This window comes from Prionailurus viverrinus, chromosome B2, assembly GCF_022837055.1.
Source record: "Prionailurus viverrinus isolate Anna chromosome B2, UM_Priviv_1.0, whole genome shotgun sequence".
Lineage (NCBI taxonomy): Eukaryota > Metazoa > Chordata > Mammalia > Carnivora > Felidae > Prionailurus > Prionailurus viverrinus.
Genome location: NC_062565.1, coordinates 66,450,958 through 66,594,557, shown reverse-complemented (window position 1 = coordinate 66,594,557; position 143,600 = coordinate 66,450,958). Strand labels below are relative to the sequence as shown.

Here is a 143,600-nt window from a genome sequence, read left to right as displayed (position 1 = left end):
CATTTGGGTGTTTAGATACCAAGGTTACTCAAAGAAGATAAGTATTCTCCCTCAGGAGAACAGAATAGTATGAAAACACAAAGCAAAAGGGGATAGGAGATTGGATAATTCAAAGATTAAGTAATTTAAAAAGAAAAGGAGGGGCATCTGGGTGGCTCAGTCTGTTAAGCATCAGACTCTCTTGACAATCTCGGTTTCTGCTCATGTCACGATCTCAGTTCCTGAGTTCCGGGCTCTGTGCTGACAATGCAGAGCCTGCTTGGGATTCTCTCTCTGCCCCTCCCTCACACTGTGTCTCTCTCAAACAAGTAAATAAATTTTAAAAAATAAAAGAAAAAGAAAAGGAAACATCATTTTTTTTTCACATGCACTGTTTGTTGAAAAACCTGCTGGTGATGGTGGCATGGAAATAGTCCAGGACTAATCATCAAAGACCTGCATCGACTCTTGGTTCTGCTACTTTCTGTTGTATAAACCTTAGACAATCACTTCAATCTTCTGGTTCTTATTTCCCTGGTATTTAAAATGGAGAACAACAGCACCTACATCAGGAATTTTTGAGGACTCTTACCAGGTTTTTTTTTTTAAAATCCTTCAAAGTTTGAATGATTCTTGTGAGCTTTACCTAGGTTTCTGTGATGATGCCACAGATCCTGTATCAATGGAACATGTGTGTTTGTTCATTTCATTAATGCCGGGAGTCCACACCGAGAAAAATCAGGTTCTAGGTAAAGTCAGGAACCATTTTGAAAAGGATTTAGAGAAGGAAAGAGAGAGAATTGATAAGGATAGAAGGTGGAAGACTTGCCTTATAGTATTTTGATCAGAGAAAGACAAGATCAAGTGCAGCCCTAGATGCTAGCTCTTTACAAACCAAGCCAATCACCTGCTGCACACCCCAGTTTAGGACTTAAGGCATTGTACATTTATTGTTTTTGTTTAGTGAGAAGATAGGAAGGAGTGGAGTGGAAATGAGGAGGGAGAAAGAATAGAATTGTGGCAGCAGGGGCTCCTGGGTGGCTCAGTCAGTTAAGTGTCCGACTTTGGTTCGGGTCATGATCTCACAGTTTGTGAATTTGAGCCCCGCATTGGGCTCTGTGCTGATAGCATAGAGCCTGCTTTGGATTCTCTCTCTTTCTCTCTCTCTCTCTCTCTCTCTATGCCCCTCCCACCTCAAAAATAAATTTGAAAAATTCAAAAAAAAAAAAAGAAAGAACTGTGACAGCAGAGGACAAAATTAGTGAAGAAAAAAATAGAGAATAAATTAGCCTTTGTCCTCCGTGGAGGTGAAATGCTCCCCATGGTCCCCATGGGCTCTGCCTCCCCAGGGGATTGTAGCTTTTTTTGCCAGCACACTGTAGCTGTGCTGGGCAGAGCCAGACAACTGCTGAGCTCAGTCCTAGACAGCCTTGACCCTGTGGTGCCCAGAGGTGCCTGCCCTGAGGTGCCCAGAAGTCACCTATTTGGAGAAGGGAAGATGTGGCGGGCCTGTTAATAACAAACTAAAATACCTACCACTTCGTATTCATACTCGTCTCCTCTGGTGCCCTCAGTCCACTCCCACTAGCCCTCCAGATAGTGAAGGACCTGGTCTTTGTGTCTCTGAGTCACTAATGCTAAAGACACTGCTAGGACCATACTGGGTGGATCAATGTGGGTGAATGACATCAGTAGTCATCCCTTGTGTTAAAGAACAAAAAATTCAACTGAGGACATTTGAAGATCTAATTGGCTTTATTAAACAACTCATGAACTGGGCAGCATCCCTTCTAGCAAGTTGAGGGGGGCTCTGAGGAGTTGTACTAAATGGAAAGTTTTTATAGGAAGGAGGGTGGGACAAGAATATTATTAGTGAAAGAAAAGAAAGAATTTTTCCAGGCAAGGTCACTTTCCCTCAGGGGAAAGGGCAGGGAGGGGTCTTGCTAGCTGAATTTCCTCATCTTCCACTGAGGGTTGCAGATTACTTCATTGGTGCTGATCAGAGTTCCTGACTGATCAGTTAAAATTATATTTCTGGGGGAGGTTGAAACTGCAGTTAGGTTATGTATTAAACACGAGTTTGGTGACTTGGCTTAAGCGACACCAATTGGGGCCTGTGGTTTTCTGTTTAAGAATTGGAACACTAGAGTGTTCACTAGGATTTTTTTTTTTTTTTTTGAGTTCTTTTAACTGGAAAAAGTCAACATACAAATTACTATTGATTAGAGAACCTGGTCTCACATAGATTTTTTTTCTTATGTATAAAAGTAGCAAACAGTGAGGTTTCAAATCTATTTACTTTTGGTTTCTAAGTATACTGGGCAATGCAAATTAAAATATTCTTATCAACCTCAAACCCGGATTAAAACTTATTTTGTGGTCTTAGTGAAATCTCACCCACTAGCCTGCTTTTAATCTCTAATGTAAAAGAGTGGTTCCAAGTCAAAAGAAAGTTGAGGGCAGTGTGGTTAAAGTCTACCCTTATTGGCTTTATAGAGGGTTCTTTATAGAGGATGAGCCCTTTATAAATTGATAACAATTATAAATGTAAATGCACCACCATAGCCATTTATCATAGTGTGTATCCTCTATCATAGGCAGAGAAAATGCCCCAAACTTTCCCCATTTTTCTGAAGAGTTAAGGGATTTCTGCTGTTAATACTAGCTTAAAATATTTAAATGAAGTTTCACACTTCTAAGAAAAACCTAGACTGGAGATAGCTAAAATAATCCGCATATACCTAAAAATGAGTACTGCCTTTAGAGTTCAAATTAATTTCCCTATTAGAGAGAAAGGCACAGCCAAGGCAGCTGCAGTGGTTTTCAATTCTTGGGTGTTAATTTTCTGCTTTCAAGAGCAGCTCAAGGGCAGCGGGAGCACTCCTGGAAACAGCCGTGGCAACCGGGCCAGCTAAGCCGTGCCTTCTCCTGGGGCTGATTTAGCTTCTCCCTCTGCGCTCAGTGGACAATTATAGCCGGGTTTCAAGTACTGACTGAAAAATTAACCGTCTCTAGAGTAATGAGGGAAATTATCAAGGCCACTTGGCCCTGGGATTGAGAGCCTGGAGTGGTTGGGCCCGCAGGGGATTTTTGGCTCTGGAGCTATCTTCATCCATGCTTAGAGGACAAAGATGATTCTAAGACCCTTCCCCCCAAACAAATCAATACACACGTGTTTTCCTGCTTTCCTCAAGGCCTTCTCATAACAAGAGGTCTGGCTTCTCTAGGAGTGTCAGAAAGAAATGATCTAAGACCACTTTATAAACTGTCTGCAGATGATCTTTTATATGACCCAGGGGAAGCCAGAGATTTGGAAAACTTGTGACAGGCTCAAAGATGCCAGGACTGGCTTTCTCCTTACCCTGTAGGGATGTTAAAAATAGCAGTGGAATTATAAAGAGGCATCTCAATCCTCCAGGAGAAAGAGGCTATCCATAAATGCAGCGTGGTTTCTACTTACAGAGCAATGCCAGACAGTGGCTCTTTCATTCCAGCAAAGTGTCATCCAGCTGCTTCCCTAACACAGAACTCACAGTTGGGGGGAGAAGATAGGACCAGCAAGAAAGAAAGAAAAATAGGGCAGAAGAAAAAAAAGCTAAAGAAATAGTTTTAATTTTTCTTTGCTATTGTCAAAACTGCACCTAACAGATGAAGAAACACGAAGATATAATTAGTCTTGCCCTGCTCTCCCTCCTTCTAAGTTAGCCAGTGATTAGGGGGTTCCTTCCATAGATTTTTCCATTCTCATACACATGTGTTTTTTAAATTTACTGACTGACTTAACATTGGCAAACCTGAGAGTAGAAAATAGGGAAAAAAGAAAGAAAATCCCCTATTCACAGCCCTATTAACCAGAGACAACCACTGTCAACATTTTAGTGTATCAGTTTCTGGCACTTTTATACCAGAGAGGAAAAAGAGACTTGAAAGAGGAAGAAAAATGAAAACAGATGAAAGGGGATGAAGAGATGGTAAGCATTTACATCGAGGATAGCATTAAGTGTTGAAAGCTTCTTGCCTATCTAAGAAGGCCAAGTACATTCCTCTCTCCCAAGAGTCTACTGAAACAATGGAAGGTAAAAACTAAGGAATTGCGTCTATTTGCATTTAAGAGTGATCTGTAATTCCTAACTCCTGTGACTGATATTATTTGCATTTCTAAACTGGAAACTCTTGCTTCCCTAACAACCTGGAGTTCAAGCCTGCCCACAAATTTCCACCACAGTGCAGTGATCGATTGTGAGAGTTCTTGGCAACAGACGCTGGAGGGCACGAGTTCAGAAGTGTGGGTGGAGGATTGAAAAGTACCAATTTTTTCATGCTTGAATGTTTATAGAATTACTTGGGGGAGCTAGTTAAATGGGCACATTTCCAAACCCTTCCCCAGAGACTGTTATCCAATGGATCTTGAGGTTGGGCAGGACCCCCAAATTTGCATTGTTAGCCTATATCCTGGGTAACACGAATGCATATTAGTCATAGACCTCACTTTGAGAAACACTGCATGACACTAAAATTTAGCAGTCACTTAAGTGGGAGGGAGAATTTTTTTAAGTGAAACAGAGGTCAACAGATTTTTGGCTACAGGACTTTTCAGAGCCTTTACTAGACTGATGGCTACTGTCAATATCTTAGTGGAGACAGTATGCTGAATTTCTCAAATTTATTTCACAGAGGACTTTTTCTCCCCCAAGGAACATCTCTGCATTACTGTTCTGTGGAACATACTTAGCATTGCCAGTTTATTTGAGAATTACTTCCTTCCTGTTTTCTGTCTTATGTAACCACTGGGTGGTTTTTTTTTTCTTCTTGGATACTGCAGTAATAAAATGTAAGAAAAATCAAAAAGTTTTTCTTTAATTTGTTTTCATAAATGTACGATTCTCTAACCTATCCCCAAACTGCAGCATGATTCTGATATACGGAAATCTCAGTGTAGACACTGCAGAAAGAATATACTTGAGTAAAGAGGAGGGGTGTTACATTTCTTGCTAAACCTTTGGAGTGGTAGCAAAAAAGATTTGGAATCTGTCAGATTGGGGATCAAAACTTGTCACCAGCTACAGATCTATAAAAGGCTAACGTCTGTGAATCTTTGTTTCCTCACAGGCAAACTGGAAATAATAATATCTATTACACTGTCAGGCCCTTTTGTGAAGATTAAATGAGACTGCATTTGTAAAGCACTTGGGTCTCGGTCAATAAATGTTCATTTACCCTTAACAAAGGTTTATCTCTTTGTAAATCATTTACTGGAAAGAGTTCGATGCTTCTGTAAAGACTTCACTTTACTGATTAAACTTTCATTTGTTGGGTTTGGATATCAAAAGGAAAGTCTGAAGGAAGGGTATTCTTGGGTTTTGCATATGTAAATCATTAGAATGTTTCCCAAAGAACTGTATCCCTTTCCCTATTAGGACAATACCTAAGTTATTTAAAAATGTAAATAATTTTAGGGGCGCCTGGGTGGCTCAGTTGGTTGGGCGTCTGACTGTATCTCAGGTCGCGTCTCGCTGTCTGCGAGTTCGAGCCCCACATCAGGCTCCATGCCCGTCACTCAGAGCCTGTTTCCGATTCTGTGCCTGCCGTCTGACTCTCTCCCGTCCGCACTCTGTGCCACGAGAATAAATAAAGGTTAAAAAAAAAATTTTTTTTAAATGTAAATAATTTTTGATTTTTAGTAGTCTATATTTTATAAATGAGCTAGAAAAAGTTTACTACAGGGGCGCCTGGGTGTCTCAGTCGGTTAAGCGTCAGACTTCGGCTCAGGTCATGATCTCGCGGTTTGTGAGTTCAAGCCCCGCGTCAGGCTCTGTGCTGATGGCTCAGAGCCTGGAGCCTGTTTCCCATTCTGTGTCTCCCTCTTTCTCTGACCCTCCCCCGTTCATGCTCTGTGTCTCTCTGTCTCAAAAATAAATAAATGTTAAAAAAAAAATTAAAAAAAAAAAAGTTTACTACACTAACAATGTAAATAAAATTATAACTAAAATTCATTCCCATGTGAGAACAAATACTGATTATTTATGTTTATACACTGGGTGGTTTACTTCTTGGGGTAACTTCCCGGTGATTTTACTTCTAACAGTAAAAGGCTGGTAGGATTTCATGGGGCTTACTAAATCCATTGTTGGGGAATGGAATTGCTTCCCACCTCCCCACCAAAGGAAGTGAGAAATAGTCAAGATGTCATCAAAAGATTTTTTTAAACTGTATTTTGGAATAATTTTAGATTTATGGAAAATTTACCAAGATAGTACAGAGAGTTTCCATATACTCTCAGTGGAAGATTTATTTTAAAAAATAACCTAAGTGCAGGGGTGCCTGCCTGGCTCAGTCAGAAGAGCATGCAACTCTTGATCTCAGGGTCATAAGTTTGAACCCGCCATTGAGTAGAGATTACTAAAAAATACATAAATAAAGGTAAAAGAAAAATAACCTAAGTACTTTGTTCTATGTGAACATCAGAAGACTAACTCCTAGGAGTGTGGGTATGTAACATAGTACTAAGTAGGCTGGTTGAATACGTTGGTGGCAGCTGGCCTTGACCTATAGATGACACTATCAGCCAGCATAGTATCCGTCAATGAGAGGAATCAATGCTTCAGAAAAATCTAGGTAGGAGACATTCTGGTTTCTTTCCATGCTTCTGTAAACAAAACGTAGTGGCCTTTTGTCATGTCTACTGGGGTCTGACTTAAATGATCTCTGCAAACATGATAGACAGACATCAAATCAAATCATATGTCTACCTTCCTTGATGCATTCCAGAACTGTAGCTTTATTTCAAAACTTTAATTAAATTTAGATTTTAAAAAGTTTTTAACTTTATTTTTATTTATTTATTTCAGTAATTTATACACCCAACATAGGGCTCAAACTCACAACCCCAAGATCAAGAGTTCCATGCTCTTCCGACTGAGCCAGCCAGGCTCCTTTAGATAAAATGTTTTCAATTTTAATATAAATATGTTTTCTTTACAGCATTTAGCCCCATACGAAACACATTCTTGTAGGTGAGGTTATCTGGTATGAGCGTCTTTTTTTTTTTTTTGGTCTGGTTATGAACTTCTTACATCAGCATGGCCTTTTTGCCTAAGCACATTATTCTCATTAGACTGAATCCAGCAATAGCCATTATTTATAGATCATTGAATTAGGAAATAAATAAGTTATTTTTCCCATGTTAACTCTATTTCCTTAATATGTAGGAGATTGGACTAGATAATCTGAGTGGTGACGGGGGGAAAAGGATTTGCTTTGGAGTCAAGCAGTCACTTGTGTATTGCCACTTTGAGTAATTTTTAAAAATTTCTCTTTGCCTCAGTTTCTTCACCTGTGAAATGGTTACAGTATCTCATTTAATAGTTTTAAGTGACAGCATTCAGAACATACTACCCCAAAATGTGGCACCTTAGCATATCGAATACACTGGGTTTTTTTAAATGTTTATCTCTTTATTTTTGAGAGGGCACGCACACACAAGCGGGGGGAGGAGCAGAGAGAGAGGGAGAATCCCAAACAGGCTCTGTCTGCACTGTCAGTGCAGAGCCCAACGTGGGGCTCGAACCCACAAACCGTGAGACCATGACCTGAACTGAAGTTGGATGCTCAGCTGACTGAGCCTCCCAGGCACCCCAGCATATTGAATATTTTAAACTGAAGGAATTGAAGGGGCACCTGGGTGGCTCAGTCGGTTACCCGTCAGACCTCGCTCTGAGTTCCAGCCCCAGGTAGGGCTCTGTGCTGACAGCTCAGAGCCTGGAGCCTGCTTGGGATTCTGTGTGTGTGTGTGTGTCTCTCTCTCTCTCTCTGCCTCTCCCCACTCATGCTTTGCCTCCCTCTCTCTCTCGAAAATAAACAAACATTAAAAAAAAATAATAATAAACTGAAGGACTTCGAGAAGCAACAGGTACAGAAAGGACTTTCTGACCAACACCTTCTTCCCTGAAGCAGGGTCATAAGACCTTCTAGGGAGAGGTGCCCTCCCTATATTTGGAGGAAAGGAATACCTTTGTCTCCAAAGGCAAAGGAATGCCGAGAGGAATCCTAATGAACAGGCCTTGCTCTGTTCCCCCCAGTTTACTACCTTTAGCTCACACTCTTTTGTCCTATCACATTTTTCCACAACTTTCCACTCTTCATCAAACCTAGTATAAAAATGCTTAGGCTTACTTGTTTCTTCAGGTCTTCATTTCCTTATGAGAGCTCCTGTGTCATACACAAATTAAGTTATAAATCTGCATATTTTTCTCCTATTAATCTGCCTTTTGTCAGTCCAATTTACAGGGTTCAAACTTGGTAGGGTGGTAGGAAAAAGAAATTGTGCCTCCTCTACATTAGCACCAAACGATGTGATATATAAAGCAATTACTTGTAGCAAATGGGAGTTCTCAGTGAATGATGAATTCACTATGGTTTGTTATACATTCATCTTGTCTTTCCCACTGAACTGTAAGCTCCTCAAAGGTACACTTCTTTTCTGTCCCAACTGAACCTAGCACAGCACTGAACAGGGAGTAAACTCCAGTTGACTATATTATTGTATTCTCATTCTCCAAATTACCAACTGGTTTGAATTTTAATGAAAGTTACTCATGAGGTGATATTGACTCACCAAACTCTCACAGTTGCAACATAAGCCATACAAATTGAGTAATGTTTCAGCTTTAAAAAACAACACCAACAAAAACCCTAGCTATTTAATGAGGTTATTTCAAAACTACTTTTCCTGTACTGGAACAGTTCAACACTGATGAAGATAAAGTTCAAAAGCGATTAAGTGGGTCTAAGTGTGAATGGATTTGGAGGGTACAGAGGATGAGATCATGCCTATTGTGTGACCAGCGGATGTGAGTAACTTCAAAAAGACCTATTGGAAAAGAATAATTAGCAAGGCTTTAATTAAAGTGCAGTTTGTAGTCTTACCTTAAAGAACAATAACTTGAATAAGATCTTGTTTTTTGATCAGTACTTTCACTGTTCAAACAAGAGTGGGACTTGACATCCTAAAGAAATGCTAAGATGTTTCACCAATTGTGAAACTCAAGGGGCCTAAATAAACTATAAACACCTCAGTGCAAACAATATGTTAGTAAAGAGCAGAGGTAGGGAAATTACTGGGGCCCACAGGCCAAATCCAACTGCTTGTTTTGTGGGGCCTGAGAACTAAGAAAGTTTTCACATTTTTAAATAGTTGAAAACAAGTCAAAAGAAGAAAAACATTTTACGACATGAAAATGATATGAAATTTTACTTTCAGTATCTTTTAGTAAACTTATAGTGAGACACAGCCTCACTCAATCAATGATGTCGCCTATGGCTGCTAGGGGACCACAGCAGTACGGTTGCATAGTTATAACAGAGGCCACGTGGCCGACAAAGCCAAAAATATTCACCATTCGGGCCTTTGTCAACCCTTCGTAGAGATTACAAAAGAGGTTTAAACTGAGCTCAATAAATGACTGTAAGTAAAATCTATTATTTTAAATTTGGCATTAATATTTTGTATTGAACTTCATTGAATCAAGACAGATTGTTTTTTTTTTCCGCGTGGGCACCGAGGAAAGGAAAGAGCTGTGACCCACTATGAGTTTACTTCTCTGCTCTTGGAGGTGCAACAGAGCCTATGAGTTTTGAAGATGCATGAAGGTTTTCATGCTAAATGTTTTCCAAAAACTTCTCATAGAGGATGGCTGGGAAAAAACCACTAGGAGCACAGCTGCATGGGGGAAGCACACCTAGCTGCAGGTGAATGTTCGAGTCCTCAGCTGTGGTGTTGAACATTCTTCACTGCCTTAGATGTGGCATGAAATATATTAGAAGGAAAAATGAAGAATTGGTCAAGGAGATATAAAAAGAAGCAAATGATAAAAATTAATATGTTATTTGGCATTGATCACCCCACAATAAATTATATGGAAAAGAAAGGGTTCTCTATAATACATTGTTTGTTGTTTTCATTTTATTTGATGTCTGAGAACAAACTCCCATTTTCCTTCACTCTCACATTACATTTCCTTCACTCTGACCCCAGATGTATGGGTTTTCCCGGCACCATCTGGGTGTCCTACAATTCAATTCAGTTCCAGTCAGACACTGTCTACCTGGAGTCAGCATCAGATCCCACAAATTAAATGCTCAGTCCTACATCCTGCACCCAGGTAATAGGAAAGAGCTCAGCTGGAACTGAACTGAACTTGAACTTGACAGAGGTGACTGGATATTTTATATTTGTTTTTGTTTATTTATTTATTTTGAGAAAGAGGGGGGCAGAGACAGAGAAAGAGGGAGAGAGAGAGAATACCAAGCAGGCTTGGCACTGTGAGTGTAGAGCTCCATGTAGGGCTCAAATTCATGAACCAACCATAAGGTCATGACCTGAGCCAAAGTCAGACACTTAATGGACTGAGCCACCCAGTCCATTGGTGACTGGGCATTTTAAAGGAAGAATGAAGGAATAGGGAGGGGGTGAATGAAGATTTAGTAGAGTCAGGGTACTGAAAAATGACAAAATGCAGGTAGAGAAGTTTGATCCTTGTGATACCCGTCTGAGTTTGTTAACTGGCTCTTATGGAAGTTAGGCTCCTAACCATCCACAGAGGCCAGGAGACAGGACTTATCCTTAAGTGTTGGCTGGAGCAAACAGTAAATTCTCTTAGCAGCCTTGAGTTTTTTCAGTCAGGCACTTTTTTTTTTAATGTTTATTTTTAAGAGCGAGAGAGAGAGAGAGAGAGAGAGAAAGAGAGAGAGAGACAGAGTATGAGTGGGGGAGGGGCAGAGAGCAAGGGAGACACAGAACTCCAAGCAGGCTCCAGGCTCCGAGCTGTCAGCACTGAGCCTGACATGGGGCTCGAATCCATGAACCGTGAGATCATGACCTGAGCTGAACCGTCTGAGCCACCCAGCCACCCATCTCAGTCAGGCACTTTAAGGGGGAGCTAGCGTCCTCCTAGGGATGTGGCCTTGAGCTGTTAGAAACGTGTTAGTATTTTGTTCAAGTCTTTATAAACCAAGGTTGAGGTCTAGTCTAGTAGAAGGCTCAGGTGAGTATGGCTAGAGTTTGATCAAGGAGACTATCTTAGTCAATGTAAACACTTGATAACTTGGTGACCTGAGGGCTTTTGGAAAGGAATTTGAGATTTTAACAGTATCCTGCCAAAGGAATTATAATATTTTGGGATGATTAGTTGAGACAATTTAATTTTTAAAAATAATTTTGTTGGGGCGCCTGGGTGGCGCAGTCGGTTAAGCGTCCGACTTCAGCCAGGTCACGATCTCGCGGTCCGTGAGTTCGAGCCCCGCGTCGGGCTCTGGGCTGATGGCTCGGAGCCTGGAGCCTGTTTCCGATTCTGTGTCTCCCTCTCTCTCTGCCCCTCCCCCATTCATGCTCTGTCTCTCTCTGTCCCAAAAATAAATAAACATTGAAAAAATAATTTTGTTGAGAAATGATGTACACACCATAAATTTCACTCATTTTTAAGGGCATGTTTCAATGATTTTAGTAACTTGACTGAATTGCACAGCCATCACCATAATTCAGCTTTAGAACATCTCCACCAGAGACAATTTCATCTTAATAAGTTATAAAGACTATCCTCCAAGTGAGCTTAGTGACAGAAGAGCATAATATAGTGGAGAGATTCTGGGCTCTGACGGTGAGACTCTGGTGAAGAGCCACCTCAGTTCCTACCAGTCACACGGCATTGTGCCTGTCAGGGCTTCTCTGTTTCCCTTTGAAAAAGAGAATGAATGAGTCATGGGGATAAAACTATATTCCAGCGTAAGGAATATAGTCAGTGATATTGCAATAGCAATGTTTGGGGATTGATGGTAAGCTATACTTGTGGTGAACATAGCATAAGGCATAAACGTGTCAAATCACTAGGTTATATACCTGAAACCAATGTAACATTGTGTGTCAACTATACTCAAATAAAAAGAGAGAGAGAGAATGATTGGTCTTACCAAATGGGAATATTCTCAGAATCAAATAAGAAAATGGGTACGGGGCGCCTGGGTGGCTCAGTCGGTTAAGCGTCCGACTTCAGCTCAGGTCACGATCTCACGGTCGGTGAGTTCAAGCCCCGCATCAGGCTCTGGGCTGATGGCTCAGAGCCTGGAGCCTGCTTCCGATTCTGTGTCTCCCTCTCTCTCTGCCCCTCCCCCGTTCATGCTCTGTCTCTCTCTGTCCCAAAAATAAATAAATGTTAAAATAAATAAATAAATAAATAAAAATTAAAAACAAGAAAATGGGTAAAAAAAACTCTTCATACAAACGTTGTGGCTTAGGTATTGGTGTTTCTATGTAGAAATGACTATTCCGTTCATTCATTCATCTTTCAAAAAATAGCAGAGGGCCTACTATGCCTCATGGAATATGAAGCAGGGTGGATGCAGAAACAATTGTAAATAAGACTATGTGTGTGCAAAATACACACTATCCACACATATGGCCCCTATTTTGCAGATTTTACAATCCAATGGGGAACAGAATAGTAAACTATTTTAAGACATAAGGTAACTATTAATATTCAGTTAAATAGTCTTGATAAATAGGGTTCAAAATATGAAATTCAATAAGTTGTATTAGTCAGGTCAGGTGACTATAATAGTATACCATAAACTGGGTGGCTTATAAAAAAGAAATTTATTTCTCACAGTTTGGGTGGCTGGCAGTCCAAGATCAAGGTGCCAGTCGATCTGGTGTCTGGGGAGAGCCTGCTCCCTGGCTCATAGCTGGCTGTTTACATTGCATTTGCACATGGTAGAGGGATGAGGAGTTTTTTGGAGTCGATAGTAATTGTCAAACAATTTCAGGCTTTCCTTGCCATCCATTTATCAATCTACAAGAAGAAATAAGTATGAATCTTATTACTATGTGCTGAAAGTCATCATTATAACTACAGAGCATCCTACCTTTCGTTTGCCTAACACTTTCAACACAGACCATATCACTCCTCTGCTCTAAATCCTTTCCTGGCTCTCTGCCTCATTTGGGATAAAAATCAAAGTCCTTACATTAGCCATCAAGCCTATATGATCTTCTTTTCCTCCCCTCTTTGCCCCCTCCTAGCTACCTGGCCCCCTTGCCATTTCTCAAACACTCCAAGGGGCTCCTAATTTCTATTGTCTGAAAGGAATGCTCTTGCTCTTCCCATTATGGCTTATTCCTTTAGGTCTCTGTTTTTATGTCATAGTATCAGAGAAGACTTTCCTGGACATCCTATATAATATGATCTACCCCCATAGTTCTCAAAGTATGGTCCCTGGACCCACAGCATCAGCATCAGCTGGGAATTTGTTAGAAATACACATTCGCAGGGGCGCCTGGGTGGGTCAGTCGGTTAAGCGGCTGACTTCAGCTCAGGTCATGATCTCGCAGTCCGCGAGTTCGAGCCCCTTATCGGGCTCTGTGCTGACAGCTCAGAGCCTGGAGCCTGTTTCAGATTCTGTGTCTCCCTCTCTCTGACCCTCCCCTGTTCTTGCTCTCTCTCCCTGTCTCAAAAATAAATAAAACGTTAAAAAAAATTTTTTAATAAAAAAGAAATACACATTTTCTTCTTTTTTTTAATGTGTATTTATTTATTTATTTTTTTAGAGAGACAGAGTGTGAGCAGGGGAGGGGCAGAGAGAGAGGGAGACACAGAATCCAAAGCAGGCTCCAGTCTCTGAGCTGTCAGCACAGAGCCTGAGGCAGGGCTTGAACTCACAAACCAGGAGATCATGACCTAAGCCGAAATCAGACGCTTAACCCACTGAGCCATCCAGGCACACTAGAGATACAAATTTTCAAGCCCCTGCTTGAGCCCTACTGAATCAGAAACTCTGGGATAGTGTATATCAATTTGTTTTGTGGGGGATTTTTAAATCGATTTGTATTTTTTTTTAATGTTTATTTATTTTTGAAGGAGAGAGAGAGAGTGTGAGTGGGGGAGTGGCAGAGAGAGAGGGAGACAGACTCAGAAGCAGGCTCCGGGCTCTGAGCTGTCAGCACAGAGCCCGATGTGGGGCTCGAACCCACGAACTGTGAGATCATGACCTAAGCCGAAGTCGGACGCTCAACCAACTGAGCCACCCAGGTGCCCCAATCAATGTGTATTTTAACAACTGTCTTACTCCCAGGTGATTCTGATGCAAGTCACATCTGAGAACCCCTCACCTTCATCCCATTTCCACACTCCCCTATTGTCCTCCACAGCTCTCATCTCCATCTGCCAAATTCTACCTTGACTTCTTTATCATCGTGGGTCTCCCTCTGCTAGAATGAAATCTCCAGGAAGGCAGGGACTTGTTTTGGCTCCCTGCTGTGTACCTGGCAGGTAGAACAGCATCTCACTCCCCCACATGGTAAGTGCTCAATAAATTTGTCAAATGAATGAGTGAACTAGTTAGTGGGAGAGTCTGGAATCACTTACTCCCAGGCCCTAGCTCTTTTCATTGGATTAAGATGTTTTATTTATAAAAACATGACTCCCGACCTCAGCAAGAATAAGGATTCTGTTTTAGTCCTAATGAAGGCTTCAGACCTTGTTGAGGAGGGATGTGGCAGTAAGAGAAAGATGTAAGAATGTATGCAAACTGTTAAGTGCACAGATTGTGAAGAATGAATGGGAAGTAGTTTATCATTCCAAATTTGTTTTTCTCAATTAATCAGTATCAGCCCTTCCTTTCAGGAAACAAAGACTACTGGAAAAGAACAGAAAATAAAAAATTAATCTAGTTTAGCAGTTTGTTTGTGCTTTGTGTTACCCTGCACTTATAGATTTTGCTCCCTGACCTGCATATAACAAATACTAAATGACCCAAACACATTCTCTCTTATTGATCAAGAGTGACATACTTAAAAAAAAAAAAAAAAAAAGAACGAGTTACTCAGTACCGACTCCGAGAAGAATCCTGTTTTCTTTGAATGGGATAAAAAATATTTTTCTTCTTCTGGCCTCTGAAATGGTGAGGGCTCACATGAGAGAACCCTTCCCTTACAACCTTCCAAAGTCCTATAGTTCTTCGTGTCCAACTTGCTCGTTCAGGTTTTCAGTCACATTTTGTATTTGTGCTTTGTTTTCCAAGATTAATCCAGTGTCAACCCTTCCTCCCAGGGAAGACACTGATAATTCAAAAGAAGATAAAACCCACTTCTCAGGATCAGGCTAATAATCCTTCCAGCCTTGGGTTTATTTAGGACAGTAACACTAGGAGAATTTTGTTAGAAACCATGGTATCAATCTCAAAAAGATTGAGCAAAACACATGGATCTTAGGGTTCATCTGGTCTAATGCCCTCATTTTATAAACAAGTGGCAAGGAGCACAGGAAAAGTATGGGACCTGCCTCCAGCCAGTCAGTAGACCCTGTAACCTAAATCTTCAGATGATGTTTTGTCCCCTGATTCTATTTGCAGTTCTCCTGATAACCTGTGTGTCTCTCACCGAGGAATTTATCTAGACTCTTCTCCAATGCATTCATAGTTTTACATTTTGGCCATGCTGCATTATCAAGATGTATATTTACAACCACGGTAAAAAACTATCTTTAGCCAAAATGGCACCAATATAAATTCTATTAGTTGCTTTGGTGTATGACCTGCATGAATTTTTTAAATTTTAAAATAGAAATAACCTTACATACTTATAATTATGTGATAAAAAGTTGGTTGCTATATGGTTATATTAAAAAATCATTCCTGGGTGGCGCCTGGGTGGCGCAGTCCGTTAAGCGTCCGACTTCAGCCAGGTCACGATCTCGCGGTCTGTGAGTTTGAGCCCCGCGTCGGGCTCTGGGCTGATGGCTCAGAGCCTGGAGCCTGTTTCTGATTCTGTGTCTCCCTCTCTCTCTGCCCCTCCCCCGTTCATGCTCTGTCTCTCTCTGTCCCAAAAATAAATAAAAAACGTTGAAAAAAAAATTAAAAAAAAAAAAATCATTCCTGGGATGCCCGGCTGACTCAGCCAGTAGAGCATGTGACTCTTTTTTTTTTTTAAACTTTAAAAAAAGTTGTGTGTGTGTGTGTGTGTTTTTTAACGCTTATTTATTTCTGAGAGACAGAGTGTGAACAGGGGAGGGGCAGAGAGAGAGGGAGATACAGAATCTGAAGCAGGCTCCAGGCTTCAGGCTCCGAGCTATCAGCACAGAGCCCGAGGAGGACTCGAACTCACAAACTGTGAGATCATGACCTGAGCCGAAGTTGGCCGCTTAACCGACTGAGCCACCCAGGCGCCTCCCCCCACAAAAAAAAAAACCTTTTTAGGGGCGCCTGGCTGGCTCAGTTGGTTAAGCGGCCAACTTCTGCACAGGTCATGATCTCACAGTTGGTGGGTTCGAGCCCCTTGTGGGGCTCTATGCTGACAGCTAGGAGCCTGGAGCCTGGAGCCTGCTTCAGATTCTGTGTCTCCCTCTCTCTCTGCCCCTCCCCAGCTTATGTTTGCTCTCTTTCTCTCTCAAAAATAAATAAACAGTAAAAAAAAAAATTTTTTTTAAGCTTTTAATTTACTTTTGAGAGACAAAGCACATGTACGCAGGACAGAGGCAGGGGTGGGGTGGGGGGAAATTGGGGGTGAAGGATCACAGGATCTGAAGCAGGCTCTGCACTGACAGCACAGAGCCCGATGTGAGGCTCAGACTCAGGAACCCATGAGATCATGACCTGAGCCAAAGTCAAATGCCTAACCAAATGAGCCACCCAGGTACCCCAAGCAGGTGACTCCTAATCTCAGGGTTGTGAGTTCAAGCCCCACGTTGGGAATAGAGCCCACTTTAAAAAATATGAAAAGTTTTAAATACTAAAACTTTAGGGAGTGTCTGGCTGGCTCAGTCGATGGAGCATGCAACTCCTGATCTCGGGGTTGTAAGTTTGACTCATGTTGGGTGTAGAGATTACTTAAAAATAAAGTCTTAAAAAAAGTCTTATTCCTACTAACCACTACTAAAATATGAGTATATCCTTCCAGACATTTTGAAGTACAAAAATTGACACATATTATGTCCTCCAAAATTCAAATATCACGAATATGTATGAAGCACAAAATGAAAATACTCCTCCTTTACCTCCACCCCTGAGGAGGGCAAGTCTTAGACAACCTCAAGATTTCCTGTCTCCTTGGTATACATTCATGTTCTTGGTGTGCAGGGATACTGAATATGAAGGCTAGTCAATGTCAGCATAAATCATTTGAGTTTAACCTAATCACACGAGTCATTTAAAAGCAAGGTTTTCTCTGGCTGGTGGCAGAAGAGGAAGTGATAAGTTTGAAGTATGAGAAAGAGTAGCAGACCTGAAGATAGAAAGGATCACCTGATGAAGAATGTGGACAGCTTCAGGGAGCTAAGAGCAACCAGCCCTCACTACTGGCAGCAAGGAAACGGAAACTCAGTTTTACAACTAAAGGAACAGAATTCTGCTAATAATGATTTTGTTTGCCAATTCCCACATGGGAGGGGGTGGGGTGTAGCTTCCCCACATCACCAAGCAATTCTCAGGCATGAGCTGGGGGATCTACAATTCAACTCCATTTTTTTTTTTTTTTAAGATTTTTGGTTTCGTTTTTTTTCTTTTTAAAATAATCTATACACCCAATGTTGGGCTCTAACTCACAACCCAGAGATCAAGAGTTGCATGCTCCACAGACAGAGCCATCCAGGCATGCCACTCCCCTCCTCGTTTTTTGAGGTAAGCTCTATATAAGCCCAACGTGGGGCTTGAACTTACCACCCTGAGATCAAGAGTCACATGCTGTACCAACCGAGCCAGCCAGGCATCCCTCAACTCGATTTTGACATAATATGCCCTGAAGTACCATCAGATCCCACAGGTTAGGGGCTCATTCCTACAAGACTATACACCCCCTACCCCCTACTTACCCCCCAACTTGAGACACCAGTCCCAAGCCCAGGTTACCACCTCTGCTTCTGACCCAGTGGCTAAAAATTGGAGGTTCCAACAGCCCCCACTCGCTCCTTGTGTTCAACCAATTTGCTAGGGTGGCTCACAAAACTCAGAGAAACATTTTATTTAAACGATTACCAGTTTATTTTAAAAGGATATAACTCAGTAACAGCTAGATGAAAGAGATACCCAGGGCAAGGTACAGGGAAAGGATGCAGAGCTTCTATACTCTCCCCAGGTGCGCCACTCTCCCCAAGTTTACACACCCTGGGAAACTCTGAAACTTGTCCTTCTAGGTCTTTCATGGAAGACTCACTGCACAGGTACGATTGATTAAATCTTTGGCCATTAGTGGTCAGTTCAACCTCCAGCCCCTCTCCCTTCCTGGAAGATCAGTGGGGGTGAGAATGAAAGTAACAACCTTCTAAACACAAGGTTGGTTCTCCTGGCAACCAGCCCCTATCCAGAGGTGGGGTCCAAAAGTCACCTTGTTAACATAACAAAAGATGCTCCTTATATTCTCACTTAGGAAACTCCAAGGGTTTTAGGAGCTCTATGTTAGAAATACAATGGAGACCAAATATATACTTCTTGCTATAAATCATAGTATCACAGCCAGCAACCTGAATGACTTTGGAAGTGAAGTCCACATGAGAACTCCACCTGGCTAATAATTCTTTTTAATGTTTACTTATTTTTTGAGAGAAAGAGAGAGAGAAAGAAGAGAGAGAATGAGGGGGGGGAAGGGCAGAGGGAGAGAGAGAGAGACAGAATCTGAAGCGGGTTGCAGGCTCCGTGCTGGACATGAGCCTTGAACTCACAAACTGTGAGATCATGACCTGACCCAAAGTCGGAGGCATAAATGACTGAGCCACCCAGGTGCCCCATCTGGCTAATAATTTGATTTCAGCCTTGTGATTCCCCACACAGAGAACCCAGACACACTGTGCCTGACTTCTAACTTTTTTTTTTCTTTTTTCTTTTTTTTTTTTTTTAAAGCAGCCTGTTTTCTTTTTTTTTTTTTTTTTTTTTTTTAAATTTTTTTTTCAACGTTTATTTATTTTTGGGACAGAGAGAGACAGAGCATGAACGGGGGAGGGGCAGAGAGAGAGAGGGAGACACAGAATCAGAAACAGGCTCCAGGCTCTGAGCCATCAGCCCAGAGCCTGACGCGGGGCTCGAACTCCCGTACCGCGAGATCATGACCTGGCTGAAGTCGGACGCTTAACCGACTGCGCCACCCAGGCGCCCCATAAAGCAGCCTGTTTTCAACATTTATTTATTTTTTGGGACAGAGAGAGACAGAGCATGAACGGGGGAGGGGCAGAGAGAGAGGAAGACACAGAATCGGAAACAGGCTCCAGGCTCTGAGCCATCAGCCCAGAGCCTGACGCGGGGCTCGAACTCACGGACTGCGAGATCGTGACCTGGCCGAAGTCAGACGCTTAACCGACTGCGCCACCCAGGCGCCCCTTTTCTTTCCTTTTTTGAGGGAGAGACAGAGAGAGAGAGAAAGCACAAACAGGGGAGAGGGGAAGAGGGAGAGAGAATCCTAAGCAGGTTCCAAGCTCAGTGCAGAGCCCAACTCATGGCTACATCTCACAACATTGAAATCATGACCTGAGCTGAAATCAAGAGTTGAACGTTTAACCAACTGAGCCACCCAGGTGCCCCCTTGACTTCTAACCTATAGAAACCATAAGGTAATCCACTAGGTGTTAGTTTAAGTCTCTGAGTTTGGTAATTTGTTATGCAGTAATAGAAAACTAGGGGCGCCTGGGTGGCGCAGTCGGTTAAGCGTCCGACTTTAGCCAGGTCACCATCTCGCGGTCCGGGAGTTCGAGCCCCGCATCAGGCTCTGGGCTGATGGCTCAGAGCCTGGAGCCTGTTTCCGATTCTGTGTCTCCCTCTCTCTCTGCCCCCTCCCCCATTCATGCTCTGTCTCTCTCTGTCCCAAAAATAAATAAACGTTGAAAAAAAAAAAAACTAATAAAACCCCAATCCCACTTCTTAGGAGGTAATCACTTAACACACTTTGGAGAGTCCCCTTCTGGATATTTCAATTCTTATACAAGTCTATATTTAAAGGGGATCACTGCTATTATTTGCAAATTATTCTCTTCATTTAACATATTGTCAGCATCTTTCAATGTGGCACTTGTGTATTTTTTATAAGACAAATCTGTAGAAGCATTGTCAAAGAGTATGCTACTTAAAATTTTAGAAGTCTCTCAAATTACCTTCAAAAAAAACGGGGGTGGGGGGCACCTGGGTGGCTCAGTCGGTTAAGCATCCGACTTCGGTTCAGGTCATGATCTTGTGGCTCGGGAGTTCAAGCCCCGTGTTGGACTCTGTGCTGACACTCAGAGCCTGGAGCCTGCTTCAGATTCTCTGTCTCCCTCTCTCTGCCCCTGGTCATACTCTGTCTCCATCTCTCTCAAAAAAAATAAAACATTAAAAAAAAAAAAAAGATTCCATTGATTCCCAGTCCCACCAAAAGTATATGAGTCCCTACCTCCCCATATTTCTCCTGGACCAGATATTCTTACTCTTTGAATAACTTTCCTTGTCCATTGGTATTTCTTTTATACGCAACAAATTTAGAGTCAAGTAACAACCTACCACTGTAGTCTCCTTTTGTTTATTAAGCATCATCAAAACAGCCTAGGAATGTCACTTAATACAGATATTTGTACTTAAACACACAAAAACTAAAGCAAAATTACTGAAATTTGGGTTACTTGTTGAAGCAAGTGTTGTTTCTAGATATAAATATCTATTTTGGGGGCGCCTGGGTGGCGCAGTCGGTTAAGCGTCCGACTTCAGCCAGGTCACGATCTCGCGGTCCGTGAGTTCGAGCCCCGCGTCGGGCTCTGGGCTGATGGCTCAGAGCCTGGAGCCTGTTTCCGAGTCTGTGTCTCCCTCTCTCTCTGCCCCTCCCCCGTTCATGCTCTGTCTCTCTCTGTCCCAAAAATAAACGTTGAAAAAAAAAAAAAAATTAAAAAAAAAAAAAATAAATATCTATTTTGGAAGAGTCTCAAAATTCTCTTGAGTTTTGGCAGAATATCTTTTCAAATCCACTTGTATTAACTTTTATTTTTTACCCCAGAGACTCAAAATATTTTTTTTTAAATCTCCAATATTGCTTCCTTGAATTACTTATTTGTTAGTCCAAAAAAGCATGGTCCGCCAAAACTTGGAAACAACCAAGATGTCCTTCGGACAGTGAATGGATAAACTGTAGTACATCCAGACAATGAAATATAATTTCCCTAAAAAGAAATGAGCTATCAAGCCTTGAAAGAACATGGAAGGGGGGCATCTGGGTGGCTCAGTCAGTTAAGCGTCCGACTTTGGCTCAGGTCATGATCTCACAGTTCGTGGGTTGGAGCCCCACATGGGAATCTGTGCTGACAGCTCAAAACCTGGAGCCTACTTCGGATTCTGTGTCTCCCTTTCTCTTACTGCCCCTCCTCCGCTTGCACACACACTCTGTCTCACTCTCTGTCTCACAAATAAATAAACATTAAAAAAAATTTTTTTTTAAATAGATAGAATGTGGAAGAAACTTAAATTTATATTATGAAGGGAAAGAAGCCAATCTGAAAAGGCTACATACTGTATGATTTCAACTATATGACATTCTAGAAAAGGCAAAACTACGGAAATCATTAAAAACAAAACAAACAAGCAAACAAACAAAAACAGAGGTTGCCAGGGGTTGAGAGGAAGGTGGAATGAATAGGCAAAGCAGAGAGGATTTTTAGGGCGGTGAAACTACTCTATATGATACCATCATGGCAGATATATGTCATTTACATTTGTCTAAACCCATGGAATGTGCAACACTAAGAATCCTAATTAAACTGTGGACTTTGCGTGATAACGTCAGTTCATCAGTTGTAACAAATGTACCACTCTGGTGGGGGGTGTTCATATTGGGGGAAGCTGTGCATGTGGGGGCAATGGGAGGCACATCTGGGAAATCTCCATACCTTCGGCTCAATGTTACCATGACCCTTAAAAAAAAAAAAACCCACTTGAAAAAAAAGTCTTAAAAAAAAAAGCATGGTCATATCACTAATCAAAGATGACATACATGTCAAGGTGAACTATGTGGGAACCTTAATATAGTCTAGTAGGGGGTCCAAATTTGTAAACCCTATATTGTAGGACATAGGTCCTTCCTGGGCCTGTTGGCCAATGCTGGGTAAGAGACCCAAGGACAGAAAGCATTCATAAAAAGAAAATCCTTTTGTAAAGGGAGAGCCCAGCTCTAAAAATAGCCACCCATAAGCTAATTATGGTACGTCTACAGTAAAAGAAACCCTGGGTCCATGAGGATGGTGTGAGCACTTTTCCATTCCCTGGAGGCCCCACTTCCTCCAGTCTCAGACGATCACCAGGTGTTGATTTGCTTCTAGCATTAAAGCAGCCTACTCTAATAAAAGTATTGTTTTTGATCTATGCAGTGTCAAGTGCTTTCATTTGCTCTCACCGAGATCTTAAACAGTACTCAGGGTCACTTACAAATCCCAGGAAGATAACATAGGAGTAACAGTAAGCCAGAATAAAGCAACCCATTTGTGTTGAGATCAGATATTCCATGCAGACATTTGCATTTCCATAATCTGTGTTTTACATAGTATTGTGACAAAACCATGTTCTGATTCTCCACCAATCAGCTATGCATTCTACCTGATGGAAAAATTTCCCCTTAACTTCTAGTTGGGCATTATAGAAGAAATCCTCTGTGGCTTTAAGAGTTTAACCTTGGACTTCAAAAAAATTTTTTAACAAATTAAGGCAAAAAAACTGCCTTTAGGTAGAAATTAGTAAGTATAATTTAGTAGTGTTTTACAATCTCTAATCCTGTCCTTTGGAACCTCTTAAATGATATAACCACAGTATGATACAGTACTTTTGTACCCTGTTTGCAATTTTCAGCTCGACTTTGTGTACCTTTTCTACACTAATGGGTGTATATTTTGTTGTTTTTCAACTCAGTAATTTATCCTTTTACTTCTAAAAGGAGCCCCCTGCACTTAACCTCAAAGGTCCAATTCCATGCTTACTTAGTTAACTGCAAAAGATAATTTAAGAACAGCTAAATGTGCAAGGACTTGTTTTTTTTAATAGACTATTTTTTAGAGCAGCAAAATTGAGCAGAAGGTACAGAGATTTTCCGTATATCCTTTGTCCCTACACATGTGCAGCCCTCCCCAATAGCAACATTCCCCACCACAGCAGTACATTTGTTACAATTGATGAACCTACATTGACACATCATTATCACTCAAAGTCTGTAATTTACATTAGGGTTCACTCTTGGTGTTGTACATTGTGTGGGTTTGAACAAATGTAAAATGACACATATCCACCAGTATGGTACCATACAGAGTAGTCTCCCTGCCCTAAAAATCCTCTCTGCTCTACCAATCGTTTCTCCCCCACACCAACTTATGGCAACCACTGATATTTTTATGGCCTCCATGGTTTTGCCTTTTCTAGAGCGTCATATAGTTGGAATCATACAGTATGTAGCCTTTCCAGATTGGCTTCTTTCACTTAGTAATATGCATTTAAGTTTTCTCCATGTCTTTTCATGGCCACATAGCTCATTTCTTTTCAGTGCTGAATAATATTCCATTGTCTGGTTGTACCACAGTTTATCCACTCACTGTCTGAAGAATATTTTGGTTGCTTCTGAATTTTGGCTGTAGAGGCACCTGAGTGGCTCAGTCAGTTGAACGTCCGATTCTTGATTTCAGCTCAGGTCATGGTTCCAGGGTTGTGGGATCCAGCCCAAGTCGGGCTGGGGCTGAGCATAGAGCCTGCTGAAGATTCCCTCTCTCCCTCTCTCCCTCTCTTTCTCTCTCTCTCTCTCCCCCTCTGCCCCTCTCCTCTGCTCATGCTCTCTCTCTCTCTCTCTCAAATAAAATAAAAATAATAATAATTTAAAAAACACAAATAGGCTACTATAAATATCCACATGCAGGTTCTTTTGTGCACATAAACTTTCAACTCTCCAAGGACTTTTTTGTTTTTATTATCCATTCCTGAAATTTAACTAGATTGCCCTCAGTTATCAAATAGGATCAAGCTGCCAATAAAATGTAACTGAAAGAATTAAGTGTTGTTTTTGTTGTTTTTTTTTTTAAGATTCTATTATTTTTAAGTAATCTCTCCACCCAATGTGGGGCTTAAACTCACAACCTGGAGTTCAGAGTTACATGCTCCACCAACTGAGCCAGCCAGGCACCCTGAAAGAATTAAGTATTATTTAAACTGATGAATTAAGTTTCAAAGATGTCCATTGCTCCGTGGAAATAAAAAGTGGTTCTTTTTAGAACAAGGCCTTTTTAAGGGGACTGAACCTACATTTGCCTGACAGAAGACAAAAGGTACTACCTCTTCCTTTCTGTGTCAAGTAAAATGTCCTTCAACATTTGTCCTGAATTTAACTTTTAACTGGTTTTTCAAGACTTAAATCCATTGCACGTATATTTATTAATATATGTGTGTCCTAATCAGTGTTGAGGATTAAAAGATGGACTTGGGTCCTTCCATGATAAAGCACCAAACTGAATATCCAGCTTTGTTTGTTCTAGAACAGGATTTCTCAACTTTAGCACTACTGACATGTTGGGCTGGATAATTCTTTGTTATAAGGGGCCACCCTGAGCACTGGGAGATGTTGAGTAGCAGCCCTAGCGTCTACCACCTGATGCCAGTAGCAGCCCCAAGTCGTGACACTAAAAAATGTCTCCAGACATTGCCAGTTGCCCCCTGGGAGAGAAGTGGGTAAAATCACCCCTGGTTGAGAAAACCCCTGGTTTTAAAACCACACAGGACTACTCAGTTTTCCTGAAATAAGTCATGAATTTACATGTCTCGAATTACTGTTTTCTCAGCCTTGAATGACTATAGAAAGCCTTTAATCTTTTTTTTTTTTTTTTTTTAGTTATTTGTTGACTTAAGTAATCTCTACCCCAATGTGGGGCTCAAATTCATGTGATCAAGAGTCACATGGTCTTCTGACCAAGCCAGCCAGCACCCCAGAAATCCTTTAATCTTTCAAGACCCACATTCTCTATGAGGATTCCTCTGACACAGAGACCCCAATGATGAACCATATATACCTGGTCCCTTCTAACTTTCTCAAGGTCTGTGGGGCTAAGGGGCTTATGGGGTTGGGGAGGCTTAGTTTGTCCTACAAACTAGGACAAGTGCCCTGAAGGAAGACAATACAGAAACAACTTTGTTCTATAAAAAATTATGCAAAGGAAACAGTCCTATATTTGAAGGAGGGGGGAAGCAATAGAATGGGTGGAGAGAGGGTCAGAACAGGATTCCCTGAGAAGGTGACTGGGATGAGATCTAAGGAACCAGTCACATTTAACTAGAAGTGAGGGGTTCACCCAGGCCCTTTTAGGAGCAGGGGACATCCCAAACACTGTTGCCTTGAAGGAATTTATAATCTAAAAAGGAGAGGGTCATATCAATAGTAATTTATTATTTTTTCAGATGTTATTATTTCTTTAGTTTTTAAAATTTATTTTCAAGTTAGTTAATATACAGTGTAGTCTTGGCTTCAGGAGTAGATCCCAGTGATTCATCTCTTACTGTGACACCCAGTGCTCATCCTGGAAAGTGTCCTCCTTAATGCTCATCACCCATTTAACCCGCTTCCCCCAGCCCCCATCAACCCCCAGTTTGTTCTTTGTATTTAAAAGTCTCTTATGGTTTGCCTCCCTCTTTGTTTTTATCTTATTTTTCCTTTCCTTCCCCTATTTTCATCTTTTAAGTTTCTCAAATTCAACATATGAGTGAAATCATGATATCTGTCTTTCTCTGCCTGATGTATTTCACTTAGCATAATACCCTCCAGTTCCATCCACGTTTGTTGCAAATGGCAAGATTTCATTCTTTCTCATCGCTGAGTACTCTCAATGTGGCAAATGTTACACAAGCCTTGCAAAAGGTGATGGAGAAGCACAGAGGAGGGGAATTCAGGAAAGATCTCTAGAGGCTTTGTTCTTACTGCTTCACAGGTATAAAAACTGATGCTTATGAGGAATAGACACCTGATCCAATCCCAAGTCTCTCCAACCCCAGTGCCATGCTCTTCCCACTCCTCCAGTTTCCTCCCTGAGGCCACAGCACTTTGCTCATTTCTCCTGTTTAGCACTGACTTCATCCTAACATGTATTATATGGTAACACTTCCCCTAATTTTGGGACAGTATATGTAGCTTTGCTTAAATACTGTTTCATCATGATGACATACGTCAAAAATGATTTAGAAAATTATCATCATTTTTGTAACATTATCTATGTTACTCTAAAAAGATATCAGCTCCTTCTCAAAGACCACTGAGCAATAATGCTTAAGAAATGGTTATAAGTAGGGCCCCTGGGTGGCTCAGTTGGTTAAGTGTCCAACTCTTGATTTCGGCTCAGGTCACAATCTCATGTTTTGTGAGATCAAGCCTAGCATGAGTCTCTGCATTGACAGCAAGGAGCCTGCTTGGGATTCTCTCTCTCTTTCCCTCTTTCTGTCCCTCCTCTGTGCTCTCTTTCTCTCTCAAAATAAATAAATGTTTTAAAAAATTATTTTCATTTTTCTCATTTATAAGCTGGGTATAGTAACAGTACAAACCCTTAGGGCAACTATATAGATTAAATTAACATGCATAAAACACTTAGAACAGTTCTGGTATAGGTTCTGGTATAAATACTGTAATTACTGAATGAAGGGATGATTGATGAATGGATTGGGTGCGTAAATGAAGAAATAGGGACACATCTTTGCTCTCAATGAGCTCCCTCAAGCTTCATCACCCTCTACTTGTTTCTAAGCCAATCTCAGTTATGAGTATAATCAACTCCTTTTTTTTTAAGTCATATGGAAATATCATTCTCTATTTGCTAAGCTGACATCAGGATAGTGATGTCTAGAAATGTCCCCTGCCCCCACCAGGCCTGGGGTGAACCTGTCACTCCTAGCAAACCTAAAAAAATCAAACAAGAGGGGGCGCCTGGGTGGCTCAGTCGGTTGAGCGTCCGACTTCGGCTCAGGTCATGATCTCACGGTCCGTGAGTTGGAGCCCTGCATTGGGCTCTGTGCTGACAGCTCAGAGCCTGGAGCCTGCTTCAGATTCTGTGTCTCCCTCTCTCTCTGCCCCTCCCCTGCTCATGCTCTGTCTTTCTCTGTCTCAAAAATAAATAAAACATTAAAAAAAAATCAAACAAGAGGGGTACCTGCCTGGTTCAATCAGTAGAGCATGTGACTCTTGATCTCAGGGTTGTGAGTTCAAGCTCCATCATGGCCATGGAGCTTACTTAAAAAGAAAAAAAATCAAACTAGAAATCATTGTACAAGTCCAAGCTCAAAAAAGAAAAAGACCAGGGCCCTTAGGAGGGCTACTAGAAAACAAAAATTTGGGAATGATTTGTAATACCAAAGAAAGGTTTTTATGATTGCTTGGTTGATTCTCAAACTGGAGATAGCATACACGTGTCAAGGAAGAAGTTTACTTGAGGAGAAGCAGATTGCAGTTCCAAATTTCTTATTCATTCATTCATTCAACAAATGTTTATTAACCATCTACTATGTGTCAGGCAGCAGATACCAAGGTAAAAAAAAAAAGTAAGAAAATATTTTTGTTTTCATGAAAATAGTTGCCAGATGAATAAGATGATTACATGTTGCAATAAGCTTTAAGAAGGAAACAATGAAGGGGCAATAAAAGGGAACCTTTTTGGATATGATAGGATCCCTTTGAGAATGCAACGTATGAAATGAAACCTGAGAGCGGAGGTGAGCCAACCATGCTTGTGTCCTCTCCTTTGTTCGTTTTAGGAATTCTTGTAATCATTGTGCCATAAAAAAAGTCATGTAAGCAAAATATTCCTGTACTATTGCTTCATTTTATGATGATTAACCAAGATAAAATGCTTTTTTTTTTCAGTTTCATAGACTCCTGTCTTCTAATTCCAATTAAGCATTCTGACACTAAAGGTTCCCAGGTTCCATACTGTAGCTGCATACTTTTTTATGTTCTCCCACACTCCTGTCACACAATGGACATGTGCACATCTGAAGAGGGTTTCTGCAGACAACTTTTGCTTCAGGTTAGGAATCTAATAATAGACTCCTTCTGCCAGCTGGCTCTCATTTGCTTCATTTGATTACTAAAGTTTGGTGTCAGAATAAAATGTTTTCAACCATAGGAAGACTTTGATAGAAGCCATTTAATTTAGTAGGAGACATTACTTTTTTTCTTTGTTGAATATTTACAGGCCTAAGGGATTGTCATAGAGTGAGGTATTTTTTGCTTGCTTTGCATTGTTGTGAAGATTTTTGCACTTTTCATTAAAATACAGTGTTATTTCGGGGCGCCTGGGTGGCTTGGTCGGTTAAGGGTCCGACTTTGGCTCAGGTCATGATCTCACGTCCGTGAGTTCGAGCCCCGCGTCGGGTTCTGTGCTGACAGCTCAGAGCCTGGAGCCTGTTTCAGATTCTGTGTCTCCCTCTCTCTCTGCCCCTCCCCTGTTCATGCTCTGTCTCTCTCTGTCTCAAAAATAAATAAACGTTAAAAAAAATTTTAAAAAATACAGTGTTAGTTATAAATCTATTGAAAACAGCAACAGGAGTAAAAACTTCAAAAAATATTTTCTCATCAGTTGTGTTTTTTTTTAATGTTTATTTATTTTTGACAGAGGGTAAGGGTGGGGGAGGGGCAGAGAGAGAAGGAGACAGAATCCCAAGCAGACTCTTCAAGGTTGGCATGGAGCCCAATGTGCGCCTTGAACTCACAAACTGTGAGATCATGACCTTAGCTGAACTCAAGAGTTGGATGCCTGACTGAGACGCCCAGGCGACCCTCATCAGTTTTTTTATATAATGTTTTTTTTAATATTTTTTTAAGTGTTTATTTATTTGGGGGCAGGGGGCGGGAGAGAGAAAGAGACAGAGCTCAAGTGGGAGAGGAGCAGAGAGAGAAGGAGACACAGAATCTGAAGCAAGCTCCAGACTCTGAGGTGTCAGCACAGAGCCTGACGCGGGGCTCGAATTCACGGACCGTGAGACCATGACCTGAGCTGAAGTCAGATGCTTAACCAACTGAGCCACCCGGACATTCCATTTTTATATAATGTTTTTAAGAAGATATGTGAATTTACTCTTGTCATCATTGATGTTGATGATGATGGTAACTACCATTTTGTAATCCATGAAGTATTATATTGATGAAGGAACTAAAGATGAATGATGAAAGAACAAAGCTCAATAAATAAAGTTAAGAAATTTGCCTGACGACACATAGTCAATGTCAAATCCTAGAGTAAGTCAGAGATATTTGACTCTAAAACCATGATTTCAATTATTCTATATAGTAAAAATATAGTATAAAACAGGAGTAAAACAAATGTTTACATTAAACATTGATGAGCTTGTACAGAGTGAAACAATGGAAAGCTATAATAAAGTAAATATATATTATGGAATTATTATAAACAAATGATAATGCCACCAAATAGTACATATTTGCCAAGTCCATTATAACCATTTAATAATTATTTTTAACCACTACAATTTTGGACAGTATAATTCTTTCCCATCTTATTATAGGATACCTTATAGAAATAATAGTGATTGAGATAGGCAAAGTTTAAAAGCCACTTCTAGGTACGCCTGGGTGGCTCAGTCAGTTAAGTGTTAAATTCTTGATTTCAGCTCAGCTTGTGAGTTTGCTGTGACTTCGAGCCCTGTGTCGGGCTCTGCTCTGGTAGTGTGGAGCCTGCTTAGGATTCTCTCCCTCTCTCTGTGCCCCCTCCCCTCTAAAATGAGTAAATAAATATTTGAAACATAAAAATAAATTAAAAAATAAATTCCATTTCCAATGTGTCCAAATAAGTAAAACCTATTCACACAATCATTTAACAGCTTTTTAAACATTTATTAAAAAAAAAAATTTTTTTTTTTTTTTTTTTGAGACAGAGAGAGACAGAGCATGAACAGGGGAGGGGCAGAGAGAGAGGGAGGCACGGAATCAGAAGCAGGCTCCAAGCTCTGAGCTGTCAGCACAGAGCCCGATGCAGGCTTGAACTCACAGACCGTGAGACCATGACCTGAGCTGAAGTCGGACCTTAACCGACTGAGCCACCCAGGCACCCCATCTTTTTTAATATTTAAAATGTGTCTCTTGTAGACAGCATATAGTTGGGTCTTGGTGATTTTTTTTAATCCATTTTGACAAATTCTGCTTATTAATTGGAGTGTCTACTCCATTAATATTTGTTGCAATTATAGAAATAGTTAGATTTAGGTCTATCATTTTACTGTTTGTGTACTTTGTCCCATCTGCTTTTGTTCCTTTCCTTCTTTGGATTGTTTAAAAATTCTTTTAGAATTTCACTTTATCAAATGACTTTTTAGCTCTGTCTCTTTGCATTATGTTTTTAGTATTTGCTTCAGGGGTTACAATAGTCATACTCAACTTTTCAGTTATTAGAGTTAATATTAGCTTTTTGTACAATGTAGAAGTCTTGTACACCATAGGCCCATTCACCCCCAAATCTGCCCTTTAAGATACAATTGTTATATGCATTCAATCCACATGTGTTATGAACCCTGCAAATGAATGTTAAAAAATTTTTGCTTTAAGTAGTTTTATATATTTTAAAGAAATTAGGAGAAAAGGTAGTCTTTAATATTAACCTAGATATGTATCATTTCCATTTTATTTTTTCCTGAAGATTTGAGCTTCCATTTGGTATTATTTCTCTTCTGCCTGAAGAATATCCCATAGTATTTCTTATAGTAAAAATCTGCTGGCAACAAATTCTCTTAGTTTTTATATATGTTAGGGTATATTTTATATATTGGATATAGATATATATATATATATCCAAAAACTTATTTTGCTTTCATTCTTTTTTGTTGCTTTTTTTCCATTTTTCTTAATTTTATTGAGGTATGATTGTCATCTGATACATTTAGTATATTTAAAGTATACAATTTGATTTTTCATATATACCAAAAGCGGATGGTAGTAATTGGTGCAGCTACCATGGAAAACAGTATGAAGGTGACTCAAAAAATTAAAAATAGAACTACCCTATGATTCAGTAATTGCACTACTGGTATTAACCGCCTCCCAAACCCAAAAACACTAATTTCAATAGATACACGCACCCCTATGTTTATTGCAGCATTATTTACAATAGCCAAACTATTGAAGCAGCCCAAGTGTCCATCAACTGATGCATGGATAAAGAAGATGTGGTATATATATATATTTATGTATGTGTGTGTGTGTGTGTATGTGTGTGTGTGTATATATATATATATATATATATATATATGGAGTAGTACTCAGCCATAAAAAAGAATGACATCTTGCCATTTGCAACAACATGGATAGAGCTAGAGACTATAATGCTAAGTGAAATAAGTCAGTCAGAGAAAGACAAATACCACATGATTTCACTCATATGTGGAATTTAAGAAAGAAAACAAAGGAGCAAAGGAAAAAGAGAGAGAGAGAGACAAATCAAGAAACAGACTCCCAACCATTGAGAACATACTGTTACCAGAGGGGAGATGGGTGATGGGATGGGGGAAATAAGGGAGAGGGGTTAAAAGGGCACACTTATCATGATAAAATAAAAACAAAATAAAATAATTTTTAAAAAATTAAAAAGCAACAACAACAACAAAAGCAGATGGTACTAAAAACAGATAACAGCAATAATTTAAAAGATACTATACTAATTTTTTTAATTAATTTATCTTTTAGAGAAAGAGACAGAGGGTGAGTGGGGGAGGGGCAGAGAGAGAGGGAGACACAGACTCTGAAGCAGGCTTCAGGCTCTGAGTTGTCAGCATAGAGCCTAACACAGGGCTCTAACTCACAGACCATGAGATCATGACCTGAGCTGAAGTCAACCGCTTAACCAACTGAGCCACCCAGGCACCCCTATACTAATTTTTTAAAAAGGATGCAGGACATTTAAATTTAGAAAGTACAAGAATGTGACAGGGCTTTAGAATTAGGGGTGATGCTTAATGCTGCCTTTAATTAAAAAAAAATCCTAGTTAAAAAAAAAAAACTTTCCTTTAACATTTCTAACTTCATGATTATTCAAAACATGGCATGTTTAAGATTCTGAAAAAGGGGCTATGAGACGGGTTTCTGGGTCACTCGGTTGGTTAAGTGTCCAGCTCCTTTTTTTCTTTTTTAGTTTATTTACTTATTTTGAGAAAGAATGCAAGCCGGGGAACGGCAGAGAGAGAGAGAGAGTGCAGGGCTCAATGTGGGGCTCGAACCCATGAACCATAAGATCATGACCTGAGGTGAAATCAAGAGTCAGATGCTTAACTGACTGGGCCCATCCAGGTGCCCTGAGTGTCTGACTCTTGATTTCAACTCAGGTCATGATCTCGGGGTTCAGATCGTGAGTTAGAGTCCCATGGTAGTCTCTGAGCTGACAGCAGGGAGCCTGCTTGGGATTCTCTCTCTCTTCCCCTCTCTCTTTGCCCCTCCCCAGCTCGCATGCTCTCTCTCTCTCTCTCTCAAAATACACAAACTCTTTTTTAAAGGGGGGGGGGCTATGAGAAAAATTAATAATTAGCTAAAATGCAGGGATGTTAAACACAGAGCATACATCAAGGTAGTTTGGCATTTGTTTTGGAAAAGAAACTTCATTCTGTGACAAGATTCCGGTTAATGAGGACCCTCCAATAAGAAAAAGGAAAATAATAAGCAACAATTCAGATCTACTGAATGCTTCCCAGGTGCCAAGGCACTGGGTTAAGTACTTTACATCGACTTATTTAAGCTTTACCACAATCCCCTGGGGTAGATATTATTTATTATCGTTTGCACTTTATAGATATGAAATCTGAGGCTTAGAGAGGTTAGATCTCTTGCCAAACATCCCCTCCCTAGTGGTGGGAGAGCCAACAGGGATTTGAGTGAAGGCTTTCTGATTTCAGAGATGCCTCACTCTGAAAATGCTATACATTACAGACAGTGCGTAAGAAACAAAAAGGAAAAAACAAACAGCTCCCTGACAATTACTGTTCTAACTTGGTGAAAAAAAATTTCTTATCTAATTTTCATAACAGTCTTATAGGTTAGATATTATCATCTTCTTTTTACAGATGGGAGAGCTGAAGCTTAAAAAAACATATAATTTGCCCAGAGCCACACAGTTAGTAAGTGATGGATGCAAGACTCAAACCCGTATCTGTCTGTCTCTGAAGCCCCAGCGTTCTACATATGTTCCTCAGGGGCCTCAGTGAATGCCAAATAGTTTTATCTTTTTTTTTTTTAACGTTTATTTATTTTTTGAGACCGAGAGAGAGAGAGAGAGAGAGAGCGTGCACGAGCAGGGGAGGTAGAGAGAGAGAGAGACAGAGAGGGAGACAGAATCCAAGGCAGGCTCCAGGCTCTGAGCTGTCAGCACAGAGCCCAGTGTGGGGCTCTAACTCAAAAGCTGTGAGATCATGACCTGAGCCGAAGTCAGGGGCTTAACCAACTGAGCCACCCAGGTGCCCCTATCTTCTTCTTCTTCTTTATTTGTTTTATTTTAAATCCAAGTAGTTAACATATAGTGTAATAATGATTTCAGGAATAGGGTTTAGTGATTCATCACTTACATATAACACCCAGTACTCATCCCAACCAGTGCCCTTCTTAATGCCTATGGTCCATTTAGCCCATCTCCCCACCCAACACCCTGTCAGCAACCCTCAGTTTGTTCTGTTTTCAAGAGTGTCTTATGGTTTGTCTCCCTCTCTGTTTTTCTTATTTTTCCTTCCATTCCCCTATGTTCATCCCAAACAGTTTCATCTTGTTCTCTGCTCCTCTCTGCAGAAGAGCAAACTCTTCCTCCCACCTAGTTTTCTAAGGCAGTCACCCAAAACCTACCCCCTCCATGGCTTTCTTCCACTGGCTGACTCCAGCAGTTCCAGACCAACCAAGGTGAGACTCTTTCCACTTCCCCTGCTGCTGTCCTCTCCCCCACCACACCCCCCGCAATCTGAGTCCCTCGAGAGTGCTCAGAAACACGCTAGGTTTTCCTGGTTCCAGCATTCATGCTCCCCTGGAGTCACCTGTTTACTGTAACTGTTCCCTCTCCCTAAGTGTCTAGAACTCTGCCACACACACTATCCAACCATGATTGTTTATCTCCTCAGTGTCTAGCTAAGCTCCTGTCACACTGTTTATGTTCAGTGAATGTTTTATGGATGCATGAGTAAAAACTGACTTCTGAAGTCCTCTACCATTACCAACATATACTGAATGCCATAATTCAAAAGTCCTTGCCACTTACAGAATACACCCAGTGTGTGCCATATGTATTGGTGAATCTGTAGAGTTCTAATACTTAAATGAAATGGACAGATAGTACTCATTAGGATGAGTAATGACATGGGCAAATTTCTCTATATTTTGAACAGATTTTTCTTGTTTTTTGAAAGAGTTAATGGCTATTTTCTAATTATAATGAGCATTAGCATTTGTAAAAATAGTCCACATCTTTAGATACATTATCTCATTTAAGCCTTATGATCAGTTCTGTGAAATAGATGTTATTAGATACTGCATAGTGTTTTGCAGCAATATGGATGGAACTGGAGGGTATTATGCTAAGTGAAATAAGTCAGCCAGAGAAAGACAGATACCAAATGTTTCCACTCTTATGTGGATCCTGAGAAACTTAACAGAAGACCATGGGGGAGGGAGGGGGGTGGGGCAAACCATAAGAAACTCTTGGATACTGAGAACAAACTGAGATTGATGGGGGGTGGGGGAGAGGGAAAATGGGTCATGGGCATTGAGGAGGGCACCTGTTGGGATGAGCACTGGGTGTTGTATGGAAACCAATTTGACAATAAACTATATTTAATATTAAAAAAAAGATACTGTATAGTGGCATAATGAGCTCAAGGGTGATGTATTCAAGGTCATATAACTAATCAATAAAATTGACAGGAATAGACTCCAGCTCTTTAGTTCAGTGTTCTTTCCACTATGTTACCTATGAAGACATAGAAATACTGAAAGTGAGGGATACCTGGGTGGCTCAGTCGGTTAAGCGTCTGACTTCAGCTCATGTTCTCTTGTTCATGGTTCGAGCCCCATGTCAGGCTCTGTGCTGACAGCTCAGAGCCTGGAGCCTGCCTCCGATTCTGTGCCTCCCTCTCTCTCTGGCCCTCCCCTGCTCATGCTTTTTCTCTCTCTCTCAACAATAAATAAACATTAAAAAAATTTTTTAAAGAAATACTGAAAGTGAATATTGCCTATAAAATGCAGATTCACAAAAACTAGTGAGTAAGGGAATATTATCCTCTCTTCCATACTAAATGAGAGAAAATTTATTCTAGTAGACACCGGTCTTAGAATCATGAGAGCAGTAGTAGAACTATCTTTAGTTAATTTTCCTGGCATAGTCTTCAGACTTTCTCTAAACGATAAAAAAAAGAGAGTAATATTTCACTGAATAACATCTGTACAATGTTTTACTATGTACATGTATTAGCTATTTCTAAATTTTTACAAATTAAGAGATTCTGATGAATTTATTTTCTTTGCCAAGTCAAGTTAGTGTCATCATGTATACCTGAGGGCAGATGTTCTCCAAAAAGCCTGTGGAAACACCATCTTTACTAGATAATTGAGTGCCTCGTGTCTTTTCATGTTGTTTCACGGTAGGATTGTGAGGTAGGTACTAAATACGAAGAAAGAACAGACCCATGTTACAGATGCACTGAGAAACCAAGAACTGCTGGCCATCACACACCTGTAAGCAGCGGATCAAGGACTGAATCCCAGATTTTCTGACTCCAATGCCACTGCAATTTTCATTTTCTAGGCTGTCTAGTCCTGCAGATAAAAGTTATAGCTAGCACTCAGGTCAGATTACCTGGGTTCCAATGTTGCTTTGCAGGGCCCTAAAGTACTTATAAGATCTGCAAGATGTATTAAGAAGCAATGTGATATATTGTATTTTACCATTTTGTGCAAAAAAGGGAAACTTTTTAAAGAGAATGTATGTCTGCATTTGCTTATTATGCATAAACTATCAGTCACCTACAGGTTCTCCATCTGTAAAATGTGGGTGATGGGATTTCATTCAATAATGCAAATATTAGAACAGTGCATACTGAAGTACCATTTTATTTGGATTCTGAATCTAAATAATTCCTTGGCTTAATCATATTTTAAAACACCCCTTTAAAGATAATTTTCAATTGCATAGGCAAGATGAAAACGTGGAAAGCCACTGCAAAATGTAATTACTTAAAGCTGCTTTAAATTAGGCCCAAAGCAGAGTGATTAGCCAATACTGAAAGATGTGGATGAACCACATCTTTTCAGCCAATACTGAAAATTGTGGATGAACCACAATTATAGATCTCAAAGAACTATTGCTGTTCACCCTTTTACTAAACTTAATAACTAAAATCCTTTTTTTTCCTAAATGGGGTCATGTAGATGTTTACTACAATGTATTTTGACAGTTTGCTACTCTAAATGGTATGAACAAGTTTAAAGAAAAATCTTAAACAAAATATGACCTTAGATTACAACCTAAAAATATATTTACAAGTCTTAACGATGTTACTGTTGCCATTTTAACTTTAAATTAGTAGAAGACATACTTTAATCTGCCGTAAAATCCTGGAGGAAAAAACTACACTAGGATTATGTTCAAAACACAGGGTTTGGGGAAATGGGCTTAAAACATTTTTTTTAATGTTTATTATTTTTGAGAGAGAGAGAGAGAGAGAGAAAGCACCAGCGGGGGAGGGGCAGAGAGCGAGGGAGACCCAGAAACAGAAGCGGGCTCCAGGCTGTGAGCTGTCAGCTCAGAGCCTGACCTGGGGCTCAAACCCACAAACTGCAAGATCATGACCTGAGCTGAAGTGGCAGACTTAACTGAGACTGAGCCAGATGCCCCAAAAGGGCTTTTTAAAAAAATATTTGCTTCAGCCTTTTAGAGGCCAGACAAGGTGACAAAAATAGACCCCCACCCAGAGCCGTATGGGGTTTTCTGTCTCCTCCCGAGCATTTTCTTGCTTTCTTCCGCAGTCAGAGGACCAAAGAAAGTGACCTCCAGGCGGGGCGTCTCCAGGGGCGGGCCAGAGTGGCCTCTGTGCTTCGAAGACCCGAGTCCGCAGACCAGCCGCCGACAGGTGTCCCAGCGCACCCACTAGCGCGGGTCGCGCGGCCCCGGGAGCAGCCGCGGGGAAAAGGCAGCCAGGTGTCCGCCTTGCCGCTGGGGACCGCAGCATACCGTCGGCGCCGCCCCAGTCCCCCTTCCTCGGAACCTGGGTGCACCCCCGAGCCGCGCGTGACTTCCTCGGGACTCACGTTCTCGTCGCGTTCCAGCCCCAACCGAGAGCAGAATGTGACCTCTGTCCTGAGAAAAGGCTGTGGCTAGTGTCTAACCCTGACTCACAGTATGGCTCGAGATACCTCCCACCCCTCAAAAGTCTGGGTCATTATTGCAACAGAAATAAGAGCACCTAGTCAGTGATGCCCAGTAGGTTACTTAGATATAAATCAAGGACTTAGGTGTAATTTTGCCTTTCCTTAGGTTCTATTTTTAAAATGGATTCTCTGTAAGGTATGTAAAAAGTATCCAGTCATCTGCAATCATAGGGCCTTGGGAAAGACTTGCCTATAATCTGGGATGGCTTTGGAGTCATACTTCTTTAATTTTCCTTTCTTTCCTGGGCATAATAATGAAAGTTTCGTGGTCTTTCTTTGCTCCTGGAACATTCTTGGACCATTCTGTTACTTTATTTGGAATGTTGGATTATTTTTTTCACCCTCCAAAAGAGCTGTAATGGTGAAATACTAGAAAAATGAAAAGGTGAGATTTGAATCAGGAGCTATGGTTTTATAAGCTTCTGTCGAAATGTTTGTGGGCATCTACTGAAGAATTCTAGTGTTCATTGTAGTGCTGAATACACATACGTATCTATAAAAATTACTTTTTAAATTGTTGTGGGTCCATATTTTCAGACAGAATAATTCAATTTAAAGTACACATATTTCCAATCATTACAGTTTTAGGATTATATAAAAGTACTTAAATGTGCAATGTCACATTTTAATGAACTGTGCAGATTTCACAGATGTCACTTTTCTCACTTTTATTTTACTAACTGGAAATTATCTTTAATACTTTTCCCTCTTACCAACATCCACTTTCATTTGACTTTTCGTAGATTAGATGTTAACTGCAATTTTGGATTCCATGTAAAACTTTCAAATACTCAACTTTTAGTCTTTAGTCTTTGCTTCCTTCCCTCATATCAGTAACCATTTCTTTACATTTTCAAAAATTTGTCATTCCTGTTAAAATATTTATATGACCTAGTATTATCTCCAATAATGTTCAAACCTAAACCATTTGAAGTTTACTCAAGAAGGCATGGAAAATAAATCTAGGGTGGCACCCTAATCTTAATCTTACATAACAGTGTGCAGTTAATATTACTATGATGTACAATTATGACTGATTGTGGGAATCATTCCAAAGAAAATTCTCATTAATTAATATTTCCAAGGAATTAAACAAGAGCAGAGCTATTTGCATTGTTCTATTGGTAGTGACTGCTTTCAACTGGTATTTCTTACATTTTAATCTCATTACAAACACTGATTAGCATATCAAGATAATTTTATACCACATGTATATGATTGGGTAAGGGCACTAGGAAAATGCAGTGTGAAGAAAGAATTTATGAAAGGAAAGAAGCTAGAAATATCGACTTAAAAAAGGGTTTTGTTGCTAGAAAAAGATTAATGAGCCTCTAGGGAAACTTCATATGGCCTGGTTTCTTTCATGAAAATTCTCTCAAAAAGAGAAGGCTATGAACCTCCTAATGAAGAAATTAAACACACACACACACACACCACATTTTTAGAAGTTTCTATCTACAAAGAGTGGTAAAACAAGAAGACACAGGAAGGCTATTCCAGAAGACTTCTTTCATTTAAAAAAAAAAGGTATTTGGGTTGTGAGAAGTAACTGCAAGCTAGGACTAGAACTACATCCTACAATGAAATAGAAAGTAAGTAAGCCCCATACAAGTTTGCCTTTAACTGTTTACCCATTGTTTTATATATTCCTTTTCCTCTTCCAATTTGATTGTGGGTTCCTCTCCAAAAGGAAGTATTTCTTTTGCACAAGCCACAGAACTTCGTTTAGCACTGGACACATAGTAGGTTTCAAGCATTTAATAGATGGGCTCTAGGAGTTGCAGCGATGTTCCACACGTGGAAGAGATATACTGATGTAGTAACTAGCTCATTTAAAATAAAAGTTCTTTCCTGAAAGGAGCATTTCTCAGAGCTGCCCTGATTGCCAACCAAAAAGGCCTCATCCGGGTTTGCCCTAGATTTGTGCTAACATTTACTTAAAATCAATAGAACGACATAAAATTAATCCATTTATTTAAATGGGATAGGCCACTTGAGAAGCAGTGATTTCACAAGTAGCAGGGATAGGAAATTGTGTGGATAAACTTGCTAATGCTGTTGATCAGTTTCTATACGAGAGCAAGTGGAAAGACTGAATTTGAAAAGTTCTTAGGTTTCTCATGCTAGCAATCAAATCAGTGTACACTGAAAAAAAAATGTACCACGAGAGCAGACACACACAGGTCTCTTTATAGCGTAATAGAATTAGAATTAAAAGGCAAACTGTGGGATTGAAATCTATTCTAAACTGAAAAACTAGACGTCTGGAGTGCCATATGGGGTGAACGTGTGATATGGGCTTCGATAAAAGCAGCTGGCTTTGAATGGAACAAGCCAAGAGGCCAGCCCCAAAAGCATATTCGTTCGGGTCCCGGCCACCGAGTTGAAACCCTCGCTGATTCACCGGCTGTGAAGGCAGCCCCTTGGGTCTTCCGCCCCTCGCTGCCCTGGATGCCTGGGCCTTGTACTCATCTGCAGCGGGGCGGTGATCCGAAGGCAGGGGCGGGGGAGGAGCCAGCCCCGGGCGGACAGGCGACTAGCGGTGGAAGTGGCTCAAAGGGGTTGTCCCGGACCTTCGAGAGGACCAGGCTAAAGCCTGGAGGTTTACTGCCGAGGGAAGGCATACTCCAATGTCTACATCACCTTTACAATTTAAACCAGGAACGGCAGAAGGAATATTCCGCACATCCCGACCCGGCCGCCTTCTGGCCGCCCCACCCCCCAGCTGGAGCCGAAAGTAATTCATACAAAGGAGGACTCGCCTCAGCCTTGGGGAATCCCAGGGACCGTCGTTAAACTCTCGATAACCTAGAACCGAAGGCTCGCTCGACCCCACCTCCCCACCCACTCGCTCTTGTCATCATTTGGGTCAAAAGGAGCATGCGCGAGGCGAAGTGTGCTCTTCAGTGGGATGAGCGCACATCGCCCACGGTCCCCGAGAAGTAGGGGGGAAGGGACGGCGATTGAACGGGTGCCTGGTAGAGTTGGCGCGGGGTAAACTGGGAAAGTGGTGTCGTGTGCTGGCTCCGCCCTCTTCCCCGAGGGTGGGGGAGGATCGTATATAAGTGCCGTAGCCGCCTTGAACGTTCTTTTTCGCAACGGGTTTGCCGCCAGAACACAGGTGAGTACCGGGTGTGGTTTCCACGGGCCTGGCCTCTTGGAGCCGGCTGCGGCCCCCGCGTGCCTGTTATAACTGCCGCGCCATCCAGGCACTTTACGAGGTTCTTGACCCCGAATTTCGGGTTGTGAGTGGGTGGGAAGGTTCGCGGCCTTGCGTTTTTTCAGGATCCCCCCCCCCCCAACCTTCGCCTCGTGCTTGGGTTGAGGCCTGGCTTGGGCGCTGTGGCCGCCGCGTGCGAATTCCCCGCACCTTCTCGCCTGCCTTGTCACAATCTTTTTAAGTCTCGAGCAAATTAACCGGTCCAGAAAAAGCTGCTATGCTTGTCCGCGTCAAGATAGTTTCGCGGAGGTTGGTCAGGATCTCAGCTGGGTGGGCTTTTTCGCGGTCGTCGGGTTTTTGGGGTTGTGGGGCCGCCGCGAGGCGCGGAGGGCGGTGGCGAGGCCGGCTCGTCCCGGCGCACATGTCCGGCGAGGCGGGGCCCACAAGAGGTGGCCACCGAGTCGGGCGCGGGAGGGCACCGTGGAGTGGGACGGGCGGCTCTGGGGGCCAGCCTCGTGCCGTCCACCTCGGCCGGCCAGGCCGGCCCGCTCGGCACCAGTTGCGTGCGCGGAAAGATGGCCGCTCTCCGGCCCTGCTGCAGGGAGCTCAAAATGGAGGACGCGGCGGCCCGGGAGAGCGGGCGGGTGAGTCACCCACACAAAGGAAAAAGGCCTTTCCCTCTCCGGCCGCCGCTTCCTGTGACCCCACGGTGTACCCGGCGCCGTCTTGGCACCTCGATTTCTTCTCAACGACTTGGAAGCAGGCCTTCCTCGAGGGGGAGGGGATTTTGTGCGGTGGAGTTAACCCCACGCTTGGTGGGTGGAGACTAGAGTTGGGCCAGCCTGGCACTGGTTGTAATTCTCCTTGGAATTTGCCCTTTAAGAGTTGGGATCGTGGCTTATTCTCAAGTCTTTGGGACAGTAGTTTTAAGGGTATTTTTCTTCCAATTTAGGTGTCGTGAAAACCACCGCTAAACCTAAACCAAAATGGGAAAGGAGAAGACTCATATCAACATCGTCGTCATTGGACACGTAGATTCGGGCAAGTCTACCACTACTGGTCATCTGATCTACAAATGTGGTGGGATCGACAAAAGAACTATCGAAAAATTTGAGAAGGAGGCTGCTGAGGTAGGTGCAGCAACAGAATGAGGAAGGTAGTTGGAAGTAAGTTGGTTAGCAGGTGTTAGGTGGTAACTCAAAACTAGTCAGTAGTGTGGATCTGAATGTCCTACTTAAAGGTGGAATAAACTAGTGTTTGCTGTTAAACTTCTTATGTATGTTAATGTGAGTCATCTAACAGTTGTTGAACTGAAACTTCACGTTTCTGCTGAAGTGGGAGTAAGGGATTTCCAAGTTGAAGATGGATCATGTTTTAGTTCCCAAGTAACCCATTTTCAATTCTTACAGATGGGAAAGGGCTCCTTCAAGTATGCCTGGGTCTTGGATAAACTGAAAGCCGAACGTGAACGTGGTATCACCATTGATATCTCCCTGTGGAAATTCGAGACCAGCAAGTACTATGTGACCATCATTGATGCCCCAGGACACAGAGACTTTATCAAAAATATGATTACGGGCACATCTCAGGTTGGTATGATTAATAGTAACTTGAAAATAATGAGATTTGCCTTGTGCAATGGAAAAAGGGTGAGTTCATCCTTTTGAAGAAGCTGTAACCGGATATGGTCTTGTTTTCTTTTCAAAGGCTGACTGTGCTGTCCTGATCGTTGCTGCTGGTGTTGGCGAATTTGAAGCAGGTATCTCCAAGAATGGGCAGACCCGTGAGCATGCCCTTCTGGCTTACACACTGGGTGTAAAACAACTTATTGTTGGTGTTAACAAAATGGATTCCACTGAGCCACCCTACAGCCAGAAGAGATACGAGGAAATCGTTAAGGAAGTCAGCACCTACATTAAGAAAATTGGCTACAACCCCGACACCGTAGCATTTGTGCCAATTTCTGGTTGGAATGGTGACAACATGCTGGAGCCAAGTGCTAATGTAAGTGACTTTCAAGACTTGGAGGAAGTGATGGAAGGGGACAGATGTTGAGACTAATTGACAACCATTTGGGGGATGCTAATTGACAATCTTGTTTTAGATGCCTTGGTTCAAGGGATGGAAAGTCACCCGTAAAGATGGCAATGCCAGTGGAACCACACTGCTTGAAGCTCTGGATTGCATTCTGCCACCTACTCGTCCAACTGACAAGCCCTTGCGTCTGCCCCTCCAGGATGTCTACAAAATTGGTGGTAAGTTGAACATCACGATCAGGACGTAACTTGTGCTGGTTGCTGCACTTTTTTCGTGTAAGGTATTTGACACCATGCTGTAAATATTTCAGGTATTGGTACTGTCCCTGTGGGTCGAGTGGAGACCGGTGTTCTTAAGCCAGGCATGGTGGTCACTTTTGCTCCAGTCAATGTTACAACTGAAGTAAAGTCTGTTGAAATGCACCATGAAGCTTTGAGTGAGGCTTTACCTGGGGACAACGTGGGCTTCAATGTCAAGAACGTATCTGTCAAAGATGTTCGTCGTGGCAATGTGGCTGGTGATAGCAAAAATGACCCACCAATGGAAGCAGCTGGCTTCACAGCTCAGGTAACACTGGAAAATGGCAATGTTTTCACTTAACTGCCAGACTTGGTGTTTTGAGGCTCATTAAATGCAACTCTTTTTCAGGTGATCATCCTGAACCATCCAGGCCAAATCAGTGCCGGATATGCACCTGTGCTGGACTGTCACACAGCTCACATCGCCTGCAAGTTTGCTGAGCTGAAGGAGAAGATTGATCGTCGTTCTGGAAAAAAGCTGGAAGATGGTCCCAAGTTCTTAAAATCTGGTGATGCTGCCATCGTTGATATGGTTCCTGGCAAGCCCATGTGTGTTGAGAGCTTCTCTGACTATCCTCCTCTGGGTAAGGATGACTTGAGTGTAATTAGAAACTTTACTGAAGATGGGAAATACCAGAACAAAGTTTCTGATGACCATCTAAAATTTGTTTTAATAGGCCGTTTTGCTGTTCGTGACATGAGACAGACGGTTGCTGTGGGTGTCATCAAAGCAGTGGACAAGAAGGCAGCTGGAGCTGGCAAGGTCACCAAGTCTGCCCAGAAAGCTCAGAAGGCTAAATGAATATTATCCCCAATACCTGCCACCCCAGTCTTAATCAGTGGTGGAAGAACGGTCTCAGAACTGTTTGTGTCAATTGGCCATTTAAGTTTAATAGTAAAAGACTGGTTAATGATAACAATGCATCGTAAAACCTTCAGAAGGAAAGGAGAATGTTTTGTGGACCATTTGTTGTTTTTGTGTGTGGCAGTTTTAAGTTATTAGTTTTTAAAATCAGTACTTTTTAATGGAAACAACTTTGACCAAAAATCTGTCACAGAATTTTGAGACCCATTAAAACAAAAGTTTAATGAGAAACCCGTGTCTTCTTTTGGTCAACACTATAAGCTTGTACTATTCAGGTAAAAAGATTAAGAGTTGCCCATAACCTATTCCTGGTGTTAACATCTGGTGAAACTGAGAATTGGGTTAAGGGTTTTTCCCCCCTGGGCTGGGAAACATTTTTACCACCTCAGGGAAAAGAAACAAGTACATAGAGGTATGGGAAAAGGGGATCTGCAACACAATTTAGAACAGTAACACCATTAAGGTAGGTTATAAAAAGTTAAATTTTGTAAATCAAAGTCAACGTGTAAAATTTGTATACTATCACTTGAGTAGACTTGATACATTGTCACAATTGAGTTTCCCACTTATTGGAATGCTTTGTCACATTTATAAATCTTGTAGTTTAAAGTATCCTGAAAGGTGAGGCATTCAATAATGTTATTGTATTTAATGGTAGAGTTCATTGTGTCCAAACTGTAGGAGAACAAAGTATATACTGGAATTTTAATGTCACTTGAGAACTAGAAATCCACCTCCAGTAGGAATTTTCATCTAAGCCAAGCTTGAGTGAAGAAGGGACATTGCTGCACTGGAGATTTAAAACCCAAAGTGGCAGTACTCAGCCTAAATGAGGACCTGTTTTGGACTGTAGGGTAAGCTTTGTTTTTAGTTGAATATGTTTTGAGATTTTGCTAAAAGTGTCCTTCCAAAATTGTTACCTAACAAGAAGCAATAAAAGAATGGCCATTTGAAATTAATTTGATGGATGAGATGGAAAGTGAAGAGCTCGTTAAACCCCACTGCGGTAATTTTGTAATTTATATAAACTGTATGTAGACTGGTAAATTAACAGTACTTTGGTTGACAACAACGTGGTCTTAAGTTCTTGCCTTTGGATAGCTGGCAAATCTCTTAACACTGGTGCATTTGATAGAACATTCCATGGATCCTGGCTAATTTGGACATTAATTTCATAAGACCCTATTTGATCCATAAATTTTAAGTAGCTTTGAAATAGGCAAAATCACAGGACACCTTGTATTTTATAATGCAGACATTTACTAAGTAGAATGTATCTAAGAACTTAGTGGCCATAATGAGAACTGCAATTAAAATACTTTTTTTTGTCTAAACTAGGTAAAATGCTTGGTCTCTGGGCAGTGTTACCAGAGGCATTGTAAATTAAAAGTTAATAAGACTTTGTCTCCACAGCTCCAAAACACCCATTGTTTTTTTTCCTCTTATTTGTAAAAATATGTTGATTGTTATTGGTTTAAGATAAGGAGTGGAGATAGGTAAGATTCTTAAACAGCATGTTGGTAAACGGTAGCCAGCATAAGAAATCTTGTGTACTAGGAGGGATTTATTGTTCACCCCTCCCACCCCCACCCCCCAAAAAATCACTTAGCTTCAGAAAATGGCTACCACTAAATGGAGAAAGGGAAGTGGAAATAGTGTCCAGAAAAGCTGGCCAGTTGGGATACTTAACTCCATAGAACCCAATGCAATATAACCTTGTGAAGGCAGTCATCTGTTTGGAGCACCATCTACTGGTAGTCCTGCAAATAATTTACAAACTGGTTTCAAAAATGAGTCTGTAAATTGAGAATATAGAAGTTTACTTTAGCTCTGTTGAACTTTATGTACTAATTGCATTGTTCGGATTGATTAAAATTAAGAGTGGTTTCATAAAACTAGAATGCCTCAAACTAGTGTTTGACCTTCAACCATGTTTAAAATTGGCCAGCTGTTGAATTACCCATGTTCGTGATCTTGAAATTTGTCCCGGGAATTCTGGTGTGATTTCAGAATATGGGGGAAAGCATTCTCTCTTTTTTAATGTTTAGTTTTGACATGGAGCATGAGTGGGGGAGGGGCAGAGAGAGGGAGACAAGCTGGTTCCAGGCTCCTGACCTGTCAGCACAGAGCCCGACTTGGGGCTTGAACTCACTCATGAACCGTGAGATCATGACCTGAGCTATGACAAGTCGCTCAACCAACTGAGCCACCCAGGTGCCCCTAGGAGGAAAGCATTCTGATTCAGGACTTAAAACATCCTTAATAAGGCATATTTGATTTTTAAAAAATTATTCTGTTAGTGTCCTTACTGCCAGAATAGATAATCAAATCTGGTTTTGGCCAAATCAGCTCTAATTTATGCATTTCTCCCTTAATCTTCTAGCCTCTTAAGAGCATGAGAATTCATTTGGTTGCTAAAGTTTGGGTTCAGCCCGACATAAAGGCTACTGGCTGCACAAGTGGTACAAGCCCCTTGATTTTAAGTAGTTTTCAGTATGGAGTGTAAGAATCCTGGTGAATGTTACTGGGCTTGCATTTCACGTTTCAATTGGTTTTCTGCTAAGTTCAGCCCCAAGCTCTCCACCCAAAACATTTCTTGGCCATAAGTTCACAAATTCTAAAATGGCCAACTCTCAAGGGTAAGTTTGTTGGGTGTTAATGTGACTTTACATAGGCTTTAGATTGGTAGTAGAATGTATTCATTTTGTTACCATGAAATGCAGGAATACTCAATTTAAGATTTCATTCTGGTACCTGGTGCCTTGGAGTGAACCACCTTCCAGGTCCTGCAAAAGAAGAGTGAGTTGAGTGCAAGCTGTTTCAGCTGAGAGGAACAAAACAGGTTTTCCCCTTTTGATTACCTTCCTGAAGTTTTCTTTATTCTATTTTATAATGTCTTTCACTTCCAAACCCATAGGTTTTCTCATCCAGTTGGTAAGTCTCTGGGAATTTCCATGACTTAAAATTGAAACTTAATGATGTCTAGGAGATTGCCACATGGTTCCTGAAAGGTAGTTGATCCCTGGAAATCATTGAGAAGGATCATGATTTTGTCCTTTTCCTAAATAGAGAAATAGGAACTAAGTGTCCTGTCTATCAATCACTGGCAGAAATGAGTGAAATAAGGAAAACAGTCATTCACCTTGGACTACCCTTAAGGGGCCCATCGGTCTCAAGAGTTTAGAGCTCTGGTTTTTGTGGGAGACTGCGTAACAAAGATAATGCTAAGTTAACACTTCCTGAGTAAGCAAAAAGTATTAACACTTGGGCAATTGAAAGTTTGTTAATGTTTTTGCATACATTGAAAAATAACCTTTTTAAGAAAAGTTTTACGGGGCGCCTGGGTGGTGCAGTCGGTTAAGCGTCTGACTTCAGCCAGGTCACGATCTCGCGGTCCGGGAGTTCGAGCCCCGCATTCAGGCTCTCTGGGCTGATGGCTCAGAGCCTGGAGCCTGTTTCCCATTCTGTGTCTCCCTCTCTCTCTGCCCCTCCCCCGTTCATGCTCTGTCTCTCTCTGTCCCAAAAATAAATAAGCGTTAAAAAAAAAGTTTTACAAGTTAAGTCTGTTTCATATCTAATTTTTTTCATGGACAGTTTGTCCGTTTGGTGGTTTTCCAGTGTGGGAAGTTTATGAATTGGACTGTTCACCTGTAGGTTTGTGACTATAGGTTGTCTGTGTAAATACTTAGCAGTGGGATCACTGGATTGTATGGCAAGTGTATGTATACCTTTTGTAGGAAACTCCCAAACTAGTAATCGATTTTTAAGCTGCACTATTCCTAGGCATTGGAGATAGAATTGCATACAAAATGGACAGGTCTTGCCACTTGAGTTTATAATCCAGTGGGGGAGGTAGATCCTACCTTAAATGAGCAGGTAATTCTGAATTGTGATGATGCTATGAAGAAAAATGCCTTGTCAGGCATAACTTGAGATCTGAAGGACAAGTAGGAGTTGCTGGAGAATATGAAAACATTAGACATCCAAATATCTAGTGAAAAAAGTAACAAGGACACACAAATTGAAAGAATCTAAGTCTTTTGTAAATCTAACTTAAAATCAACAGTATATTCATTGAAATCTGCTTGAATACCTCATCAATGTATATGTCACTCGTTGGAGGGCAGAGACCTTAGGGCAAGTATTAATACCCTCATTACAGATGACAGACTGCGGTAGAGTAGCTCCTAAGTCATCTATTGCTGGATGAGCTTTTTGTCTCCATTCTATTTGCTTGCTAGTGACATAAAACTTAAGTTCTTTTGTAAGGTAATTGAACTATTTTACTTCATTTTACAAGAATAATTTACTTGATCCCAATTATATCTTTTTGAAAGAAAATCTTTGATCTCTCTACCCAAAGTGGGGCTTGAACTCATGACCCTGAGATCAAAAGTTGCATGTTCCCTCGACTGAACCAGCCAGGCACCCCCAATACCCTTTGGTCACATCTACACTAAACCGTTCTTAAGCTGTTTCTGAACCTTAGGTCACAGGGTTTCTAGATTCTTCCTATGCTGCTCCCTTTCCAGTGTATAGCTTTTTAAGCTTTTTATCAAAATTAAATCTGTGGATGTACAAGTGTGTAGTCTCTTCCGTTGACCCAGGAGACCCAGGAGTCTGCCTGACTTGGACTTGAAAAGCTGTCCCTTTAATCTGTGCATAACTGTCCATCTCAAGATTGTTCTGAGGATGAAATGAGTTAGTTGGTGTGGACTCTAGCCCAGTACCTGGCCTATTGTAAAAGGCCAGTAATAAAAGGTAGCTTTTATTGCAGTTGTTGGAAGATCCGTTGCTTCTTTAAAAGTTTTTTTTTTCTAACTTTTTTTTTTTTTAAACGTTTATTTATTTTTGAGACAGAGATGAACCAGGGAAGGGTCAGAGAGAGGGAGACACAGAATCTGAAACAGGCTCCAGGCTGTCAGCACAGAACCCGATGCGGGGTTTGAATTCACGGACTGCGAGATCATGACCTGAGCTGAAGTCGGCCGCTCATCCGACTGAGCCACCCAGGCGCCCCTCTAACGTTTATTTTTGAGACCAAGACAAAGCACGAACGGGGGAGGGTCAGAGAGAAAGGGAAAAGTTTTTTAAATGTTTATTCTAAGAGTGAGTGTAAGAGAAGCAGAGGGGTAGAGAGGAAATCCCAAGCAGGCTCCACACTCTGCAGACCCTGACATGGGGCTCAAACTCCTGAACGCTGCCATCGACCTGAGCCCAAAAGCAAGGGTCAGTTGCTCAGTGGACTGAGCCACCCAGGTGCCCTAAGGAGGTTATAACACAGATTATGATCAAATATCATCTGACTTTTTAAATGCAAATTACATTTTAGATCTTTAATTGCATTGTCAAGTTTTTTAAATAAAACTTTGGTAGTAACTAGGTTCATAGAAAAGTTGGGAAGATAGGATAAGAGTTTCAGTATACCCCTCACCTAGTTTGTTTCCCGTTAACGTCTTCCACTCTCATAGCATAGTACATTTGTCAAAACCAAGAAACCATTGTTACCTTACTATTTCCAGGCTTTATTCACATTTCAACAAGTATCCAATCTGACACTCATTTTATCTTTGAGAGTAAGGGACAGCATGAGTGGGGGAGGGGCAGGAAGCGAGGGAGACACAGAATCCGAAGAAGGCCCCAAAGCCCTGAGCTGTCTGGCACAGGAGCCCTATGGGGGCTCTAACTCAAACCAGAAACTGAGACCTGAGCGGAACTCAACTGAGACACCCAGGCACTCCTGTCTTGGTTACTTTTAAAAACTGGGACGTGCCTGGGTGGCTCAGTTAAGTGTCCTCACAATTCAGGAGTTCCGAGCCCCACATCGGGCTCTGCTGACAGCCTGGAACCTGCTTCAGATCCTGTGTCTCCCTGTTTCTCTCCCTCCCTCCCTCCATCTCTCTCAAAAATACTTTTTTTTAAAACCTCAAATATTGAGGCATTTGGGTGGCTCATTGGGTTAAGCATCGGACTTCAGCTCAGATCACCATCTCGACATCACAGTTCCAAGCCCCACATGAGGCTCTCTGCTGTAGGCACGAAGCTTACTTCAGGTCCACTGACCCTCTCTCTGTCCCTCCCCCACCCCTGTGCGCACCTGTGTGCTCTCTCAAAAATACTTAAACATCAAATGTTGGGAGTTTATATTTATCCCTGCTATATCTCATCTTGTTGGGCTAATATTGAATCTGGAACCTGCTATGTAAGCATGTTAAATAAAAATGTGGACTTTGTTTATATATCTAATATTTATATTTCTGTAGTTTTATTTAAATTATTACTAGGTACTAAATAAGGTCCAAAAACAGACCTGAGCTATTGCGCTTGGAGAACTATTCTTTATGATGGTCCAGCCACCTGCAAATTCACCTAATATTAAAATCTGGGTCCTATTTTGTTTGCCATTTTGATCACAATCATGAAAATTTTAGCAAATGAGTAAAAGTGAGGTGAAGTAGGTAATAGCTTTAAGCTTCCTGTTTTTGGCAGATAAAAATTATTTGCTGTGCCACTTAAGATCAAGATGTGAGTAAAATCTGTACTAGGATTTAAATATTCTGCCTTATTAACCAATCATTCACAACCTCAAAGAGTTTGAGTTATTTTAGCTTTTTGTCAAAATTTACATCCAAAAGTGATCAAAGCAGCAACATATGCAGTCCGGGTATTCCCTTTAACACGATTTCTTCTGAGGCATGATCTAAAATGTAGATTACTGCTTACGTAAAGCAGAATAGGTTTGAAAATAGACATAAGTCAAAGGTAGGTAGGATATCCTACTGAGAGTAACTGGCAGCAAAGACCGTGTGGTCTCCCTGCAAACATGATTCCCAGAGATTAAATGACTTGGTTAAATTTTCAGTAAAATCGTGATTAGGAGAATATTCTAGTTGGTGGTGTGACAAACAGTAGGGTTTCCACATAAGTCATTTGAGTTTGGAGTTCCAGAGCTATTTGGAGCCACCCAAACTGAGGAAGTGGTTCTCTCAGACTTCTGATGAGGGCATCTGCCAGGCCTCCTGGGCCTGGGTTGTAACCATTGAAGTAGAAGGGATGCTGCTGTATCAACAAAGGAAGGGCCTTACCCAGCCTTGACCTGCAGCCCCACTCTTTAGCTGTTATCACACCTTGATTGACCATTTGGACATCTCTGCTGAGCCTCCTACAAGATTCTGTGTTGAGCTGCAAACTCAGTAAGTGTCTACCAAGAGATAAGATGATTTTTATTCAGTTAGGGTTGGGTGGAGGGAACATTTTCTTGTAGCTAAATCTTTATATTGAGGTTAGGGAATACATCTCTTGAAACTCAGTTTCTCATATTTTATGTAACTTTATGAATGTTTTTCTTCAAAGCTCTGGTATCTGTCATTGAAGTTTGTTAAACTGTCCCCCCCCCCCCCCCCGCCCCACTTTAGGTTGTTCTGTATGAATTGGAACTACAGAAAATTCAGTAAGTTTCCTTTTCATTGCTTGAAACATGTCATGTGTGCTGGTCTTCTATGATACACAGTTTAGAATAATGTTTTTTTCTAAATTTAGGTAGTCTATTTTTTTATGTATCTTAACATGCAGACTTAAATTTTGATTGTCATGTTTTAAATAGTGTAGACCAAATCTGAAACAGAATTCAAAGAGCAACCAACATAAAGACTAAATTTGAATGAAGCACTGTTTGAAAAATAGTTGTTTAGCCTAGCAAACGCTAGAAAAGTACTACTGTCTTCCAAGTATATGAAGAGTATTTTAAATCTGCAGAGAATGCTGCTCAAAGTGAAATTCACATTTTAAATTCCCCTACAGTCTCTAAACTCTGGAATAACCCTTAGATTGAGTGCTATAATGGTTCATTAAGCATGGCAACTCTGTAAATGCTTAACATGAAATAGGCTACAAAAGGTGGGAGTGGGAAATTGAAGGTTAAGCCAAGAGAAAGAGACATCGATTGCTTAGGACAGCCGGAGAAACTTTTCATACAATGGAGGACTTCTGGTCCTTAGGAGGAAACAAATCATTGAAAATGGCAGAAAAGGTATTGTGAAATCAGAATACCTGAGATCCATGCTCAACAGCAACTTGCAATTATACTTTAATCACATGACTTAACCAGGCTACAGCATAGAAAGAGTTCAATAAGTTTTTAAGTTTTTTTTTTAAAAATTCTTTGAGAAATACACAGATGTTAAAGAATTGGGGGTTTTGCCCTAAGGAAGTAGTGCTATTTCTTCAAACAGATTAGTCTTATATTTCTTACTGTGGATCCTAGTAAAGAAAAAAATTTTCTATTGCAACACAGTATAAACAGTATTTCATTGCATCAAAGATGATTACCTATGATTATGACACAGATTTCATGACTTGCTAATGAATTGCTGCCAGCAGTTTGAGAATGTTGATTTAGAAGTCCGTTGACAGGCACACCTGAGTGGCTCAGTTGGTTAAGTGACTTTGGCTCAGGCCATGATCTTATGGTTCATGGGTTCGAGCCCTATGTTGGGCTCTGTGCTGACAGCTCAGAGCCTGGAGCCTGCTTCAGATTCTGTGTCTCTCTCTGCCCCTCCTCTGTTCATTTTCTCTCTCTCTTTCTCAAAAATAAACATTAAAAAAAATTTTTTAGAAGTCAGTTGACAGTCCAAATGAGGTTCTAAATCAAAATAAATGCATCCTTTCTGTAGGGTATAAGAGCTGAGGTTGTCAACCTATACTTGTCCAGACAGGCATTCAAGTATGCCCAAAGCTTACATTTGAAAAAAATGTGGTCTTGCCCACAAATATAACCCACTACCCATTGGAAGTTGGAATGGCTTTCTTTTAGACTTGAATTTCTGTAACAGGGCATGAGTTTTCTGCACAACCAACTTCAATCAGCAGTACAGATTATTTGGATTCTACATTCCTGAGGCAGCACACGGTAAAATTAATTGCAATCTAGTTTCTGCCAAAAGCAGCTGAGACAATGGATATTTATGGAGGCAAGCTAGTGGTTCTCACAGTTGGCTGGGCATTGAAATAACCTATGGAGTTTGTTAAACATGGATATCCATACCTTTCCAGGCCAGCTGAATCAATTGCTTATGATAAGGCATTGCCCCCTACTTTTACAAGCTCTGTTAGGAATTCTGAGGTGAGGTTTAAGAATCCTTGGTCAAGGGCTTGCCAGTCATACATTTCTTTACAGGTCTTTGTTTTGTTTAAAAAACAGCTCTATTGACACAACTCATATACTGTAAAATTTACCCTTTAAAAAAATTTTTTTAATGTTTATTTATTTTTGAGACAGAGCATGAACGGGGGAGGGTCAGAGAGAGGGGGAGACACAGAATCCGAAGCAGGCTTCAGGCTCTGAGCTGTCAGCACAGAGCCTGATGCGGGGCTCGAACTCACGGACTGTGAGATCATGACCTGAGCCGAAGTCAGACACTTAACCGACTGAGCCACCCAGGCGCCCCAAAATTTACCCTTTTAAAGTGTACAATTCAGTGGTCTTCAGTATCTTCATAGAGTTGTGCAACCATCGTCACAGTCTAATTTCAGAACATTTTCATCACCTTATAGAAGAGGTACCCTTTTTAAGGGCAAAGAAGCCACCCCAGGAGTCTCCTTTTACCATTTGTTGGGTCAGTTTGCACACAAGCCTCAGGCCTAGACCAAACACTGGGGGGGGGGGGGGGGGGACTGCAATGACCGAGACGGGCTTAAATTAATGAAGATTTAGCTCCTGGAACTGTGAAGGAAAGAGCAAACCATGGTTTTTTGGAAAGGACAATGGGCAGATGTGATTATTAGGAAGACGGCCCAGCAGTGTTTATCATAGGCAAATTAATTATCTCCAAGTCTTGTTTCCCTTGTCTCCAGAACAAGGACAACTTTATAATGGGGTTAAGTGCAACAGTGCACTCCCTATCTGATACATAGGGAACATTATTAGGTAGTAGCTACTTTTATAAGATCACTAGCAAAGGCACTGTTTTCCCTAAGAGGTTATGTGATAAGTTTCTCTTAGATTTTCATAATAGGAAAAAGTTTTCTCTTGGTCCCCTTGATGACACAAAACCGTATCACTGACAGGAAGCTCAGCTAGAATTTTAACATTAAAGTGGGATCTGCCTTTTCCTCAGCTGATCCTTAATTTTCTTCTCTTTAAAATGTCTCAAGTATATTTTTAGAAATAAGCAGGGGATAAATTATCAGTAAGTAAATAGGTTTTAGAGCTGAGCTACATACACATTGAGGTTTTTTAAAAAATTGTAAGATATACATAACATAAAATTCACTTAACCATTTTTAAGTGTTCGGTGGCATTAGGTACATTCAAATTGTTGTGCAATCATCACCACCGTACTCCAGAACTCATCTTACAAAAACAAACTCTGTACCCATTAAACAATAACTCCACATTCTTCTCTACCCCCAACCACCATTCTGCTTTGTCTCTAGGCTAATCTGACTACTCTAGGTACCACATATAAGTGGAATCGTAGAATATTGTCCTTTTTTGACTGTTTCTTTCACTTAGCATAATGTCCTCTAAACTCATCCATGTTGTAATGTGTGTCAGAATTTCCTTTCAAGGTTGGAAAGTATTTCACTGTTACTTACATTTTGTTTACCCCATTCATCTGTTGATGGACGCTTAGGTTGCTTCCACCTTTTAGCTGTTGTGAATAATGCTACTATGAACATGACCCTTGAACAGGGTCTTCAAGACCTTGCTTTCAATTCTTCTGGGTATATACTCAGGAATGGAATTGCTGTGTCATACAGTAATTCTTTTAATTTTGGCAGGGGGAGCAGCTACACCAATTTACTTTTCCACCAACAGTGCATAAGGGTTCAAATTTCTCCACAGGCTTGCCAAGGCTTGTTTTCTGTTTATCTGGTAATAGCCAGCCTGTTAGGTGCGAGATGGCATCTCACTGTGAATTTCATTTGCATTTTCTTGATGACTAGTAATGCCCTGCAACATCTTTTCACATGGCTATTGGCCATTTATATATATTTTGGGGAGGGGCACCTGGGTGGCGCAGTCGGTTAAGCGTCCGACTTCAGCCAGGTCACGATCTCGCGGTCCGGGAGTTCGAGCCCCGCGTCAGGCTCTGGGCTGATGGCTCAGAGCCTGGAGCCTGTTTCCGATTCTGTGTCTCCCTCTCTCTCTGCCCCTCCCCCGTTCATGCTCCGTCTCTCTCTGTCCCAAAAATAAATAAACATTGAAAAATAAAAAATAAAAAAAATATATATATTTTGGGGAGAAATATTCAAGCCCTTTGCCCATTTTTTAATTGGGTTATTTGGGGGTTTTGCTGTTGTTGAGCTGTAGTTGTCTTTTAAATATTCTGAATATTAACCCGTTATTAGATATAGTATTCTTCCATTCTATGGGTTGCCTTTTCACTCTGTTGTGTCCCTCGCCTCTTACATTAGGAAGTACTAAATATCTGCTTCATAAATAAAATGAGTATCATAAAAATAAATCTCACTTTCATATTAGGAGCAGGAAAACACAGTACAGGAAGGTAGGGAGGAAATGAAGCTGAAGAGAATGTGAAGACAGGAGTTACGGAGACAGGCAAACATAAAAGTATATAGTTCTTAATATTTATGTCATAAATATTTTTATCCCATTATTCACTTTAAGTTTTAGTTTTGTCACCCACTGCCTTTAGTAATATTCATTCATTCATTCATTCATTCAAAAAAGCATGTATGTCCTGAGTGTCTACAACTATGGCATTGCAAGCATTCAAGAGGTTTATATTTTAAGAGGGTAAGCCAGATATTGCAAATTAAGGTGGAATTAAATAAATGCAATAATAAAAGTGTGAAGAGGGAGCCTAAGAGGAACGGGTGATTTTCACTATGTGCCCTCCAGCATAAGCACCTCTGCCAGCTCAGGATGATCTAATCTCTGTCGGTTTAACCGACTGGGCCACCCAGGCACCCCAAGTGAGGTAATTTTGTAAAAGTTAACACATTTTAAACTACAGATTTAAAGAGGTTTCACATCCTAAACCAAATGGCAGAACCTAAAACAAATGTCAGGGGCACCTGGGTGGCTCAGTCACTTAACCATCCAACTTCAGCCTGGGTCATGATCTCATGGTTTGTGAGTTTGACCCCCACATTGAGCTCTGTGCTGACAGCTCAGAGCCTAGAGACTGCTTCAGATTCTGTGTCTCTCTCTCTCAAAAATAAACATTAAAAAAAAAAAAGGTTTTCTGTCAAACATTTTTTCAGTGAGAGTCACTATTGTGATGGATTTGCATTATAAAAAACTTGAATTTCCTAGTATGTGTAGTGTCACTAGGCCCAAATTACAGCTATCAAGAACCTTCCACAGCATTTAAGAACTATTTCCTCAAGATAAATTTTTGTCATATTCCATTCATTAGGCACCCCATTTACTGCTTTTACTCTTTAACCAGAAAAAAGTTTTAAAACAGCAATTTCCCTTCTAGTGCTAAACAGTAGTGTAAGATGCCTTCTTTTTCTTAATGTTTATTTTTTTTGAGAGAGGGAGAGAGAGCATGAGCGGGGGAGGGGCAGAGAGAGGTAGACACAAAATCTGAAGGAGGCTCCAGGCTCTGAGCTGTCAGCACAAGGCCCAACATGGCTCGAACTTGTAAACCACGAGATCCTGACCTGAGGTGAAATCGGCCACTTAACTGCCTGAGCCACCCAGATGCCCCTACCTTCTTTTTAAAATATAGTATTATGAACAGTGTTGCCTCTGTAAGAATTATGCCCAGGAATAACCATAACTAAAGTAAAAGTTAACCACTTTTTGAAATTACTAAATCAAATATCAAAAAGAATTTATCATTGCTAAATGATCATTACAAATACTTTTCACCTGCTACTGATATTGACTACTTTAATGGAAAAACTAAAATTAGATTAAACAGGGGCGCCTGGGTGGCTCAGTCAGTTGAGCGTCCAATTTCGGCTTGGGTCATGATCTCGCGGTTTGTGAGTTCGAGCCCCACATTGGTCTCTGTGCTGACCGCTCAGAGCCTGGAGCCTGCTTCAGATTCTGTGTCTCCTCTCTCTGCCCATCCCCCGCTTGTGCTGTCTCTGTCTCTCAAAAATAAATACATGTAAAAAAAAATTAAAAAATAAAATTAGATGAAACAAATCCATGAAAACTGAGCTATATCTGAGCAGCTATACAGCATTATAGCAACAAAATATTTGGCTGCCTCACACTCAGGCTTAACAAATAGATCTGTTGTTAACAACTCAGGCAACAACAGATGTTCGCGAGGATGTGGAGAAAGAGGATCTCTTTTGCACTGCTGGTGGGAATGCAAACTGGTGCAGCCCCTCTGGAAAACAGTGTGGAGGTTCCTCAAAAGGTTAAAAATAGAACTACCCTACGACCCAGCAACTGCACTACTATTTATCTGAGGGATGTAGGTATGCTGTTTCGAAGAGGTACATGCACCCCAATGTTTATAGCAGCACTATTGCCAATAGCCAAAGTATGGAAAGAGCCCAAATGTCCATCGATGGACGAATGGATAAAGAAGATGTGGTATATATATACAATGGAGTATTGCTTGGCAATCAAAAAGACTGAAATCTTGCCATTTGCAACTACATGGATGGAAGTGAAATTAGAGAAAGACAAATATATGACTTCACTCATATGAGGACTTTAAGACAGAACAAATGAACACAAGGGAAGGGAAGCAAAAATAATATAAAAACAGGGAGGGGGACAAAACATGAGACTCTTAAATACAGAGAACAAACAGGGTTACTGGAGAGGTTGTGGGAGGGGGGGATGGGCTAAATGGGTAAGGGGCATTACGGAATCTACTCCTGAAATCACTGTTGCACTATATGCTAACTTGGATGTAAATTTAAAAAATAAAAATAAAAATACATAAATAAATTACACACACACACACACACACACACACAAAAACCCCACAAAAAAACAAATAGATCTGTAGCCAGAGTGACTTCAGGGCCCTTGATACTGTCTTAAGTATCTTCTTTGGCCTGAAGCTGACATGGGAGCTTCTCTCTTTATTGATACCGGAGATGTGAGTTAGCATTTCCAGGGACAAGCAAGGCTCTCTGGCCCACTTGTCTGCATTCATCTTCTAGTCTACCTAGAAGGGTCGAGGTGTCTGAGTCAGCCAGCCAAAGGGCCCAGGTGGTCCTCCCACCCTAAACCCTATTACAACACAGAATTGAAGTACTGAAGAGGAAGAAGAGTGCCAGCACCATTCCAGTTTTTCTGTCAATTCTGACTTAAAAACAGGGAAACACTAGTCATAAGTTACTATGGATTATGTCTTCAGTGTTAAGAAATCATGCCATAACAGTTTCATAAGAAAATACTGTATGATATGAAGTAACTACCTTTATTTTCCCTTTAACCAGGTTGCCAAAAACTTTTCCATATTGTGGATCAAAGGAAACTATGATCATTTCTGATCTAGTTTACAGGATATTCATTGATGTTCAAAGATAATTACTGGTAAGGATTTCCTGGAGAAGTGTAGGAATCTTAGAAGTCAACTCTCACCCTACATACTACATTTTTAAATGTTGGAAATCAACTGGCTAATTCTAGATGATTTTGTATAGTTTCAAATTTGAAGCCCTAAGAATTTGAGGGCTTTGAAATCGCCTCCTTATCCAAGCAAAAGACTACTAACTTTCAAAACAGGTTGAAACATAAGACTTTTACTTTGGTAACATTTAATGGACAAAGTCTTTATGAGTAAGCAAATCTGCAAGCTGAAGTGTTTTTTTTCTGGCTTAGTTGTGGATCCACTATGATCTCTGTTTGATGAATACTCCCGTTACATTAATATGCTCACTGTATTAGAGCACCTAAGATGAAGAGTAGAAATGAAGACTTTATAACTTTCTCAGATAAAGAAGCACAGTTATTATAATCTTTGCCCTCTTCATAAATTAATCATAAATCCATAATAACCTAAGGTTATTTTTAACAGGTGCTAAAACCAAAATACAGTACTTCTCTCCTCTCTCTGCTCGTACTATTTAAAAGTCTTCTATGAATACAAAGCTATAACTGTCTTTCTTCCAGTTTGTCTGTCTCGCATAAGTATTGGTCAGTGTTGGGCAATTCATCCATAGCCGCCTGTCTCTGCTGAGTGGTCTTCACAAATCGGAGCAGATTGATGATGGCAGCAGGTGTCACTCCAGGTATACGACTAGCAGCCCCAATCTAAGAATTAAAACCATAAGAGATATATGTAAGTGCTGAATCACTAAATTCTACTCCTGAAACTACTACTACAATGTATGTTAACTAACTTAAATTTAAATAAAAACTTGGAAGAAAAAAAAAAATAAAACCATAAGATAAACCTAAGTGAGCTATGTCAAAATCAAATTTGTTTTGCTCCTAATAACAATCTGTATATTATAGTTTATAAAATATTTTAAAAACTATTATCTTAATGTATCTTCAAAATAACTATAAAGTAGGTAAAGGGAATGTGATTATTATTAATACCTTCATTTTACAAATTAGGGAAAATGAGGCTCAGAGAAGTTCAAGTGACTTGTCTAAGAGCACATGACTAATAGATGGTTAGACTACCTACATTTTATTTTCATTAAACTAATGTAACCTCCTCAGCCATGTGTTGGACAGCACCCTATAATCTCATTAATATTTCTGTGGTATATTTTTATAGTGAAATGTATGAATATTCACTCGAAGTGGTATAAAGACTAAATAATCTCATGTCAGTTCAGGTCAAGTTTGATACCAGGTTTGTCTATAACAAACACTTGTCAGAGCTTTTTGTATCCTAGAATTGTGGATAAGGGATGTGAACTCCAATGACCTGTTCTGTCCAATTGAACTTTCTGTGATAATGGAAATTTTCCATAACATTTGCACTGTAACAATGTACTGTCCAATACGGTAGCCACTAGCCATATGTGGCTACTGAGCACCTGAAACATGGTTAGTATGACTAAAGAGTTGAATTCTGAGTTTTATTTCATTTTAATTAATGTAAATGGTCACAATTAGCTAGTGGCTATCATATTGGGCAGTGCAGCCTATGACTACCCATAAAAACCCAAGATGAATAGGATATGCAGAGTTATAAAATTTAAGGCCTATTTGCTTGGTTTCCATGATGACTATTGCTAAGAATACCATGTTTATATTGACGGAATCACTCCTCCCTTTAAAAATATTTCTTTTGGGGCGCCTGGGTGGCGCAGTCGGTTAAGCGTCCGACTTCAGCCAGGTCACGATCTCGCGGTCCACGAGTTCGAGCCCCGCGTCAGGCTCTGGGCTGATGGCTCAGAGCCTGGAGCCTGTTTCCGATTCTGTGTCTCCCTCTCTCTCTGCCCCTCCCCCGTTCATGCTCTGTCTCTCTCTGTCCCAAAAATAAATAAACGTTGAAAAAAATAAATTTAAAAAAAAATATTTCTTTTTAAAATTGTTTTACAGGTCATATTTTTCTTAAATGCCTTTTACTTTATGAATCACCACTAAAAAGAGCCACCGCCTATTAAACTATGATACACCATCCATTTTTAAGATACAACTCAGTTTCAGAAATGTTAAATGTGCATCTCAGAATCAATAAATATAGCACTGTCAGTGTAGACCCTGACGCGGGGCTCAAACTCACCAACTGTGAGATCATGACCTGCGCCAAAATCAAGAGTCAGACACTTAACAGACTGAGCCACCCAGGCACCTCCTAAATATTTGTCATTAGAAGTCTAATACTGTATAGTATACAATAAAGTTTTTAATTTGTTCACAGATGTTTACACACACACACACACACACACACACACACACACGCACACACACACACACACACACTTAGGCTGAAGCGTGGGGTGAGGGACCTCTTTGGCTCCCCTCTAACCTCCTAGTAAGCCAACACTATGGATCTCCTAGGGAGGATTCTGAGCGGTGATTTGAAAACCACTCACATGTATTATATTTTAACCTAATGTGGTTTCTTTTATGTCATGAGTTATGGGTTAGCACATGTTTGGGACTAGAGAATAATTTTAATCAACCTAATTCTTCTAGTTATTTATTTAGACTGTTTTTTCATCTCTCAAAAACATACCAACATCTGTCATACAAAGAAATGTCCTAAGAGGTTAGATTTTTTAACGATGAAATAAAGTATTAATTATGTGTATTAATTATGTGATCACTGTAAATCCAGGTTTAAAAAAAATTAAAGCACTAGTTCTTTATCCTATCCACTGCCTGGTTTCTTACCGTCTCTGGGCGACTGAAATGTAGCTTCTCTCGAACTTCATAAGACAAAGACACATCTCTGAGAGTCAAATAATCTAAGTCTTTTGGCAGTTGGAGAGCTTCTTCTTGCTGAACTTCCTTTATTTGTTGTTGCTGATGGAACAGCACTGATTCATAAATGGCTGGTAAACAGAATTAATTATGTTATGATTTATGATACTCCTATTAACAACTTAGGTTATTAATGTTTATTTATTTTTGAGAGAGAGAGAGTGTGTATGAGTGGGGAAAGGGTGGAGAGAGAGGGAGACACAGAATCCAAAGCAGGCTCCAGGCTCTGAGCTGTCAGTAGAGCCCGACCTGGGGCTTGAACTCATGAACCGTGAGATCATGACCTGAGCTGAAGTCGGACGCTCAACTGACTGAGCCACCAAGGTGCCCCAACAACTGTGTTTTTATAGCTTTTTACAATTTACAAAAAAACTTCTGAATCTCTCATTCAACACTTTTTCCAACACCACAAGGTAAGTGGGGTAAGCGTACCCTTTTCCAGATGAGGAAATTGAGGATAAATCAGAGGGAGTATCTTGCATAGCAACTACAACATTCTGTCTGGTAGTTTATTACATGCCCTTTCATCTCAAAAATTTGGAAAATTAAGGGGCACCTACGTATCTCAGTCAGTAGAACATGTGACTCTTTTTTTTTTAGAGAGAGAGAGAGAGAGACTGGGAGAATCTTAAGCAGGCTCCACACCCAACACAGAGTCCAACACAGGGCTCAATCTCACAACCTTGAAATCATGACCTGAGCCAAAATCAAGAGTCAGATGCTTAACTGAGCCACCCAGGTGTCCTGAGCATGTGACTCTTGATCTCAGGGTTGTGAGTTCAAGCCCCATGTTGGGTATAGAGATTACTTAAACATTAAAAGCAAAATCTGGAAAATTAAAAATAGAAGATACTGCTTTTCCACTCAGTGCAAATTTTCCCTCTCAGTGCAAACCCTCAATGGACTATGGCTTTGAATTTTGAGCCCTAAAGACAACCTGTTTCCCTAAGAAAATGGTTTTCAGAATTATGTCCATATCAAGCTGTAATTTTTAAAAGTGGGGTTTTTTACATGTAAAACAATTTAAGGTTTTTATTAAGAAATGAAGTTGGATAATTTAGCAATTATTTTGTGAAGCATTCTGTTCTTAGAAAAATAAACTCAAAACCTGTTTCAAAATCTAAATTGAGGTGGTCATTCTATCCTGTAAGAAAGCCGGCTTTCCCTAAGATGTTTTTTTTTGTTTTTTTTTTTTTGTTTGTTTTGTTTTTTCAATGTTTATTTATTTTTGGGACAGAGAGAGACAGAGCATGAACGGGGGAGGGGCATAGAGAGAGAGGGAGACACAGAATCGGAAACAGGCTCCAGGCTCCGAGCCATCAGCTCAGAGCCTGACGCGGGGCTCGAACTCACGGACCGCGAGATCGTGACCTGGCTGAAGTCGGACGCTTAACCGACTGCGCCACCCAGGCGCCCCTAAGATGTTTTGATAATATCTGCTTCTATCACTTGATTAGCAGTCAGAAAAATCTCAGCTATGAGCCTGGCTGTATCAATGAACCTGACTATGGGTACATCATTATCCTTCTGGGCCTTAGCTTCTTTATCCACAAATTATAAGGGCTGACCCAGATGCTTTGCCACTCACCAACTGTGTGATCTTAGGCAGGTTACCACTTATTTGTAAAATTAAGACAATAATGCTAATACCTATCCTTCACAGGACAATTCTTTTTCTTTCTTTCTTTTTTTTTAATGTTTATTTTTGAGAGAGAGAGAGAGACAGAGAGCATGAGTGGGGGGAGGTGCAGAGAGAGAGGGAGACACAGAATCCGAAGCAGGCTCCAGGCTCTGAGCTGTCAGCACAGAGCCCGACATGGGCTTGCAACCACAAGCTATGAGATCATGGACCTGAGCCAAAGGTGGATGCTTAACCCACTGAGCCACCCAGGCGCCCCCACAGGACAATTCTAAATACCAAACAAAATACTGCATGTAAAGGGCTTAATACAACATCGTAATATGACAAATTAGCACAAAAAACTGTCATACAAATATACTACTCATAAATAGACCTTACAGAGGATCATGGGATATAAGTGAGGGAATGTATATGTTAAAGGTATATTTACTTAAACTTTCAAATCTATATATAATAAAACATGAGAAAGAATACAAAGAAGAGGGGCGCCTGGGTGGCGCAGTCGGTTAAGCATCCGACTTCAGCTCAGGTCACGATCTCGCGGTCCGTGAGTTCGAGCCCCGCGTCAGGCTCTGGGCTGATGGCTCGGAGCCTGGAGCCTGTTTCCGATTCTGTGTCTCCCTCTCTCTCTGCACCTCCCCCGTTCATGCTCTGTCTCTCTCTGTCCCAAAAATAAATAAAAACATTGAAAAAAAAATTAAAAAAAAAAAAAAAAAAAGAATACAAAGAAGAATCTGAAACTGATTTCTGCCATTACAAAACTTGCTATCTGGTACAGAGGGTCCATGTAGTGATTTGAGAACCACTGATATATCTTATATTTTAACCTAATGTTTCTATTGAGCCATGGATATAGAGTCTTTATATGTGCCAGAGTCTTTAAAAAACAAGGCAAAACAGTAGCTACTTCATGGCTGAAGTCAGGGTTTTCTATGAACAAGTTAACGATAATTATTCTGGATTATTCTAACTCAAACCTGATGATTTATGGAACAAAGTAAAGTTGCAAACCAAGTTTAAAATACAGAATTTAATCACCTGTCCCCAGGTGATAACATCCTGAATGTTCAATTAAGTAATTTTTACTTCATAGAGAAATCATGAAGTTGAAATAAAAGTACATTATTTTCACACATCAGTGTATATCAGTGTACTACTAGTGTCTTGTCATTTGCAGTTTTGGTGAGTTTCCCATTGTTGCCAGACTTTGGTTAACTTGCATGGTGGGATGGTAGGTAGCACTTGGGTCATCCTATATGCACAGCCAAAACATAGCAAAGTGGTAGATCTCTCTGGAACTAAAAGAAAATGCCATCGATACAAGGAATGCAGCATTCTTACCACCTTGGCTGGTCCCCAAAGAATTTAAAGTGCTTTCCTATTTGAACAGTACGTCATTATCCACCTTTTCCTACCCTTCTCCCTATCTCTTTCACTTCCCTGCCTTTTTCTCCACATAATTTTCCACCCCAGGAAAAAACATCTATCAAAACGCAGAAGCTGATGTTCTCACTATTTTTATGTTTGAAATTTTTCATAATGTAAAACTTAAAAAAATACAGTGCGGGGCGCCTGGGTGGCGCAGTCGGTTAAGCGTCTGACTTCAGCCAGGTCACGATCTCGCGGTCCGTGAGTTCGAGCCCCGCGTTGGGCTCTGGGCTGATGGCTCAGAGCCTGGAGCCTGTTTCCGATTCTGTGTCTCCCTCTCTCTCTGCCCCTCCCCCGTTCATGCTCTGTCTCTCTCTGTCCCAAAAATAAATAAACGTTGAAAAAAAATTAAAAAAAAAAAATACAGTGCAACTACCAAGTTACCTGTAGCTTTGATGGTCAGTATGAGAGCACGATATGTGTCATAATGTACAGGGGCAGGCTCTGATTTCTTTGCCTGATACAAAATAAGTATTTGTTAATGGTAGAGTATTCCAGTATATTATCAAAGCCAAAGACACTATTATTTTTCTCATTATTAGAATATCAGAGGGGAAAAATGTAAAAAGGAAGTGTAAGGGACACTTGAAATGTACTCACAAACTACCTAGGGATACTGTTAAAATGCAGATGTGCTGGGCGCCTCGGTGGCTCAGTCAGTTAAGCGTCTGACTCTTGGTTTCACCTCAGGTCATGATCTCATGGTCATGAGTTTGAGCCCAGAGAATCCCTGCTTAGGATTCTCTCTTTCCCTCTCTCTCTCTCCCTGCTCACTCTTTGTCTCTCTCTCAAAATAAATAAACTTAAAAAAAATGCAAATGTGTTTACTCAATTAGGTCCTAGGTAGAGTGTGAGATTCTGTATTCCTAACAAGCTCCCCTGTGTTACAATGCTGCTAGGCTGGGAACGCCACTTTGACTAGCAGAGAGCCTAAGACTATGCTGGTTCTATGGTAACAATGCCTCCTCTTAGAGCTTTTTCTTAATGGAGCTGATTTCCATAAATTGCACAAATGGAAAAGAGAACACATAGGCATGTTAAGTAAAAAATTATTTTCTACCTTCTATTTTCAGTCTTTCAGCTAGTTCTCTACATGTAATGTACTTCTTCAAGGGCGCTGGAACAGCTGTGGCTAATAACTTCATGTCAACTTCCTCATACTTCAGAACATCTAGAGCTCTGCAAATACACAAAAGTTTCATTAAGATAGGGGTCCCCCCCCCCAAAAAATAGGGGTCCATATCATGTAAGCCAGATTAAGAACAAGACGCCTTGGAAATAATGCCAAATCTCTGAATTAATACTATTTTCAAAAGATACTCTGGGGTGCCTGGGTGGCTTAGTGGGTAAGCGTTGACTTTGGCTCAGGTCATGATCTCACAGCTTGTGGGTTTGAGCCCCACATCAGGCTCTGTGCTGACAGCTCAGAGCCTGAAGCCCACTTGCAATTCTGTGTCTCCCTCTTTATCTGCCCCTCCCCTGCTCATGTTCTGTCTCTGTCTCTCAAAAATAAACATTAAAAAAAATTTAATAGTAAAAAAGAGATACTCCTAATTCTTTCCAAGTACAGTCACCAAATGCAGTGACATCTGCAACACAGTAGAACCTCAGTAAGACTAGTGTGCATTCTCCCGTTCTCTTCTTTATCATGAGAAATAAGTTGTTGGTAAAGATTGCAATCCTATCATCCATTTGTCCTCCCTTTCTTGTAAAGACAAAATATCCTCTGATAGCAAGGATTTGACTGAATTCTCTAAGAATTTGTGTCCTGTGAGTCATCATCTTGCATGCCCGAAATCAGCTGAAGACCTCTTTCTTGCTTTTGCAGAACTCTCCAAGTAAGAACAAAAGGCCCTGTGTGTATGTTTTAGTCTCTCCAAATAAACTGATGACAAAATGATGGTCAAGGGCTTTTCTAATAAATAAGGATTCCTAAGTATTCTTCCAGTTGGGTATATTCTAATTTTGTATAATCTCCATTTCAATTTCTACTGATTAGGAACTTTAGGCAGCTAATTCTCAGTTCTACTTTCACTATGAGCTCTGGATAGACTAAGTCCTCCTGGGCCAAAGCAAGGGGAGAGGAAAGCGATATATGCAGCTAACAGAGATGCCTACTAAAGTTCCCAGGCATCTTTCATAGCTCACCAAGAGAACATGCCTAAGGATAAATGCTGACAGGTACTTCAGGTGAGATTTGCAATAACTTCATTCATCGACACTTATTAAGATACAACTAGAGAGAGAAACTTCAGGTATGTTTCATCCCCAGAAGTTCTGGTGTTCCTTAGGCCAATTTAATCCCTTTTATACTGATCTCAGATTCCTTCTTGGTATCACCCACCCCCATCTCCTTGCCCTCCCTTAACGTGGTGTGAACTAGACCAATTGTTGCTCTGTTAATTATTACTAACTTCATTTACATGTGGCTTTTTGGTTATAATTCATTTAAATGGTTATTGCCAGGGCAACTAAAAGCAGTACATAATGAGTTCCATTGTTGCCAAGACCTTAGTTCTGCTTGGTTGAACTATGACACTGCCCTAGGCTCACCTCATTCCTGTGCTCCCAAGACTGCAAAATTTTCTGCAGTTTACTTCTCATTTTGTTTGGTTCTCACAAGATTCACCGATCTGTACAATTTCCCTACATTTACTGTCTTAATTCATTTTGCTTCTATTTACTAATTTTGATCTTCCCTCCAATAGATTGCGTCTTTGATAAATTCTGTCCATCTCAAACCAATTAAATTATCAAGTCAACAAAAAGTCAGATCTGTCCATCCAAGGGTCCCAAGTCTTCCAAGGCCTCCCAGCCAACCTTCTTTACTGTTTATTCTATTGCCACAGTCATGCATTATCACCCTTTGCAGATGGATGCTTGACTCATTTCTTCCTCAGATGGCCTGCTCTAGGAATGTCCAGAAATTCTGGGCAGCTCTGTTGTGCTCCCAGAGACAAATTAGGTCAATTAATTACAGAGGCCTCATCTCATAAGCTACCATGAAACCATAAAACCCTAAGCTCCCAAAGGAAAACGGCTGAATTGTCTTTTAAACTACAGAACATACTGGAACACACCTAATGACTAACCAAAAAAAGCATTATCTTGGAATCTAGCAGGATGGTGATCTCAAAGAATAGCCCTTGACTGTCCAACTTAATATTTTTTCAAAAAATAATTTATTTACAAGCCTTGGAGCTGTTCTCAGGTCCAACCTTTAAGACCTGTTTTGAATCAAACATAAGCCTCAAGAGTTCAGAGCTGTGACACAGAAAGGACAAGTTATCACACCTCAACAAAACGTAAGAGACACTCTGACACATCAGTGTATTTCCCTATAATCCTGGCAGGAAATGTGTGTGTAGTTATTTGTGTATCTCTTCAAAGTCTGGTTCAACTTGTGTTTAGCACAGAGCCTAGCATGTACACAGTAAATGCAATAAGTGTATTTTGACCAATTTTCTATCTCTCTAGCTTCATATATCTAGGCATTGATAAACTGAGTTCATTTAGGGAGGCTGAATGCTAGACTAAATATTTTGCTGAAATCAAATGGTGGAGGGGCAGGGGACGCCTGGGTAGCTCAGTTGGTTAAGGGTCCGACTTTGGCTCAGGTCATGATCTCACAGTTTGTGGTCCGAGCACCATGTCAGGCTCTGTGCTGACAGCTCAGATTCTGTGTCTCCCTCTGTCTCTGCCCCTCCTCCACTGACACTCTGTCTCTGTCTCTCAAAAATAAATAAGCATTAAAAAAAATTAAAACAAAAAGCAAATGTGGGGACTGAGACCCTAGTTTCTCCTGAAGGGAAAGATAACCTGAATTAAAAAGAAAAGCATTTGGCTAAATTATTGGTTTTTTAATCACCTTAATAAAATGGCTACTCTTGGGATTAGTTTGGTGAAGATGTAAAATTGATAGCCTTTTCATTCATATTTTTATTCATCGATTAGCATTTTAGACTGTGTTAGAAACACTCTGCTTGCAATGTTACCTCAATACACATTGGTCACGTTTAATGCAAATTCTAATTATATAAATTTGAAATAGTGCAACATTTGTCAAAAAAAAGCATGATGTTATATATTTGTTGCACAAAATCTAAAATAGTGTGAACCTTCCTAAATTTAAACAAACACCTGAAATACCAAGTGGATTATAAACGATGTTTATACAACTGCCATCTCCCAGTGCCACTTAGCTGGTAAATAAATCTATCCACCATCCTCATTTGTCAATCAGGCTGTCGTTCCTCTGACTAAGATTCCCTAGTTTGGGTGACTACTATGTAGGTTCTTTAATACTTATCATCACTATAATTAAAAATCTGCTTAATATCCTCTATTATCCACCAGTGCTCTGGGAAATTCCTGTGAAAATGAAAACCGGGGAACAGAAGTTATAAATGATAAGACACCATGATGAGATGAAAGCCAAACACGGACACGTTATGCCAGGCTGTTAATCAACGTGAGAGCACTAGAAGATTAGAGACAATAAAAAGCAGCATTAAAATAGGTATACCTTTAAGTTCACAAAATCCCTCACAAGGAAAACAAACTTAAAAAAAAACAAACAAAAGGAAAAGTATATTGGACTCATAGCTGCAAGATAATGCCACCATATTTGCTTCTGAGCTACAATGATTTTACATTTCTGCCTTCTGGGAACCTCCCCACCTGAATTAGCATACTTTTTTTTTTTTTTTTTAACTAAAAAAAGGTTTTTTTAATGTTTATTTTTGAAAGAGAGAGAGCGCGAGCGGAAGAAGGGCAGAGAGAGAGGGAGACACAGGATCTGAAACAGGCTCCAGGCTCTGAGCTGTCAGCATAGAGTCCAATGTGGGGCTCAAACCCACAGACTGTGAGATCATGACCTGAGCCGAAGTTGGACACCTAACCAACTCAGCCACCCAGGCGCCCTAGCATACATTTTTTTTAATGGAAAAATGAGTGGTGAAATATGCAGATTTTGAACTGGGTAAGGTCCTTAGGAATATATCTATGAAGCAAAAGCTCTGTATTAATGTCCTTTAGACTCAAGAGTCCATATAACCAAAATGATGAAAGGACAAAAAAAATCCCCCTAAAATGTAGCATGGGATTGTTCAAGTGAGTCTACAGAATTTAAAATACTCCACTTGGAATGCAAGCTGGTGCAGCCACCCGGAAAACAGTATGGAGGTTCCTCAAAAAACTAGAAATAGAACTACCCTACGACCCAGCAACTGCACTACTAGGCATTTATCCAAGGGATAAAGGTGTGCTGTTTCAAAGGGACACATGCACCCCCATGTTTCTAGCAGCACTATCAACAATAGCCAAAGTATGGAAAGAGCCCAAATGTCCATTTATAGATGAATGGATAAAGAAGATGTGGTATATATACAGTGGAATATTACTCGGCAATCAAAAAGAATGAAATCTTGCCATTTGCAACTACGTGGATGGAACTGGAGATAAGGTATTAGGCTAAGTGAAATTAGAGAAAGACAAAAATCGTATGACTTCACTCATATGAGGACTTTAAGAGACAAAACAGATGAACATAAGGGAAGGGAAACAAAAATAATATAAAAACAGGGAGGGGAAAAACCATAAGAGACTCATAAATACAGAGAAAAAACTGAGGGTTACTGGAGGGGTTGTGGGAGGAGGGATGGGCTAAATGGGTAAAGGGCACTAAGGAATCTACTCCTGAAATCATTGTTGCACTATATGCTAACTAATTTGGATGTAAATTTAAAAAAATAAAAAATAAAATTAAAAAAAAAATAATAAAATACTCTGCTTAATCAGAGGTTTCTAATTGTTCCATACTTATAGAAGAATGCAGATTAACTATATTTCTTGGTATGTACCCTCTAAATCTTAGGAAAGCCAGAACTCAATGGGAACCACAGAAATATTATATTAAAAATGAAAAAAATAATTTAGAAGCATACATATTTTTAATACTGAATAAAGAGATAAGTTACATCTAAATGATTCTGAGAAGAAGCCATGTTCATTAAAATGTTCATTTAAAATAGGGAATCCACAGGTAATGTTTCTCTGAAACAATCTCACTTTTCTGTAAAAAGTAAGAAAAGTCTATATTAAAAGTGCATACCTGAGAGGCAGACTTTTACCAATACTTATAGAAGCCTCTGGAATTAACTTTTTCCATTTAGAACTTGAAAACTCAATGGATTTTAGCACAGAAATGCCTTCTTCCAAAGAAGACTTCATCCAAGAAGCTCTTTCATATCGTTGTTGGGACACACAGCCAACTTCCTTATACCCTAAAAGAAGGGGAAAGAATATAATGAGAGAGGTTTTACAGAAGAGTAAATATGGTTGCAGGACTCAGTGAAGAGATACCTCGGAACGTGAGCCTGCTGTCGGCGTTATCAGGGCGCAGTGACAAACGGAACTCTGCTCGGCTCGTGAACATGCGGTATGGTTCGTTGGTACCCAGTGTGGTGAGGTCATCAATCAAGACTCCTATGTAGCCTTCTGTTCGGCTAACGACAAAAGGAGGCTTGCGTTTGACCCGAAGACTTGCATTGATTCCAGCTATCACACCCTACAAGAGGACTGAAATGTTTAAAAGGCCATTATGAACCGAACAACGAGCTACCCTATTCAGAACACTATCTGGAAAAAACAGCACGGGATAGTAAGAAAGCAAGCACTGCCCTGAAGCGATAGAATAGAGAAAGAAAATGTGATCCTTATTCAAAACCAGAATACAGGTAATGTACCACTTTAGAATGCTATATTTCATTGTTTTCAAAAATATTTAACATTCCTGATAAGCCTCAGGTGGGCTAATATATTGTTTTAAATCCACCCATAAAGCTCTTCTAGGCTTTTCCCACTTACAAGTAAAAATAACATAACTTCTCACTTAAAAGGAGTATGTTAATTTTCAATAATGTTATGTAAGAAGAACTAAATTTTGTTTATAAAAAAATTTCAGGGGCGGCTGCCTGGTTCAGTCAGTACAGCGTGCGACTCTTGATCTCAGGGATGTAAGTTCAAGCCCCAGGTTGTAGAGATTGGTCAAAAATAAAATCGTTAAAAACAAAGTCAGGAAAAATCTAATCAAATATGGTATCAGACCTAGGAGCTCAAAATGAGAATTAAAACCAAAAGTGTTTGGCACAGCATAAGGAATACAGTCAATGATATTGTAACAGCTATGTAATGGGACAGCTGGTAGCTACATTTGTGGTGAACACAGCATAACGTATATACCTATCAAATCATTCAGTTGTACATTTGAACTAATGTAACATTTGTGTCAACCGTACTCAAATAAAAAATTAAACAAAAACAAAAAACAAAACCCACAAGTGTTTTCAAAATAGTAGCCATCCCTGTATACCCTGAAACAGAAATAAGTCTTCAACTACAATGTATGAGTTGTATAAGATCTATATAGTTATCATAACAGACGTTTAAAGGAGAAACACCAGTTAAATAGTCCTTTTGTGTTTATAACAATATTTGAACAACGTCTTACTTGAGCTGCAGCTTCCTCATAACCAGTAGTGCCATTTATCTGGCCAGCAAAGAAGAGCCGTTGCACCAAATGAGTCTCAAGAGAAGGAGTGATCTGACGGGGGTCTAAATAATCATACTGAACACCATAACCTGACCAAAGAATCAATGATATAAAATAAGTAAAAACAGAGCTGGATTTGCCTCAAAGTAGAGATGCAAAGATGATCACTAAATGCTCTTGAAAAACAAAGAGTATATTTTAAATGCATAGGTGTTGGGCTTTGTCTTCTGAGGCTCTAAGCAACCATGACTATAGCTAAGACCTCTTCACTATCTACTAATGCGATGCTGAGTTGATACTGAAGGGCAGCTGTGATTCTCTTTACCTGGCTGAATCATTTTAGCTTTCTCCAAGCCTTTGATGCATGTGATCATTTTCTCCTGTAATTCAGCTGGTAGCGTCACAGATAACCCTTGAGGGTAGATGAGGTCAGAATCCATTCCTTCAGGTTCCAACCAAACCTGATGAAGACGGTTTGGAAAACGCAAAACCTTTGATTCAATGGATGGACAGTATCTAGAACAAGACAATGAAATTCAAAAATTTAATGAAGCAAACAAAAGAAGGTTGATGTCACTCCTTAAAGTAATGTTCTGTCCTTACCGGGGTCCTCTTGTAGTTTCCTTAATGTGACTATTAAGGTGAAGGTTCTCAAGGACAATCTCATCCACTTTAGGGTTGGTGTGAGTCAAGTAACATGGCAGCTGATCTTCTGGCTAAAATATAGGAAGTACTTAAAATACTGTTTTGCTTCTTTACGAGTTTATCTTTTCCTTAAATAAATTACACACATGATATGCACTTAATTTTACAAAGATTAAACCTATGCATAATGCTGAGCACTACTTAGGGAGTATTCTTGCCAAAAAAACCCCAAAAGGTGAACCTAAATTTAAACAAGCCTCCAAATCTACCAGTTTACAGGAAATATAGAAGACAGAAGAACCTATTTAAGGTACCAGAAGGATGAAATCAGAGAAATCCAGAATGTGGGAAATTCTAGAGAACAGATGGCTCAGTTTCTTCCCAATATAAATGTGAAGAAGAAAAAAAAAACTGGGGGAAACTGTTATAAGGCATATCATCCAACTCAGTGTATGGTCCTTATTTGGTCCTTGTTTAACAGGTATGATAATGGTATTGCGGTTGGTTTTTACAAAGTTCTCATCTGTTAAAAACATATACCAAAGTATTTATAAGTGATATCTGGTACCAAAGCTTTAAAACCTAGTAAGAAGAAAAGTGTTAAAGAAAGATGAAACAAGAATGCCAGAAAATGTTACTTGTTGAAGCTGACTGATGGACACAGAAATTATACTGTTTTTTTTTACTTTCTATAAACTTGAAAATCTATAATACACAGATTAAGTGTGTATATATATATACATATATATATATATATATATATGTATATATATATATTTATACTAAGAAAGTTGCATCACAATTTACATTTTACCAAAGCAAAAATGTAAGTGACCTGCTCAAGACAGTGGAATATTTGGAGCCACTTATTAATAAAACACTTACCAGAAACTAGGACCATCAATTATTAGTCCTCAATTCTAAATACACAATGTTTTTTTAATTCCAAAGATAGGCAAAAAGTATCCTGTACTCTTCAAAAATACCAGTATCATGAAAAACTGAGGAACTGTTCCAGATAAAGAGAAATGACAATTAAATGTAATACGTGATCCTGGATTGGAAAAAAAGGGTTGCTATAAAGAAGAATATTGGGATAATCAGCAAAATCTGACTATGAACTTTATATTAGATAACAGCAATGTATCAATGTTAAATTCCCCAAATTTCATTACTACAATGAGGTTATATAAGAGCATGTAATTGTGCTTAGTTGAAATACATACTAAAGTATTTAGAAGTAAAGAGTCATGATCTCTGCAACTCACCCTCAAATGTTTTGGGGAAAAAAAAGAATAAGAATAAATGTGTGTAAGGTACCTGGGTGGCTTAGTCAGTTAAGCATTTGACTCTTGGTTTTGGCTCAGGTCATGATCTCATGGTTTGTGAGTTCGAGGCCTGCATCGGGCTCTGCACAGAGAGCAGAGAGCTTACTTGGGATTTCTCTCTCTCTCTTCCTCTCTCTGCCCCTCCCTGCACGTGCGCACATGCACTCTCTCTCTCTCTCTCTCTCTCAAAATAAATAAAATTTTAAGAAAGAATAAATGTGTATATTACTGTTTTATAGATTAAATATATGTATCTATATATTTCTGTATATAGAAAGATAAATATGGTAAAATATTAACAATGGGTGAATTTCAGTGGTTTACAGGAGTTTGTTTTAATGGTCTTGCAATTTTTACATAGGTTTGAAAGTGTTTCAAAAAATTTTAAATAGGCAAAATTATTGAAGAGATGAAACTTAACAACTTACTGGGAAACACCCAGTTAGCCAAATTAGCTAATCCTTTTAAAGATCATTATTTTGCACCCTAAGTAATAGTGATATAAAGTGAATTGTGAAGATTAGAAAGAAGGAAGGGAAGAAGAGAGAAAGAAGGAGGGAGGGATGGAAGGAAGGAAGGGAGGGAGGGAGGAAGGGAGGGACAGAGGGAAGAGGGAAGAAAGAAAGGAAGGAAGGGAAGGGAAGTGAGGAAGGGAGGGAGGGAGGAGGGAAGGTGGAAGAAAGGGAAGAAGGAAGGAAGGGTTATATCCTGCTGTGAATGGCCACTGTCAGCTGTAAAGTTAGATTTTCTTAAATTATCTTACCTTAATCCACACTGTCTCACTGATAAAACTGAATGGTATGGATGGATTATCTGGTGTCTGCTTGTTTAGAATGCTGAAATTAATGGACTCTTTGGCAATTCGGGGTGGAGTCCCAGTCTTCAGTCTTCCCACCACAAACCCCAACTTCTCCAGTGTGTGAGCCAACCCTATGGAAGGCTGATCCCCTAAACGTCCTGCTGGATGCATTTCTAATCCAATTACAATCACGCCTCTCAAGAACGTCCCAGTAGTCAGAACCACACTCTCTGCATGTACTGTGCTTCCATCCGCTAAAGGTTAAGAAAGAGTAAAAAGTGTGCCCTGTTATCAAGGATCAAATTGAAACATGACTATTTTAAATTAGAATTTCAGGGAGGGGCTCCTGGGTGGCTCATAGGTTAAGTGTCAGACTCTTGATTTCCACTCAGGTCATGCATGATCTCATGGCATGGGATCTTGGGGATCGAGACCCTCAAGGGGCTCAATGCTGAGCCCAGAGTCCTCCCTCTCTGCTCCTCCCCCACACATGCACACACTCATGCACACACTCGTGTGAGCATGTGCATGCTGTCTCTCTCTCAAAATAAACAAACTTAAAAAAAAAGAACTACAGGGACTCCTGGGTGGATCAGTTGGTTGAGTGTCCAACTCTTGGTTTTGGCTCAGGTCACAATCTTGCAGTTTGTGGGTTTGAACCCCACATAGGGTTTCCAGCTGATGGTGTGGAGCCTGCTTGGGGCTCTTTCACCTCTCTCTGTCCCTCCCCCACTCATGGGACTAAAGTCCTAAGGAACATGGGATGATGTAACACAGCAGAGTAGTAAAAAGAAGGCTCAAAATGGCATTTGTGCAGAAGGCCCAGAGAGCAATTGCCCTGATTATAGCAGATGGGTTGTAGGGGGCTGGGGAAGTTGATGTCTCTGGGAGGGAAGAATCAAAGAAAAAACAGAATTGATAGATTACTTGACGATTGAGAAATGACAGTTTTTTCCTAATGAAAAAGCTGAACAAGTACACAATTAAAATAAGCAAACAAAAAATGAAGCAAATATTAATCCAAAGCAAAGCAAAGAGGTATATGAAAGGAAACAAACATAATACACTACTTAGCTCTACAATGAATATTTAAAAAATCATAACAATATAAACATAGTATCAACCAAAATTTATGGCATAACTAATTAGAAGGATTGAGGGAAGGAAAATAGGGGATTAAAGAGAACTGCTATAAAAAAGGTTAATAGATAACATCTAAAACTGATAATTTAGGGAGTACAAATATAAGAATACTATTTAGAAATATGTAAATACATAGAAACGAAACTGCAGTAGTTAATCTGTAAAGGGAGATAATTATAGAGATAATTGTTTTTCCATACAAACTTTTAAATTCAATTTGATTTTTGTAAAAATTATGTGCATGTATTATCTTAATGAAAAATTAATTTATAACTCCTGGGCACCTGGGAGGCTCAGCTAGTTAAGCGTCTGACTTTGGCTTAGGTCATGATCTTGTGGTCTGTGGGTTTGAGCCCCATATTGGGCTCTGTGCTGACAGCTCAGAGCCTGGAGCCTGCTTCAGATTCTATGTCTTCCTTCCTCTCTGCCCCTCCCCTGTTCACACTATCTCTCTCCCTCTCAAAAATAAATAAACATTAAAAAATATTTTAAAAAATTTGTAACTCCTTTAAATAAGAAACATAAGTATAGTAACATTGTAAAATACAAATTAAAAAGATTTAAAGCAAGAACTAGGAAAAATAGAGGCACTTGGTTGGCTCAGTTGATAAACGTGTGGCTCCTGATCCTGAGGTTGTGAGTTCGAGCCCCACGTTCGACCCCCATGTAGAGATTACTTAAAAATAAAATCTTTAGGGGCGCCTGGGTGGCGCAGTCGGTTAAGCGTCCGACTTCAGCCAGGTCACGATCTCGCGGTCCGTGAGTTCGAGCCCCGCGTCGGGCTCTGGGCTGATGGCTCGGAGCCTGGAGCCTGTTTCCGATTCTGTGTCTCCCTCTCTCTCTGCCCCTCCCCCGTTCATGCTCTGTCTCTCTCTGTCCCAAAAATAAATAAAAAATGTTGAAAAAAAAAAAAAAAAAAAAAAAAAAATAAAATAAAAATAAAATCTTTAAAAAGAAAAAAAAAAAAAGAACTAGGAAAAATAAAAATTACAACAGAAGGACCAGGAGAAAAACACATGTATGTAGGCTATAAAGTCTTACTAAGATGGTATAAATGAGCCCAGAATTTGACTAAGCTTCATGAAGGTCAAGATGAAAGGAGGAATATAATTTTTTATACAGTTTTCCTCTAGGAAAATATAATAATTTCCTAGAATAAGCAAAACATCTCCATGCTCTGCTCTAAAATTGTTTTTTCACATGGAGTTTGACACTGTTATTATCATCTATCACCAGTACAAACCTAAAACCACGCCACTGACACGGCATTTCCCAGTGTACTCAGGCTCTGGTTCTGTAAGAATAAGATCTTCTACAGCTCCCTCCTGAACAGTAAGCAGCGGTGTATTTAGGATTTCTTTCTGCCAAAAGAGAATGCAAGTTGAAGCATAACAGTTAAATAATCACTACAGTCTCCCCTGTTTTGATGCCCCACTCTCACCTGCATGTTCTGCTTATAGAGTTTCCTATCAATTTGAGCTCTCAAACCCCAAACAGCCGGTCCCTTACGCCGGTTTAATACTTTGTAATGTACACCAGACTGGTCACAGATTCGAGAACAAAGCCCATCCAAGGCATCAACTTCCCTCATTAAGTGCCCTTTGCCAATGCCACCAAAGGAAGGATTACAGGACATCTGACCTAAAGAGAACAGACCAAATAAATATATGAACATGTGCACATAGTGAGTTTAATAGAGAAATGTCTGTACAAGTGACTAGAATCATCTCATATGATAGATTAAAAAAAACCCAACAACCCTGAAACAAACACTAGAAAGGAACTTGGAAAATCCCAATGGGATGCAAGAGTTATTCAGGGCATCCTGGAAGACAAACCATTGACTATAGTTTCTTTTAAATCTTTTCCTTGACACATTTTTACTAGTTCATTAGGTTGCCTTTTCCTTTAAAATGTGGTTTTGAAATCCTCACTTCATGAAACCTTCCCAAACCCAGCATACTTTTAAAAAGTCCCTTGGCACTAATTCCCTGTTATAATGAATTATGTCTTCCATAAATGCCATCTGCTGTTTCCTTTTTGCTTATTTTGCAGAAATGATTAAATTATATGAGCTTCCTGAAAGTAGAAACCATACTTTAATCCTTCCCCTTAAATTCCCCTAGTCTGATTTGCAAGTCTAAACTCATAAGGTTTCCTCAAAGGTTTTTAGGGGAGGTGGAGGAGTAGGGAAGTGATCTCAACATCTGTAGGTCTATTGCAGCCACCACCAAGCCGTCTACAAGTTTTTATAGTCTCCATAAGCAAGCTGAATAGCGCTGTGATTAGGAGTTTGGGTCAGGAATGAGTGAAAGGGATCTGGCTCAGTTCCTAGATCTACCACTTATAAGCTCTGTCATTTTGGGGGTGCCTGAGTGGCTCAGTTGGTTAAGTGTCCAACTTTGGCCCAGGTCATGATCTTGCAGTCTGTGAGTTTGAGCCCGACATTGGGCTCTGTGCCAATTTTTGGATTCTGTCTCCCTCTGTCTCTGCCTCTCTCCCTCTCACAGTCTGTTATCTCTCTCTCTCAAAAATAAATAAATAAACACTATAAGCTCTGTCATTTTGGCAAGTTATCTAATTTTCTCTACTTCAGTTCCCTCCTGTAAAAAACAGAGATGATAGCTACAGTAGATTATTTCCCCCCCTTCGATTCACAATTTTATTTAGGTAAACACTCTGCTATGAGGCTTTGTGCTCAGGGAGTGTGACCTAAACTCAGTAGGAATAAATCTTTAATGATCTAAGTAATTCTGTTTCTACTTGCCAGTGTTTGGGTTAAGAGTGGGAAATAAGTCACGAGGGATGAACTATTGGGGATGAAGTCTCTAGAAACGGGATTTATTTTCCTCTTTAAAGAGATACAGGAGTATCGGAGGGTGCATGAGTGACTCAGCTGGTTGAGCGTCCCACTCTTGATTTTGGCTCAGGTCACGATCCCAGGGACGTGGGATCAAGCCCCGTGTTGGGCTCCACACTGAGTGTGGAGTCTGCTTGAGATTTTCTCTCTCTCTCTCTCTCTCTCTCTCCCCCTGTACCCCTCTCCCCAGCTCACACTCTCTCTCTACAATAAAAAAAGGGGTGCCTGGGTGGCTCAGTCGGTTAAGCGTCCAACTTTGGCTCAGGTCATAATCTCACCGTTAGTGACTTTGAGCCCTACATGGGGCTCATTGCTGTCAGCAAAAAAGCCCATTTCAGATCCTCTGTCTCCCTCTCTATCGCTCTCAAAAAAAACCACTTTAAAATAAATAAATGAGGGGTGCCTGGGTGGCTCAGTTGGTTAAGCGTCCAACAGCTCAGGTCATGATCTCACAGGTCATGAGGTCAAACCCGCATCGGGCTCTGTGCTGACAGCTCAGAGCCTGAAGCTTGCTTCAGATTCTGTGTCTTCCTCTCTCTCTGTTTCTCTCCCGCTCGAACTCTCTCACTTTCAAAAATAAAGATGAAAAAAAAAAAAAAAAAGAATAAACAGGCACACAAGAGCACAAGACTTTTCCATTGTGAAATGCAAAAATAGTTTTCCAAAAAGTATTATTTTCCAGGTTAGTAGAAAATAAAAGACTTTCTGCCTCTAACTTCATTATTGGCAGATATGACTAAATCACATCACGACAATTCTTGCACTCTGCATTCTTACATCAGTTGAACCTTCTAAGTCAAAGCTATCTTTCTGAGGCCAAGTAGAAATATTTAAGATGCTCCACTATATTAAATTACCTTAAAAATGAGATTTTGATTTAAAGACAGATTTGCGACCCACTAAGCTCATCTATAAGAATTATTATCTCTGTAATGTATTTATTTAAAAAGAAAACGGATTGTATTGTATTGGTAAAATAATATGAATATATGTTTGGATAAGAATCCCTTTATGCTTCACAGAACTACATTACTCATATTTCATGGTCATTTTAGTTCAATAATACTTTTCATTAGAGTTTTGAATTATTATTGAAAGGCAGTATCCAGTCTTTATTTTTTTTTAATGTAAACAACACTGAAATATATCATAAGCAAAGTATAATCTTTTGGGTAATCTTATCAACCCTCTCTAAAAGAATCACTGTTAACAGTGTATGTTTCTCCCCACTTACCAGCTGAATGGTAATTTTTAAAAAGTACTTCAGTATACAAATATGTGATTTATTCACAATTTTTGCAAAACACAGTTAATATTTCAAGTACTGTTCACTCTTTTTAAAAAAAAAATTTTTTTTTTTTTAACATTTATTTATTTTTGAGACAGAGAGAGACAGAGCATGAACGGGGGAGGGTCAGAGAGAGAGGGAGACACAGAATCTGAAACAGGCTCCAGGCTCTGAGCTGTCAGCACAGAGCCCGACGCGGGGCTCGAACTCACGGACCGCAAGATCATGACCTGAGCTGAAGTCAGCTGCTTAACCAACTGAGCCACCCAGGCGCCCCTCAAGTACTGTTCACTCTTAAGCAAAATGCAGGAGATAAAAATAGGCATGCATAATTTACAGAATGATGTTTTAGCTAGCATCTATTATGGTGCTAGAGAGAGGTCTTGCTTTAAATTATAGCTGTCCACCCATTGCCTGTTAAATGTGAAAAAAGCACTGCCAGTTCCTGAGCACAAAATTAGAGGACCAACGCCTAGCAGAGATATAGAATGCAATAAAAAGTATCATCCTTCTTCAAAAGGGCTTCACAATATCTCGGGAAAAACACAACTGTCGTTTAATAAGTAATTCCTAATAAATGTTAATTCACTCTTTTCCCAAAGCCACAAGCTAGCAAAAGGTAAATGGCAAAAAGGAAATAGGAAGCTATCAGCTTGTATTCTTAAATTTCCCCCCCTTTCCCAAGGCACGGACCCCAACTCCACCTCCACCAACTAACTACTTCTGTGAGCAGCAGCGCAATCCGTGGTCCAAAGAACAGCCCAGTCCAGGGTTCTGGGAAACTCAAATCAGGATAAAACCACAGATACTAGGATTCTCGCTAGCTCTGGGAGAGGGAAGAGTCTGCCCATCCGGGAAAGGGTGAAGGGGCATATTGGAAGCTTGCGTCCTGGGCCAACCTCCACTCTACCCGCGCTCCTCACCGATCGTGTCCACGCGGTGGGTGAGTAGCAGGGTCCGGGAGCCGCAACGAGCAGCAGCGGCGGCTGCCTCGGTCCCGGCATGTCCTCCGCCGATGACTATCACGTCAAACTTCGTAGCCAAGGGCGCCGCGCTGTCACCGCTGAACCGGGCCAACGTAAGACGCTTTTTGGTGAGGGAAGCCGCGACCCCGAGACCGCAATTTCGGAGAGAAAACATGGCTGGAGAAAGGCCGAGTGTGACTCTAAACCTGACACGAGCTAGGCGCAAAAATTTAGGGTACGAGAGAAAGTCTGCAGGACGCAGCCATCTTTGTTCTGATGTCAGAGCGTCGCAGTCCACGTTCAGCGTCTGCGCTGATTGGGGCTTTGGCGGGACTTTAAAGGCGAAGCGAGACCGGGTTAACAGTGCAGGTGGCACGACCAGTGTGAGCCTGGTTTCGTGGTCCATGCAGGCTTTTGATCACCAATGGCTGTGAATTGGTGGTTCCTACGTGGTCGTTTTTGTCTTTTCTGGAGAGTGGCAGCTCTAATCGCCAGGTGGTCACCTACAGTGATTTTGATCAGTTTGCCTTATCAGATTCTTTGAATTTTCTGATATACTATCACCTGGACTTCTGTTTGATATTATAGAGTAGTCTCTGATAAGAGTAGACTCGAAAGCAGTTAAAATATATTTGTGGATGAAAGATTCATGATGGCTAAATAGGGGAATGGAATGGTTGAAGGTTAAATGGCCAGCCTTTTGGAAACACATTTTGAAAGCCTTCCTTAGAAAGGAAATCTTCAACTGGTTAGTGAAACAACCCATGTGGCAGTTTTATTGTTCTAGTTATTAAAATATATCGAATACATAATTTTGTTGTCTTACTACGTTAACAATAGCATTCTTTTTTTTTTAATTTTTTTTTCAACGTTTATTTATTTTTGGGACAGAGAGAGACAGAGCATGAAAGGGGGAGGGGCAGAGAGAGAGGGAGACACAGAATCGGAAACAGGCTCCAGGCTCTGAGCCATCAGCCCAGAGCCTGACTCGGGGCTCGAACTCACGGACCGCGAGATCGTGACCTGGCTGAAGTCGGACGCTCAACCGACTGCGCCACCCAGGCGCCCCAACAATAGCATTCTTTATACACAATTTAAACCTTACAGAAATAAAACTTTGTTAAAAAAAGAAGCAAACTGAAAAATAATATAATCATAGTATTATATGTGCAAAATAATAGTAGCATTAGTATTTGTATTTTAAAAAGCTAGGAGGCATTGGCAACAAAATGCTGACAATGATCACAGAGGTGGGGATTAGAAGAGCTGACGGCAGTTATGGGTTCTTTAACTCTCAATGTATTCTGGACTCCATGCCATGGATATATAAATCTATCACATTTTAACCATAATTTATGTAATTAACTCCAATTACTGGGCATTCAGATTGTTGATAATTTTTAAAAATTTTTTAATGTTTATTTATTGTTGAGAGAGACAGAGAGTGGGGGAAGGGCAGAGAGACAGGGAGACCGAGAATCCCAAGCAGACTCTGTGCTGTCAGTACAGAGCCTGATGTGGGGCTCAAACTCACAAGTTGTGAGATCATGCCAGAGCCAAAATCAAGAGTTAGATGCTTAACTGACTAAGCCACCTAGGTGCCCCGGACTGTTTATAATTTTTAATGTTATGAATATCGTTGTACATACATCTCTTTAATTTTATGGGACTCTTTCTATAATGAAGATACTGGGTAAAAGGATTCCTCAATGTTTAAATTATTGATGATGGCTAAATTAGCCTTCTGAAAGCTTTTGGTCAGGTGCATTAACAGTGTAAGAGTATTTCATTAATACTGTAGCCAGGACTGGATTTTAATTAAGTTTTAAGTGTAAACAGGCAAGAAGATGGATATTGTATGTGTGTCCTTCATAGTCATATCTTGACACATTTTTTTTTTTTTTTTTGTATTCTAAGACATTAAGCTATTCTGATTTTCCTCCTATTTTTCTGGCTACTCCTTCTCAGTATATTTTTCTGGTTCCTCCTCCTTGAGCACTGTGCTCAAGCCTAAGGGCACAACCAAACCAATCTCTAAACCCCAACTTTAGGGGTCTATCTCCTGAGCCCATCCCCAATACTAACTCTGTAGCACTCTGGGGTCCAATCTGGAGACAAAAATCACACAGTAGGTATTTAATATAAGAAAAATTGACTATATTGGGATGCCTGACTGGCTCAGTTGGTAGAGTATGCAACTTTTGATCTTGGAGTTGTGAATAAATAAATAAGTAAATAAATAAATAAATAAATAAATAAATAAATACTCTTTTTAAAAAAAGAGCAAAATAAAAGAATATAAGATATAAGGAAACTCTATATAGTACTCTAGGGCTGAGGAAGAGTACCCAAGTAAGAATAAATTCAAAAGAGGTTCAGACCTCAATTGCAGAAGGCCTTCAGAGAATACGGGCTACATAACACAGGGGGCTTGCAGAGGGAGCAACAGCACTTTGTGGACCTCCTGGCCACAGGCTGACTGCTCACAAGGCTTGAGGAAGGATCAACTTCTTGGTGTGTGACCTTCTGGACCACAGGCAACTTATGCAGGCCAGGCAGGGATCTTGGTTCCCCTGTCCAGTAACTTGTAGACAGGTTATGGCCAGGCCAAGGTTGCAAGGTCCTAGAGGGATCACTTTCTGGGTCTATGGCTGGGGTAGGCTCTACCAGATGTTCTCACACTCACTAGTCTGTCCTTTCCTTGCAACCCCCTTCCACTCCTCCACTATGTTGGAAAGTGTCTTACAGTGTCCTCCTGCAACCTCTCCTGAGAAAGGTTAACATAGTGGACACTTGAAAAGAGAAATGCTGAAAGGAATTCTGTCACTTATTGGATAGCATATCTCGAAGGGTATATTAAGCCCTTGTCTGAAAAGCAATAAGTTGATAACTGACACAACATCTTAAGCTTCACCAGTTCTTGCCACACTTGCTGTTGTTTGAACAACTAGGCATAGTCTCCCCTTAGGTGCTTTGCATTAACTTTTTCTTCTGCCTGGAACATTCTTCTGGGTATCCCCTCCTTGAAATCTTTGCTCAAATGTCACTCTCCCAGTATCTTGGTATCGTACCATTCCTCATTCCTGATCCCTCTTGCACTGTTTTTTTTTTTTTCTTTTTAAATTTAAGTTTATTTTTTTGAGAGAGAGAGAGAGAGAGAGCAAGTGCAGGAGGGGCAGAGAGAGAATCCCAAGCAGGCTCCACACTGCACATAGACCGGTGTGGAACTTGAACTCACCAACCGTGAGTTCAAATCTCTTGGCTTTTCCTATGATATAACGTCCAAGATCCGTATCAAGACCCAACTAAAAAGTCATTCCCTCTATGATCCAGACACTGCTGCAGCAAGATTAAGCAAGGATCAAAACTTTCTCCTGTGACAGGTCAGTAGCAAAGATATGTGACTCTGGCCTGGTGGATTGTTGCTTACACATTTTTGGTTAAGCAAACATGAGCGGACTTTCGAAGATTTGGAAATAGCTGGAGGACAGCATTAAGCTAACTGTAGAGTCATTTACAGGATTCCATGATAAGCAGCTGGAGCCCTGGAGGAGAAAAATAGAATCATAGAGCAGAGGTCTTCAGAATGAGGTCAGTATACCCCTGGGCATCCTGGAAGACTGCCCAAGTGCACTTGCAGTTTTAAGCAAATGGATTTCCATATTTCAACTACCATTTTACTTTTCCCTGAAATTGGTCTGCTTGAGAACAAGCCTGACTACACAATAGTCCTCCTTCCATTTTATAAAAGAAAAAAAACACGTTTCTCACGTCACAATTCAAACTAGGGCTCATTGCCCTAGAGCAAAAAAAAACATAAACAAAAGCAAAAAATGTCTTTGTATCAAAGAGGATCTATCAAAATACTGATTTCAGGAAAACCTTTTCACAGAGTCATCAAGGCATTTTTGTCCATTGACAGATGAATGGATAAACAAAATGTGGTATATACTTACAGTAGAAATATCCAGTCTTAAAAAGGAAGGCTAGGGGAGCCTCAGTGGCTCAGTCAGTTGAGCGTCTGACTTTGGCTCAGGTCATGAACTCACCCCTCCTGAGTTCAAGCCCCATGTCGGGCTTTGCACTGATAGCCTGACAGCATGGAGCCTGCTTCAGATTCTCTGTCTCTGTCTCTCTCTCTCTCTCTCTCTCTCTCTCTCTCTCTCTCTCTCTGCTTCTCCCCCTCCTGCACTCTCTCAAAAATAAATAAACATAAAAAAATTGTTTTAAAGTAAAGCTGACAAATGCTACAGTATAGATAATATGGATAAACCCTTGAGGACATTGTCTTAACTGAAATAAGCCAGTCACAAAATGACAAATACTGTATCATTCCACTTACATGAGTTACCTAAAGGAGCCAGATTCATAGAGACAGAAAGTAGAAGGGTGGTTGCATGGCTAGGGAGAGGGCAGGAATCAGGAGTTATTGTTTAATGGGAAGAGTTTCAATTTTATAAGATGAAGAGTTGGGGAGATGGATGGTGGTGATGATTGCACAACAATGTTAATGTGTTTAATGTCACTGCATTGTACACCTAAAAATAGTTAGGATGGTTTTTTAAAAAATCAAGCAAAGCACTCTAAACCCAGGGGGTTCCTGTCTAATATTTATTTATGCAAAGGGCTTGGCTTTAGAAATAGATATTTGAAAGCCTGTATGGAGAACTCTGGAATCACAATGGCCAAAGCAGCATGGATTATTTAAAATGTAAGTGTCATTTTTTTTAAATGTTAATTTATTTATTTTAGAAAGAGAGAAAGACAGAGAAAACAAGTGGAGGAGGGACAGAGAGAGAGGGAGACACAGAATCAGAAGCAGCATCCAGTCCTGAGCTATTAGTGCACAGCCCGAAGTGAGGCTTGAACTCATGAACCATGAGATCCTGACCTGAACAGAAGTCAGAGGCTTAACCAACTGAGCCACCTAGGCACCCCTAAGTGCCATTAAAAAGAGAGAGAGAGAGGGGCGCCTGGGTGGCGCAGTCGGTTGAGCGTCTGACTTCAGCCAGGTCACGGTCTCGCGTTCCGTGAGTTCGAGCCCCGCGTCGGGCTCTGGGATGATGGCTCAGAGCCTGGAGCCTGTTTCTGATTCTGTGTCTCCCTCTCTCTCTCCCCCTCCCCCGTTCATGTTCTGTCTCTCTCTGTCCCCAAAATAAATAAACGTTGAAAAAAAAATTAAAAAAAAAAAGAGAGAGAGAGAGGAAGAAAGAAAGAAAGAAAGAAAGAAAGAAAGTCTATTTATTGAGAGAGAGAGAAATAGCAGAGAAGGGGCAAAGAGAGAGGGAGAGAATTCCAAGGAGGCTCAGAGCCCACTGCAGGGCTGGATCTCACAAAGTCTGAGATCATGATCTGAGTGGAATACTGTATCCATCAAGACTCAGATGCTTAACGGACTGTGCCATCCAGGCGCAAGTGCCAATTTTTTATGGGATTTGAAAACCAATGGGTAAAATTCACGGATAAGAACTAAACAATTTAAGACTGTGTGAGCTTTCAAAAAGTCAAATAAAATGAAATATTGATTCCAATTGCAGTTCTCAATTCATTCCCACCTTGCACCTAGTCGGGGCGCCTAGGTGGCTCAGCCGGTTAAACGGCTGACTTTGGCTCAGGTCATGATATCACCGTTTGTGAATTCAGATCCCTCCCCTTCTCTCTGCCCCTCCCCTGCTGGTTCTCCATCTCTCTCAAAAATAAAATTTAAAAATTTTATTAATAAAAAAATAAAAATAAAAAGTTTCTCTGCCAACTTCAATGTGCAAGAAGGTCTGTAGTTCTCCAAAAATTCTTTGAGGCAGGAAGCGAGCAAATCCGTCAAACTTTGTTTCAAAGCTCCGGAAAGTGTTTTCTGCTTCCCTCCGCTTTAGCGTGCTTTCCCGCCCAGCCACGTCGCTTGTACTGCCGGGTGAGAAAGTTAGCATCTTTCTCACCACCGTGGGCGGGGCGTAGCTCCCAGGGAACTCCCAGCGTTCACCCAGGGTGCGTGCTCCCCGCCCTGTTTCCTGCGTTCCCGCCAGATTTTTAAGTTTCATTTCTCGCTCTGACTGCTGGCTTCTCCTCCCTCGGCCTTTTCGCGAAGCCGAGTCTCCCGGCTTTCGGGGAGCAGAGAGCGCCAGCCATGGATCACCGGGGCGGAAAGGCCACGAGGACAGCTTCAAAGGCCGCGACCGCTACCTCCAAGATTTCGGCTCAGGGAGTGAAGGGTCTCCGGGAGGAGCCCAGCGAATCTCCGTCCGCCCCTGGGGCTACCCGACCCAACTCACGGAAGTGCGGCGCCGTCGGGGCATCGGGATCCCTGCAGAGGAGAAGCATCCCCGGCTCCCCGGAGAGACCCCAGGTACGCGCGCGGGGTGCCCGCGCCAAAAAGGCGCTTCTGGACGCTGAGGACGCGGTGGAGGGGCAGGCGGTTCCGGCGAAGCTGGGGCCTCCGGCGGCGGGGCCGCCCCTTTCCAGGGCTAGTTCTCGCCGCAGGGGCAGCGCGCGCGCCGCTGGGGAGCAGAGACCCCCGCCAGAGCCCACGGAGTTTCCCAGCCCTGGCCCGCTAGTTTCAGCTTCGGGGGCGGCGTCCGGCGGCTGGAATCCCCGGGCGGTGCTAGACAAATTGAGGCTGAGGCGCCAGGAAATCTCATTGGCGGCTGAGACTGTGAACAAGGTTGTGGACCACCTGCTGCGGGGCTTGAAGAGCTGTGATTCCGAATTCAAAGACGTCGGGCTGCTGCGCACCGGAAGCTACTACGAGCATGTGAAGGTGAGCGGTCCAGCGCCTCCCCTCCGGTTCCCGCGGCTAGCTGGGCCCATTTTTCCTCGTCCCTCTCCCCAGCCTGTCGGATAGTCCCAACTCCCACGTTCCCTCACTTCCCTTCGAAAGTAACTCAGACTCTTGTTCTCTTGTGGCCTGTGACATAGTTGTACCCCAAAAGGGGAACAGTTGCTCGTTTCTCCATCTATACATCCCACGAATATACAGCTAGCTTGGTTGCCAGCTCTTGTCAAGACCCTGCTGTTGGGGGAATTCAAATATATGGATTCATTCATGCAAGCAGCTTTGTACTGAGTTTCTGTAACAGTGCTATACTTGGTGTTCCCTAGTCAAATTCTGAGTTGGATAATTAGGAGTGGTCTGTGAAAAATTCCACAAAATTAGTATATCTAAGAACATTTTCCTATGGGAAAAACTGCATAGGAAAAACATCTTCCAGCTGCTCCCAGCTTCCTCTCTCCCCAATTTCTTATACAGATGTCATAGGAAGCTCACAGTGAGTGATGTTCCTAATTTTTTATTTATTTTTTTAAACGTTCATTCAGTTATTAGACAGAGTGTGGGCAGGGGAAGGGCAGAGAGAGAGGGAGACGCTGAATCTGAAGCAGGCTTCATGAAGGCTCTGAGCTGTCAGCACAGAGCCCGATGCGGAGCTCAAACTCACAAACTGTGAGATCATGACCTGAGCTGAAGTCCGAGGCTTAACCGACTGAGCCACCCAGGCACCCCGTTGAGTGATGTTCTTTAAAAATTAAGAGAAAATCTATAGATACTAAAAAAGCGTACTCCCTAAATACACACCCAATGTGATTGTTTTTAAGTATGTATTCCACATCCCATTTGTGTGTGGCTGAATTATCTTCATTCCAGTATGAATTGAAGATTTAGGAACAGGTTCCTGACTGGAGTTTGTTTCCTGACTGGTGACAGATTTCTAGTTGTGTTTTGGCTTAAGCTGTCAGATTTTTCAGGGCTGGACCGTGCACCTCTGTTAGATCTGTATAAGATCTTAGGAGTAGCATGAACAGAAACTGAGGCTGAGAATATTTCCTTATTAGGTAATTGTGATTTATTTTAGAGTTACGTATTGGCTTTATTCAGTTAACTGCTCTCCAGAAGTAGATGATTATTAAACTCTAGATTTAGGATTTAGGATTATAAACTCTTAAGATAGCAAGCCAAATATTGTGCATCTTTGTATCTCTAAGCCTTAACACATAGCAAGCATTCAAGCAAATGAATGAATGAATGTGCTCAAGAAGAAAAGATGGATGGTCTCTCTTAACACCTCTGCCTTCTCAGGGTAGCAGATTCAGATTTCATTCCCATTATAAGCATTTAACCTGATAGCTTTCAGTGAAATTAAACCTTTCATATATTTTTTGTTTTGACTGCCACCTAGATTTTAAACTCCATTGTCACAGAATGTTTTACATAAATTGTAGCTTAAACAGCTGTTCATTTCATTGGTGTGGACTCAGTGATGTTTTTGTTTATTGTCAAAAAGACAGTGTATGTATCAGTCTTTGAATCTTAAACTCTTTTAGCACTGAAGACTTTATAATTCCATCTAAAAGTTTTTTGAAAGCCAAGTGAGCAAAACTTTCATTAGATTGTCTTAAGTATGATTCTTCGAGAGAGAGAGCGAGAGAGCGAGCGTGTGTGCACAAGAGAAAGAGAGCAGGGAGAAACAGAGAATCCCAAGCAGGCTCTGCACTGTCAGCCTGGAGCTGGTCTCAGGGCTTGAACTCCAGAACCATGAAGTCATCACCTGAGCCAAAATCAAGAGTCAGTCGCTTAACGGGCTGAGCAACCCAGGGGGCCCATTAAGTGTAATTCTTATTGTATAAGTATCAATCTGTTCAATTATATGGATGGGATAATAAGACTTAAAAAGAATGATTATTTTTAGAGAACGTGCACACATGGGGGAGGGGCAGAGAGAGAGGGAGACAGGATCTGAAGCAGGCTATGTATGCATTGACACCAGAGAGCCTGATGTGGAGCTCGAACCCATGAATTGTGAGAACATGACCTGAGCTGCAGTTGGATGTTTGACTGAACCACCCAGGCAGAATAAGATGTTTAAAGAACAGTTTCCAATCAGGGGTGCCTGGGTGGCTCAGTCGGTTAAGCATCTAACTTCGGCTCAGGTCATAATCTCGCAGTTCATGAGTTCAAGCCCCACGTTGGGCTCTGTGCTGACAGCTCAGAACCTGGAACCTGTTTCAGATTCTGTGTCTCCCTCTCTCTCTCTGACCCTCCCCCGTTCATGCTCTGTCTCAAAAAAAAATAAACGTTAAAATTTTTTTTTTTAAAAAAAGAACAGTTTCGGGGCACCTGGGTGGCACAGTCGGTTAAGCGTCCGACTTCAGCCAGGTCACGATCTCGCGCTCCGTGAGTTCGAGCCCCGCGTCGGGCTCTGGGCTGATGGCTCAGAGCCTGGAGCCTGTTTCCAATTCTGTGTCTGCCTCTCTCTCTGCCCCTCCCCCGTTCATGCTCTGTCTCTCTCTGTCCCAAAAATAAATAAACGTTGAAAAAAAATTAAAAATAAATAAATAAATAAAAAAAGAACAGTTTCCAATCAGAGCCAGTCTCCTTTTTTTTTTTTTTTTTTTAAGTAAGCGCTATAACCCCATGGGGCTTAAACTCAGAACCCTGAGATCAAGAGTCCAACACCCAACCAACTGAGCCACCCAGGTGCCCCAATGTTTTTTTTTTTAAGTTTTATTTAAGTTATCCCTACACCCAGCATGGGGCTTGAAGTTACAACCTCAGATCAAGAGTCATATGCTCTTATGACTGAGCCAGCCAGGTGCCCTCTCTTTTTATTTATTTTTATTTTTTTATTAAAAAAATTTTTTTTTAATTTTTTTGATGTTTATTTTTTAGAGAGAGAGAGAGAGCGCGAGCACAAGTGGGGAGGGGCAGAGAGAGAGGGGGACACAGAATCCAAAGCAGGCTCCAGGCTCTGAGATATCAGCACAGCGCCTGATGTGGGGCTCGAACCCACAAACTGTGAGATCATGACCTGAGCCGAAGTCGGCCGTTTAACCGACTGAGCCACCCATGTGCCCTGCCCCTCCTTTTTAAAATCATGCACTGATGGAAGAAATGGAATGAAGTTTGTTTTATCTAAAACATGTATTGATTTTTAAAAACTGATTATAAAAGATATATATATATATATATATATATTCATTGTAGAGTTGATTCAGTGCCTGGCTCTAGCAGTTAATCCTCTAGCAGGCTCCCATGGCTATTCCCACCTACATACCACTTTTCTCAGCCTTTTCCATACTCACCCCTCTTCCATGTTGATGTCCTTGGGAAATTAGGAAAAGGATAAAGAAGAGCAATATTATTCCTGTTTATTTTATTCACTGTTATCATTTTGGTATATTTTCTTCTGTTATGCATACACTTGGATTTCAAAATTGGATTCCAAACTCTTTCTAATTGTTAAAAGGATAGATACAAAAATTACCTCTCAGTAATTTATTTACTTGGTTCCATATTGACACATTTTTATTCATATATTTTATTGTAATATTGTCAAGTTCTAGATGAAATTTGGAAGATTTCTTATAGAAATTCTCTGTGTAATTGCCATTCTATAATATTCTCTTTGCCTCTTTGCATTTTACTAATCATATAGTTTGGGCTGAGTGAAAGGTTATATAGAAATCAAATAATTGTCGGGGCGCCTGGGTGGCTCGGTCGGTTAAGCGTCCGACTTCGGCTCAGGTCATGATCTTGCGGCCCGTGAGTTCGAGCCCCGCGTCGGGCTCTGTGCTGACCGCTCAGAGCCTGGAGCCTGTTTCAGATTCTGTGTCTCCCTCTCTCTCTGCTCCTCCCCTGTTCATGCTCTGTCTCTGTCTCAAAAATAAATAAACGTTAAAAAAAAAATTAAAAAAAAAAAGAAATCAAGTAATTGTAGTGGTTTTAGCCAGTGGTACATTAACCAGTAAAGAAATAAACTTCAACCACATGCAACAACATGAATGAATCTTACAAACATAATGTTGAACAAGAAAAGAGGAAATAAAGGAATACATAGAGCCCATGTAACAAAGCAGGAAAAAGAAAAGATGCTTAAGATCAGAAAAGGAGTAATAAAACTTACTTATGCAGATGACTTTATTGAATTTTTGTACAAACTATTAGAAATACCGTTGATCCTTGAACGACACAGGGGCTAGGGGCACCAACCCTTCCCCACCCATGCAGTTAAAAATCTGCGTATAACTTTTGAGTCCCCAAAAACTTAACTACTAAGAGTCTACTGTGGACTGGAAGCCTTTTTGATGAACAGTATGAATAATACATACTTCGTATGTTACATGTATTATATACTGTATTTTACAATAAAGTAAGGAAAGAAATATTAAGAAAGTCGTGAGGAAGACACAATTCATTTACAATACTGTACTATTTTTTTAAAAAAAGCAACAAAAACATGTATAAGTGGACCTACCCAGTTCAAATCTGTGTTACTCAACTGTTATCAGTGAATTTATCAGGGTTACTGGATACAAAGTCAGTAAACAGAAATCAAAGTACTTCAATAGTCTAACAACAACAAAAGTGCAAATGAAATGTAAAAATACCATTTAAATAGCATCAAGAACATCAAATATTTTAGGAATAACTTGCTAAAGATGATAAAAATTTCAAAACATTGCTGAGTAAATTTGAAAACAGACTAAATAAATGGAAATCTATATCATGTTCAGTTTTCCTCAAGTTGATCTGCATAGATTCAATGCAGTTCAGTCAAAATCCCATCAATTTTTTTGTTTAAATTGACAAGCTAATTATACAATTTATGTGGAAATGCAAAGGACCTAGAATAGCCAAGACAGTTCTAAAGGAGAAAATGTTGGAGGATTTCCTTACCAAGGAGCAAGACTTACTATAAAACTACCCTAATTAAGGGGCGCCTGGGTGGCGCAGTCGGTTAAGCATCCGACTTCAGCCAGGTCACGATCTCGCGGTCCGGGAGTTCGAGCCCCGCGTCGGGCTCTGGGCTGATGGCTCAGAGCCTGGAGCCTGTTTCCGATTCTGTGTCTCCCTCTCTCTCTGCCCCTCCCCCGTTCAAGCTCTGTCTCTCTCTGTCCCAAAAATAAATAAACGTTGAAAAAAAATTAAAAAAAAAAAACTACCCTAATTAAGCAGTTATTATTGGTGCAATGATAGATAAATAGGCCAGTTGAGTAGAAAGTCCTGAAACAGACCTGCATATATAATTCAATTCAATACAAAATATATGCAGTAGTGTAATTCAATGGGAGAAAGGATGACTTTTTTCAGTAATCAGTATTGGGTCAATTGTATATACTTGACACCCACCTACTACACATGATACACAAAAATTAATTCAAGATGTATAATAGGGCACCCGGGTGGCTCAGTCAGTTAAGCATCCTACTTTGGCTCAGGTCATGATCTCACTGTTCATGAGTTTGAGCCCTGCATTGGGCTCTGTGCTGATAGCTCAGAGCCTGGAGCCTGCATCAGATTCTGTGTTTCCTTTGTCTACCCCTCTGCTGCTCATTCTCTCTGTCTCTCTCTCTCTCTCTCAAAAATGAAGAAACATTAAAAAACAATTTTAAAGATATATAATAAACCTAAAGATGAAAGGCAAAACAACAAAGTTTCTAGAAAAAACATTGAAGAATGTCTTCATAATAATAGGATGTACAAATATTTCTTCAACAGATACTCTCTGTTTGTACAAAAACAGATACTTAAACATATACTCTCAATATGTACATATGACATCTTTAGTTTGTACAAAAACAGATGCTTAAACATATACTCTCAATATGTACATATGACAAAGGACTAGTACAAATCAGTAAGAAAAAGATAGACAAACCAATTTAAAATTGAGCAAAAGACTTGAATAGATGCTTTAGTATATAATCCAAATAGCAACAAACACAAAAGACGTTCAACATCATTAATCATCAGGAAAATGTAAATTAAAACCATGATGTGATTCTACCACACATGTATCCACTAGAATGGCTAAAATTTTTAGACTTGACAATTCCATCTTGGAGAAGATGTAGAGCAACTGAAACTCCCTTACCTTGATAAAGGGAGGATACATTGGTACAACCCTTTTAGAAAATTGACACTTTCTTCTAAAGTTAAAGGCATGCTTATCCTGTGGTCCAGCAGTTCTGCTAGGCATATACACAATAGAAATGAGTGCTCATGTCCACCAAAAGGCATATATAAGAATGCTCAGAACAGCTTTGTAATAGTTAAAAGCTGGAAATGACCCAAATACTCACAACAGAGTAAGTAAGTGTATTGTGATAAATTGCATTAATTCAATGGAATGTTTCATAAGATGAAAAAGAACAAACTACCAATACATGTAACAAGTAAATCTCATAAACATGTTAAGTGAAAGAAGTCACATGTAATAGAGTACATTTTATATGATTCAGTTTATATGGTGTTTCCAAACAGGTGAACCTCATCTATGTTGTTAGAATAGTAGCTACTCCATGGGGCGCCTGGGTGGTGCAGTCGGTTAAGCGTCCGACTTCAGCCAGGTCACGATCTCGCGGTCCGTGAGTTCGAGCCCCGCGTCAGGCTCTGGGCTGATGGCTCGGAGCTTGGAGCCTGTTTCCGATTCTGTGTCTCCCTCTCTCTCTGCCCCTCCCCTGTTCATGCTCTGTCTCTCTCTGTCCCAAAAAAATAAAAACGTTGAAAAAAAAAATAGTAGCTACTCTTGGTGGAGGGTTTCTGAGAGTGAATGGGAATAAGAGAACTTTCTGTGCTCTGTGGATGAGAACAGGGTAGTGCCCACAAAGTTCACAGTTCCTTTTGGGATTCAGCCATTTTTCTTGAATAAAGCCTCCCTGGATTGTTGCAAGCCTTTGGTTAATTTACAGACCTGAAAAATTGAATTGACCATTTCTGCCCACGTTCTTGTTGCTTTTATGGAAGAGTGGATTTTCAGAGGCTCTTAATTCATTCCCACTGATGTCACTTCCAAGTGTTTGACCCTCATATTATACCCTAGTCAGCTTAGGCTGCCATAACAAAAATACTTTAAACTGAGTGGCTTAAACAACACAAATTTCTTAGAGTTCTAGAGGCTGGAAGTCCAAGATCAGAGTGCTAGCATGGTTAGGTTTTGGTGGGGACTCTTCCTGGCTTACAGACAGCCACCTTCTCCCTGGGTCCTCATTCTGTTCCTTATGTGTGGGCAGTGAGAAAGGGATCTCCCTCCTTCTCCTCCTCTTCCTCCTCCTCTGAAGGCCACCAATCCTATTAGATTAGAACCCTACCCTCATGATCTCATTTAACCTTAATTAACTCCTAAAAGCCCTGTCTCCAAGTACAGTCACATTTGGGGCTAGGGCTTCAATATATTAATTTTGGGAGGATACAATTTGGTATACGGGACAGTACATCTCAATTTGGACTAGCCACGTTTCACATGGTCACTAGACATATAGGTACCTTCTTGAACAGTACAGTCCAATAGCTGTACTTGAAGCATGCTCCTGACTAATGAAAGATTTGTGGCTTTTTAAATTTTATTTATTTATTTTTTAAATGTGTATTTATTTTGGGAGAGAGAGAGAATACGCACATGTGTGCACATGGGAGGGGCAGAGAGAAAGGAAGAGAAAGAGTATCCCAAGCAGGCTCCGAGCTGTTAGTAAAGAGCCCAACATGGGGCTCAATCCCACAAACCATGAGATCATGACCTGAGATGAAATCAAGAGCCTGACGCTTAACCAACTGAGCCACCCAGTCTCCCCCTGTGGCTTTTTAAATATTTTATTTTATTTTATTTTATTTTATTTTATTTTAGAGAGAGAACATGAGTCAGGGAGAGGGGCAGAGGGAGAAAGAGAATCTTAACGTGGGGCTCAATCCCATGACCCTGGGATCATGACCTGAGCTGAAATCAACAGTCAGATGCTCAGCCAACTGAGCCACCCACATGTCCCTTTGTGGCATTTTTAATATAAGAAAAATGATCATTTATTATAATTGCTGATTCATTTATTATTGTGAGGATGAAAAAGATTCTTTGATGCTCCTAAAATGCTGTGGTTAAAGACACTATGAGTTAGAACTAACACTCACTTGGGTGACCAGAAACTATAACGAGAAGGCCTTTGCTCAACTAGCCAGCACATGGCTACACACATTTTTTTAGACCACTGTGACAAGAGAGTGGCTGGAGTGTGTGTCTTGCCACATAAAAAATAGCACTTAAAGGTTTTTAATTTTATTATTCTGTAATTTCAGAAAAAAACTGGTACAGATTTTTAAAGCTTGCATGATATCATTTAAAATTATTCTAAATTATAAAAATAATGCATACTCTTGGTTTTATTTTTTTATTTTAAAAAATTTTTTTCTTAACGTTTATTTATTTTTGAGACAGAGACAGAGCATGAACAGGGGAGGGGCAGAGAGAGAGGGAGACACAGAATCTGAAGCAAGCTCCAGGCTCTGAGCTGTCAGCACAGAGCCCGACGCAGGGCTGAAATTCACAGACCGTGAGATCATGACCTGAGCCGAAGTCGGACGCTTAACCCACCGAGCCACCCAGGCGCCCCGCATACTCTTGGTTTTAAAAAAAGGGTATGGAACCTACCAACCAAAGCAACAATGCTCTCTTCGCTCCACCAGTCCACTCCCAGAGGGTATAAATATTAGGGATCTTGCTTTTCAGAGTGGGGGTTTTAAGCAGAAATTTCAAGAAAAAAATTGTGTTGCTTGGAAAATATTCACAAGCGAGTATTTTTTACTATTTCTTAGATTTCTGCTCCTAATGAATTTGATATTATGTTCAAACTGGAGGTCTCCAGAATTCAGCTAGAAGAGTATCGCAACAGTGGTGCATATTACTTTGTGAAGTTCAAAAGAAATCCTAAAGGAAATCCTCTGAGTCCGTTTTTAGAAGGGGAAATATTATCAGCTTCTAAGATGCTGTTGAAGTTTAGGAAAATCATTAAGAAAGAAATTGAAAACATTGAAGGTAAGAATTTTGACTTTTGATTCTTTTTTGAAAACTTTATTTATTTATTTTGAGAGGGGGAGAGAAAGAGACAGAGAGAGGGGATGCTCATGTGTGTGCTCAGGGGAAGGACAGAGAGAAAGAGAGAGAATCCCAGGCTTCAAGTTGTCAGTATGGAGCCTGACTCAGGGCTTGATCTCAAGAACTGTGAGATCATGACCTGAGCTGAAACCAAGAGTTGGACACTCAACTGACTGAGCCACCCAGGTGCTCCTTGGCTTTTGATTCTTAAAGGTCTAATTATACCTACTAATTGCCAATGTACACTCCTCTCATGATCTTTTTTTTCTCCCCACATCAGAGAGGTAAAGTGCCTACTTCATAACAGGGCTTGAGTGAGGCACATGTCTGTCACACAGCAGCTTGGACACCCAGTCATCACACTAATGAACTACAAAAGGATCCTTTCCTGATCTTTCTTAACCTCCTTGTTGACCACTTCTTAGAAACAACTCTTTGCTCTTGATTTTAGTTACTACATTTTCTTGGTGTTCTTCCTAAAGGTTGATTTGTTCAGTTTGGTTTTCATTGGATATTCACTGAATGGCTGCCTGTGCCACTGGTTACATGTGATTGCATGAAATCCCCTCTTGAAGCTTGTAAACACAAATTACATTAAGTGCTCTGAAGGGAATGAACTGGGAGAAGTAGTAGCAACTGGGATGGAGTAAGACCCCAAGGCTGAAGAGAGCTTGGCAAGTTAAAGGAACAAAAAGAGGCCTGTGTGGACAAGGGGAAGAGTGACATGAAATGCAGTTGAAGAGGTGGCCAGGGACCATACTGCAAGGACTTGTAGATCCTGGAAATGAATTCAGATTGATACCATGTTCATTGAAGTTTTAATTAGGGAGTGATGATTTGCTTTGTATTTTTAGAAGTTTACTCTGGCTTCTCTGGAGAAGGTATTATAAAAAGGCAAATAAAAAAAAGGAAAGAAAAAGGAAGACATGGAAGTAATTCAGGTGAAAGATAGTGGTGGCTTCGATGGAGGTGGGAATGGAGAGAAGCAGACACATCCAAGCTGTAGCAATGCTTGGTTGCTACCAAGCTGAAGCAACACTTCTGGATTAAGTGTAGGGGGTTCAAGAGGATTGAATTAAAGAAGGCCTCCAGGTTTCTGATTGAGCACCTGTGTGGATTGATTGTGCCCTTTTCTAATGGGAAGGACTGAGGAGGAATGTATTTTAGGGTATGGATTAGGAGTTTTTGGCTTTGGAGATTTTAAGTTAGAGATTCCTGTGATACGTTGAAGTGAGTGTATCAAGTATGTAATTGGATATGGGTTTGAAATTCAGAGGATATGTTTGGGCTATATGTAAACACATAAATGGCATTGGCAGTGAATGAGACCACATAGGCAGAGAGCATTGATTAATTTATTCATGAATCAGTATTCATTGATCATCGAATGTGCCAAATGTTCTAGGTGTTTGGGATACAGTAATGAACAAATAAATGAAGATCCTCACCCTTCTGTACCTTAGCTATGTAGGGACAGACATATAATTCATAACAAATGGAAAACATAATTATCTTCACTACTAGGAAGTAGTAAGTCCTGTGGTGAAAAGTGTTGGCAATAGGATGGGGGAGGGGGAGTTGCAGTGTTAAGCAGAGTGGCAAGAAGAGGATCCCATTAGAGGTTGAGAAGAGAAGGAGCAAAAGGAGACTAAGTGCAGAATGAGTGGTCAGTGTGTAGAGTGCTAATGACGTTTGGAAAACCACTGGATTTAGTCTTCAGTTTTGTGGGAGTTGGTAACTTGGACTTAGCAGTTTCACTGGGGTGTGTGTAGGCATATCTTTACAAAGTTTCAGCTGTAAAGGACATAGGTGAGTAAGCATGGGGAAGAGGTAGGTTGGGTCAAGAGAGGCATATTTTAGAATGAGAGATACTGGAATCTTTGGATAAAGACAGGAATGATCCAGTAGGGAGGGGGCACCCACTGATGGAGGAGAGAGGGAACAGTTGAAAAAACAAGGTAGTTAAGAAGGTAAGAAAGAAGGAATCCAGACACCATGTGCAGGGGTAGCCTTTGAAAGGGGGGTGTATGCTTCCTCAGTAGTAATAGGAGGGTAGAAGGATATAATGGGTAAAAAGTGGGTAGTTTTACAGATTTAGTGATAGCAAAATGAGGGCATTCTCCAGGATTTTCTCCTTGGTCCTCTTTCTTCTCTCTCATTATGGTCCCTTCCAGAAGTCTTATCTGGGAGTAGTCTCTAACTATTGCTTGTATACCTCCCAATCCCAAAGCCAGTATCTCTCATCGAGAGATACTGAATTTCTGACCACCAAAGCCACCGGCCCAGTAGCCATCTCCTGTTGGGTGTTCTCCAAACACCTAGAGCTCAGTGTGTCTAAAATGAAATACATCTCAGCCCAATCTTTCTTCCTTTTGATTATTCCATATTGAAGAATCAAATCGACATCATTCATTTCTCAGGCCAAAATCCTGGGATGGCATTCCGGACTTCTACCTTCTTCCTTACAGATTTAGTCCATCTACTAGTTCTGTTGATTTGAACCTCTTTAATTCCTCTCACTTCTGCTACTTGTGTCTTTAAAAAAAAATAATACAATCTCTATATACTGTTGATTTTTGAACAACAGGACAGTCAGGGGCACCACCCCACATAGTCGAAAATCTGTGTATAATACACATAATAATCTATGTATAACTTAACAAAAAATACACATAATGATCTGTGTATAAGTTAACAAAACTTATCTACCAAGAGCTTACTGTTGATTGGAAGCCCTACTAATAACATAAACAGTTGATTAGCACACATTTTGTATATGTATCATATACTATGTTCTTACAGTAAAGTAAGCGAGAGAAAAGAAAATGTTAAAATCAAAGGGAATTGCTGCGTCTAAATAAAAAAGTTTCTGCATGGTAAAGGAAACAATCAACAGAACTAAAAGGCAACCTACAGAATGGGAGAAGATAGTTACAAATGACGTATCTGATAAAGGGTTAGTATCCAAAATATATAAAGTAATAATCCAATTAAAAAATGGGCAGAAGACATGAACAGACATTTCTCCTAAGAAGACATGCAGATGGCCAACAGACACATGAAAAGATGCTCATTATCACTTACCATCAGGGACATGCAAATCAAAACTACAATGAGGTATCACTTCACCTATCAGAATGGCTAAAATCAAAAACACAAGAAACAACAGTTGTTGGCGAGGATGTGGAGAAAAAGGAACTCTTGTGTACTGTTGATGGGAATGCAAACTGATGCAGCCACTCTGGAGCAGTAGAGAGGTTCCTCAAAAAGTTAAAAATAGAACTACCATATACTCCAGCAATTGCAATAGTGGGTATTTAGTCAATACAAAAACACTAATTCAAAAAAAAAAAAAAACAAAACACTAATTCAAAGGGATACATGCGCCCCTATGTTTATAGCAACATTATTTATATTAGCCAAGATATGGAAGCAGCCCAAGTGTCCATTGATTGATGAATAGATAAAGAAGATGTAAAAAAAAAAAAAAATGTGTTATATATACACAATGGAATATTATTCAGCCATAAAAAATGAAATCTTGCCATTTGCGATGACATGATGGAGCTACAGAGTATTATGCTGAGTGAAATAAGTCAGTCAGAGAAAGACAAATACAATATGATTTCACTCATGTGTAATTTAAGAAATAAAACAAAGGAGCAGAGTGACACAACACAGAGTACTAATCACTATACAATCACGGCCAAGGAGCAAAGTGACAAAAAGAGAAAGGCAGACCAAGAAACAGACTTTTTTTTTTCTATTTTAAAAATATTTATTTATTGAGAGAGAGAGCACGCACATGAGGGAGAAAGAAAGGGAGAAAGAATCCCAAGGAGGCTCCACACTCAGGATAGAGCAGGATGCAGGGCTCAATCCCATGACCATGAGATCATGACCTGAGCCAAAATCAAGAGTTGAATGCCTAACGGACTGAGCCACCCAGGCGCCCCCCAAGAAACAGACTCTTAACTATAGAGAACAAATTAACAGTTACCAGAAGGGAGGTGGGTGGGGGGATGGGTTAAATAGGTGATGGGGTTAAGGAGTGCACTTCTTGTGATGAGCACTGGATGTGGTAAGGAAGTGTTGAATCACTGTAGTGTATATATGAAACTAATATTAGACTGTATGTTAACTAACTGGAATTTAAAAACTTAAAAAAAAATCATAAGGAAGAAAAAATACATTTGCAGTGCTATACTGTATTTACTAAAAAAAAAAAATGCATATAAGTGGACCTGCACAGTTCAGACCTGTGTTGTTCAAAAGTCGACTGTATTTAAGGTGTACAACATGATGTTTTAATACACATATACATGGTGAAATGATTTCAGCAGTCATGCCAATTAACTTATCTTCTCACGTAGTTGCCTTTTCTGTGTGTGGTGAGAGTACCTGAAATCTACTTTCTTAGCTCATTTCTAGTAAACAGTGTAGTAGTGTTAATGATGGTCATCATGATGTACTTTAGATCTCTGTACATACTTGCCCTACATAACTGTAACTCTGTACCCTTTGACTAACATCTCCCCATTTCCCCCCACTCTCTAACCCCTGGTAACCCCCTGGTAACCACCATCCTACCCTCTGCTTCTATGTATTCTACTTTTTTAGATTCCACATATAAGTGAGGTCATACAGTATTTGCCTTTCTGTGTCTGGCTTATTTGACCTTGTGTAATGCCCTCCAAGTTCATCCATGTTGTCACAAATGGCAAGATATTCTTTGCTAGGGCTGAATGATACTCCATGGTATGTATGTACCACAATTTCTATATCCATTCATCCATCCATGGACACCTAAGTTGTTCCATGTCTTGGCTGTTGTGAATAATGCTGTAGTAACATGGATCACTCCCTGTGTCTTCATGCCTACTGCCTCTGTGATGCTGCAGGCATACAACTTCTGTGTTGGACTGTTGCTGTGGTCTTCTCGATTGCCTGTCTCCTCCCTGCCATTCATCTGGTCTCTTCTCCAGGCTTCCCTCCAAAATGGCATCCATAAATTTAAGTGAAAAGTTAATCACAGCACTCCCAAAGCCCATGGTCTTCATGGGCTCCTCATCATTTATACCAGACAGAATCTTGACAATGCTTCCCCATGGTAGGTATTGATAAATATTGGTGAAATGAGGAAAACACTTTGCTTTGTGGGGTCAGTTTTGCTTTAGAACTAATTTGCACTTTACACTTAGCACTTTATAGATCTCCAATTACAGATATATTATCTTCCCTATATTTTCAAAGAAAATTGGATTGATAAATGCTGTCTTCCCTTTTATGTGTTTAAACAGATGTCATTGTCCAGAGGAAGAAGAGAGGGAGTCCTGCTGTAACACTTCTTATTAGAAAACCTAAAGAAATATCTGTGGATATAACCCTGGCTTTGGAGTTAAACACCAGCTGGCCTGCTAGCACCAAGAATGGCCTGCCCGTCAAGGACTGGCTTGGAACAAAAGTTAGAAGCAGTCTAAGACAGCAGCCATTTTACCTGGTCCCCAAGCATGCAAAGGAAGGAAATGGTTTTCAAGGTATCTTGAATATGAAGGTTAACTTAAAAACATATAAAAGAGTTGTCTGTGTTTTTTTTCTTTTTTCTTTTTTTTTTACGTAAGCTCTATGCCCAGTTCATAGGGCTTGAACTTCCTACCCCATGATCAAGAGTCACATGCTCTAATGACTGAGCCAGCCAGGCGACCCAAGGGCTGTTAATGTTATAATACTAGGGCAGTGTAAATAGTGCGGTTGGCATTTCAAGAGCCATAAGATTAAATAGACTACAAGATGAGAGTTTGGTGAGAAAGGGAATTGAAAAGGGCATAGTTGTAGTAGTAATATCAAATACTTGGTTTTAAAATATCATCTCACCCACATTTCAAGTTTATTTTTAGTTTGTTTTCAATAGAGAAAGGCAGTACTGGCCTTGGAGTCAGACTGCCCTGGATCTGAATCCTGAGTCTTCTTCTCTTACTAGGTGTGTGATCTTGGGCTAGTTAACCAAGTCTCTCAAAGCTACTTGAAAGTTTACGGGGCACCTGGGTGGCTCAGTCAGTTGAGCGTATGACTTCGGCTTAGGTCATGATCTTGCAGTTCGTGAGTTTGAGCCCCGCGTCGGGCTCTGTGCTGACAGCTTGGAGCCTGGAGCCGCTTTGGATTCTGCGTCTCCCTCTCTCTCTGCCCCTTCCCTGCTCATGCTCTGTCTCTCAAAAAGGAATAAATGTTAAAAAAAAAAAAAAAATTTAAAAAAAAAGCTACTTGAAAATTTCTAGGAAGAGAAAAAATGAGACAGTTTATGTAAAATCCCAGTTCATGGGACACCTGGGTGGCTCAGTCGGTTGACCGTCCGACCTTGGCTCAGGTCATGATCTCACGGTTCTTTTTGTGAGTTCAAGCTCCACATGGGCTCGCTTCGCTAAAGTCAGAGCTTGCTTTGGATCCTCTATCCCCCTTTCTCTACCCCTCCCCCTGTTTATTTATGTAATAAATAAATATTAAAAAATAAAATCCCTAGTTCAGCACAAGGCAGTTATATATTATTAATTTATCAGAGTCTAGACTCTCATTCCCAGCCATACTTCTTTTCTTCTGTCTTCTTCCCCTTCCACTGCTCCTCATGCAGCTAGCAGACCTTTGCATCCTCAGCTACAGTTGGTCTTCTCACCTGTGTACTCTGGCCTCACAGGTAAGAACAGGTTTTCAGATGGTGCTCTTGGGTAACGTTCAGGTTCTGCGTTAGTCTACAGCTAAAACATTCAAGGCTGAGTTAGTCTACCTAAAATCAGGTTAGCTGATTATTTTATTTTTGTCTTATAAATTAAGAACTTTTGGTACCTAGTGCACCTGGATTCCAGGGATATGGAAAAGATCATGAAACATATGAACCATGTTACACATTAGTATTCTGAACAAATCTTGGAATTCATCGATCATGCTTAGTTTGATGGCTTATGTTTTGTGGACTCATGATAACTTTTTATATTGCACAAAGATAGGAGTCGTTTTCTGCAAGAAAAGTTGTTTTGTAAGAGGATATTACATATATCATTATTCATAATTTTGTAAAAGGAACATAGCTTTCTGTAAAGAGGGGTTGCACCCCTGGATAATTTCTAGAATAGCTGCCCCAAGAAACCCTCACTGTATGTGATACAGAAATCTTAACAGGACCCATACCACCACCCTCTTAGTGGTCTGCTACTGACTGCCATGGGCAAGACTGGGAGACAAATCAAATTAGGGATGAGAGAGTCTTTCAGTGGCCCTGTGGGTAGTTTGTCACATCCTTGCATTGAGATGAAAGTGGATGCTTGTGATGGTTGCTCAGCTGACCTTTGCTCTCCATTACCCTTGGGTGTTTTCCTCCTTTCATTGCAGATGATCTGTGTTCAGGCAGGTATGCCCCTCCACCCCCATCTCTATCTGAAAGACTGAACAGAGGGGCATGTTAGCAGTGAAAATATTCATACTAGATTGCAGACATGTATATCACCTATTTTAGTTTTTCTCTTTCCAAACATTTTACTTTAAATGTTCTGGTCTTATAAGCTATATTTTTTAAAATATGATTTGTTTGGTTTTTACTTATAAATTTTTAAGAATTTAAAAAATCTTTCCACCTGTTTCAAAATAATACCAGCATTGTTATCAAGAGTATAATTGAAAAAAAAAAAACACTTTAAGATTTTTTGTAGTTCTTTTGTTCTTAAGATAAAAAGGACAGTCAAAATACCAAGCTTAAATCCACTTGAAAGAATTTCTCCAGGTGGTTAAGCTACCCAACTCAAAATAGTTAGGTTTGTTTGTTTCATTATGGTTTTAAATTTTACATGCTAGATTTTCAATTTTGACTTAATTTTGTCTCATAAATGTATAAGGCATTCACATGGTTCCAAAGTCAAAGCTACAGAAAAAGGAATTTCTAGAGGACCACAGCTTCCATTCATGTTTGCTCTACACTGTTCTCTCCTTCCCTGACTGGAAACCCTCTTTATTGTTTTTCATTTGGTTGTGTAAGTAAATATATACTTTTATATATATATATATATTTTTTAGCATTTATGTATTTTTTGAGAAACAGAGTATGAGCGGTAGAAGAGCAGAAAGAGAGGGAGTCACAGATTCGGAAGCAAGCTCCAGGCTCTGAGCATCAGCACAGAGCCCGATGCGGGGCTCGAACTCTTGAAACGCAAGATCATGACCTGAGCCAAAGTCAGATGCTTAACCAACTGAGCCATCCAGACACCCCATATACCGTCATCTTTTAAGATAAAAAGTACACCTCCCTTTTTTCAGTTAGTCATATATTTTGAAGATAGAGTTTTGGCTTTATATAAAGGTAGCACTCATTTCTTTTCTCAGTCTGTTTTTACAGCTGATCAAGGAGTAAATCCATATATAAATCTGCTGGACATTGCCAGATCACCCCCATAGGGACTGCCCAATTTGCATTCCCACAGCCATGTATGAGAGTACCTATTTCACTCTCAGCCTTAGCAACCAAACTCCTTAAACTTTGGAATTTTCGCGAATAATTCAAAAAGTAAGAAGTGAAATCTCAATGTAGTTTCAAAAATAAACTTTTAACTTTCAAATAGTTTTAGATTTGCAGGAAAATTGAAAAGATAGTAGAGTTCCTATATACTCCATACCTGTTTCCTTATCTTTAACATCTTACATCAATATGTTACATTGTCATAATTAATGAACAAATATCGATTGTTAACTAAAGCCCATACTTAATTCTGATATTCTTAGTTTTTACCTAATCTCCCTTTTCCTGTTCCAGGATCCTATGTAGGGTACCACATTACATTTAGTCATCATGTCATGTTAGGCTCCTCTTAACTGTAACAGTTTCTCAGTCTTTCCTTATTTTTGGTGCCCTTGATAGTTTTGAGGAGCACCAGTCAGGTCTTTTGGAGAATGTCCCTCATTGATAGGTGTCTGATGTCTTCTTGTGATTAAACTGGAGTTCTGGGTTTTGGGCGGAAGACAACAGAGGTAATGCCTTTCTCATCATATCCTATCAAAGGCACATGCCACGAACATGACTTAGCATGGTTGTCGTTGAACCAGGCTGAGGTAAGCCATTTGTCAGGTTTCTCCACTGTTACTCTTTTTCCCCTTTTTCATACTATTCTATTTGGAAGTCACTGTGCACAATTCACACATAAGAATTGGGGAGTTGGGGTGCCTGGGTGGCTCAGTAAGTAAGCATCTGTCTTCAGCTCAAATCATGATCTCATGGTTCGAGGGTTCAAGCCCTACATCAGGCTCTGCGCTGATAGTCTGACCCTGCTTTGGATTCTCTGTATCTCTCTCTGTCTGCCCCTCCCCCCGTCTTCCCCCCACCAAAAATAAATAAACATTAAAAAAAAAGAATGGGAGAGTTATGCTCCACCTTTTTAAAGCACAGTATTTACATAAATTATTTGGAATTCTTCCTCATGGGAGATTTATCTCCTTTTCCCCATTTATTTATTTACTTAAGCAGTCATATTAGTAAGCACTCATGGGTATTTTTTTTTTTTTATGTTGAGCTATAATCCAGTACCACTTAATTTTATTGTTTAAATTGTTTCAGCTTTTGACTTTGAGAGCTCTTCCAGTTGATTGCTGTATCCCTTGACATACTCCCCCGTAGTTGGGGGTGGAGTTTGTTTTATTTTGTTTTTAGTACTAACTCACTTTCTGGTAACTACAAGAGGCTCCAGGCTCATCTTGTGTATTTCCTGCTTCAGTCCTAGAATCAGCCATTTCTCCAAGTAGCCCTGGATCCTTTTATTGGGAAATGTACTAGAAACCAATATCAGGGCGCTAGCGTGCTCTGCTACCAGGGTGTCATCACTCTCAGCTAAAAGAGCAAGGAAATATATATATACATATAGTGACCCCAGTGTATACAGATATCTAACATTTCTATGTGTAACCGCCTGTATTTATATTAAGTTATCAACTGGAATACAGAGCTTATGTACAGTTTCTGTTGCCTTCAGTCTCAGAGACAACATTTCCAAAGTAACTTTCTTTGCTTCCACCCCCTCCTTCAGGGACGTTTTTTTGTTTCTACACCAGCCCCCTTCAAGGAGGTTGTTTCATACATTTGTAATATAGTTAGAGTCCCTTCTGCTGGTCTGCGTTATTTCCTGGGCTTACTTGACCTCTTAAATGACTTTTTAAAGTTGTCATACTTCAAGGTTCACTGTGCTATAGAGTTGTTCTGATTTTGACAAATGCATTGTATCATGTATCTACCTTTACATAATAGCTTCACTACCTTAAAGAGCCCCCCATGCTTCATTTATTCAACCCTCTGGCAACCACTGATCTGTTTACTATCTCTATAGATTTGCCTTTTCCAGAATGGTATAAGTGGATTTCATAAATGGATTTATACAGTAATGAGCACCCCTAGCCCAGTGCCTTTTCCATGTATTTATTGTGTATATATTGTGTAGCTATTACTAAAGTCTTTATTCTGTCCAATTAAAACCTCTGTCTGTCCTTGTGCTATACCATAGTATCATACATAATGTAGCTTTAGAAATCTTGATATCTGGTAGAGCAAACTCTCCCACTTTGTCCTTCTTCAAGAGTGTTTTAGATATTCTTGAGCCTTTGTGTTTTCATTAAAATTTTGGTATCCTCTTGTCAAGTTCCACAAAAACATTTTTTTTTTGGAATTTTGATTGAGGGTACATTGAATCTATAGATAAATTTGGGGAGACTTGATATATTTATAATGAGTCTTCCAATCCATGTACAGGGTGCACATCTCTATTTATTTAGATTTCCTCTAATACTTCTCGGTGAAGTTTTAGAATTTCCTTTTTTTTATCTATTTATTTATTTTTAAATTTACCTCCAAGTTAGTTAGAATAGTGCAACAATGATTTCAGAGGTAGATTCCTTGATGCCCCTTACCCATTTAGCCCATCCTCCCTCCCACAACCCCTCTAGTAATCCTCTGTTTGTTCTCTGTATTTAAGTCTCTTGTGTTTTGTCCCCCTCCCTGTTTTTATATTTCTGCTTCCCTTCCCTATGTTCAACTGTTTTGTCTCTTAAAGTCCTCATGATTGAAGTCCTATATTTCTCTTTCTCTGACTTACTAATTTCACTTAGTATAATACCCTCTAGTTCTATCCATGTAGATGCAAATGGCAAGATTTCATTCTTTTTGATTGCTGAGTAATACTCATTGTGTATGTGTGTGTGTGTGTGTGTGTGTGTGTGTGTGTGTGTGTGTATATATATATCCATCTTCTTTATCCATTCATCCATTGATGGACATTTGGGCTCTTTCCATACTTTGGCTATTGTTGATAGTGCTGCTATAAACATGGGGATGCATGTGCCCCTCCACAACAGCATACCAGTATCCCTTGGATAAATACCTAGTAGGGCAATTGCTAGGTCATAGGGTAGTCCTATTTTTAATTTTTTGAGGAACCTCCATACTGTTTTCCAGAGTGGCTGCACCAGCTTGCATTCCCACCAACAATGCAAAAGAGATCCTCTTTTCCACATCCTCGCCAACATCTGTTGTTACCTGGGTTGTTAATGTTAGCCATTCTGACAGGTGTGAGGTGGTATCTCATTGTGGTTTTGATTTGTATTTCCCTGATGATGAGTGATGTTGAACATTTATTATGGGTCAGTTGGCCATCTGGATGTCTTCTTTGGAGAAGTGTCTATTCATGTCTTTTGCCCATTTCTTCATTGGATTATTTGTTTTTTGGGTGTTGAATTTGATAAGTTCTTTATAGATTTTGGATACTAACCCTTTATCTGACATGCCATTTGCAAATATCATCTCCCATTCTGTCGGTTGACTTTTAGTTTTGCTGATGGTTTCCTTCACTGTGCAGCAGCTTTATATTTTGATGAGGTCCCAACAGTTCATTTTTGCTTTGTTTCCCTTGCCTCTGGAGACATGTTGAGTAAGAAGTTGCTGCGGGCAAGGTCAAAAGGTTTTTGCCTGCTTTTTCCTCAAGGATTTTGAAGGCTTCCTTTCTTACATTTAGGTCTTTCATCCATTTTGAGTTTATTTTTGTGTGTCGTGTAAGAAAGTGGTCCAGGTTCCTTCTTCTGCATGTCGCTGTCCAGTTTTCCCAGCACCACTTGCTGAATAGACTGTCTTTATTCCATTGGATATTCTTTCCTGCTTTGTCAAAGATTAGCTTGCCATACGTTTGTGGGCCCATTTCTGGGTTCTCTATTCTGTTCCATTGATCTCAGTGTTATTGTGCCAAAGTTTTAAACTTTTCTATTTAAGTTTTGTATATATTTTGTTAGATTTACTCATAGGAAGTTGTAACTTTTTATTATGAAAAGTTTGAAACCAATAGAAAAGTAGACTGAAGAACATACACATACCTATCACCCAGCTTCTTTTGTATTTTCTATGTATACAGTTTTATCATCTTTCAATAATAATAGCTTTATTTCTCCCTTTCCAGTGCTATGTCCCTGTTTTTCCTTCCCTCACTGTGCTTGTTAGGATAACCAGTGCAGAAATGAGGATAACCAACATCCTGTCTTCCTAATTTCAAAGGAAAAAACTCAACTTTTTGCCTTATATTATCATAGCTAGGTTTTTTAAAATCTACCTTTGCTGAGAGATGTTTTTTGTTTAAATTATATATATTAAATTTTATTAGCTGCATTTTCTGCTTCTATTAAGATGACCATATGTTTTTACTTTATTCTGTTAATGAGACAGTATATTAATTTTTAAATTACAAACCAATCATATATTTCTGGTATAAAAACAACTAGATAATAGGATAGTCAGACGAATGTAAAAGAGATGGCCATGGTAAACCTCTAGAAGTGGCGAGGGGGTGGGGTGGGGAGGAATCATTTTATTCTTATATAAACTCTCCCAAGGAGTAGAAAAAAAGGAAATGTTCCCTAGCTCATTTTACATGAATACCAAAACTTGCAAGGATGGTATAAAAAAATAAACAAAAATTTTCAATCAGTTGATTCAGATTATTTTTGAAACAAAATATTAAACTGAATTTAGCAATACATAAAAGGTAATACATTCATCTTATCATGCTAACTATATTATGCTCCTTATGCTCCCCTCCATTTTTCCTATTTCAACCCAATATTTGCTTCAGATCACTTGTTTTAAATGTAATTACATTATGTGTTCATTTCTTTTGGTCTGTCTCCCTTTAGAAATCTTCCAGAGTGATATTTTAATGAAATAATTTCAGTATTGTGTTGTTTATATATGGATGCTTTTGATAAAGTACTTTTTTTTTTTTTTTTTTTTTTTTTTTGGAAATTAAGAAGAAACGTGGCGGCTATCTTTCTCTCACATTGAAAAGGACATTTTGAAAAGTCACGGACAATCTAAAACATGCTGTGAAATTAATGGGATGAAGTGTTGCAGGTAACTTCATTATTTTGTTAAATGGCAAATTACCAATGGAATGTTTAATTCTTTGTTGATTTCATAGCTCCAATCTGAAGATGATCATTGTTGAGTTGAGTCCTGGGGGCAGCGCATGGCTGGATCGACCCTGGAGTATTATCTAGAGTGTGAGCATGAAACCAGGGAAGCCAGATCCAAGGGACCAAGGAAATAGTATAGAAGGCAAGGCCAGGGAGCATAGTAAGTCCTGAACCTGGATCAGATAGTTGTATGAAGTAGGACAGAGTGAGAGGATGTGAACATTCGCCATGGCTAGCCACGACAATTGGATGTGTCTTAGTCGTCTGGTTGCTTTAAGGTAATGAGCATTAATGTCACATAATGGGAGGAGACTAAAAGATTACTCTTATTGGATACTGGTGCCTGCTTTGAGATGGTTTGTTCGTGGTGAAGGCCAGGGACTGATTAGCTCTACTTGGAACAACACTAAGAGGTAATTATTTTTCTTATTAACATATGCACTGTAAAGAGCTGAGATTGAAAAGAGTTTTCAAACTCATCATTCGAGTTTCTAAAGTTGTCTAGTAGAAGGGTCACAAAAGTTAAAAGGTCAAAACAAGAATGCCCCACATGCAGGCACAGGAGATTAAGGCTTCATATGTAGGCTTTGAAACAGGCATTAAGAAAAATATATTTCCTGGGGCGCCTGGGTGGCTCAATTGATGAAGCATCTAACTTCAGCTCAGGTCATGATCTCACGGTTCGTGGGTTCAAGCCCCACATTGGTCTCTGTGCTGACAGCTTAGAGCCTGAAGTCTGCTTTGGATTCTATCTGTGTGTGTGTGTGTGTGTGTGTGTGTGTGTGTGTGTGTGTGTCTGCCCCTCCCCCGCTCTATCTCTCTCAAAAAAGAAAACCATAAAAAATTTTAAGTTAAAAAACGAAAAATATCTTTATTTTTTAAGTTTAAAAAATTGTTTCAAGTTTATTTATTTTGAGAGAGAGAGTGGGGGAGTGGCACAGAGAGGGAGAGAGAGAATCCCAGGCAGGCATCACACCATCCACATGGAGCCCAACGTGGGGTTCAAACCCACAAATACAAGATCATGACCTGTGCCAAAATCACGAGTTGGGTGCTTAACCAACTGACCCACTCACCCAGGGACCCCCTCCCCTTTTAAAGTTTTATTTAAGTAATTTCTATACCCATGTGGGGCTTGAACTCATGATCCCAAGATTAAGAACTGTACCCTCCTCCCAACTAGCCAGCCAGGCACCCCCAAAAAAATATATTTCTTTTTTTTTTAATTTTCTTTTTTTAGCATTTATTTATTTTTTGAGAGGCAGAGAGAGACAGTATGAATGGGGAAAGGACAGAGAGAGAGGGAGACAGAATCCGAAGCAGGCTCCAGGTTCTGAGCTGTCAGCACAGATCCTGACGTGGGGCTCGAACTCACAGTGAGATCATGACCTGAGCCGAAGTCATACACTCAACAGACTGAGCCACCCAGGGGCCCCTATATTTCTAATAAGCCTAAATAGTTTTATAAACATTAAATTTTGTTAACTACTAAATAACGGGATGAGTAATTAAATATTTGCAGCTTAGTAAGACAAAATCATTTTGTAAAAATCATTTATTTATTTTATTATCTTTTTAAGTAGGCTATATACCCAACATGAGGCTTGAACTCATGACCCTGAGATCAAGAGTCACATGTTCTACAGACTGAGCCAGTCATCTGCCCCCATTTTGTAAAAATTAAAATGAGATTTTTCTAGGTACTAAATGACTGGATGAATAAATATCTGCCAGTTTCATATAGTTGAATCTATCCTGATAGAATAAAATATTTAAGCTAAAATAAGAGGGGAGAATAAAATGTGTTTGAAACTTCAAAGCATATATTTGAAAACAGGTTCTAGAATGGCCTATAATTATATATCTTTATTTTTAATTTTTTATATATTTTAATGTCTGTATTGTTTATTGTATCTTTTTTTTTTGTATCTTTTTTTTAATGTTTATGTATTTTAGAGAGCATGCAGGGGAGGGGCAGAGAGAGAGGGAGAGGATCCAAAGCAGGCTCTGTGCTGACAGCAGAGAGCTTGACGTGGGGCTTGAACTCACAAACTGTGAGATCATGACTTGAGCAGAGTTGGACACTTAAACCGGCTGAGCCATCCAGGCGCCCCTGTTTATTGTATCTTTGTATTTTTTTCCTGTAACATGCCTAAAGCTTTTTGTGGAATGAAGCAGGTTGTCAATAAATAAAAATAAGTGGTTTTCTTTTTTATTCAACAGGAAAGATTGTCTAAAACTAATGAAATATCTTTTAGAACAATTGAAAATAAAGTTTGAAAACCGAAAGGAACTGGATAAGTTCTCCTCTTACCATGTGAAAACTGCCTTCTTTCATGTATGTACCCAGGAGTCACAAGACAGTCACTGGCACACTAGAGACCTGGAGCTCTGTTTTGATAACTGTGTGGCATACTTTCTTCAGTGCCTCAAGATAGAACATCTTGAGCATTATTTTATTCCTGGATTCAATCTATTCTCTCGGGACCAAATTGACAAAATAAGTAAAGAATTTCTATCTCAGGAAATTGAATATGAGAGAAACAATGGATTTCCAGTTTTTCATAAACTTTGAAATTATATTTTTAAAAAGAATCAAGAATTAGAGTGACTTTATAATATTGCAGTGTTTGAAATTTGTCACATTAATGATTAATTAAAATGAATGTAAATCATTTAACTCTTTTGTCTTAATGAACTATAATCAGTATAAACAGATTGATTATCCTAGGAAAGAGATTAGTCAAGGAATAAAGAAGCAAAAGGAGTATTTATAATATAAAAGCTTTACTAGACTGGAATGAAAAGGACAAAATACTTATCACCTGAATTAAATTCATCAAGCACTTAGTAAACACCACTTCTCACCTAGCACAAATGTGTAGTAATTTGCAAGAGACGTTAGAAATGATCATTGCCTCCATAAAAATGGCAGACTTTGTTCAATGCTCAAACATATTTGGAAGCAATGTCTTGTCACATATGCCAGAATCAGTAAGAAGGAAATGAAAAGTCTACATCATCTCTACATGTCTCAGGAAATCCATGTCATAGCAAAATATAGAATAATGCACATGGATAAGTATAAAACATACAACTTACTTTTATTATATTTAGTAACACTTTTATATATATTTCTGAAAAGGCAATACATGCATATGGTACAACACTCAAAGAAACAGGTACTTCCATACCTGCTATTTCCAAATGTTACCCTTTCTCCTCTGTGCTCAGGCAGCATTCAACTTAGAAGCAGCTGCTGTTTGTTAATTTTTTTCCCATTCATACATTTTGCACATTTTCTTATTGGCTATTTTACTGTTTTCTCATTTTTTGTAGAAGTTCTTTATATATTTTGGATACTTACGCTTTGTTGGTTGTCTGTGTAACAAATAACTTCTCTCATTGTGTGGAGTGTCTTTACCATTTTTGGTGTTTTAGTAAACAAGGTTTTAAAATTTTAATGTAGTTGAATGCATCAGTTTTCTCCTTTATAGTCTGTGCATTTTATATATCCTGTTTAACACACTAAGAGAAAAGTTAGACATTTGGAGGAAAGTTTTGGGGACAGTAAATCCTAAATAAATAGAAAACTAGACAAACAAAAATCAAAACTACTTTTAATTCCAGGAAGCAAATATGTGCAAGAAAAGTCTGATTTGATAATATCGCTCAGCTGTAATTGTATGTGAAGGCAAAGTAATATAACCATTGACTATCAGTGTCATCAAAATTATGATTATTTAAGGAGGATAAAGGAATAGACTGAGTGCTTATATGGTGATAGTGAGGTAGAGGGGTTGGATTCTGTAGTTTCCTATTGCTCCATAACAAGTTACCACAAATTTGGTGGCTTAAAACAACACACATTTATTTCAGTGTTTGTTGATCAAGATTCTGAGCATGGCTCAGCACAGGGTCTCACAAGGCCACAATAAAGGTGTCAGCTGGGGCTGCTGTTTCATCTGGCACCAGACGGAGAAGGATCCACATTTGTTGGCAGCATTTATGTATTTACATTGCTAAGGCTGAGGACTTCAGTTTCTATCAGCCAGAGGTTGCCCTTAGCTGCTAGGAACTGCCTACAGTTCCTCGCCATGTGAGTCTCCCAGCATTGACAGCCCACACAACATGGCAGTTTGCTTCAAAGCTCAAGGGAAGGACAGACTCCAGCAAGAGGCTGCGCTACTGTCTTATTTAACGTAATTCCATACATATAATCATGTACACTCCATCTCCTTTACCATTCCACTTGGAAGCAAGTCACAGGTCCCATGCATACTCAAGGGGAGGGGAATCCCTCAAGAGTGCTGTGTCAGTTTAGCCAGCTATACAGGTAGGAGACAACAGTCCCCACAAGACTAGCCTTACCTCTGACACCAATTGCGGTTTCAGGAGATTCCCAAAAGCATTCTTAGGATTGATAATTCACTGAAAAGACTCAGAAAACTCACTGAAGCAGCTACACTCGTGGTTACTGGTTGCAATTTATTACAGGGTATAAAGATTCAGGTTAAAATTAGTCAAGGGAAAAGCACTCAGCAGCGTCCAGGAGGATACCAAACACAGAGCTTCTATTCTCCTTTCCCTGTGGAGTAGTGGATGCATTATTCTCTTGGCATCCATATATAATACACATGAAATATGGCCAACCAGGGAAGCTCACCTGGGCCAGAGTGTACAGAGTTTTTATTGAAACTCCGTGGTCAACTCCCTACATGTCTAACCTCAGAGTCCAACCACTGTGGAGGTCAAGCATCATGATCCAAAGGCCCACCATAAATCACTTTGTTAGACTTTCTGGGCTGTTCCAAGGGCTTACTGATTACCTTCCAGAAGTCAATGGCAAAGGCAAGACCTCTGAGTTAGGTTTTTAACTTGAGTTAGGGCCGTATCTTTATTACCTAGATATAAAGCCCAGGAGGGTGAGGGTCATGGAGCCACCCTAAGAGTATAACCAAACAAGGCTAAATTATTTCTTACAATGAAAATCAGTGAATATGAAATTTGAAAAACCTAGAAAATGCAATATAAGTATGTTATTTAGAAACGGCTAAAAGATGAAGTGGTTACATCTTGGTAATGGAAAAACGGGGGAAGGTGTGGGGACTTCTTTTTAAAAATTAAGCCATGCCCTTTGTAGCAACATGGATGGAACTGGAGAGTGTTATGCTAAGTGAAATAAGCCATACAGAGAAAGACAGATACCATATGGTTTTACTCTTATGTGGATCCTGAGAAACTTAACAGAAACCCATGGGGAAGGGGAAGGGAAAAAAAAAAAAGAGGTTAGAGTGGGAGAGAGCCAAAGCATAAGAGACTCTTAAAAACTGAGAACTGAGGGTTGATGGGGGGTGGGAGGGAGGGGAGGGTGGGTGATGGGTATTGAAGAGGGCATCTTTTGGGATGAGCACTGGGTGTTGTATGGAAACCAATTTGACAATAAACTTCATATATTGAAGAAAAAAAAAAAAAGAAAAAAGAAATAAGCCATGTTGGGTTTCCATCAACCTTCCCTGTTGGCACCAGCATCAGTGGTGATCAAGACCAAAGCTAATTATGTCAGAGGCAAACATCCTCTGGAGGGGCTGCCCAGCATTCTGGGCCCAGGGCCCTGTCACCTACCCAGTCTCTGAGGTCCCACCAGAAATCAGGCCCTGATCTCCAGAACACCCTCCCTGAAATCTGGCCCAATGGATGCCATGTGGCTCCAGTCCAAAAACCCCATCATAATTTGTTTTAAGTTTGAGAGAGTGAATGAGCTGGGGAGGGGCAGAGAGAGGACAGAAGATCTGAAGCAGACTCTATGCTGACAGCAGAGTGCCGGATGTGGGCCCCAAACTCATGAACCGTGAGATCATGACCTGAGCTGAAGTCAAACACTTAACTGAGACACCGATGTGCAGGAAACCCATCATTTTGAAGATCATGGCCCATACTGTAGTGATCCCATCCATCCACATTACTCGAAGGAGCCGAGCCCAAGGATTGCTTTTTTTCTTGGAGGAAAACAAACCCTCCAGCAAGAAGCCTGCTCGGAGGACCTCTTTAAGACATGTAGCATCCCAGGCACTCCCACTGCCACTCCTGTGCTATACCCCCTGAATGTTGAGTCCAACTCCAGGAAAGATCTGGACGCCAGAAACTTAGAAATGTCTAATAAAGGCAATCTTCCAGCCAGGGGGAGACCCTTGGCTCTGCCTCCACCTCCGCCACAGGCCATTGGTCTGTATTGCCTTGGCTTTGAGGGGCTGCTGAGGTCAGGAGACTTGGTCAGTCTCATCTGTGCTGTGTCCAAAGTTAATGAAGTCCTCAGGGTCCCTGTGAAGCTCTGGGCCCCAGATACAACTCCTTCCCAAATCTGCCAGCCGTGAAAGAGGAACGACTTTGTCTTTCTGTGCTGCAACCTGGATTCTGACTTACAGGTTCACTTAGTCTAATGAGTCAACTCTGGTAAACTTTTTTTGACTTTTATTATGAAAATATTCAAATATACACAGAAGTAGAAAGGGTAATATATTATCATATGTCTACCACCTGGCTCCAACAATATCATTTTAGTTTTCTGGTTTCACTTGTGGTCATTGAATTTGAAATTATACACTTTTTATTTCTACGTTTTATCTGGTGGTTCCTATTCTCATATGCTATGGCACATTTTTAATGTTTATTTTTTGAGAGAGAACACGCAGAAGCAGGGGAGGGGCAGAGAGAGGACTGAAGTAGGCTCCAGGCTGAGCTGTCAGCACAGAACCCAACACAGGCTCAGGAGCTGTGAGATCACGACCTCAGCTGAAGTCAGATGCTTAACCAACTGAGCCACCCAGGCATCCCAAGAAACTACTTTTGTATGAATGTGTAGTAATGTAAGAGGAGGTAAAGCCCTAACCAATTATACACAAAGTGTTAATATAACTATCATGTACAGAACAGAAAACTATTCAAAACTATAAAGAGGAGTTGGGGAATGAGATTAGTCTAAGAATCTTTCGTGGAAACGAAATTTTATTTTTCCTAGGATTTATTTTAGCCTATAGGCTGAAACTTAAGCACTGTTGCATATCCTAGTCTCATGAAACCCTTTTACTCTTTCATTTAGAAGTAGGTGAAGTATAATTATTTAGACAAACACTCCCAAATAAAGTTCTATTTAACAAAATTAAAGGGCTATTCAGGGTAAGAGATCACCTTATCTTTTTATCATAGAAAAAAATTGTCAACAGTATCTTTTTCACTGCCATGGCATCTGCACAGGCTTTAAACTCTTTAAAGACTGACATTAATAGAGCAACATTTTAGGAGATAAAATGTACTTTTATTTTCAAATAAAGATAATAAAATTGGAAAATTAACTCAAGTTTAAATGTTTGATTTTATTAAAGAAGGTATAAAACATTGAATTCCACCTTTTTAAACACTATTTTAGAATCAGTCATCTCTTCATACAGCCAGCATGTTTGCAATATTTCCACATATCCTAAATAGTATCTCTAAAGTCTCGAAATCTGAAAAATAAGAGAAAAACATAAATTGCTATTCCCAAGCCTTTAAATTTTAAACTGTGATAAAATTCATGTAACAAAATCTGCCACAGTGACCATTTTAAATATAGTTTAGTGTTATGTATCTTCATTTTTATACAGCCACTCTCTAAACTTTTTTATCTTGCAAAACTGAAAATCTATGCCCATTAAACACCTCCCATTTTCCCCCTTTGGCTCCTGAAAACCACTCTACTTTCTCTAGAAGCTGACTACTCTACCTACCTACGTTGTTAGGTGGAATTACACAGTATTTGTCCTTGACTGGCTTATTTCATTTAGCATAATATCCTCAAGGTTCACCCATGTTGTACCATCCTGTCAGAATTTTCCTTTACACACCAATTAGTTTCTCTGTTTATGCCTGGGTTGCCTCCATCTTTTGGCTATTAAGAAAGCTATGAACTTGGGTGGACAAACCTCTTAGGGACCCTGCTTTTAATTCTCTTGGATATTAACCCAGAAATGAAATTGCTGGGTTATTTGGTTTTTTTGAGGAACTGCTTTATTTTGCAGTGATACACACCTTACATTCCAACCAATAGTGCACAAAAGTTCTAATTTTACCCCTCCTCGCCAAAACTCAGTTTATTTGATACTAGATACTCTATAATAGCCATCTGAATGTGTGTGAGACAATGTCATTACAGTTTTTATTTGCATTTCCCCAGTGATTAGTGAGGCTGAGCATCTTTTAGTGTTTGTTGTCCATTTGTGTATCTTTGGAGAAAGGTATATGGAAGTCATTTGCCCATTCTTTAATCGGGTTTTCATTCAGTTTTGAGTTCTCTATTAAGTACTAATTCCTTCAGATATGGTTCACAAAAAAAATAGAGGTATCATGCTAAGCAAAAGTCAGAGAAAGACATACTATGATTTTACTCGTGTAATTTAAGAAAACACAAGCAAAGGAAAAAGAGACAAACCAAGAAACAGATTCTTAACTAGAGTACAAACTGCTAGTTATCTGAGGGGAGGTGATTGGGAGATAAGTGAAATAGGAGAAGGGGATCAAGAAGGGCACTTGTGATGAGCACTGGGTGGCTGTCAGTGTTAAAAAAATCCTCTGGAATTTATTCATATAGCCCCCTACTGGACAATTAGGTTAGTCTTTTCCTACTACAAATATTGGAATAAATATGCAGACATATTTATAGAATACATTCCTAAAGTTAATACCTGAAAAGGTTATGTATGTATTTGTAATCGATACATTATCAAATTGCACAGAGCTTCTACCAATTTATACCTCAGCCAACTCAGTTACTCTTAATGAGATTTCTATACAACTTAAAATTTTCAACTCTCTAATACTTGCAACTCTAAATGAGATATATTAACTGGAACTTATATAAAAGTTAAATAACCCCTAATAATTTGTGTTAATGACTCTTAGAGATACTGCTGATTGCAACAAACATAGTAACAGTGTAGTTAAGGAAAACAGGCTGTTGGAAATCCAAAATTTGAAAGTGTTAAATTTTACCTTCTGTAGGTAGACTGGTACCACTTTTCAACAAGGACATTAGTAATAACATTTCTTAGGTTTTCCTTGGGGTTTTCCCAATTTTTCCATTTCTCTTCTCAGTTTATTTGCCTTGTATCTCTCGGCCATTGCCATAAGTTCATCTGGGACATTCTGAAACATTAAATGTTTATTACTAGGAATGAGATTTTCTTGCAGAGTGAAAGCTTTTCTTGGCAGCTTTAAAAATTTTTTCTATTGTTTATTTGAGAGAGAGACAAAGAGCAAGAGTGGGGGAAGGGTAGAGAGAGGGAGACAGAATTTGAAGCAAACTCCAGGCTCTGAGCCGTCAGCACAGAACCTGCTCCCAATCCCGTCCCCTTCTCTCTGCCCCTCCCCTCTCAGAAATAATTAAAAAACTATTTCAAAAAATAAATGAATAAAACCAGACTGATCTTTAAAAACTTCCATGACTATGCTACCACTCCCTGCTTGCATGGCCCTTTACAGCTGCTTGCCAGTCCCCTTAACTACTGTAACTGGTGCCACTTTCTGTATGTTCTTTCTTACCACTGGGCCTGAATGTTCGCCTGCTAGAACATGTATCCCTTTCTTGTACATTCTTCCAAACTCCGCCACATTGGCTTCTTCCTCAGTATAATTTCCATTGAAGCTCACTACCATTAGATCAGGTTCCCCAATTATATACCATAGCTCCTTGTCTTTGCCATGCTATAGCACTCATAACATGTTTAATGTTTTTTCCTGACAAGCGCTAAGCCCCGGTACTTGGAATAAATGAAATTATTTGAACATTAGAAAAGTGATACAAGGTAGAGTTCTGAGTTGTTTATTCTCACCTGATGTGTTCTTTCCAGAATGTTAATTAACTCACCAGCGATCCTCCAGTCATTTCTAGTGATGAGGGTAATAGACATTCCAGTCTTCCTATAAAAGGGGAAGAGTGCATGTAATTCAATTTTATAATCTGTACTCACAATAAAAATAGCAAAACCTCAATTTTCACAAGCCCAAATATGTTATTCATTAAAAGTTAGCATTACTCCAACAGCAATTTGGAATCTCAATAATCTGGAGCTGTTCTATTTTTATTTTAGAGAGAAAGAGTGTGCATGCAAGTGGGGGAGAGGCAGAGGAGGAGAGAGAATCCCAGGCAGGCTTGATGCTCAGTGTGACCCTGGGATCATGACCTGAGCTGAAACCCAGCATTGGATGCTCAACTGACTGAGCCACCCAGGCACCACTGTTTCAACTGCGTATTCCCAAGGGATTTGCTAGTAGTCCTCTTACACAAGAACAGTAGAGTATCCACTGTGGATAGCTCAGTGTGACACTGTAGATATAAAGCAAAGAGTAGAATAAGAAACAGCTGCAACTAATCAGAGAGGCATCTGGTTGAATCTGGAACAGGCCAATTGGACAGGGATAAAGTAGCAAAGCAAGTGGCACAGACAATTTACAGGCAAGACCAAAAAACACTTTTCTAGCTAAGAATCATTTGTGAACGGAGTAATGGTGGTTGGCTGCTTTCATAGGTAGACTGTGCTTACTTACCCTGCCCTTCCTGTGCGGCCTACTCTATGTACATATTCTTCAATGTTCCGGGGGAAATCGTAATTATAAACATGTGTGATGTCGTGGACATCAAGACCTCGAGATCCTAAGTCTGTGGCAATCAGTATTCTTATTTTACCTAAAGAATAAAACCAAAAGAATATACATTCTGGCATAAACCAACCCAAGACATATCAGAAAAGTATATTCTCCCCTAATATCTAATTGGGTGAACCACTGTTACTTGTAATATTAAAATACTTATGACAGTGAAAATTAGAAAGGGATATTTGTATATATATTTATATATAATACAATATAATATAACATAATATTTATATATATTTATATTTCTTTTAAACTGCTGGCAAGTTATAACACAATATACATCATGGTTCAGCAGATAGTCCCTGCATCACCTGAACCATGTCAAAGATATACAACTTTCAGGTAAATTAATGGTAGTACCCCACATTGCAAATTGCCTTGATATGCAGGTTTAAATATTAGTTCTTGGGAGTTTGGATAGCTAAATATATTTAATATATGACTAAAACGTATTCTTAATTTGAGAGTGTGCACCCAAGCAGGGGAGAGGAGAGGGTCAGAGGGAGAAAGAATCTGAACCCACGCTCAGCACTGAGCCTAACGTGGGGCTTGATTCCATGACAGTGGGATAAAGACCTGAGCTGAAATCAAGAGTCAGATGCTGAACTGACTGATCCACCCAGATGCCTGTGAAAATCTGAATATTCAGAGCTCTAGCAAGTAGTTTTGGGATCTGCAAACTGAGGACAGATCTTAGAAATGGGTTCCATGAAAAGGTGCTGTCACTCAGCCAGGTGCAGGCATTATACACTTAAACTGGATCAAATACTAATTGTGTAATGTACCTGTTTTTTTTTTTTTTTAATATACCTGTTTTAAAGTTTTCTAATGCTTTCTCTCGGTCTTTCTGTTCTCTGTTGCCGTGAAGGGACTCCACTGATATATGTTGCAGGATCAGGTCACTTGATAAGTGATCGGCACTGAAGCAAAAGATGAAGTCAGTGATCTTAAGTGCTTATTCTAATACCACTATCAATTTATTAGTTTTACTTGTATTAGCAAGGACTATTCCATTCTATTTACTTCTATTAGCAGAAGACTGAAACATACTGAAAGATATATATACACTGTTTGAAATTAATATACAAATAGAGCTAATGCTAAACACATCAGTTTGATGATTTAATGATGTAAAAGAAAAAATACTCACACAGCTTTTCTACTAACAAACACGATGACTTTGTCTTTGGGAGACATGTTTTCTAGAAAAGTTTGGATATGAGATCGCTTCTCTTCTTCTGTGGTGACAATTATGTTTTGTTTCACCGTACTTACTGCCTAAAGGAGTCAAAAGATCAGTACATCAAAATTGATAGGCAAACAATATACACTGGCTCAAAATGTATCTATCGCTATCACTGGTTAAGTTTTAATAAACTGCCAAGGGGAAAAAGGCAGATCTTCTCAAAAGGACCTGTTTCTACTCAAAGATTTATCATTCAGCCTCTTGCTTCTTACTTATTCACCCAAGCTGAGTTGGAAACTTGAGTACTTGGCAAGTTAGTTGAAAGTAATTGGTTACCATTGTTGGGAAAGATGACCAGAGTGAGGCCAAACTGCCATGAATTTGGGTACAGTTATTATAATGAAGGAGGATGATCAGCTTGGGACAAGAGTTTCCATTCAGTGAGTATTCTGACACTTTAATGCAAAATTTTAAAATATCATCGATACAATTTAACCCAGAGATAAAATGGGTTTTAATAGCATTTAATGAAAGGAATGCCATATCTAGCCAAACTTTTCATGCAATCTAATGAAATGAGCATAGGCAATGACCTATCACTATTACTTGTGATTAAAAGATCAATTTTTCAATAATGATTAATCGAACATTCAATTTCGATTAAGTGGAAGGCCAGGGAACTTTCAAAGGAGGAGATACATAATGGAGATCTTTATGGATTGTATAATTACTGATATCTGAACCCACTGATCCATCGTAATTTCACCAAAACACCAGACTTACACACATGCACTTGTTGACCTTGTTCATAACCTGATTAACAGGATTAAATAAAAATGAGATATCAAGAAAACAGGAAAAAGGACTGGATAGGAGGGTATTGAGGGATTATTAAAATTTTAGATGTGAAATAACTACCATAATTGTTAAAATTAGTCTTGGATGTATACTGAAGTTTTTATCAATGAATCATACGTATCTAAGATTTTCTCTATAACTAGGGAGTGGACAGAGTTGTCATGTCAAAACAAAGTAATTACAATTCTCATAAGAAATATTTTTGGTAATAGTAATAAAAAACAAGCTTACAATTAGGTCCAAAGTACCAACATATACAATCATGGGCTCTTTTAAATAAGACTGTGCAAGTCGACGGACAGCATATGGCCACGTTGCACTGGAAATAAAGCATGATACAAACATTAAAATTTTATCATAAAAAATTACCATTTCCCTAAGAATGCTATGAATCAGATTACCCATAGAAGACAAATTTAGTACTTTTAAATAAGGAGGACTTTTACAGAATGTGTACTTCACAAAGAATTGCTGGACCAGAGTGAGGCTACTAGATGATACCTTTAAATAAGCTGAATTAAAAAGTTTATAAACCAAGGTGAAGGAGATCTATGCCTTAAATTCTAATCAAAAGGGGCGCCTGGGTGGCGCAGTCGGTTAAGCGTCCGACTTCAGCCAGGTCACGATCTCGCGGTCCATGAGTTCGAGCCCCGCGTCGGGCTCTGGGCTGATGGCTCAGAGCCTGGAGCCTGTTTCCGACTCTGTGTCTCCCTCTCTCTCTGCCCCTCCCCCGTTCATGCTGTCTCCCTCTGTCCCAAAAATAAATAAACGTTGAAAAAAAAATTTTTTTTTTAAATAAAAAAAAAAAATGGAGTCTAGTCCAGTGATTTCTATTTTGTAGACTAGCAATTAGGCATATTACCTACCTTGTCATAATTGTCTGCCTGTCAGGGCGCACATCTAATAAAATCTTCATTATCTGGGGTTCAAATCCCATGTCTAGCATCTTGTCAGCTTCATCTAACACCTGCATTAAAATGATTGTGGCTACATTAGATATGGGAGGTAACTAATATGCTGTGAACATACTATAATAAGGTAATTCTCTCATTTCCCCTATTACTTAAGCCAGTATTTTATTTATTTTAGAAGAATACCTTTTGAGAAAGATAGCAGGAGTTGGGGAGAGTCCCACCCAGGCTCCCTCACACCTGGTGAGGTGAGATCATGACCTTAGCCAAATTCCAGAAGAGTCTAATGCTTAACTGACTGAGCCACCCAGGTACCCCTTAAGCCACTATTTTAATTTCTTCAGAACAAATAAGGGCGGATCTAGTTGTAACACAGATTGATTTAAGCTGGCTTACAGTTTCTAGATCTAATGAAAAAAATGTTAATGTCGGGGCGCCTGGGTGGCTCAGTCGGTTGAGTGCCCGACTTTGGCTCAGGTCATGATCTCACAGTTTGTGAGTTCAAGCCCCGCGTCGGGCTCTGTGCTGACAGCTCAGAGCCTGGAGCCTGCTTCGGATTCTGCGTCTCCCTCTCTCTCTGCCCCTTCCCTGCTCATGCTCTGTCTCTGTCTCTCAAAAATGAACATTAAAAAAAAAATTATTAAAAAAATGTCTAAAATATCTACATGGATTTTAATTTTTTACTTATCTACATTTTCTAATATTTATAAAAACTGAAATAGAATGCAAAGCATAGTCCTTTGGTTTTGGCTCAAATCATGATCTTGGGGCTTTAAGCCCTGCATCGGGCTCTGTGTGGGCTCTATGCCAGCAGCAGAGCCTGCTTGGCATTCTCTCTGCCCCTCCCCCACTCGTGTTCTCTGCTTCTCAAACTTAAAAAAATAAAACTATTACAACATGGATAGTATTCTAAGACTGTTTTAATAAGAATTCTATCCTTCCTCCCAGTATCCCAAACCCTCACTCCATGATTACCAAGTAAGTTATGCTTCTGAGGTCGACAAAGTTATTCATTTGTAGATCATTCAGTCTTCCAGGAGTTGCAATAATAATATCTACTCCTTTTTTCAGTTCTTGTATCTGACCATTTCTATCTCCTCCACCATATATACAAACACTTAAAAAAAAAGAGGTACATGTTCAGGCAAGGAATGTCCCATTACAACACAAAATCCCAACCAAAGCATTTTGGGTACAAAAAAAGGTATGTAAATCAGAAAGTATCAGATACCCTCTGGGTAGTATTTGTCCCTTTGTAAGAACTATCCACACCCATCAACCCTCAGTGATGTGTTCTAAAGAGCCATATTTGCATCACTGTTACTTGATGTCACTGACCTGGCTACCTTTGATTTAGAGTGGGGTACTGACCCATGCTGAGCCAATCACATTCTCTAAATGTGTAAAAAATGGGGACAATGTATAAAGCTATGAATTATTAAAATGCCCTTAGAAGAATGGACAATGAAATGACAACATACCTTTTAAGGCCTTTATATGAATACTTAGAACATTCCGCTTGTACTTGAAGAGCTAATTCCCTAGTGGGTATAAGGACTAACATTCCGGGTCCGTTCCTTTTTTCTCTAATTCTTTGGAGAGAAAACAATTATTAAAGTACCTGTCTCAGGTACATATAGTACATTCATTCACCGCTTTCAGAATTTGTAGGAATGAATGTCAGAAGTCACATACATTCACCACAAAATGTGGAGTACAGAAAAACGGCACAACAAAACACCAACGGCCCAGATACCAGCCTTTTCATTTAACATGGCCAACGCTTTCCCTGTGTCAAACATTCCCACACAATTGTATTGGACGTAATTATTTAAACATTTCCAATATTTCACTATTAAGACTACCTATCACTTCCTAAAAATCCTTTGTCAGCTTATACTCTGACCAGGCCAGTATAAGTTCATTTCCCTGAGGCTAGGCATACTTTTTGGCCAATGCAACAGATGAAAGAAACTTTAATTGCATCTTTGATATCCACATCTATTAAGCCCCTATGAAGAGAACCCAGCTGTAGAAATTCTTACACAGGCTGTAAATCGAGATGGATGAATCCAGGCATTAGGTAGGACAATGTCTTCCCTGTTCCAGTTTGGGATACTCCTATAAGATCTATTCCTTGTAGGACTATTGGCCATGTCTGTGACTAAAACAGAAATATTAAAAGTGAATCTTTCAGTCAAATGCCCCTCCTCTCCCTGCCACAAACTTCTTTCAACATTTTTTTTCATGCTAGGTCCTACTGGTACAGGGGATGCTCACAAGGGACAGTTACTCCCTGGTGATTTAACTTCTAATAATCAGACATTGTTTGGGGGGAAAAAACTGTCAGTAAAACATTGGAATTAAAGAAACCATACCTGAATTGGTGTCGGCTTCCTGAAACCTGCCTTTTTAATGTTTTCCATAACCTCAGGGTAATGTTTAAAGGCGTCCTCAAAAGTACAGGTAGGATTTGGTATCTGACGCTTCTGACCATTTTTCAAGTCATCACACATTATATTATAATTTTCTTTCCTTTAAGGAAAAAAGAGTATTAGTGGCTTTGGTCACTTTATTCCCCAAGTGAGAAATGTTTCCCAGCTAGTTCATCATATCTAGAAATTCAACTGCAACTGTCAAACTACAGAAAAATACAATAGAAGTTAGCCCATCTTTTTCTTATCAGAATAGTTAACAGAAAAGAAAAAAGATACATTGTATGAATGGGCCAATGAAATTTCATCGAAAGCTGAAGAATACAGCCTGAAAATCACATGCTTTATGATTTCTATCAGACTTGGCAAACACAAAGTTCTACAAATGTTCCACATACATTTACTGTCAACAATACTATCAAATGGAAATTTCTCATTTGACAAGTGATCACTTGTCCAAAGTCTGAGCCCTATTCCAATCCTAGAATAACTGTTCTGCTCTTCCATATTATCTTAGTTTTATAACAGACTGATAGAAAACACGTTGCTGTTAGGACTCTTAATTCCAGATAATAAGCACTGAAGAAGAGATGCTGATATTCATATCAACTTATGACTTAACAGTAGTAGAAATAATTCTCTAAAACTGCTGTCCAACACAGCAGGCACTGCACTAACCACAGTAGTCTTCCTGAGTTAAAAACTCAGCTCTTCAATTACACTAGCTACATTTTCAAAGTTCAATAGCTATCAATAGTGACTCCTCTATTGGACAAATACTATCCTTTTTCCATCTTTGCAGAAAGGTTTCTTGGATAGCAATGTTCTAAAATATTTCATGTAGGATGTAACCAAGTTCATCTGAATACCAGAAATGTAGTCTTTGATTACAGTAATTTTAAATGTTTGTCTGATGAGTTAATTTAATAATATAACAATACAAATACTTAAATAAAACTACTCACCTCCAACTTTCTACTTGCTCTTGTGACATTGAACTTGTTGCTTCTGACTCCTTGTAAAAATTTTTCTTAATTGCAGGTAAGTCTGAAACAAAGATGAAAATTAAAACTTTTTGATACGTCAGGATTTATATTTCATTGAAATTTATTCAATAACAGAAGTTAAACTAATCTATTGATTAAATTCACCTTACAGGTTTAGACAGTTCTTTGCCAGTCAGACTTATGCTAGTCTCTTAAGAGATCTCCTGTTTTGGTTTCTTTCAATTACATTTTTCATCTGAGAAAGGGAGCCCTGATAATTAAGTTTAGTAAGAGAAAGAATACTTTACATAAGACAATCATCCCAATTGGTAAATCTTCTCAAACACAGTAGACTGATTTTACCTTGTCTTTGAAGATCCATTTTATTTCTGTTTAGGTATAGAATATTTATTCTACTTTGAGGCTATTTTGTCTCCTTTCTTTTATAAGGCTAGCATACTTCCTCCAAACTTAAATCTTTTCTGGGCCCCCTATCCTTGATCTCCCTACCACATACTGTTCAGGGCAGCACTGGTAACTTAACATGCAGATGAACTGAACACTTAAAATGGTCATTGTTATATTTGTCACTATTAGTGCATTAGCTTTTTGCTTTTTAATTTAACTTTATTTTAGAGAGTTTGAGAGGGGGAGAGTGGGAAAGGGGGGAGAATGTTAAGCAGGCTCCACACTCAGTGCTGAGCCCATTGCAATTTTTTTTTTTTATTTTTGGGACAGAGAGAGACAGAGCATGAACGGGGGAGGGGCAGAGAGAGAGAGGGAGACACAGAATTGGAAACAGGCTCCAGGCTCCGAGCCATCAGCCCAGAGCCCGACGCGGGGCTCGAACTCACGGACCGCGAGATCGTGACCTGGCTGAAGTCGGACGTTTAACCGACTGCGCCACCCAGGCACCCCCCATTGCAAATTTTATTTTTTTTATTTATTTTTTTTTTTTTTAATTTTTTTTTTTCAACGTTTATTTATTTTTGGGACAGAGAGAGACAGAGCATGAACGGGGGAGGGGCAGAGAGAGAGGGAGACACAGAATTGGAAACAGGCTCCAGGCTCTGAGCCATCAGCCCAGAGCCTGACGCAGGGCTCGAACTCACGGACCGCGAGATCGTGACCTGGCTGAAGTTGGACGCTTAACCGACTGCGCCACCCAGGCGCCCCTAAATGACATTGTATTGCTGCCTTGTGATAGCCAAAATTAGTACCTGAATTTAGACTGAAGTTTAGTGGATGTGAAACATTACACTCCATAATTCCAAGTGCGAATCTCATTTAAGATTAATGCAAATGAAAAAAACCCTCATCTCTTCTCAAAAACTGTTTTTCTTTCTTATTAATGTTTTTCCCTTATTTTGCCCTTGTCAGCAAGGACACTCCAGAATCAATTTCTCAACCACATCCAACAATGTTAACCACTTATGGTTGGCATGTTCATTGTCTTCATTTTCCCCTTGGGCCTGATTTTCTATATTTTATTAAACTCTTGCCATGAATTACCTCCAATAAGACAAAAAAGTGTAATGTTTTTAAGTTTACTTTTTTTGGAAGAGAACTCAAATGGAGGAGGGACAGACAGGAAGGCACAAAACCTGAAACAGGCTCCAGGCTGAGCTGTCCATGCAGAGCCAGATGTGGGGCTTGAACCAATGAGCTGTGAGATCATGACCTGAGCCAAAGCTGGATGCTTAACTGACTGATCCACACAGACTCCCCATAAGTTTAATATTTTAATTTCCCAATTATAACACTGATAACAGCATAGAAAACATAGAAACAAGTCTTGCCACAGGGACTAACTGCAGCATTTAATGTTTTATTAACATTTTTCAAATTGACTTCATTACTAGAAATAAGATACATCTTAGAGGATAAAAACCTCAAGTAAAACCCACCCCCCCCCAAAAATAAACCAAAAAAAAAACACCAAAAGTACACCAACACTAAATGTACATGTTAGGATACAGCACTAACCTTCCCACTTTTTCTTTTTCCATTTCAAAGCATCTTCTCGAATTTGATCCCAATCAATCAATGGCTGATTCTCTGTACTATTACCCTCTGTCCTTAAATCTCTTCCAACAGAAGGTTGGAATGCAACAATATCTGTTAAAATATTTTTTACCAAATTAGTTCAAAACAAATCCTAATTGTATAAATTACCCCACTTTACTGTTTTGTGTTTAAAAACCAGACAATAGGGGCACCTGGGTGGCTCAGTCTGCTTAGATCATGATCTCACGGTTGGTGAATTCAAGCTCCACCTCAGGCTCTGTGCTATCAGCTTGGAATTCTCTCTGCCCTTACCTGGTTCATGCACACTCTCTCAAAATACATACATACATACATACATACATACATACATACCAGAAAATAATGCTTAAAATATAAAGAGTAGGTTTTAGTACTATGATGCTATGACAATTTGTATAGTTTTTCAGTTACCAGAGTTACTGAAATGGAAATTTATTAAAGAAATGGAAATTAGTTTGAAAGCCTGGTGTTTGCTAATAAATCCCATATTAATCTTTACAACAATCCTGTGAGGCAGAGGTCACCCCAGGTTAACAGATAAAGAATCTTAAAGGCCTCCCAGAGCTTCCTTCCTAAGAAACACTAAGAGGCAATGCTGCCATCAACTTTAAGATGCCGTTTCTTTGTTACTCTCATATTTCCGGAAATGGCTCAATAATGGCTTTTCCTCTAGTCCAAGATCTGAGATTTTTTTAAGTAAACTATGCCTAACAGGTGGCTTAAACTCATAACCGCAAGATCAAGAGTCACATGCTCTACCAACTGAGTCAGCCAGGTGACCCTGAGATTTTTTTAAATGCCAAACTAGGTAGTTTTCAAAGGTGTTCACATTCTAGGGAAGAGATAGAATCAGAAGGTCATGACTAATCCTTTTACCATTAATAGTGAATGCATTAAAAGGTTATTTTGTTTTTTCTCACTTACCTGTGGCTAAAAGTAAAACTGCAAGGCTTCACTCACCATAGAGATTAAGTGTTTTAATGTAAGAAAATGAGTATTCTGGCATTTCAAAGGAAAAAATGCATAACAGATAAGATTTAATGACAACAATCTGAAGATGTTATCAGGAAAAGCATCAACTAAGCAATTTTTAAACAAAGCAATTTTTAAAATTTTAACAAGGCTGTGCTATACAAAAATTACTTACCAATTCTAGGCTTTAAACTGTAACTTTCTTGTTGTTTAACAACATTATCTATCGCTGTTTTGGCCTTGGCCTTCATACCCTTGCTACCGAATATCCTGACCTGTGCATCAGGATAACCTTTTATTATCTAGAAGCAGGAGAAAAATAGGTGAGACTGAAGTCCTTTTACCACGCCCCCCTCCAAAAAAAATCACTCAACTTCAAATAGCATAAAAATTTTAAGTAAATCTAGTATTGCTATCAGTGTCTTTAAGTTCTAATTGGAGGGGATTCTTCATTCTACAAATCTATCCTGAGATCTATCTCCTGGTTGGAGGAAAAGGAACAGGACAATCTAAATTTAAAAACTACCAGGTCAGGGGCACCTGTGTGGCTCTGTCGGTTAAGGTCAGACTCTTGATTTCAGCTCATGATCTCATGGTTCATCAAGCCCCTCATTGAGCTCTGCTCTTTTTTTTTTTTTTTTAATTTTTTTTACATTTTATTTATTTTTGAGAAACAGAGTGAGACAAAGCGTGAGTGGGGGAGGGGCAGAGAGAGAAGGAGACAGAATCTGAAGCAGCCTCCAGGCTCTGAGCAAGCAGTCAGCACAGAGCCTGATGCGGGGCTTGAACCCACAAACTGTGAGACCATGACCTGAGCCGAAGTCGGACGCTCAACCGACTGAGCCACCCAGGCGCCCCTGAGCTCTGCTCTTGACAGCAAGAGCATGCTTGGAATTCTGTCTCAAAATAACTTTAAAAAAAACCTACAGTGACAGTTATGCAATACATTTAGCAACTAGTGTTAGAAGATTAAACTGTTAATCTGACCTCTTTTTAACTATGAAATTGTAATTTGGCAAATCATACAGAACTGTAGGGATGTGGCAGATTAACCTATGTGCTATATTAATAGCAGATTGGTCAGGTTATTTATGTAAAATTTTAACTTGAGGGAAAGCAACCTTACTACAAGGCTGACATGACATTTGAAGACTCTTGAAGTCACATCCTTAACTATGCATAATCCCAGATAACCTCATTGATTCAATATCTGGAAATTGCTATACCAAATGCTATCTTAGGCTGGTGATCTCAAAAAAGCTTAATAATTTCCACTATTTACAGACAACTCTGTTCTTTTTATGTTTATTTTTGAGAGAGGGCATGTGTGGAGGGGAGAGGCAAAGAGAGGGAGATAAAGAACAGGCTCATGTCAGTACAGAGCTGGATGCAGGGGTCAATCCCACAAACTGAGATCAAGACCAGAGTGAAAACCAAGAGTCAGATGGTTAGGGGCCCCTGGGTGGCTCAGTGTCCAACTTCAGCTCAGGTCATGATCTTGTGGTCAGTGAGTTCAAGGCCCGTGTTGGCACTGTGCTAACAGCTCAGAGCTGGGAGCCTGCTTTGGATTCTCTCTCTCTTCCCCTTCCCCACTCACAGTGTCTGCCTCTGAAAAATGAATAAAGCTTAAAAAACAAAAGTCAGATGGCTAACCCACTGAGCCACCCAGGCCCCCTGTATAAGTTCTTGAAATGAGGCTGAAATGAACACGGAGAGGATGGAAAGAATGGGGATGCAGGAGGTCTTAGGCCTCCCTGATGAGCAGGAGTTATATCAGCTAAGATAGGAGAGTGTCAGGAGCCCAGCTGTAAGTACTCAAGGAGTTCAGTGGAGGGAGTGAAGGCAAAAGAGGCTAGAGGTTAAAGGAGACAGATCAAGTGGACCATGCTAAGGAGTCTGGACTTCTTAAGAGCCTGAGATATTATGAAAAATTTTTATGCAGGAAAAGAAAACAAATTATGAAAACAATTTGTATTTTAGAAATATTGCCCTGGTCACAGTAGAGCCTAGTGAGAGGGGGATAAGACTAGAAGTGGGATGGAAGATTAGGGGAGAATGCCCCAAATGTGATTCCCCTTGAGAAATACAGGAAATATAAAGGAACGCAGTGACGGACTGGTTGCAAGATAAGGAGAGGGAAGCAATCTGAGATTTCTGGCTTGGGAACTGGATGAATGATATAGCTGCTGATACTGGGAACACAGGCACAGGTCAGGGTTTGAGGGACGGGGTCCAAAAAGCACATGATGAATATTCAAGATCTCAATGTCAGTTGAGATTATCGCTAAAGATTTTTACCTCCAGGAGTCACAAAACCTAGACCTGGAAATGGACCACAATGTGGGACCATTCCTGAAAAAGAATGGCAGCCTGAAGAGTTTTGCCAATTCATTTAAATAACCAATAGTATGTTAATAACTAATGAGAAATTATAGTTACAAATGAACTATGTTCTTTGAGGATTTAATACAGACCACTTACCTGTATTTTTGTGTTTGTTGTACTTTGTATGTCTTTTATTTTTGACCCACCACGACCTGTTTTTAATAAAATATTTAAGAGATTTAATCAAAGCCACAACTGGATATCACCTCACACCTATGAGAATGAGTATCAAAAATACAGGAGACAAGTGTTAATGAGGATGTGAAGAAAAGGGAAGCTTGTGTGCACTGTTGGTGGGAATGTAAATTGGTACAGGGGCAGGTTAGTCAAAAACTAAAAATAGAACTACCCTATGATCCAGCAATTCCTCTTGTGGCTGTATATCCAAAGGAAACAAAACTGTTTCAAAGATATCTATCCTGTTCATTACAGCAGTATTGTATTATTCACAATAGTTATGAAGTGGAAACAACCTAAATGACTATCAACAGACCACTGAATGAAAAAAAATTTGGTATAGGGGCGCCTGGGTGGCTCAGTCAGTTGAGTATCCAACTTCGGCTCAGGTCCTGATCTCAAGGTATGTGGTTTGAGCCCACACTGGGCTGTGCTGATGACTGGGAGTCCCCAGCCTGCTTCAAATTCTGTCTTCCTTGCTCTCTGCTCCTCTCCAGCTCATGCTGTCTCTCAAAAGTAAATAAACACTAAAAAAAATTTTAACATTTAAAAATTGAAAAACATGTTATAAACATGCTAAAAAAGCTTTCAGCCTTAAAGTATTCCTTTTTTTTTTTTTAATTTTTTTTTTCAACGGTTATTTATTTTTGGGACAGAGAGAGACAGAGCATGAACGGGGGAGGGGCAGAGAGAGAGGGAGACACAGAATCGGAAACAGGCTCCAGGCTCTGAGCCATCAGCCCAGAGCCTGACGTGGGGCTCGAACTCCCGGACAGCGAGATCGTGACCTGGCTGAAGTCGGATGCTTAACCGACTGCGCCACCCAGGCGCCCCAAAGTATTCCTTTTTTGACAACATGATTGAAGCTTGAGGACATTATGCTAAATGAAATAAGCCAATCACAAAAAATAGAGCATGACTTTGAGATATCTAATGTAATCAGACATAGAAACAAAGATGATGGTGTTTGCCAGCGATGGGAAAAGGGGAAAATGGTGAGTTGTTCAGTGGGTAGTTGTCATCCAAGATGAAAACATTCCAGAGATCTGTCACACAACATTGCTTTTATAGCTAACAGTACTGTATTGCACTTAAATTTAAGCTTAAATACATGTGTGGTTCTTTTACAAGAAAAAAAAAGTGGCTCCAGAACCAACATTAAGTGGGTGGTCTCTAGCACAGAGTCTGCACTATCACAGGTGCTCAGTAAGTGTTCAGTGTGTGATTTATTGCAAATCTAGGGGCTTTCATTTATGGAGCATCACTCTTCAGATCTTTGAGCCTGAGCCTTCTTGAGGAACCAAATCTATACCTGGTCTATCAATCAACTCTATTTAACAGCAGCCTGCAAAATGCTGTCGTTTTTCAAAACAGGTTTAGAAAAGGGTAAAACAAAATATTAGCTCTCATACCTAATAGGCAAAGTGCTCAAATTTATCCTGTCATAATGGCCACAAATGGGACAAATCTCCATTTCTGTAAGTTTCTAAGTGTCTTTCAAAAATGAATGTCTCAGACTCAGGTGTACTAAGAAAAAAATATCCTGTTTTTCAGGAGGTAAATACCCAAGTAAAAGAAACAGTGCAAGATATTGCTACTGTTCTGAACAACCCTAATATCCTACACCTTCTTTAATGGCTCTAAATGGTGCTCAAAGAAACAGATTGGACGTGGACTGGTTCATTTTGGGTTAAGTCGTGACCTTTCACTCCAAAGATTTGATAAATCTAAGAGTTTGGTTTCCCAAAATATCAACTCCACAAAGTATCTAAAGTGACATCATTCTAGCATCAGATGGTATTAGAAAGATCACAGTTAAAGGCCTTGATTTCATTAGATGGCTGCTGAATGGAGGCGAAGAGAGTGGGTGGGGAGGCCCTGGCCCCGCCCCGCCTATCCAACCTTGTTACACTTACCGATCACAGCGCCGACCCACATGTTCTTCAATCCAAAGCAGAGGGGCGGTTCGCGGGCACCAGGCGCCACAGGCTGCGGGAGACCAGAGGAATTCCTCCAGCCGCCACCTCTGCCGCCCTTAGGGACCCCCTGACCTCTTCGATTTGAATCCTCCGTCGGCCTCCTTTCTGGAGCCCGGGACACTGCCGAGCCTCGTCGGGTCGCAACGACCCACGAGGAGGCGTTGGCGTCTGCTTCTTGCCTCGACATGGTTCCTTGAAGAAGATCCGGCGCGTCCGACGTCGCTCCAGTAGGGATCTGCACCACACCCCCGTGCCGTCGTAGTCTTAAATAAGGTAGCCACGCAGCCGCTACTTAAGGAGCCCGCTCAAGGCTCGCCACGCCCTGGCCACGCACCCATTGGTGGACAAGATGTTGTGGGCGTGGTCCTCACTGTTTGACCAATCCACTTTTTCTATGCTATGAGGGCTCCTCGAAAGAGTCAATGCGCAGGCTTTAGGTTGCTTTTCAGGTGTGGGACTTCCAAGGGTTCTGCTTTGTGCTTTGCTCTACGAAACTCCCAGCCCAACCACCCTCAACCTCAGTTCAGAAACGTTTTTTAGCCGTGACTCGTAAACGTCAGCCATTTTTACAACATGACCCAGTACATACATAAAAATTTTGAAACAAAAGGTTAAAAAAACAGCACTTACCATTGTTCTAAGAGCAGCACTTTGATATATTTAATATTCATTTTTAAATCATTGGTTGTCATGCACAAAATTCAATGACCCACAGTTTAAAAACTCTCTGGACTGAAAAATGCTGCTTTAACTCTTCACACACTTGACCTGAATGTTTGCTGTATGCGAGGTAATGAAATTTAATAAATGCCTGCAGCACTCCCGTCATTGTAGTGTGGCTCTGTGGCTGGATGTATTATTTCAGGAAGCAAGTCGGCTAGGCGTGCCCCTACTTTGATTAGGATCTTTGAATTGTCTAAACAAATCTCAGTTCACTCATCTATAAAACAAAGTAGTTCTTTATTATGCTAGGTTCTCTGGTCCATGCTCAGGAATGAAAAAAAGAAAAAAAAAAGTACCAAACGTGATCCATCCAGGTTGAATGGGTTAACTCACATGGAATTAACTGTAACTTTCTTTCTTTCTTTTTCTTTCTTTCTTTCTTTCTTTCTTTTTCTTTCTTTTTTCTCTCTCTCTTTCTAAGTAGGCTCCTCAAGTAGGGTCGGATCCCAAGGTGGGGCTTGAACTCATCACCCTGAGATCCAGACCTGAGCTGAGATCAAAAGGCTGAGGCTTAACTGTCTAAATCACCCAGATACCCCAACTGTAACTCTTAATGTAATCATGTCTGGAGAAATAGGATTACAGTGCTATTGAAGCACCCAGGAAATATATAAAAGCATAAATGTGTCCTATACTTAATACCCATTCTCTAATCCTTATCTGAAATGGATAGTATTTTTATTGGATTAGATTTCTAATCCATTTTTATTTATTTTTATTTTAACATTTATTTTCGAGACAGGGAGAGATAGCATGAACGGGGGAGGGTCAGAGAGAGATGGAGACACAGAATCTGAAGCAGGCTCCAGGCTCTGAGCTGTCAGCACAGAGCCCTACACGGGGCTCGAACTCACGGACTGTGAGATCATGACCTGAGCCGAAGTCGGCCGCTTAACCGACTGAGCCACCCAGGCGCCCCAAGATTCCTAATCCAATCCAATCTAGTTGAATCAAATCGAATCCTAATATTGTGTTGAGAATTTTTGCACATAGGTCTATGAGAAAGAGGTCTGTAGTTTTCTTGCAGTGTCCTTGCTTTTGGTATTGGGTCAATGCTGGTCTCATAGAAAGAGTTAGAAAGTTTTCCTTTATCTTCTATTTTCTGCAAAAGATTGTAGAAAATTGGTGTAATTCTTCCTTAAATGTTTTGTAGAATTCACTAGTGAAAACATCTGGACTTGGTGCTTTCTGTTTTGCAGAGTTATTAAATGTTGGTTTAATTTCTTTAATAGATATAGATATAATAGAAGTAGTTTATTTCTTGTGTGAATTTTGGCAGATTGTGTCTTTCAAGGAAAAAATCCATTTCAATTAAATCATCAAATTTGTGGACATAGAGTTGTTCATAGTACTCTTTTTTAAGGTCCATGGGAGGGGTGTCTGGGTGGCTCAGGCAGTTGAGCGTCAGACTCTTGATTTTGCTTAGGTCATGATCACAGGGTCATGGGATAGAGGACTGCATTGGAGAGCCTATTTGAGATTCTCCAAAAAAGAAAAAGTTTTTTTCAAAATAAAGTCCATGGGATATACAGTGATGTCCCATTTTTTTATTTCCAATACTAGTAACTTGTGTCTTCTCTTTTTTTCCTTTGTTGGCCTGGCTAGAAGTTTATGATTTTATTGCTCTTTTCAAAGAACCAGCTTTTGTTTTTATCCATTTTCTCTGTTGATTTCCTGTTTTCAATTTCATTGATATCTGCTCTAATTTTTATTATTTCTTTTCTTCTGCTTACTTGTATTTAATTTGCTCTTCCTTTTTTATTTCCTAAGATGGAAACTTAGATGATTGATTTTAGATTTCTAAGTTTATTCATTTCGAGAGAAAGATCACAAGCATGTGAGTGAAACAGCAGGAGCGGGGGAGGGGCAGAAAGAGAAGGAGAGACAGAATCCCAAGCAGAGAATCCATAGTGTCAGCGAGGAACTTGAGGCAGGGCTCCATCTCATGAACAATGAGATCATGACCTGAGCCGAAATCAAGAGTCGAAATCATGTGTCCAAACTTAAGCGACTGAGCCACCCAGTAGCCCCTAGATTTTTCTTCTTTTCTTATATGCATTCAAGTCTATAAATTTCCCTCTAAACACTCTGGGTCTGTGGCTTGTCTTCTCATTCTCTAAACAGTGTCTTTGACAGAGCAGAAGTTTTAAATTTTAAGTATTGTTCTATTTTCTTTGTTGGCTTTTTTTATTTCTATTTTTTTTTAAAGTAATCTTTATGTGTACAGTGGGCCTTGAACTTACAACCCCCAAATCAAGAGTTGCATACTCCATGGACTGAGCCAGCCAGGCACTCCCAGTATTGTTCTACTTTCTGAAGGGCTTCCTTCACTTTATCCTGCCACATAAAGGTGAATTCTACCAAATATAAGTAAGAAATTATACCAATTCTCTGCAATCTCTTCCAGAAGGTAGAAGCAGAGGAAATACTTCCTAACTCATTGTATGAGGTCAAAATTACCCTGACACCAGTAGTGAACCCTAAAGTAAACTATGGATTTTTGAGTGATAGTGACTTGCCTATGTGGGATCATCAGAGCAAGGAATGTACCAGTATGGTGACAGATGTTGACGGTGAGGAAGGCTGTGTGATGGGGGGTTGGAGGACAGGAGGTGGGAGGAGTATATAGGAAATCTGTGGACTTACAGCTCAACTTTGCTATGAACCTAAAACTGCTTTATGAAAATAAAGTCTATTTTTGAAAAGAGGAATTTTGTGTCAAGCTTTTCATTTTGATTTTGTTTTTAATTGGATCAGCTAATTTTTGCCCCTTGGCCAGTTGACTAGCAAATAACATCCTAATATTCTATTTTCTTACTTGGTGAGAGGTGCTAAATAAAGACATATCTAAAATGGTAATTACAGGCCCTTTTATGTATTTTAAATTATTCATAAAATAGAGCAAAATGCATCCCCTGTCGTTCAAGATCTAGGACATTAAGCCTTTAGTGATTTAAAAAAAAAAAAAAAAAAGGTGAAATATTTTACTCTAGATCCCAACTAGAATTTAGAATATTCACTAAGCAACTAGAAAATTGTGACCGTGGGGCTTTCAGGTCCGGTTTACCCTCTACTTCTCCCCACCGCCCCAGACACGAATAAAGATAAAAACGCGGAATTTCAGCGCGATTTTTACCCGAGGGCCCCTCGAGCCGGCGCTTTCTTTTTGCAGACAGAAAGGCTTCCACTCGCTCACACCTTTACCTCCGGGAGGGGTCTGACCGCAAGCTCTGGAGACAGGGGCTGAATCAGCCCCACTCCGCAGCTCTAGCTCCCCTCCACCCACTTAACCTCGTAAGGCGCACCAGGGCCTTTCTCAGCGGGCAGCGGTTGCCGAAGATTCCCGAAGCTCCCGGATCGGAAGCGGAGAAGGCGCTCGATGGCCCACCCTCTCCTAGGCGCCGCTTCCCCCGCACTGAGAGTCTCTAGAGCCCCCCCCCCCCCCCCCCCGCCAGGTCCTAGCCCGACCCCAGTTTCCCCTTGAGTTTGCACAAGGGCGGGGTCACGGTGCTGCGCTCCCGCACTGGCTGTGGGGATGGGATTAGGGGTCCCTGTATCCTCGGAGGAAAATATCATGGTCTCAACACCATCCCACAAGGGGGCAGCAAACACCTCCCTTGGCTCTGGAAGCAGCTAGATGAGCAATTTCAACTTGAAATTTAGGCACAAACCAGGGTGTGAATTCAGTAGGAACCCTAATTTGGGGAAATAGGCCCTATAGAGTTTAACTTGCCACCTGAATCAGGGAGGGTGACATTATGTAGGACACCTACAATCAGCCAGGCTTGTCTTCTCATTTAATTCTTGGAAAACTCCTGTGAGGGGGGTCGTGGGTGTCCCCATTTCACAGATGAAGACACTGAGGTCAGGGAGCCACTGTGCTTGGGAACCCGAGTGGATGTGATGTCAAAGCCAAGCAATTTCTGTTCCACCAGTTTGCCTCTCAAGGACCCTTGGGCATACTTCCAGGAGGAAGGGGATTTCAGCTTTGAACTGTAATCCCTACCAAGAAAAAACTGTTTCCCTGCCAATGAGTATAGTTAACGTGAGCTGCAAGATGATTATAGAATTAATATGTGTTCACATGATTTTGAAAAATGAAAACGTAACCTAGAGATAAATTTATTCCCCCCATTTTTTTTTTCCAGGCAAAATTCTGGGATCCTTATTGTTGTGTAGTCTTTTGCCCTATTTTATAAAAAAGGCATTTCCCCCATGTTGTTAAACATTTTTTCTTTATTATTTACAGTATGTTCTTCTCTATAATTTGTCTTTTCATTTCACACTGGGAGGGCTAGGTATAGGGGATAAGTTTTAATTCTAATTTGGCAAAAAAACTATCATTGTTCTTTTATGGTGACAGCATTTGGAGCCATGATCTAGTTCTCTTTACCCTCAAATTACATAAACATCAATCTATATATTCTAATAGCACTGCCTTTTAAAAGCTGCAAAATTTGGGGGGTACCTTGGTGGCTCGGCTCAGTCGGTTAGGCGTTGGACTTCAGCTCAGGTCATGATCTCATAGTTCATGAGTTCAAGCACCACATCAGGCTCTGCAGTGACAGTGCAGAGCCTGCTTAGGACTCTCTCTAGGCCTCTCTCTCTGTCCCTCCCCTACTCACACTTTCTCTCTGTCTCAAAATAAATAAACTTTAAAAAAATGCAAAATTTTTATTCTGTTTCTGGAAATTTTTTTTATGTGTATGTCAGACAGCCATCCAAATTTATTTCCAAAATACCCAGTGCCCCATCATTGTTTTGAAATAATTTTATTATATACCATACTATTTTGTATATATGTATATGTTTGTTTTGTGTGCTTGTTTCTGGACTTCCTCTTCTGTTCCACAAAGACAAGGAGACTGACATGACCTCAAATTTTCAAAGGATCACTCTGGCTGCTATAAGGAGAATAGACGTTAAAAGGGAAATATTTTGATCTCATGGAAAAGTTGTAACTTAAGCCGTTGTAAGACCATGGGGGAGCTATTACAGAGGCAAGGGATAATGATGGCTTGGAATGAACTAGTTTCTTAGGAGTGAAGGCCATGAGAAGATATATATAAACATATTTGAGATATATTTTGAAGGTAGAGCTGACAGAATTTGTTTATAGGTATAAAATGTGACACAAAGAGAGGAAATCAACCAGGTGAATAGTGGTGGCCTTTACTGAAAAGGAGAGTAGTAGGGAAGGGCAGATGTGGGGAGTAGGTTTAAATGAGATACCTATTATAGTGCAGGTGTCAGGTAGGGAGTCGAATATATCAAATAAATATTTTTCTTCTGATTCTTTGTAGTTTGATACAAAGTTGCAAAAGAAAAATGCAATCTCTAAAGAGAAGAAAGTTGTCATCCTTGTACTAGTGTAGTGATTCTACAGCTGAGATTCTTTTTTAATGGAAATATTTGTAACATGAAACAACTTTCATGTATGCAGATACTAACAGCTGATATTTTTTGTTTCCTACTTGCTTGGCACAATTAAGGGCTTTACATGCATTAACTCATTTAAGCATCACAGTTCTAGGATCAAGGTACTATTATTATCATCCCCGTTGTACAGATGGAAAACGAAGGACTAGGAGGTTAGCCACCTTGCCCAAGGTCACACACAACCAGTTAGTGGTGGTGGAGGGAGTGCAGAAAGAGGGAAAAAGAGGGGGTGAAGCAAGATCTAGAATTCAGAGCAATTAGTCATCGTTGACGGCAGAATGTCGACAGTCTAAACGTGCCAGTACATCGTGATGTATAATGTTAATTGTATTTATCGAAGTAGGAAAATACGAGGAGCCAGAAATTGTCCTGAGCTTCTTGCATGCATTCAATTAATTTAATCTCCTGAACAATACAACAAGCACTACTATTTTCATTGTTCACATTTTACAGATGAGGAAATCGAGGAACAAAGAAGTTTGATAAACTGCCCAGAGTCACAAATCCAGAAAGGTAGCAAAGCTGGAGCTGAAATCCATAGCTCTCTATTCCTTTCATAAACATTTTGTGCCAGGCGCAGTACGACCTGCTAAGAATAGCTAGAGAAAGGAAGACCTGCTCCCGGTTCTCAATGAATTCCAACCTATCTGAGCAAGCACACGCAGATTGGACCTTTCTTTCAACCACTTTACCTTCGAAGGTCCAAAAATGAGACCGTGAGCCCTGACTTTGTCACGTTACTGGACATTGAAGGTGCCGTGTTCATGTGGCGCCTGCGGACTGAGGGGAAACCAGGAGTTCGAAAGCCGCCCCCAGCTTTCCAGTGCGCCGTATCCCGCAGCTCCGGTAGGTCCCCGCAGCCAGCTTCGGGGTTCCCGCGGCCGCCGCTTGGTTGGGCGCGCGGAGCTGCTTTCGGGGAAGCCTTAGGGCACACAGTGACCCGAGGCAGCGGCGCGCCTTCAGCAAATCCGGACCACCTGCGCACGCCGGTTTCTCGCCTGCAGCAACGGGCTGCGGGACTGGGAGGCCCCGGAGTACACCCTAGCCTACGGCGCCAAAACGCGCCTGCCGCACCGTGGGCTTCCCGGTTTCCCGCGGGCCGTGGTTTACAGCTTCCACCAGGAGCTGACGGTGGCCTCGCTCAGGAGGAGAGGGAGGATTTATCTGTAAGGCCCAAGACGCATCGATCTGCGAATTTTCCAGATTTCAAGAAGAGCACCTGCAACCCTAGAGGTGTTTGACCTACCTGTAGTGCGCGCGTCAAAGATTTTTGGTGAGTGCTCGAATTGGGCTGCCCACCATGAGGCCTGTTTAGGCGCGCTCCTTCTCCGGCCACCCCTGGTACAATCGCTCAGCCACCTCGGGCCTATCCTCTCCGGTACCACCTCCTCGCCGCGCGCACAACCCAAGAACCAAATTACACACTTCTAGCAATGGACCAAGCTCCTGCTGTAAGTGCAAATTTTGGACCCCAGGGCGGCCAGGATCTCCATTTTCCCACTGTCCTAGAAGGAAAAGGTTTAGTCCATTATCCTCTGCTGAAGAAGGCAGCTCCTAGTCCATGAGTCACGTGAGGCTAGGAAGGACCACTGCGAGCCCTGGGGTGGCTGGGCGAGACTGAGAACTAAGGGCAGGGTTGGGATGAACCCAGGGACTGTCCTGAATGGGGAGCGCTGTTCGCCTTTCTGCAAGGCCTCGCGAGCTTTCTGGAGCCCGCGTCCCGCCCACTCTGTTTGGGGAAACCGCAGTCTTCCCGGGTCCCTGAAGATTTAGCCGGGTGATGGAAGGGAAAGAATCGGCATGTCCCCTCTGCATGCCCTCTACCCGCCTAACCTCAAAGGGTACCCACCACATGCTCAATTTAGTCCCAAGGAAAAAAAGCGGGGGCAGGCTTCCTCTGGTTTCATTTAACGATGGATGAGGGATTTTCAACAAGCAGGTATTACGGGTGGCCCTGTGAACTACTGAAAGTCTTGTAGGTTTTTCCTTTCGGAGACAAGAGAAGGAGAAGCTAATGGAAGCCATGATGATCGCCTATATTAGCTGTTGGTGAGAAAACTGGGATGCAGGGCCTTTCCTTATGCTCACCTCAACACAAAGAGAGTGGGTGGGCTGTGTGGGTGCACAGTGTGGGTATCAAGAGGCCCATCCATTTGGAGTTCTGTCACAGAATGTTCCTGTCCTGCTTTTGGGGGGCAGGGGGAGGGGGAGGAAAAATTATTTGCGCTTTACTTTTCTTTCTGAGTTCTTGGCTGAAACCCCTGTAACAAAAGACATATTAACAAGAGAAAGATACAGGAAAAAATAAGCAACACCTCCTAACCCCTTAGGATTTAGGCTTAAATACCATTTTAATAGGAAAAGAGGAGGAATGTAAATCTCTTAGGGGAGAGGAAGTCATTTTTAGAAAGATAAATGGGCCCTTCCAAGAATAGGTGTGAGGTCTGAGGATTTGTGACAGTTTGCCTGGGTGTCATCCATTTTTATCAATCTTAACCTCGTTTATGAGACTCTGGCCAGGAGGTGTTTATGCCAGTTGAGTTCCTTTTGGAATATGTCTTTGGGCAGAAAAAGGGAGTTCAGAGAAAGCCTGTCCTTGCATTTGCTGTTTTTCAACCACCTACAGCCCCAAACAGTGTATCAAAGCAGCTTATTGGGGGTGGCATATCCTGAACTACAGTCATTTTGGGGTGTCATTCTGTTACCTTTCATTTGCTATTAATAGAAACTTGTTTTAAAGATCACAAGTGGTTCTGTTAAAGAAATAAAATTCCA

The 143,600-nt window shown here is 40.3% G+C and overlaps 4 protein-coding genes and 1 non-coding gene across 11 annotated transcripts; 2 read left to right on the top strand and 3 right to left on the bottom strand.

Moving 5' to 3' along the window:
• Nucleotides 1–40,413: 40,413 nt before the first annotated feature.
• On the top strand, nt 40,414–43,958 carry EEF1A1 (eukaryotic translation elongation factor 1 alpha 1). Its single transcript, XM_047859637.1, has 8 exons — nt 40,414–40,487; nt 41,479–41,656; nt 41,936–42,115; nt 42,234–42,530; nt 42,631–42,781; nt 42,874–43,130; nt 43,212–43,446; nt 43,540–43,958. Exons 2-8 carry the CDS (start codon nt 41,513–41,515, stop codon nt 43,662–43,664), a joined length of 1,389 nt encoding a protein of 462 aa, XP_047715593.1. The 5' UTR covers nt 40,414–40,487; nt 41,479–41,512; the 3' UTR covers nt 43,665–43,958.
• Nucleotides 43,959–58,073: 14,115 nt separating this feature from the next.
• Nucleotides 58,074–81,015, bottom strand: MTO1 (mitochondrial tRNA translation optimization 1). 3 transcript variants are annotated; one of them, XM_047860051.1, is made up of 12 exons: nt 80,677–81,014; nt 77,047–77,246; nt 76,849–76,966; nt 74,427–74,716; nt 72,294–72,406; nt 72,016–72,206; nt 71,649–71,779; nt 70,502–70,706; nt 70,251–70,422; nt 65,199–65,317; nt 60,979–61,139; nt 58,074–58,932 (listed from the first exon to the last, which is right to left on the bottom strand). In XM_047860051.1, exons 1-12 carry the CDS (start codon nt 80,891–80,893, stop codon nt 58,771–58,773), a joined length of 2,079 nt encoding a protein of 692 aa, XP_047716007.1. In that variant the 5' UTR covers nt 80,894–81,014; the 3' UTR covers nt 58,074–58,770. The 3 variants fall into 3 exon arrangements, with proteins under 3 accessions (XP_047716007.1, XP_047716009.1, XP_047716008.1); XM_047860052.1 differs by lacking the exon at nt 58,074–58,932 and adding an exon at nt 64,523–64,595 and having other exon boundaries at nt 61,017–61,139; nt 80,677–81,015; XM_047860053.1 differs by lacking the exons at nt 58,074–58,932; nt 65,199–65,317 and having other exon boundaries at nt 60,998–61,139; nt 80,677–81,015.
• Nucleotides 81,016–86,627: 5,612 nt separating this feature from the next.
• Nucleotides 86,628–113,584, top strand: CGAS (cyclic GMP-AMP synthase). 3 transcript variants are annotated; one of them, XM_047860776.1, is made up of 5 exons: nt 86,628–87,469; nt 96,329–96,506; nt 101,867–102,103; nt 109,875–109,977; nt 112,263–113,584. In XM_047860776.1, the coding sequence occupies exons 1-5, from the start codon at nt 86,840–86,842 to the stop codon at nt 112,612–112,614; spliced, it is 1,500 nt and encodes a 499-aa protein (XP_047716732.1). In that variant the 5' UTR covers nt 86,628–86,839; the 3' UTR covers nt 112,615–113,584. The 3 variants fall into 3 exon arrangements, with proteins under 3 accessions (XP_047716732.1, XP_047716731.1, XP_047716730.1); XM_047860775.1 differs by having other exon boundaries at nt 96,287–96,506; nt 109,878–109,977; XM_047860774.1 differs by having other exon boundaries at nt 96,287–96,506.
• On the bottom strand, nt 96,841–96,948 carry LOC125166944 (small nucleolar RNA U13). Its single transcript, XR_007152642.1, has one exon. It is a non-coding gene; the product is annotated as a small nucleolar RNA U13 (small nucleolar RNA).
• Nucleotides 113,585–117,392: 3,808 nt separating the features above from the next.
• Nucleotides 117,393–134,926, bottom strand: DDX43 (DEAD-box helicase 43). 3 transcript variants are annotated; one of them, XM_047859500.1, is made up of 17 exons: nt 134,601–134,926; nt 132,604–132,659; nt 130,298–130,424; nt 129,091–129,222; nt 127,084–127,165; nt 126,062–126,218; nt 125,729–125,847; nt 125,165–125,275; nt 124,659–124,800; nt 123,639–123,739; nt 123,004–123,091; nt 121,879–122,006; nt 121,539–121,648; nt 120,621–120,759; nt 119,906–119,993; nt 119,067–119,219; nt 117,393–117,544 (listed from the first exon to the last, which is right to left on the bottom strand). In XM_047859500.1, exons 1-16 carry the CDS (start codon nt 134,848–134,850, stop codon nt 119,106–119,108), a joined length of 1,944 nt encoding a protein of 647 aa, XP_047715456.1. In that variant the 5' UTR covers nt 134,851–134,926; the 3' UTR covers nt 117,393–117,544; nt 119,067–119,105. The 3 variants fall into 3 exon arrangements, with proteins under 3 accessions (XP_047715456.1, XP_047715457.1, XP_047715458.1); XM_047859501.1 differs by lacking the exon at nt 129,091–129,222; XM_047859502.1 differs by lacking the exon at nt 117,393–117,544 and having other exon boundaries at nt 119,132–119,219; nt 119,941–119,993.
• Between the last annotated feature and the right edge of the window lie 8,674 nt (nt 134,927–143,600).

Excerpts from the sequence above, each read along its gene's own strand:
- CGAS (XM_047860774.1), top strand. The coding sequence starts at position 86,840 with ATGGATCACCGGGGCGGAAAGGCCACGAGGACAGCTTCAAAGGCCGCG. Across the intron at positions 102,104-109,874 it reads GGAAGGAAATGGTTTTCAAG|AAGAAACGTGGCGGCTATCT; the intron begins GTATCTTGAATA and ends TTGGAAATTAAG. Across the intron at positions 109,978-112,262 it reads AATGGGATGAAGTGTTGCAG|GAAAGATTGTCTAAAACTAA; the intron begins GTAACTTCATTA and ends TTTATTCAACAG.
- EEF1A1 (XM_047859637.1), top strand. The coding sequence starts at position 41,513 with ATGGGAAAGGAGAAGACTCATATCAACATCGTCGTCATTGGACACGTA. Across the intron at positions 42,116-42,233 it reads TGATTACGGGCACATCTCAG|GCTGACTGTGCTGTCCTGAT; the intron begins GTTGGTATGATT and ends TTCTTTTCAAAG. Across the intron at positions 43,447-43,539 it reads CTCTGACTATCCTCCTCTGG|GCCGTTTTGCTGTTCGTGAC; the intron begins GTAAGGATGACT and ends TTGTTTTAATAG.
- MTO1 (XM_047860051.1), bottom strand. The coding sequence starts at position 80,893 with ATGTTTTCTCTCCGAAATTGCGGTCTCGGGGTCGCGGCTTCCCTCACC. Across the intron at positions 72,407-74,426 it reads GTGAGACAGTGTGGATTAAG|CCAGAAGATCAGCTGCCATG; the intron begins GTAAGATAATTT and ends CCTATATTTTAG. Across the intron at positions 61,140-65,198 it reads TGAAAGACTGAAAATAGAAG|CCATTTATGAATCAGTGCTG; the intron begins GTAGAAAATAAT and ends TCTGTTTACCAG.
- DDX43 (XM_047859500.1), bottom strand. The coding sequence starts at position 134,850 with ATGTCGAGGCAAGAAGCAGACGCCAACGCCTCCTCGTGGGTCGTTGCG. Across the intron at positions 132,660-134,600 it reads GTGGGTCGGCGCTGTGATCG|GTCGTGGTGGGTCAAAAATA; the intron begins GTAAGTGTAACA and ends TATTAAAAACAG. Across the intron at positions 130,425-132,603 it reads CAACAAACACAAAAATACAG|ATAATAAAAGGTTATCCTGA; the intron begins GTAAGTGGTCTG and ends TCCTGCTTCTAG.